The 126,352-nt window shown below is 33.4% G+C and overlaps 15 protein-coding genes and 2 long non-coding RNA genes across 19 annotated transcripts; 2 read left to right on the top strand and 15 right to left on the bottom strand.

Annotated features, from left to right (window-relative positions):
• Window positions 1–6,269: 6,269 nt before the first annotated feature.
• LOC144569131 (tropinone reductase homolog At5g06060-like) lies at window positions 6,270–8,739 on the bottom strand. 2 transcript variants are annotated; one of them, XM_078319330.1, is made up of 5 exons: window positions 8,573–8,739; window positions 7,919–8,126; window positions 7,592–7,817; window positions 7,402–7,508; window positions 6,270–6,695 (listed from the first exon to the last, which is right to left on the bottom strand). In XM_078319330.1, exons 1-5 carry the CDS (start codon window positions 8,644–8,646, stop codon window positions 6,522–6,524), a joined length of 789 nt encoding a protein of 262 aa, XP_078175456.1. In that variant the 5' UTR covers window positions 8,647–8,739; the 3' UTR covers window positions 6,270–6,521. The 2 variants fall into 2 exon arrangements, with proteins under 2 accessions (XP_078175456.1, XP_078175457.1); XM_078319331.1 differs by having other exon boundaries at window positions 7,592–7,820; window positions 8,573–8,738.
• Window positions 8,740–13,432: 4,693 nt separating this feature from the next.
• On the top strand, window positions 13,433–23,783 carry LOC144569135 (uncharacterized). The gene is made up of 3 exons (XR_013515982.1): window positions 13,433–13,514; window positions 19,588–19,622; window positions 23,655–23,783. It is a non-coding gene; the product is annotated as an uncharacterized LOC144569135 (long non-coding RNA).
• LOC144569134 (tropinone reductase homolog At5g06060-like) lies at window positions 17,608–19,859 on the bottom strand. The gene is made up of 5 exons (XM_078319334.1): window positions 19,711–19,859; window positions 18,809–19,016; window positions 18,478–18,700; window positions 18,271–18,377; window positions 17,608–17,966 (listed from the first exon to the last, which is right to left on the bottom strand). Exons 1-5 carry the CDS (start codon window positions 19,782–19,784, stop codon window positions 17,793–17,795), a joined length of 786 nt encoding a protein of 261 aa, XP_078175460.1. The 5' UTR covers window positions 19,785–19,859; the 3' UTR covers window positions 17,608–17,792.
• Window positions 21,906–23,839, bottom strand: LOC144569133 (tropinone reductase homolog At5g06060-like). The gene is made up of 5 exons (XM_078319333.1): window positions 23,736–23,839; window positions 23,089–23,296; window positions 22,754–22,979; window positions 22,547–22,653; window positions 21,906–22,217 (listed from the first exon to the last, which is right to left on the bottom strand). The coding sequence occupies exons 1-5, from the start codon at window positions 23,807–23,809 to the stop codon at window positions 22,044–22,046; spliced, it is 789 nt and encodes a 262-aa protein (XP_078175459.1). The 5' UTR covers window positions 23,810–23,839; the 3' UTR covers window positions 21,906–22,043.
• Window positions 23,840–25,784: 1,945 nt separating this feature from the next.
• On the bottom strand, window positions 25,785–27,577 carry LOC144569124 (tropinone reductase homolog At5g06060-like). Its single transcript, XM_078319323.1, has 5 exons — window positions 27,413–27,577; window positions 26,948–27,155; window positions 26,614–26,839; window positions 26,407–26,513; window positions 25,785–26,130 (listed from the first exon to the last, which is right to left on the bottom strand). The coding sequence occupies exons 1-5, from the start codon at window positions 27,484–27,486 to the stop codon at window positions 25,957–25,959; spliced, it is 789 nt and encodes a 262-aa protein (XP_078175449.1). The 5' UTR covers window positions 27,487–27,577; the 3' UTR covers window positions 25,785–25,956.
• A 2,907-nt stretch (window positions 27,578–30,484) lies between these two features.
• On the bottom strand, window positions 30,485–34,772 carry LOC144569129 (tropinone reductase homolog At5g06060-like). Its single transcript, XM_078319327.1, has 5 exons — window positions 32,524–34,772; window positions 31,621–31,828; window positions 31,289–31,511; window positions 31,082–31,188; window positions 30,485–30,788 (listed from the first exon to the last, which is right to left on the bottom strand). Exons 1-5 carry the CDS (start codon window positions 32,568–32,570, stop codon window positions 30,615–30,617), a joined length of 759 nt encoding a protein of 252 aa, XP_078175453.1. The 5' UTR covers window positions 32,571–34,772; the 3' UTR covers window positions 30,485–30,614.
• Window positions 34,773–34,914: 142 nt separating this feature from the next.
• LOC144569125 (tropinone reductase homolog At5g06060-like) lies at window positions 34,915–37,003 on the bottom strand. Its single transcript, XM_078319324.1, has 5 exons — window positions 36,839–37,003; window positions 36,137–36,344; window positions 35,802–36,027; window positions 35,591–35,697; window positions 34,915–35,237 (listed from the first exon to the last, which is right to left on the bottom strand). Exons 1-5 carry the CDS (start codon window positions 36,910–36,912, stop codon window positions 35,064–35,066), a joined length of 789 nt encoding a protein of 262 aa, XP_078175450.1. The 5' UTR covers window positions 36,913–37,003; the 3' UTR covers window positions 34,915–35,063.
• Window positions 37,004–39,433: 2,430 nt separating this feature from the next.
• On the bottom strand, window positions 39,434–43,765 carry LOC144569130 (tropinone reductase homolog At5g06060-like). The gene is made up of 5 exons (XM_078319329.1): window positions 41,525–43,765; window positions 40,624–40,831; window positions 40,293–40,515; window positions 40,086–40,192; window positions 39,434–39,792 (listed from the first exon to the last, which is right to left on the bottom strand). The coding sequence occupies exons 1-5, from the start codon at window positions 41,569–41,571 to the stop codon at window positions 39,619–39,621; spliced, it is 759 nt and encodes a 252-aa protein (XP_078175455.1). The 5' UTR covers window positions 41,572–43,765; the 3' UTR covers window positions 39,434–39,618.
• Window positions 43,766–43,903: 138 nt separating this feature from the next.
• Window positions 43,904–46,010, bottom strand: LOC144569127 (tropinone reductase homolog At5g06060-like). The gene is made up of 5 exons (XM_078319325.1): window positions 45,846–46,010; window positions 45,144–45,351; window positions 44,809–45,034; window positions 44,598–44,704; window positions 43,904–44,245 (listed from the first exon to the last, which is right to left on the bottom strand). Exons 1-5 carry the CDS (start codon window positions 45,917–45,919, stop codon window positions 44,072–44,074), a joined length of 789 nt encoding a protein of 262 aa, XP_078175451.1. The 5' UTR covers window positions 45,920–46,010; the 3' UTR covers window positions 43,904–44,071.
• A 3,543-nt stretch (window positions 46,011–49,553) lies between these two features.
• On the bottom strand, window positions 49,554–51,985 carry LOC144569128 (tropinone reductase homolog At5g06060-like). Its single transcript, XM_078319326.1, has 5 exons — window positions 51,666–51,985; window positions 50,765–50,972; window positions 50,435–50,657; window positions 50,228–50,334; window positions 49,554–49,934 (listed from the first exon to the last, which is right to left on the bottom strand). Exons 1-5 carry the CDS (start codon window positions 51,737–51,739, stop codon window positions 49,761–49,763), a joined length of 786 nt encoding a protein of 261 aa, XP_078175452.1. The 5' UTR covers window positions 51,740–51,985; the 3' UTR covers window positions 49,554–49,760.
• Window positions 51,986–58,037: 6,052 nt separating this feature from the next.
• Window positions 58,038–60,076, top strand: LOC144569578 (protein VASCULATURE COMPLEXITY AND CONNECTIVITY-like). The gene is made up of 3 exons (XM_078320017.1): window positions 58,038–58,283; window positions 58,748–58,953; window positions 59,616–60,076. The coding sequence occupies exons 1-3, from the start codon at window positions 58,173–58,175 to the stop codon at window positions 59,863–59,865; spliced, it is 567 nt and encodes a 188-aa protein (XP_078176143.1). The 5' UTR covers window positions 58,038–58,172; the 3' UTR covers window positions 59,866–60,076.
• A 2,313-nt stretch (window positions 60,077–62,389) lies between these two features.
• Window positions 62,390–66,808, bottom strand: CRLK1 (Protein kinase superfamily protein). Of its 2 annotated transcripts, none has more exons than XM_078319321.1 (8): window positions 66,684–66,808; window positions 64,819–65,216; window positions 64,424–64,577; window positions 64,058–64,184; window positions 63,778–63,863; window positions 63,619–63,690; window positions 63,106–63,309; window positions 62,390–62,936 (listed from the first exon to the last, which is right to left on the bottom strand). In XM_078319321.1, exons 2-8 carry the CDS (start codon window positions 65,139–65,141, stop codon window positions 62,598–62,600), a joined length of 1,305 nt encoding a protein of 434 aa, XP_078175447.1. In that variant the 5' UTR covers window positions 65,142–65,216; window positions 66,684–66,808; the 3' UTR covers window positions 62,390–62,597. The 2 variants fall into 2 exon arrangements, with proteins under 2 accessions (XP_078175447.1, XP_078175448.1); XM_078319322.1 differs by lacking the exon at window positions 66,684–66,808 and adding an exon at window positions 65,609–65,643.
• Window positions 66,809–76,266: 9,458 nt separating this feature from the next.
• LOC144569445 (uncharacterized) lies at window positions 76,267–77,853 on the bottom strand. Its single transcript, XR_013516062.1, has 2 exons — window positions 77,147–77,853; window positions 76,267–76,567 (listed from the first exon to the last, which is right to left on the bottom strand). It is a non-coding gene; the product is annotated as an uncharacterized LOC144569445 (long non-coding RNA).
• Window positions 77,854–91,699: 13,846 nt separating this feature from the next.
• On the bottom strand, window positions 91,700–94,189 carry MORF9 (plastid developmental protein DAG). Its single transcript, XM_078320070.1, has 4 exons — window positions 93,729–94,189; window positions 92,861–92,958; window positions 92,511–92,576; window positions 91,700–92,098 (listed from the first exon to the last, which is right to left on the bottom strand). The coding sequence occupies exons 1-4, from the start codon at window positions 94,061–94,063 to the stop codon at window positions 91,947–91,949; spliced, it is 651 nt and encodes a 216-aa protein (XP_078176196.1). The 5' UTR covers window positions 94,064–94,189; the 3' UTR covers window positions 91,700–91,946.
• Window positions 94,190–97,946: 3,757 nt separating this feature from the next.
• On the bottom strand, window positions 97,947–104,262 carry LOC144569617 (DUF21 domain-containing protein At1g55930, chloroplastic-like). Its single transcript, XM_078320069.1, has 14 exons — window positions 103,614–104,262; window positions 103,154–103,251; window positions 102,540–102,633; window positions 102,055–102,137; window positions 101,856–101,954; window positions 100,841–100,922; window positions 100,622–100,761; window positions 100,453–100,531; window positions 100,318–100,381; window positions 99,574–99,665; window positions 99,405–99,470; window positions 99,204–99,320; window positions 98,776–98,973; window positions 97,947–98,412 (listed from the first exon to the last, which is right to left on the bottom strand). The coding sequence occupies exons 1-14, from the start codon at window positions 104,112–104,114 to the stop codon at window positions 98,140–98,142; spliced, it is 1,986 nt and encodes a 661-aa protein (XP_078176195.1). The 5' UTR covers window positions 104,115–104,262; the 3' UTR covers window positions 97,947–98,139.
• Window positions 104,263–108,328: 4,066 nt separating this feature from the next.
• Window positions 108,329–110,711, bottom strand: EMB3141 (Pentatricopeptide repeat (PPR-like) superfamily protein). Its single transcript, XM_078320369.1, has one exon. The coding sequence runs from the start codon at window positions 110,689–110,691 to the stop codon at window positions 108,496–108,498; it is 2,196 nt and encodes a 731-aa protein (XP_078176495.1). The 5' UTR covers window positions 110,692–110,711; the 3' UTR covers window positions 108,329–108,495.
• A 6,510-nt stretch (window positions 110,712–117,221) lies between these two features.
• LOC144569582 (mavicyanin-like) lies at window positions 117,222–118,180 on the bottom strand. Its single transcript, XM_078320024.1, has 2 exons — window positions 117,917–118,180; window positions 117,222–117,759 (listed from the first exon to the last, which is right to left on the bottom strand). Exons 1-2 carry the CDS (start codon window positions 118,083–118,085, stop codon window positions 117,410–117,412), a joined length of 519 nt encoding a protein of 172 aa, XP_078176150.1. The 5' UTR covers window positions 118,086–118,180; the 3' UTR covers window positions 117,222–117,409.
• Between the last annotated feature and the right edge of the window lie 8,172 nt (window positions 118,181–126,352).

Here is a 126,352-nt window from a genome sequence, read left to right as displayed (position 1 = left end):
GTAATTTACGGTATTCATCTTGTGAAAATATGGAGGAAAGATATGATAGAGGGACGATATGGAATATTGATCTTATCATTTTACAGTATTCAACATGTTAATTTTATAGTATTCATCTTGTAATTTTATAGTATTAATCTTGTAAAAATCTGAAGGAAAAAGATGATAAAGAGGCGGTATGGAGTATTGATCTTGTCATTTTACGGAATTCACCCAGTTAATATTACAGTATTCATCTTATGATTTAACAGTATTAATCTTGTGAACAGTTACTAATGTTTAACAATGTGGTTGTGATATTTGATGTACTGATGATTTATAGTTTGCATCTGTTAGTTTTATTGTTTACATCTTTTAAATTTATAGTTTTTAATTTTGCAGTGTATTTATCTCAGTTTTATAGTGTTTTAGTTTTCAGATTTACAGTTTTATAGTTTGCATCTGTTAGTTTTATAGTTTACATTTGAAAATTTTATAGTATTGAAATTCTATAGTTTGCATATTTATGTTTTACAGTATGTGTAGTTTTAATTTATAGGATATAGATGCATATATAAATGTTAATAATTGAGGAAAAAAATTAAAATTAATTTTAATTTTGAAAAAGAAAATTTGATTCAAAAAAATTAATTTTGATGCAAAAAAATAATTTTGTATAATTTCCGGGATTATTTTGAAAAAACTGCAAGTTTGAGAAGTGGTTCAATTTTAAAATGTTCTAGAAGGTTTTAAAACTGTCATTAACTGTAAGTTAGAGAAGTACATCAAGTGGTCCCGCATCAAGTACAGTTAGTTTGACAAGTTATGCAAGTTGCAAGTACACAAAGTGGTCCCGCTGAATGTTTGAAATTTAAAGTGTGTTTTTTATAAGATTTGTTATACAAGTTACAGCATTGAATTAGTAATTTTACAGGATTGGCGCAAGTCAAATGACAGTTTTTCTGTGGACAAACTGTGGACAACAAGTTGTGGACAATTAGATGCTTCCATTAGAAAAATATTAAAAAACATGTACCAAGCATGATGCTTTTAGATAGAATGAAATCCGCTGTTATTCAAATTTGCTGCTCTCTCTGCTCTCCTCTTTATCTCTCTATCTTTTCTCTCCCCTCTCTCTCCTCCTCTTTTAAAGAGAGAGATAGACACACAAATGAAGAGCAGGAAGCTGCTATTCTTAGAATAATAGCAGCAAATTCGTATGATATGTCCTTTTTCCATGTTTTAAAAAAAAAATTCTTCACACTAGCTGTCATGTTGTATGTATTAATCAAAACAATTTAGTACAACCTCGATCCCCCGCCAAGTAGGCTGCAAAACTCCAAAAATTTGATTAATTGTTTTTACAGTAATTATCAATACATAATATTTAAGGGTTTATTTATAAGAATTGGTTTTTTTTTTCCTTTTAAACAATTTTAGATTTAATTACCAATTGAGGAAATGAGATCAGTTATTTATAAAATTTGTAAAACTAAAAAGAAATTAAAAAAAAATCCAGTTAGTTTGTTTGGATATGTGATTTCCATTGTTTTGCCGTTATTTTGTTTAGATTTAATCAGAGGTGGAACTAGAAAATTGAATTTTTTACCATAATTAATTAAATTAATTTTAGCAAAGCAGCATGATTACTTTTTTATTTATTTACAAAATCATAAGGACTGAATCCTTAATTCGATCTCCAAAATTTACTTTTTGGAGAGATCGAATTGGAGATTCGGTCTCCACATTGTCCTCTGTTTCGGTCCCGTTTCGGCTTTTCACGAACACCTTATATTTCTGTGATTATGTTTCGGCTCTATTTCTGCCAAGAACAGCCCCTGTTTCTGCCAGGGACAGCCCCCTGTTTCAAATAAAGGGAGACCGAATCCCCAATTCGGTCTAGAAAAATGTAAAATGTGGAGTCCGAATTGGGGTGTTACGTTCAAAAAAAAAAAAAAAAAATTGTGTGTGACGTTTTAAAACGTTGTGTAACGTTTTGCTCTGTAAATTTTGATCAAAAATAGCAACGGTATGAAGGCTGGATTCAATTAAAACGTTATAACGTTTTAATAAACGTTGGTAACGTTTTATACACCAAATTCTGCGTTTGATCACTCTTTCTTGCGTTTCTCACCAGCAGAATCGTTATAACGATTTACCAAAATGTTATAACGTTTTATCCCACAAAATAAGGGTATATTAGCAAAATTCCTGTGTCTCTTTCTCTCTCACTTCGTCCCTTCCCCCTTCTCTTGTGTGGTCCACCAAAGGAAGAAGAAAAAGAGAGAGAGAGCTCCCTCTCCCTCTCAAACCACTGAAACTCCCAAGAAAGTGAAGAAGGAAGCGAGAAGCCGGCCGAATATCTCTCCTAACTCTCCCATTGGTACTCATTTCTCTTCTCTCCCCCTCTCAAAACCCGAATTTTCGCCATTGTTACGGTTCTTGCTTAAACCCGAAATTGGTGCATCATTTGTGAGTAATCCCTCTCCTTTGAGCTTCTTCGTTGTTTATTTGTCAAATCTTCTCTCGATTTCATCTCAATTTCATATTACCATTTTAGGGTTTTGAACCACATCCGAATTTTGGGAATAATTGTGAATTGTTTAGTCCAATCCAACCCAATTAGAGGTGTTAATTGGTAAGATTCCTTTCTCTCTTGCCAAATCTGAAATTATTTTGGTTTCTAATTGATTTAGGGCTAGTATCTTGGATAAATCGTTGGGTTACCTCTCAAACCCTATATATGTACAACTATCCAAATTGGTATGAAAACTTAATTAGTAAGATGAGAAATGATTAAACGGGTATTCTTGCAAAATGTTGCATAATTAGAATTGTGTACGGTTTAGAGGACCCAAACGTAAACAATGTGAATTTTATAGGTGTGAGTAATAAAGACGAATGACAAGGGTATATGGATTTCGTTCAAAAAAGTATAAAGCAACTCATATAACTCAAGTAAGGGTATCAATCGTCGAACAATGATTAAAATCAAGTATATATGTAATATAGGTGTAGGCTCGGTTGAGCAAGACGTTGCGGGACCATTCGAGACGTCCGAACCGTAAGCGCAATATACGCTCGTCGTAAACAGGTGCGGGATTCTTGGACTTGTTTGATATTTCATTTTCAGGAATTAAACTGTTTATTCATTTGTCATGTTGAATGCTTAATTGTTGCATACTTTGAAATTCATGCTGCATATTGATTATTGCATAAATGAGAATGATCGAATTGTTCGGTTAATGTTATTTAGCATGTTGGTATGGTTATTAATTGATTAGTTCTATTAATTGTTCTATACGTGAATGAATCCGCCAGACCGACCTGTTTAGGCGGCTGGATTAAGGTGACGCTGCTGACTTATGCGTTGACCTGTTATGAATTTGCCAGACCGACCTGTTTAGGCGGCTGGATTAAGGTGACGCTGCTGACTTATGCGTTGACCTGTTATGAATTTGCCAGACCGACCTGTTTAGGTGGCTGGATTATGGTGACGCTGCTGACTTATGCGTTGACCTGTTATGAAATTGTCAGACCGACCTGTTTAGGTGGCTGGATTAAGGTGACGCTGCTGACTTATGCGTTGACCTGTTATGAATTTGCCAGACCGACCTGTTTAGGTGGCTGGATAAGGTGACGGTGACCTATCCGTTGACCTGTTTAATGAATTTTGCAAGGCTGATAGCCGACTTTGGTTCTATTTGAATGAAATTGCAAAGTTGAGCAGTAGGGCTGACTTTGATTCCGTGTGATTGCATTTTTGTCAAGTTGACCTATATAGGTGACTTGTAACCAGACCTTAGGAAATGGTTAAGCCAAACAGCTACAGATGGGTGTCAGATAAAGGGTCCAGCTTGGTGGGCCATCTGTAGGTGCCAGTAACCCTACAGATGTGGGTTTGATAAAGGGTCCAGCTCGAAAGAACATCTGTAGTTGTTACAAGCCCTAATGAGTCGAGTTAAGCCAACTATGTGTTTATTTTGAAATTCATCTTGGAAATTCCGTAAACTGTGATTCGGTTTATTATTTTGTTGTCGAGCATATGCATTCTTTTTTATTATGAATATGTATTGGTTTGAATTGCTATTGAATGAGTTTCATTTTTGAATATGGAGTTTGATTGCAAGTCCAATAATCTAACTGTGGCAAATTCGTACTGAGAATTTATTCTCACCCCCACCCTTTGGGTTATTTTACAGGTTCTGGTGCGACTGATTTCGGGGAGGCACGCAAGTAATAGGCCTTTGGTAGTATACCCTTATATGACCCTAGATATATATATTTTGTTGTATAGTTCTAGGTTAGGCCTTGTGGTTAGTATCCGGATGAGATACTTTTGATGTATTATATCCTGACCGGACTGTGTACTCTGATTTATATCTATAAACTTGTTTTATATTATTTATTGTCTTGATTTTCTGAGTGGAAATGTTAATTGCCTTGTAAGCATACACGACATTGTATGCTTACGGCGGGGCACTGTCGCGACCCGTGGCCGCGGGGTGTGACATGGGAATTCGGTCCTTATGATTTTTGTAAAAAAAAAAAAAGTAATCATGCTGCTTTGCTAAAATTAATTTAATTAATTATGGTTTATAAAAAAAATTCTAGAAAATTTGAATAGGGGAGGCTAATTTATAAAATGCATAATATGTGAAAATGGCAAAAAAAAAATGTAGTTAGTTGGATTTGAACCCTTGAGGAAATTAGATCAGTTATTCATAAAATGTATAAAACTAAACATAAATAAAAAAAATCCAGTTAGTTTGTTTGGATCTGTGATTTCCACTGTTTTGCCTTTATTTTGTTTAGATTTAATCAGAGGTGAAACTAGAAAATTTAAATAGGGGAGGCTAATTTATAAAATGCATAATATGTGAAAAAGGCAAAAAAAAATGTAGTTAGTGGGATTTGAAATTTATTACCTTACAATCGTCAAATATAATTCTTACCACTAGAATAGAAGCACATGTGTTGCTGCATATGCATGTTACAATTATCAATTATATACAATATTAGAGCATATATGGTGCATGGCTTATTTATTATATAATCCAACAATATGAAATTGCAATAAATTTCTATTCAACAAAATTTGATGGAACATGTAATGTAATGATAGATTCTACAAAGTTTGGTAGATAAATAAATTAGAGTAAGGCTACCATGCTTTGCAAATTAAAGTGGATGTTTTAATTTGCGCTTATATCTCTAGTTTTAAAGTTCAAAACGTCAATCTGAATCATTCTAGTGGATATCCATATTAAATTGTGCTTGGAGACCAAATTTTTTATATTTTTTGGAAATTTTTTACTATTTTTTAGAATTTTTCAAAATCAGTGTTTTTCAGAAAATTCTGAAACATCAAAAACAGTGATTTTGAAAAATTCTACAAAAATAGTAAAAAATTCCAAAAAAAATATAAAAACAGTGATTTTTAATTTGCAAATCATGGTAGCCTTACTCAACAAACTAAACAATCTATAATTTGAATTTCACAACTATAAAATTACTAATACTTGTGAATTTGTTTGCTTCAACTTATATTGTCATGTCAAGTGCTTCTAGGAAAATATCCAGCCATTAGCTTCATTGATACTACAATTACCATTGAACCGAACCGCTCCATTATAATTAATAATTTATATTAATTCAATTCTTAGGTCTTTCGCTGAATCATTACTTTTAAGGAGTTCATATGTTGATTGTTAACAAATCATTACTCCCTTTTTTTTGTCTAGAAACGTTTATGCGCTATCTTCATTGATAGTTTGATAATATCCTTACAACTATTGATACCAGTAAACTACGCACAACTCCACAAGTGCCCATTTATTTGACTCCCTTGCTACTAACTTTTCTGATATATCGATCGAAAAATATCCAAATCAAATGAACTCTGAACTCTTATAATCATACGAATTTGAGTCGCAGTGGTGATGATTCAAACTAGAATCTAAACTGTAAGTGGATGCTCAACTAAGATTCACAGCTTCAAATTCTGAATTCACATCCTCTCAAGTTACCGGATTGAGGACAATTGAATTGGACGGCTCAAAATTGTTCTTTTTAACTTGGCACGAATCTCAAAGCACAAATAATACTGCCCCCTGCGCCATCCCAAGAAAGAACCAGCTGAGAGTAAATCTGGACCGTCCGTTTCAATTGTGTTGAATCAGGTACCTGGGAGGATACGGATCCTCAAATTCTTTGGTCCGAAGCCCATCCCATGGTTTAATAGTTCATTTCACGAATTAGTCAGGTGAATTTCGAAACAGTATTTCACATGCACATAACAATTTTTATAATATATCACCAATTTTAGGGATTATATAACTCCACTATAAATTAAAATCATGCCCATGCCTGGTTATATATATGACTGATCTATAGCCTCCACTAATTAAAATAATGAATAGATGCACACAACTTGATAAAAATACAGTCCAACCAAAAGAACATCATGTAGTCCTGATCCCTCACAACAGTGAACACTGGTATTGACTTGGAGATAATAAACTAGTTTGCTTTTTTAAGAGCTAAGATAGGTTTGCTGTGTGGCCACCATCGACATTAATCACGGCACCTGTTATGAAAGCAGCAGCAGGCAAGCACAAGAATGCTACCATAGATGCCACCTCCTCTGGCTCTCCGAAGCGCCTGAGTGGAATGCGGGACATGATTTGCTTATGAAATTCTTCATTTTGAGTCACCTGTAGAATCAACGATTTGTCTGAGAAACAACGATTTTCAATAAATATAAAAAAATAGCAAAAAATTTCCAAAAAATGTAAAATTTGGTTTCCAAACACATATTAATACGGAGAACAAAATGAACGGTTTGGATCGGTTATTTGGACTTTGAATCTGATGATTTATAGTCTAATGTACAAAAATACCTATGCATTGCAATGTATGGTCAGGGGTGGATCTTAAGCCAATCCAAAGGTGGCTAAGCCACCCCTATTATTTTAAAATATTAGTTATATATACTAAGATTTAATTAAGTTTTATTTTTTTTGAAATATTTTATATAGTCCAGCTCCTCTTATAAATAATCATATGTTGAGTTTAGTCTAGTGGTAAGGGCTTATGTAGTGTTGGAAATAGGTTGGATTCAATTTTCACTAGCCACATTTTTTGTATTTTAAGTTTTAGCCTCGTCTATCATGACAGTTGTTGTCATGTTTTTAAAAAAAAAGTTTTAGCTCCCCTCTATTAAAATTTTCTAGTTCCGCCCCTGTGTATGTTAGCCTTACTCTCTCTCTCTGTATATATATATCCCTTAGATGCACAAATGAGATTTAAGAACAATTCCTGTAGTTAATTGTAGTACTTGATGCAACAATGAAACCATTTTATGATTTTAATTTCGAAACTAGAACCATGCCTGTGTTACTTATGTTAGCAAAAACTCACCGGCTTTGCCAGAATAGTGTTGACGAACCCGGGTGCGACACAATTAACTCGAATCATATCTCCTGCCCATTCACATGCCAAGGCTCTGGCCAGCTGATTCATTGCTCCTAACAAAAACCCAGAACAAAACATGTATGATATCAGCTTATATTCATGTTTCTGAGTTCTTTATTATATTCATTTCAGCTACCTTTGGTAGAGGAATACACTGCAGCACCTTGGGGGTAGCTCGCTGAGCCGGCAATGGAGGAGATAAAGACGACACTGCCCCTACCCGATTCCTTTAGAAACGGATGTGCAAGTTGGGAAAGATGGAAAGAAGAATCAAAATTTGTAGCCATCAAATTAGAGTACTCTTCCGAGGTGTATTGTGTTACTGGTTTCCATCCCGGGCCAATGCCACCTGCATTATTAACCTGCTAGTGGACAAATTAAAAAAAAAAATTATTGATTGTTTAAGATAGAAATTTGCCTAACAAATAATCTCAATTATTTGGAATGAAATTGTTGCACTTACAAGAATGTCTAACTTGCCGTTAAAAATAGTGTGAATTTTATCCATTAGCTCTTCTCTTTGAGAATGGTTTGACACATCGCAAACCGATCCAGTTACATGAAGATTCATCGATTTACATTGATTTAGCATTGTGTTAAGCTCTTCCTCATTTCTAGAGCAGGTATGCACTGCAACTCCAAATCTAGCTAACTCTTCAACAATTGCCCGACTACATAATTTAGAATGCTCAGAATTAATTCCCAAGGCTATTATTTTGCCATCAAATTAATTAGATTTTTGTTAAGAGTATTTTATAAACTATCTTATTTATCCTTTTTAAGAAAATTAAGAATCTATCTGTAAGAAAAAGATCTTTAATTAAAGAAATTACAAGTTAAAAATAAAATTTAAGAATCAATTTTTTTGTAACTGAATGATTGAATGTTTATGGATCAATTCGAATTTGTTTTTCTAAAAAGTTGAAAGATAAAAAATATGAATTTTATGTGGATAATTTTAGTTAAAGAGGAATAAACTGATATAATCTGTTTATAAAGAGATTTAATTAGTGACTTGTAAAACAGAGAAAACAAGAATAGTTAGACATACCACTACATGCGATCGAAAATATAATATTTGAAAGTGAGAAAAGGAACAAGGAAGCATAGAACCAACCCAATTCCTTTGCTGCCACCAGTGACCAAAGCTGTCGCACCTTGCATACTCCATCTCTCTTCTCTATCAGCCATCGATCGTCTCTTATCTATAATTCTATATCTCTCTCTCTTTCTATTCCACAGGCTGAGTTTTTTTTTTTTTGGGGATTTCAAAGCCCTTGGGCAAACACAGGCTGAGTTATTGCATATGTATACCAGATGTCACATACAACATTTTCAACCAACGAAAACGAAATGGTTGGTTCGATGCTTCCCTATCCCTTTGCCTTTTCTCATTTTCAACCAACAACCAACAACGAAAACGAAAACGAAAACGAAATGGGTTGGTTTTATGAAATTGGTGACCATTGAATGATTCTAAAAACAATAGTTTTGTAAAATACTTAACAAATAGTAAATTTTTTTAAAAAAAAATATAAAATTTGATCTACAAGCACATTTTAATATAAAGATTATTGGATCAACTGTTTAGAGTTTGAAAATCATAAAACCAAATTGTTATAAGATGTTGTAACTTACAAATGTTGTAAGTGGATCCCTCTTCATATTCCATTTAGTTTAATATATTTTGTGAAAAAAATTATGTTATTCATTATTATAAATATTATGAACTTTGATACTTTTTAGAGTAGGGTTAAAATGCACCATTGGTTTTGTGTCCCAACCATACCTCACGTCTCTATCTCCGTTTACAAAGTTCAAACAGTCGATCCGAACAGCTTAACATGATATACATATTAAAATGTACTAAGAGACCAAATTTTATATTTTTTGAAATTTTTTTACTATTTTTTTAAATAACGAACATATAATGAATAATGGACCCAAATAAAAATTCTAAAAGTTTTATTATTTATTTTATAAAATAATTAATAATAAATATATTAGTTAGCAACATGTTCATAGAGCAAAAGGAGTAATAGACATTAAAATTATCTTGTCCTCAATAAATGATAGGAATGCTTTGGAAATTTTTTTTTATAAACCATAATTAATTAAATTAATTTTAGCAAAGCAGCATGATTACTTTTTTTATTTACAAAAACCATAAGGCCTGAATCCTCAATTCGGTTTTCAAATTTTACTTATTGGAGAGACTGGATTGGGGATTCAGTATTCACATTTTTCTCTGTTTCAGCTTCTGTTTCTGCCAAGGACAGCCCCTGTTTTGGCTTGTTTCGGCTTTTCACGAACACCCTGTATTTCTATGATTATGTTTCGGCCCTATTTCTGCCAGGGATAGCCCCTATTTCTTCCAGGAACATGAAGGATTTTTAATGATGCGGCAAGACGATAAATTCAAATTTTTTGACCATCTTACAAGCATCTATAGATCTACTTTATTATGCAAATGGATATCTACTCATTCATTTATCACAAATCTATCTACTAAAGGTGATTTGGATATACCTCTACCAAATGTCAATTTGGTAAATAGAGAGAAGTCGAATTCTCTTCTAGGTCTCTTGGATACCTTCATTTCTCGAAACGGCCTCCTAGTGTTCACCTTGAACTAAACAAGGATTAGAAAGACCTTGCTAGAGATCTTAATCTAATCTAAGCTTAAAACCTAGTTAATAACCCTTCTTGTTCTTCTCATAATTCTTCATTAGAGAAATCAATAATATGAGAGGAAGAGGGATGGCGGCTAGGAAGGAGAGGAAGAGAAGGAAATAAATTTTCAGAAAATTGCTTGCTTGCTTACATAATGAATACCTTCTCTACCTCTCCTTATATACAAATATAATATGGTTTCCATTGTGTAACCTTCCTAGTATAATTCTCCTTATTAAAAGAGCCAATCCTAGCTGCTGCTACAGTGTGCGCTTTAGTAACTGCTATAGTGCACACTATAGTAACTGCTACAGTACCAGCATCAACCCATATTAATTTTGAGTTTTAAAAAACTTATGTTATAACAATGTTTTGTACATTATTATATTTATGTGTCATATATATTATAATATATAATATGCATCATATTATACCAAATAATATACATGCACACTTCTCATAAATTTATCTTCGTTCTAAGCAGCCATGTTATTTATTTATCACATGTATATTATTTCATGTCATATGAAACAATATACATCATATAAATAAAATATCCTTCTTGTTTCTCGTTCAGTTGGTGTGACCTATATGGAAGATCCGTGTTATGTTGGCAATGACATAAAATATTTTATTACCATAAACTATAAGCGGTATCCTAGCTATATATTATAGTTACCCAAATAACATAGATGTAAAATATCTTTTTTATAATACATAATCCTTTAAAGTAACGTTACAAATAACATTACTTGTGTCCATTCCTTGCCACATGATATTATGAATAATATACAAAGTCGGACTGTGTCATCTTTGTATTATATTCGTTTCTTGGTTTTTTAAGTAAATTATAAATATATAACTGCACTTCAGTTATATTGTATGCATTATAATTCTACTTTACCAAGGGACTCATAAAATATCATCACTCATTATAAATGAGGGGTAATGATACTATTGACATATAACTTTCTCCCGCACAAGTTATATACAAGGAACTAATATTTTTATCACCACTTATGATAAGCATATTTTAATACTAATTACATTATATATTTCTCATGTGAAAAAGAAATACATCTCATATCTTAGAATTTCGAGACACAATGAAAATATTAATGACACTAACATAGCCCATATAATATTTTTATTCGTTAGGTCTATTCAATATATAAAACCTTTCATATACTCATGTTATTAAACGACAAGCCTTTATCAACATTCATAGAACTACAATGTACTTTAATCTACACGACAAACTTATCATGGTATATTAGTGTTTCATGTTAATAACCAAGTTTGTGAACATTTTAGAGATTTATGTTTGTCATCATATAGAGTTCTATGGTTCAAGACCAAGAGCATCTTCTTGAACACTTCTATAGATAAACATAAATTTCATGAAACAAAATGCATGTAGCATCCAATTCATAAACACAACATGTAAAAGTGATCAACATAAGATAACTTTTAGAACATATATCTAATAGAACAAGCTGTTTTTTCCAGGGACAATTTCCTGTTTCAAAATAAAGGGAGATCAAATCCCTAATTCGGTCCAGAAAAAAGTAAAATGTGAAGACCGAATTGGGGATTCGGTCCTTATGATTTTTGTAAAAAAAAAAAGTAATCATGCTGCTTTGCTAAAATTAATTTAATTAATTATGATTTATAAAAAAAAATTCCTTTGAAAACTTAAAAACTTGTTGAGTACTTAGAGGCCACTATACTTGCACCCACACCTCTCTTTGTGATGTATTTAATTATATCAGCGTTGTAAATAACGGTATGCGGTCGTCGGATGAACAAGGTACCGCCAAGTTATTAATTGGGAATAATCGTCTATAAACGAAAATAATCGGTTGATTAGTAAAAAAAATTCATAACGGTTTGATCACCGCCAACGATTAATTGGCCTAAACGGATGTTTTTTACAACACTTAATGGAGGCCGAAATTAATAGAGAGGAGAAGAAAAAGGTGAAGCTAAGGCTGTTCGAAAATTAAGAGGTACTAATTGTGTTTATATATGTTTGGAGTTTGAGATAGTATTTGGAGGAGAGATAAGATTACTCTTGAAAACTTTGATTAAAATGATAATCTTTTATCAATTACATTACAAATTTGTGGAAAGGAATTTATGACGGGTAAGTTGTATGTACTTGGAGGAGATATGCCCATATAGCTTTTGTAGGGTTATACTGCACTATGATGGCGGTTTTATTTTCAATTTAACATAGATCTTGTACAGGGGTAGAGTGTGTGAGTTGTAAAAACTTATGGCGGTTTTATTTTCAATTTAACATAGATCTTGTACAGGGGTAGAGTGTGTGAGTTGGAAAAACTTTTTTTTTTTATTAATACAATTGTTAGCTCATGTTAACCTTAAAAAAAAAAGTTGTATGTACCGCTGGATTCACTAAATTGTCTGTGAAAGCACCGCTTAATTATCTAATTAATTTTATTCCACACGGCATCAAACTAGGCTCCAAATACTTTATATATGAGTGCGGAGGTAACTAACAAACAAAGTATTCCCAATACCGCACTAACAAGCTAGACTCCAAATACTTTATATATGAGTGCGGAGGTAGGTGGAACCATTTTTACATTCATATCTACTAAGAATTGATCTTATTCATATTTTATTTATATCCGTTAAGAATTTGTCTTATTCTAGATATCCTACTTATATCCATTAAGATTAACGGATAACGAACGGTAGTGGGCGAATAACGAATAATACAAATATAATAATTTTTTTAATTTTCTAAATAAATCATCAAAACTTATTATGTTATACATATGCAATCACAATTACTAATATAAAATTAAAATATAAATATGCAATTAATTCTAAGTAATAATTTTTTATTAAGCAAAAATAATCAAAATCACAAATATCTCTTCTAACAAATTCAATTCCTTAACTAAAGAATAAAACATTCAAATAAAAAATAAAATATTTAGCATAATATTCTTCTTATGATATAATTTTTTTTATATAATTACCCATTATCCAATGTGTACAAAATAACTTTCACCCGTATCCATACCCATTTATCTAACGAAAAAAAAAAATCTTACCCATACCCATCTTATCGAATACGATACGGGTAGGATAAACGGGTAAACGGATGTCATTGACACCCCTACTAACAACTGCTACGTCAATATGCAAATTTATATATGAATATGAGTACGTGGAGCATAACTAGGGTGTTCTTAAGTTTACAAAGAGACTCAAGTCTAAAACTTATCGAATCAGTTTCAAATAACAAATCCGAACCATTGAAAACTTTTGGAACTTAAGATAAAAAAATATGAATTTTATGTGGATAATTTTGGTTAAAGAGGAATAAACTGATATAATCTGTTTATAAAGAGGTTTACTGACATGTAAAACAGAGAAAACAATATAAGTTAAAAAAGAGTAATTAGTGCATCATTTAATGGTCACCAATTTCACCATACACATACCACTACAAGCCAATATTTGAAAGTGAGAAAAGGGATAGGGAAGCATGGAAGTATAGAACCAACCCAATTCCTTTGCTGCCACCCCTGTCGCCTCTTGCATGCTCCATCTCTCTTCTCTATCAACCATCGATCGTCTCTTATCTATATCTCTCTCTCTCTCTTTCTATTCCCTAGGCTGATCACCAGATGCCAGATGCCATATATATATATATGTAGCCTTATGGGCTGATATTTTCAACCACCAACGAAAACGAAATCAAAGAAACACTCTCTCTTTTTTTTTCTTTTCCTGCATCCTTTTTCCATCGGTTGTAAAAAAGCTAGATAAAACTATTTTCAAGGGTAGCTCTTGAAAATGAACAATTTTTTGGCTATTTCCAGGAAGGCTTGTTGCAACAGTAGTATTTCCAAGGAGGCTTGTTGCGACGGTAGTATTTCCAACGGATACCGTTAGTCTGTTATATAGCTATCTAGGACTTAATTGTAATTAGATAGAAGAGATGTATACCAGTAGCTATCATCTATATATAAATAGCGCTGTGTAAGATGTAACAGACAATCTGATCAATACAAGAATTACATTCAAGATTCAATTTCATATTCTCATCTAAACATATACGGTTTCACAAGAGAAAATAACAAGTTTGTGGTCACCCCTTAGTGGAATGAGAAGGCCAATTACCTCTGGAAACGATCAAAAGAGGAGGATTTCCGGTGCTTGACAAACATGACCAGCGACAGCCGGGTTGATCTTTTATAGCTTTAATTCTTTTCTTAAACCATTTTTGATATTGTGTGTACGTTCCTGAGGTGTTATTGTACAGGAAAATAGAAATGTGCATATTCTTTACTGTCGGCCTAAGGCACCCCAAGATATTCCATTTCCTGGAAAATTGCATGAGAAAATAAAGAGTTATAAGATTCAGTTTTTTTTTTTTTTTTTTTTGCACTTCTTTTTAGATCATAATTAATTATTCACTGACAGCTTATTCTACTCAACTGAATAATTAAGGAAGATTTTAAAAGAATGTAAGCACAGCTAACCCTTTTTTATCCAATTTTTAATATAAAATTTGTTCTATGCTCATTGCATGTTACGAATCGCATATTCGGATTGCATATGTATAAGTTGCCCATTAATTTTTTTTCTTCTTATTTTACAAATTGAATCGATCATAAACATTAACAACTATGGAACAAATATTATTTAGTAATATATGCAAATTGAATTTGCACCGTTGATAAGGCCATGTATGAAAGCCTCATAAAGCCCTTCCTAAAAAGCCCACTTAAGCAAAAGCCCGAAAGCAACACATTCAAACTCTTCTAAAACCCGGAGGCCCGGCCTGCCAATCAAACTCACGAAAAGCTTAAACCGAGAACCGATTAAGAACAAACCCGACCTGTTAGTCGAGCTTATAAAAGCCTAAAAACCAGAAACCGACAGAGCGCCCTATAAATACCCCAAGGTCCCCTGAGAATCCAGGACTGAGGGATAGAAAGATCACGTACGAAAAAGATAGAATAAACGTACCCATAAAAACCGGACTCGTCCCAAATCAGACACATAATAACTACTCACTTAACCCGCGAGGACAAAACACCCGTGCTTAGGACTCGCTAATTTTAATTACGCCCTAAATCTCAGAGAGAATAGGACGTATCAACCGTGATCGATGCATGCCTAATCTGCATGTATTTTGAACAAAGAGCTAGGTTTGTAATCCATATAGTAGCATGATTGCAGATTTGCAGTTCACAAAACACGATAAATTAGTTGAAATCAAGCCCAGTGCAGTACTCGTGCTATTTATTCTCTTGTCATAAGAACAAACCTGGCATAAACTAATTATCTAAAGAGATGGAACCTAATATAATCTCTTGTCATAAGAACAAACAGGCTGAACAGTTAACAAACAAAAATTGAATAGACTATAATCTGAACAAGGCCCGATGTTCGATTCATGTTCAAATTTATTCTTACAGACGAGCCGGATCTGAATAATTATTGAACAGCCCGTTCTATGTCCAGTAAAAAGCCCGTTCGATGTCCAGTGAACAGACCATTCGACCAGCCCGTTTGACCGCTCTTAAGTCACGCGACTCACGCCTCTTCATTGATCTTCTCCTGCCTCTCTCTCTCTCTCTCTGCACACTGCGTCTCTCTTCCACTGCTGCCTCTCTTCATCGTCTCTCTCATACTCTCGATCCGATTTTTAACTTATCTTGTTATAAAACTTCATAGCATTGTTCAGAATAGAAATTGAACATGTAGTTCTTCTAATCCATGGTTTCTGGTAAAATATACTAAAGGGTTCTAGTACCAAAATGGTGTTTTATGCTTCCTCCATATTTTTTTTTCCTTCTCTGTTATCTGAAATTGGATTTCTGATAAGAAAGGTTGGTATCTGAAATATGATCTCTATTTTTTTTTTTCCTGAATTGGGCATTTGATGATATATTAGTTGTATGTTCAAATGCTCAATTAGACACTCATAGCTATTACAGCTTTGTATCCATCTATAGTTGGTTACCTTTTCTATTTAAGTCAAAGTTATAACTTTATAATACTATACTTCTCAGGTACAATGGACATGAGATAGATTAACTAAACTTGACGTGGATTGCACATGTGAGATTGTAAAATTCTCTCCTGAGGGGGACTCTCTCCGGGTCACAATGTGCACGGATCCAGATATTCTTCGTTTGATTGTGCCGAAATTGAGGTAATCACCAAACCCATTTTCTTATTTGGTCTTCTCAATGAAGCACATCTATCAATTTCTTATTTGGAGATTCATATCAAGTTATAATTAAGTTGATAAATAAATTACTCTGATTTCTTTGAGATTCAATTGATTAGTTTCATATCACATTTGTTACTGTAGAACAGTAACTAATTAGTTTCCTACAGAAGCAAATATGAAATCGTAATGGTCTTGCTAAACACATTAAGGCTGTACCTTTGTGTTGCTCTAATTTGTTCAATTTGATTAAAGCCCCAAATTTTCCTGTTATATTTGATTGAAACCTTTTGTCAGTTTGAAATACTCTAAATGTGCTCAAACTGGAGCACATGACTTTGAAGTTTGTAAGTTTTGAAATTAACTTAAGTTTCTCTGAAGACAGTACTATGTGAATTGGTACCAGTACTGTACCGGTACCTTAGGTTGGGCCTTAATTCTGGTTGGGTAGGCTGCGATTTCTTGGCTTCTCTCTCTCCCATATTTCTTTTTCAGATTCAAAACCCAGCTGTAATTGTTGGCTATTTCTCTTATTGTAATTGCTTGTGGTTAGTTGAATCTGATTTTTTTTTAAATTGTGGGACTGTTCTTAAATTTAGGCCCTTGGTAATAATCTCTGATTAGAGGGACCAAAATGTAAAATTGGGATTTTTAACTCCATGAATTCATGTTCTAGTAGCAGATGCAATACAGAAGATTTTTAACTTCCTTATTTGGATAACATAATGCAATATATTTACGTACATCATGTTGCAGCAACATGCTGTACGTAAATATATTACATTATGTTATCTACGCTTCGCAAAAATATATCTATACTTTAGAAACTTATCGAATTATTATTTTTACAAGTATTTGGTCATATTTGAACTGTAACTGTCAAATTTGGTAATTTAGTAAAAAAAAAAAAAAAAAAATCTAGAATTCACTCAACATGCAGAGAATACATTACAACAGGTTATGCTGAGTAAAAAATATATTAGTTTAGAAATTGATCGAGAATTATTGGTGAAAGTTTTTGGCCATAAAATATAACCGCAAGTTTTGATGATTTAATCACTTGAAATGAGTCTAAAATTAATAAAATATTATTATAGTATGCATACGACATACTATTATTTCCTTACTGGAGGTTATATATATGCTATATAAAATATATCTATACATTCTACATTGATCGAGTAAATATTTGTACAAGTATTTAGTTATATTGGGAGTACTAGAATAATTTTATTAGTTTAATCACTTTAAATAAGTGCAGAATTAACAACAAAATATTTATAATGCATACAACATCAACATGATGTTAAATACATTAGAACAGTTATTTTTATTTAATGCGTAAAAGTAATTCTATACTCCAACCAACAGAACGTCATATAGTCCTGATCACTCACAACACTTTGAGATAATAAACTAGTTTTGCTTTCTTAAGAGCTAATTAAGATAGGTTTGCTGTGTGGCCACCGTCGACGTTAATCACGGCACCTGTTATGAAAGCAGCAGCAAGCAAGCACAGGAATGCTACCATAGATGCCACCTCCTTTGGCTCTCCGAAGCGTCTGAGCGGAATGCGGGACATGATTTGCTTATGAAAGTCTTCATTTTGAGTCACCTGTATAATCAAGCCGAGAGAACATGCATCAAATTTAGTAATTAATTGTTTTTGTTGGTATGCAAATGGCTATGTGTAACAATTAAGATATTGATGTCACATACTGACATTCAGCCAATTGCAACTATGGTATCCAGTTCTGAAATCTGTTGATATCTGATACTAAATTATTCCTCTTTCCAATTTTAAGAACAATTCCAGTACATAATACTTCATGCAACAATGACATCATTTTACTGATTTTAATTTTGAAACTAAAACCATGCCTGTGTTAGTTGTGTTAGTTGTGTTAGCAAAAACTCACCGACTCTGCGATAATAGTGTTGACGACCCCGGGTGCAACACAATTAACACGAATCATATCTGCTGCCCATTCACATGCCAAGGCTCTGGCCAGCTGATTCATTGCTCCTAACAAAAACCCAGAACATAATTAATACCAGAACAAAACATGTATGATATCAGCTTATATTCATGTTTCTGAGTTCTTTATTTTATTCATTTCAGTTACCTTTGGTTGAAGAATACACTACAGAACCAGGAAAGCCCTGTGAGCCGGCAATGGAAGAGATAAAGACGACACTGCCCCTACCCGATTCCTTTAGGAACGGATGTGCAAGTTGGGTAAGATGGAAACAAGAATCAAAATTTGTAGCCATCAAATTAGAGTACTCTTCCGAGGTATATTGTGTTACTGGTATCCATCCTGGGCCAATGCCACCTGCGTTATTAACCTGCCATTGGACAAGTTTAAAAAAAAAATTAAAATTTCTTGATTGTTTAAAATAGAAATTTGCCTAAATAATAATCTAAATTATTTGGGATGAAATTCTTGTACTTACAAGAATGTCCAACTTGCCGTTAAAAATAGTGCGAATTTTATCCATGAGCTCCTCTCTTTGAGAACGGTTTGACACATCGCAAATCGATCCAGTTACGCGAAGATTCATCAATTTACATTGATTTAGCATTGTGTTAAGTTCTTCCTCATTTCTAGAGCAAGTATGCACTGCAACTCCAAATCTAGCTAACTCTTCAACAATGGCCCGGCTACATAATTTAGAAAGCAAAGCTCAGAATTAATTCCCAAGGTTTATTTTGCCATTTAGATTTTTGTTAAGAGAATTTTAAAAGCTATCTTACTTATCCTTTTTAAGAAAATTAAGAATCTATTTGTAAGAAAAAGATCTTTTGAGAAAAGTTGAACAATAATTCTTTTTTTATTAAAGAAGTTACAACTTAAATAAAATTTAAGAATTGTTATAAAATAAATTTATATTATGGATGTTCATTTGAAACTCATCACTAATTGCATCAAAACTTCCCCTTAATGAAGTATGTTTCATCTTCTCACATTTATCAATGGAATTAAATTAGATGACTTGTTATTTATATTTTCTATCTATAAATAGGATTGTAAACTTGTATCATGGACACACAAGAAAAACATATTAAAGACAGCTATCTTATACATTCTCAATATCTTGTTTATTTGCTTTATCTTTATTTTATAACAAGAATTAATTTTTCAAATTTTTTTTTTTTTTAAGTTCAAAGATCAATATGAATTTTATATATGTGGATAATTTTGGTTAAAAGAGGAATAAACTGATATAAAGAGGTTTAGTGACATGTAAAACAGAGAAAACAAGAATAGTTAAAAAAAGATAATCAGTGCATCATTTGAAAATATAATATTTGAAAGTGAGAAAAGGGATAAGGATTAAGGAAGCATAGAACCAACCCAATTCCTTTGCTTCCACCAGTGACCAAAGCTGTTGCACCTTGCATGCTCCATCTCTCTTCTCTATCAACCATTGATCGTCTCTTATCTCTCTCTCTCTCTCTCTCTCTCTCTATTCCACAGGCTGATCACCAGATGCCATATATATATACTAGTAATTGTGCCCGTGCACAGCAACGGGAGTAAATTATGTAGTATAAAACATTAAGCTCCTTAATAAGGAGGAGAGATAATTTAAATCAAATTTGTAGAGAAAAATAGTTAAATACTATATTTATCTACAAGATAACACATGTGAACTCTAGTGTAATGGTAGAAATTTTGGCATCAACAAGATCCAACTGGGTTCGAATCCCGCCTTCAGCAGAAAAAAAATTCATCCAGGCACACAGTCTACGGGCACTGGAATCATATGCGGCGCGACCAATGCATACTTAAGTGTTGAAGCTCATAATTTGAAAAATTCATCTATGTGCGATCTGAAAATTAAACGGCTGAGCATCATTCCGAAAAAAAAATAGTAAATCAGGACCCTTACAGAATCTAGCCTTAATTATGACCTGGTATTTTCAACCAACAACGAAAAGGAAATCAAAGAAACACTCTCTCTTTGTTTTGTCTTTTTCTCTATTGAAGTTGATAGGAAACCAATTTCTGGATCCTTATCCTCCAAGGTAGCTGACTCAGCACAATTAAAAAGGAGGGCTCAGATTTAATTTCATCCGGTTCTTGTTTGGAATAACATAATTGAAAAGGAAGGCTCAGATTTAATTTCATCCGGTTCTTGTTCGGGATGACTGAGGGAGCAGTATTATTTGAACTTTGAGATTCGTGCCAAGTTAAAAATAACAATTTTGGACCATCCAATTTAATTATACTCAGTCGGTAACCTGAGAGGACGGATATTATCTATCCGGATCCTTAGACACGGATATATATTTGATATGCAAATATCTTTACGGATATGGATATAGATATAAATAGTAGATATATTCCATATAATTTAATATATATTATGAAAAAAATTTATGTTATTCATTATTAGAAATATTATGAACTTTGATACTTTTTAGTAAGATTTGTATATTTTTTTAAATAAATAATAGTATGAAAAATGAATTCAATATGTATCCGAAAAATAAAAGTGATACAAACATGATTTTACCACTATCCAATTCATTTGCACGGTTGCACCCCTACTCGAATGGATAGAATATGAATTAAATGAAGTTACTTATCATACTTGTATTTTTTTTAATTTATCTCGATTTTAAGAATCAGTTTTTTTTTTTTTAAATTTAGTAATTAAGACAATATTTTTTATATAGAAGGTTTTCTGTTCGAAATCTGATTAAAAAAAGTTAATGCACGTATTTAAAATTGTAAACCTTGACCATTGTTAATTAATACCAAATATAAGTTTTACTTATATTTCATTCGTGTGCTTATTAAATTTAATAGATAACTAACATATATATAATGAATAATTGACCCATATAAAAATATTGAAAGTTTTATAATTTATTTTATAAAATAATGAATAACAAATATATTAGCAAGCAACATGTTCATATATAGAGCAAAAGGTGTAATTTACTTTTATGTTGACAAATCCTTGGATCAATGTATCTGGACTTGCGTGATATTTAATTGTTTGTTCATCATGCATGAAAGAGATAGTGCAATAATGTTAATTGTGAAAATCACTTCAATTACGTATTGGATTTTGAGTTTGATTTTGATGTTCACATCACAAAGATGACTTTAATTGTCTATTTCAATTTTATCCAAAGATATTTATTATGTTTGTATCATTGATTTGGCCGGGTTTATAATTAAGTTCATGGCAACCGTTAATTTTCTAATTCAAAATAGTATGCCGTCATCGAATATAAACAGGGTATTGTCAAGTGATTAATCGATAATAATCAGAAATAATCGGTCGATTAGTCAAAAAAATTTATAACGGTTTGATCACCGCCAATGACTAATCGGTCAATTAATTAACCTAAACAGACATTTTTTACAACGCTAATTTATATACTTGCATGCCTTATTTAATTTTTAATCATAGCTTGATTTTAGTTTGATCAATATAATATCTATAATCTTAATTGGGATCCGTTAGAAATTACTGAATTACGGCTACGGAATTTTTTTTAATGTACTTAATTGATAAAAATATTGTAAAAAACTAAGAAATTTTTTTTTTGTGGGATTTTCCAATATTTTCTAAATTTGGTGTAATTGGGCGGCTAATTAGAAATGCGGTCATTTTTTTTAATACCAAAAAAAAAAAGTATTTTACAAAAGTTTGCTTTCTTAATTAAGAGCTAAGATAGGTTTGCTGTGTGGCCACCATCGACATAAATCACGGCACCTGTTATGAAAGAAGCAGCAGGCAAGCACAAGAATGCTACCATAGATGCCACCTCCTCTGGCTCTCCTAAGCGTCTAAGTGGAATGCGGGACATGAATTTCTTATGAAATTCTTCATTTTGAGTTATCTATATAATCAAGAGGAGAGAACATGCATCAAATTTAGTAATTGTTTTTGTTGGTATGTAAATGGCTAAATGTAACAATTAAGATATTGATGTCACATACTGACATTCATCCAAATTGCATCTATGGTATTCATGTTCTGAAATCTGTTGAGATCTGATACTAAATTATTCCTCTTTGCAATTTTAAATTGAGAAGCGCGCGCGCGTGTGTGTATCCCTTAGATGCACAATGGGATTTAAGAACAATTCTAGTAGTTAATTATAGTACTTGATGCAAATAATGACATAATTTTTCACAATTCTAGTTAGTTATGTTAGCAAAAACTCACCGACTTTGCCATAATAGTGTTGATGAGCCCAGGTGCAACACAATTAACACGAATCATATCTCCTGCCCATTCACATGCCAAGGCTCTGGCTAGCTGATTCATTGCTCCTAATAAAAACCCAGAACATAATTAATACCAGAGCAAAACATGTCTGATACCAGCTTATATTCATGTTTCTGAGTTCTTTATTATATTCATTTCAGCTACCTTTGGTTGAGGAATACACTGCAGCACCTTGGGGGTAGCCCGCTGAGCCGGCAATGGAGGAGATAAAGACGACACTGCCCCTACCCGATTCCTTTGGGAACGGATGTGCAAGTTGGGAAAGATGGAAAGAAGAATCAAAATTTGTAGCCATCAAATTAGAGTACTCTTCCGAAGTGTATTGTGTTACTGGTTTCCATCCTGGGCCAAGGCTACCTGCATTATTAACCTGCCATTGGACAAATTAAAAAAAAAAAATTAAAATTTCTTGATTGTTTAAGATAGAAATTTGCCTAAATAATAATCTAAATTATTTGGGATGAAATTGTTGTACTTACAAGAATGTCCAACTTGCCATTAAAAATAGTGCGAATTTTATCCATGAGCTCTTCTATTTGAGCACGGTTTGAGACATCACAAACCGATCCAGTTACACGAAGATTCATCAATTTACATTGATTTAGCATTGTGTTAAGCTCTTCTTCATTTCTAGAGCAAGTATGCACTGCAATTCCAAATCTAGCTAACTCTTCAACAATTGCCCGACTACATAATTTAGAAAGCTCATAATTAATTCCAATGGTATTATTTTGATTGCCATCAAATTAATTAGATTTTTGTTAAGAGAATTTTAAAAACTATCTTAGTTATCCTTTTTAAGAAAATTAATAATCTATTTGTAAGAAAAAGATCTTTTGAGAAAAGTTTAACAACAATTATTTTTAAAATAAAATTTACTGAATGAGTTAATGTTTAGGGATCAATTCGATTTTTTTTTTTTCTAAAATGTTCAAAGATAAAAAATATGAATTTTATGTGAATAATTTTGGTTAAAGGGGAATAAACTGATATAATATTTTTATAAAGAGTTTAGTGACATGTAAAACAGAGAGAACAAGAATAGTTAAAAAAAGAGTAATCAGTGCATCATTTGAAAATATAATTGAAAGTGAGAAAAGGGTGCATGAGGAAGCATAGAACCAACCCAATTCCTTTGCTGCCACCAGTGACCAAAGCTGTCGCACCTTGCATGCTCCATCTCTCTTCTCTATCAACCATTGATCGTCTCTTATCTATGTCTCTCTCTATATGCCAGATGCCATATATATATATATATATATATAGAGAGAGAGAGAGAGATGGGCTACGGTGAATTGCGAAGTAAAAAGCGTTTCTATTTCATGCCGTATTTTTATTTTGAAAGTTCAAACGACCGATCCGAACCGTTAGATGTTTAATCCATATTGAAATGTGCTTGGAGACCAAATTTTATATTTTTTGGAATTTTTTTACTATTTATTAAGAATTTTTTAAAATTGTTGTTTTGCTGTGAACAGTAAAATTTTCTGGACCATTAGATCAGCGACTTTCAAAATTGCTTAATAAATAGTAAAAAAATTCCAAAAAAATATAAAATTTGGTCTCCAAGCACATTTCAATATGGAGAACAAGATGAACGGTTCAGATCGACATTTTGAACTTTCAAATCGCAAAATATAAGCGTGAAGTAAAATAGTCGCTTTACTTCGCAACTCACTGTAGCCCATCTTTTATATATATATATATATATATAATTAAAGTTAATTAATGATGGTTTTTAATCATCAAATCGGTCAGGATCGATTTTATTTATTTTTATCATTTTAATCATCGGTGAGGAGTGAGGACTGAAGACGCTATTAATTAATATGGCAATAGCGTCTTTTTTTCGAGTGGAACAACGCAATAAACGCTATTTAAACCTTTGATTTATATACTTGCATGCCTTATTTAAATTTTAATCATAGATTGATTTTAGTTTGATCAGTATAATATCTATATATAATCTTAATTGGATCCGTTAGAAATTACGAATTACGGCTACGGATGTTTTTTTTTTAAATGTACTTCATTGATAAAATATTGTAAAAAACTAAGAAAATATTTTTAATTTTGTGGGATTTTCCAATATTTTCTAAATTTGCTGTAATTGGGTGGCTAAGAAATGGAACGATATCAAAAATGTTTTTTTTTTGGATTTTACTTATGTTTACTCGTGTGGTTCTTATTTGGTGAATCATGTGAACCAGATTACTGCACCAATTTGAGTTGCAACGGAAGTATATATCTGAGATTGTCCAATACATTCTTCATTCCTGGAGAATTGATATCCATCACCATCCAATGTTGCTTCTAAAAAGTTGGTTGTTAGAGAAATATCCTAATTAACATGAAAAATATCCCCGGATTTTATGAAGTAAACTTGTAAGCAGGGGTGGATTCAGAAATTTTATTAGAGGGAGGCAATAAAATATTGAATCGGGTTTAAATAACTAATCGGATTTAAATCCATTAATTAATTGGGTACTCGATAAAAAAAAACAATGATTTGACTTATATTTTTCAATGTTTTGACTTGTAATTTCTGATGCTTTAACTTATAATTCTAATTACCAATTATAATTCAAGAAATTTATTTTGATTTTAACATTAAAGTTAACTCGAATTACAAATCAAATATCAAGAGGGAAAAAAAAATTTCTAGGAGGCCGGGACAAAGTCGATCAGTACCGATATATCACCACTAAAACTCAAAATTCAGGGAGGCGGATGACCCTGCTTGTGAGTGAGTTGCTCTAGTGTTGGAAAAAATAAACTAGACACGTAAATGTACTGTCCATCATTTAAACATATATAGTTCATGTTAAATTTGACGCAATTCGAATTTATTTGGTGAAGATCAAAGAAACAATAAAAGTAAGCAGACCGTTCAAATTGATAAACAATTTCAAAACTAGACCAAACTTCACAAGTGCTATTTTAAGTCTTAATTTGGACAATGTTGGAAGGAACAAAATAGATGTAATTAACACAAAATTGGATCGATGTGCACTAAGTTAATTACTTCTTCTTTTTATTACATCTAACAAAGCACATAGATTGTTCAATTGAAGCTTATTATATCATGATGATATGGAGTTTTAAATAACTGAAAACCTTGTGTGAATATTCAAAGACGGAGCTAGATTTTCAAGTTATGGGAGGCAAACATGAATGAAGGTTATATGACTGATCTATAGCCTCCACTAATTAAAATAATGAATAGATGCACACAACTTGATAAAAATACAGTCCAACCAAAAGAACATCATGTAGTCCTGATCCCTCACAACAGTGAACACTGGTACTTGACTTGGAGATAATAAACTAGTTTGCTTTCTTAAGAGCTAAGATAGGTTTGCTGTGTGGCCACCATCGACATAAATCACGGCACCTGTTATGAAAGCAGCAGCAGGCAAGGACAGGAATGCTACCATAGATGCCACCTCCTCTGGCTCTCCGAAGCGCCTGAGTGGAATGCGTGATGTGATTTGCTTATGAAATTCTTCGTTTTGAGTCACCTATATAATCAACGATTTTCAATAAATATAAAAAATAGCAAAAAATTTCCAAAAAATTTAAAATTGGGTCTCCAAACACATATTAATATGGAGAACAAGATAAACGGTTCGGATCGACCGTTTGGATTTTGAAAAGTCGAATTTGGACGTATGGGATTTAAGAACAATTCCAGTAGTTAATTATAGTACTTGATGCAACAATGAAACCATTTTACTGATTTTAATTTCAAAACTAAAAGCATGCCGGTGTTAGCTGTCATGTTAGCAAAAACTCACCGGCTTTGTCATAATAGTTTTGACGAACCCGGGTGCTACACAATTAACACGAATCATATCTCCTGCCCATTCACATGCCAAGGCTCTGGCCAGCTGATTCATTGCTCCTAACAAAAACCCAGAACATAATTAATACCAGAACAAAACATGTCTGATATCAGCTTATATTCATGTTTCTGAGTTCTTTATTATATTCATTTCAGCTACCTTTGGTTGAGGAATACACTGCAGCACCTTCGGGGAAGCCCGCTGAGCCGGCAATGGAAGAGATAAAGACGACACTGCCCCTACCCGATGCCTTTAGGAACGGATGTGCAAGTTGGGTAAGATGGAAAGAAGAATCAAAATTTGTAGCCATCAAATTAGAGTACTCTTCCGAAGTGTATTGTGTTACTGGTTTCCATCCTGGGCCAAGGCTACCTGCGTTATTAACCTGCCATTGGACAAATTAAAAGAAAAAATTAAAATTTCTTGATTGTTTAAAATAGAAATTTGACAAAATAATAATCTAAATTATTTGGGATGAAATTCTTGTACTTACAAGAATGTCTAACTTTCCGTTAAAAACAGTGCGAATTTTATCCATGAGCTCCTCTCTTTGAGAACGGTTTGACACATCGCAAACCGATCCAGTTACGCGAAGATTCATCAATTTACATTGATTTAACATTGTGTTAAGCTCTTCCTCATTTCTAGAGCAAGTATGCACTGCAACTCCAAATCTAGCTAACTCTTCAACAATTGCCCGTCTACATAATTTAGAAAGCAAAGCTCAGAATTAATTCCCAAGGTTATTATTTTGCCATTTAGATTTTTGTTAAGAGAATTTTAAAAACTATCTTAGTTATCCTTTTTAAGAAAATTAAGAATCTATTTGTAAGAAAAAGATCTTTTGAGAAAAGTTGAACAATAATTATTTTTAAATAGAATTTAAGAATCATTTTTTTGTAACTGAATGAGTGAATGTTAGGAATCATTCTTTTGAGAAAAGGGATAGGGAACCAACCCAATTCCTTTGCTGCCACCAGTGACCAAAGCTGTTGCACCTTGCATGCTCCATCTCTCTTCTCTATCAACCATTGATCGTCTCTGATCTCTCTCTCTCTTTCTATTCCACAGGCTGAGTTTTTTTTTTTTTTCAAAGCCCTTGGGCAAACACAGGCTGAGTTGTTGCATATGTATACCAGATGCCATATATGTAGAATCCGTATCACTCCAGGTACCTGAGGTGCAAGTGGCAATTCTGAACCGTTTATTTTACTTGGCACGAATCTCAAAGCAAACCCCCACCACTCACCAGACACTGAATTGAGTTTGACCATAATGGGAATATTAATCTGGGCCGTCCATTTTTTCCAATTGCACCTCAGGTACCTGGGCAGACACGTATAGGCTGATATTTTCAACCAATTAACAACGAAAACGAAATGGGTTGGTTCTATGCTTCCCTATCGAGTTTGACCTGAATGGGATTAATCTAGGCCATCCATTTTTTCCAATTGCACCTCAGGTACCTGGGCAGACACGTATATCTAGGCTCATATTTTCAACCAATCCCTATCCCTTTTCTCACGTTCAAATGTTATATTTTCTAGCTGATAGCCGCTATCAGTTTTTTCAAAAAAAAAAAATGTTATATTTTCGATCGCTTTGTAGTGGTATGCATGTGTATGTTGAAATTGATGACCGTTAAATGATTCTTAATTCGGTTCAAATTTGTTTAAAAATAACAGTTTTGTAAAATACTTTACAAATAGTAAAAAAATTCAAAAAAAAAATGTAAAATTTGATCTACAAGTACATTTTAATATAAAGATCATAGTGAGTCTATGGTACTATGCATATTACGATTTGGCACCGTGCTACAGCTCTATGTTCGAGTTTTCAAATCCTAACGGTCGATCCGAACCGTTCATCTTGTTCTCCATATTAATATGTATTTGGAGACTAAATTTTATATTTTTTGAAATTTTTTTACTATTTTTTGAAATTTATTGAAAATCACTGTTTTTGGATGGTCCAGAATTTTCAGATCAAGTGATTTTGTAAATATCTAAAAAAATAGTAAATTTTTTTTTAAAAATGTAAAATTTGGTCTCCAAACACATATTAATATGGAGAACAAGATACGGTTCGGATCGACCGTTAGGATTTGAAAACTCGAATATAGAGCCGTAGCACGGTGCCAAATCGTAATATGCATAGTACCATAGACTCACTCTAAAGATCATACTGAACGGTTTGAATTTGAAAATTACAAAACCAAATTGTTGTAAGATGTTGTAACTTATAAATGTTGTAAGTGGATTCCTCTTCATATTCCATATAGTTTAATATATATTATGAAAAAAAATTATGTTATTCATTATTATAAACATTATGAACTTTGATACTTTTTGGTAATAATTTTATATTTTTTTAATAAATAATAATATGAAAAATGAATATCCAATCTGTATCCGGAAAATAAATGTGGATACGAATATAATTTTATCACTATCCAATTCATTTGCACCCCTACTCAGAATGGATAGAATATGAATTAAATGAAGTTATGTACTTATCATACCTATACTTAATCCCAATTAACCACTGAGGTTTTAAAATGGGCAAGAGAAAATAACAAGTTTATGGTTACCTCTCAGTGAATTGAGAAGGCCAATTACCTCTGGAAACGACCAAAAGAGAAGGATTTTCCGGTGTTTGACAAACATTTGGTTGAAATATGTTTGATGTGATTTTAGATGTTTTTAGGGGGGGTTTTTGCAATTTTTGCATTTTTTTTCCTTTTGGAGCTGATGGTGGCCACAAGAGCAGCACAAGCGGAAATGCTGTAGATATAATGTCTAGGTGTGTTGAGGGATGTTTTCTGAATTTTTTGGATTTTGGGCAGTTTTAATTTTAAGGGCTGTAGGCGTACTGGTACGGTGTGGAGATACAGTACTGGTACTAAGTTGTATATTTTCCTGATTGCTACTATCGGGTTTTAAAAAAAAAAGACAAACATGATCAGTAACGGCCGGGTTCTTTTATAGCTTTAATTATTTTCTTAAACCATTTTTGATATTGTGTGTATGTTCCTGAGGTCTTATTTTACAAATTGAATCAATCGTAAACATTAACAACTATGGAAGAAATATTATTTAATTGGTAATTAATATATGCAAATTGAATTTGCACCGTGATCGATGCATGCCTAATCTGCATGTATTTTGAACAAAGAGGTTTGTAATCCATATATAGAGTAGTAGCATGCATGATTGCAGATTAATTTGCAGTTCACAAATTAAAACACGATCAATTAATTAGTTGAAATCAAGCCCGGTGCAGTACTCGTGCTATTTATTCTCTTGTCATAAGAACAAATTAACCTGGCATAAACTAATTATCTAAAGAGATATATGGAGCCTAATATATATAATCTGTCCCGTTGTCTGCACAACGCTTCTGAAAAAAGATGTAGAATGTATGTATGCAAAATGCTGTACGTAAATATATATATTGCATTATGTTATCTACGCTTCGTAAAAATATATCTATACTTTAGAAACTTATCGAATTATTATTTTTACAAGTATTTGGTCATATTTGAACTCTAACTGTCAAATATGGTAATTTAGTAAAAAAAATCTAGAATTCACTCAACATGCAGAGAATACATTACGTACAACAGGTTTTGCTGAGTAAAAAATATATTAGTTTAGAAATTGATCGAGAATTATTGGTGAAAGTTTTTGGCCATAAAATATAACCACAAGTTTTGATTATTTAATCACTTCAAATGAGTCTAAAATTAATAAAATATATATATATATATATATATATATATATATATATATGTATATATATATTATAGTATGCATACGACTTACTATTATTTCATTACTAGAGGTTATACTAATTATATATGCTATATAAAATATATCTATACATTCTAAATTGATCGAGTAAATATTTGTAAAAGTATTTAGTTATATTGGGAGTATTAGAATCAATTTTATTAGTTTAATCACTTTAAATTATAAGTGCAGAATTAACAACAAAGTATTATAATTCATACAACATGATGCATGTTAAATACATTAGAACAGTTATTTTTATTTAATGCGTAAAAGTAATTCTATACTCCAACCAACAGAACGTCATATAGTCCTGATCACTCACAACACTTTGAGATAATAAACTAGTTTTGCTTTCTTAAGAGCTAATTAAGATAGGTTTGCTGTGTGGCCACCGTCGACGTTAATCACGGCACCTGTTATGAAAGCAGCAGCAGGCAAGCACAGGAATGCTACCATAGATGCCACCTCCTTTGGCTCTCCAAAGCATCTGAGTGGAATGCGGGACATGATTTGCTTATGAAAGTCTTCATTTTGAGTCACCTGTATAATCAAGCCGAGAGAACATGCATCAAATTTAGTAATCAATTGTTTTTGTTAGTATGCAAATGGCTATGTGTAACAATTAAGATATTGATGTCACATACTGACATTCAGCCAATTGCAACTATGGTATCCAGTTCTGAAATCTGTTGAGATCTGATACTAAATTATTCCTCTTTGCAATTTTAAGAACAATTCCAGTGTAATACTTGATGCAACAATGACATCATTTTACTGATTTTAATTTTGAAACTAAAATCATGCCTGTGTTAGTTGTGTTAGCAAAAACTCACCGACTCTGCGATAATAGTGTTGACGACCCCGGGTGCAACACAATTAACACGAATCATATCTCCTGCCCATTCACATGCCAAGGCTCTGGCCAGCTGATTCATTGCTCCTAACAAAAACCCAGAACATAATTAATACCAGAACAAAACATGTATGATATCAGCTTATATTCATGTTTCTGAGTTCTTTATTTTATTCATTTCAGTTACCTTTGGTTGAAGAATACACTACAGAACCAGGAAAGCCCTGTGAGCCGGCAATGGAAGAGATAAAGACGACACTGCCCCTACCCGATTCCTTTAGGAACGGATGTGCAAGTTGGGTAAGATGGAAACAAGAATCAAAATTTGTAGCCATCAAATTAGAGTACTCTTCCGAGGTATATTGTGTTACTGGTATCCATCCTGGGCCAATGCCACCTGCGTTATTAACCTGCCATTGGACAAGTTTAAAAAAAAAAATTAAAATTTCTTGATTGTTTAAAATAGAAATTTGCCTAAATAATAATCTAAATTATTTGGGATGAAATTCTTGTACTTACAAGAATGTCCAACTTGCCGTTAAAAATAGTGCGAATTTTATCCATGAGCTCCTCTCTTTGAGAACGGTTTGACACATCGCAAATCGATCCAGTTACGCGAAGATTCATCAATTTACATTGATTTAGCATTGTGTTAAGTTCTTCCTCATTTCTAGAGCAAGTATGCACTGCAACTCCAAATCTAGCTAACTCTTCAACAATGGCCCGGCTACATAATTTAGAAAGCAAAGCTCAGAATTAATTCCCAAGGTTTATTTTGCCATTTAGATTTTTGTTAAGAGAATTTTAAAAGCTATCTTACTTATCCTTTTTAAGAAAATTAAGAATCTATTTGTAAGAAAAAGATCTTTTGAGAAAAGTTGAACAATAATTCTTTTTTTATTAAAGAAGTTACAACTTAAATAAAATTTAAGAATTGTTATAAAATAAATTTATATTATGGATGTTCATTTGAAACTCATCACTAATTGCATCAAAACTTCCCCTTAATGAAGTATGTTTCATCTTCTCACATTTATCAATGGAATTAAATTAGATGACTTGTTATTTATATTTTCTATCTATAAATAGGATTGTAAACTTGTATCATGGACACACAAGAAAAGCATATTAAAGACAGCTATCTTATACATTCTCAATATCTTGTTTATTTTCTTTATCTTTATTTTACAACAAGAATTAATTTTTCAAATTTTGTTTTTTTTTTAAGTTCAAAGATCAATATGAATTTTATATATGTGGATAATTTTGGTTAAAAGAGGAATAAACTGATATAAAGAGGTTTAGTGACATGTAAAACAGAGAAAACAAGAATAGTTAAAAAAAGATAATCAGTGCATCATTTGAAAATATAATATTTGAAAGTGAGAAAAGGGATAAGGATTAAGGAAGCATAGAACCAACCCAATTCCTTTGCTGCCACCAGTGACCAAAGCTGTTGCACCTTGCATGCTCCATCTCTCTCTCTCTCTCTCTATTCCACAGGCTGATCACCTGATGCCATATATATATACTAGTAATTGTGCCCGTGCACAGCAACGGGAGTAAATTATGTAGTATAAAATATTAAGCTCCTTAATAAGGAGGAGAGATAATTTAAATCAAATTTGTAGAGAAAAATAGTTAAATACTATATTTATCTACAAGATAACACATGTGAACTCTAGTGTAATGGTAGAAATTTTGGCACCAACAAGATCCAACTGGGTTCGAATCCCGCCTTCAGCAGAAAAAAAATTCATCCAGGCACACGTTCTACGGGCACTGGAATCATATGCGGCGCGACCAATGCATACTTAAGTGTTGAAGCTCATAATTTGAAAAATTCATCTATGTGCGATCTGAAAATTCAACGGCTGAGCATCATTCCGAAAAAAAAATAGTAAATCAGTACCCTTACAGAATCTAGCCTTAATTATGGCCTGGTATTTTCAACCAACAACGAAAAGGAAATCAAAGAAACACTCTCTCTTTGTTTTGTCTTTTTCTCTATTGAAGTTGATAGGAAACCAATTTCTGGATCCTTATCCTCCAAGGTAGCTGACTCAACACAATTAAAAAGGAGGGCTCAGATTTAATTTCATCCGGTTCTTGTTTGGAATAACATAATTGAAAAGGACGGCTCAGATTTAATTTCATCCAGTTCTTGTTCGGGATGACTGAGGGAGCAGTATTATTTGAACTTTGAGATTCGTGCCAAGTTAAAAATAACAATTTTGGACCATCCAATTTAATTATACTCAGTCGGTAACCTGAGAGGACGGATATTATCTATCCGGATCCTTAGACACGGATATATATTTGATATGCAAATATCTTTACGGATATGGATATAGATATAAATAGTAGATATATTCCATATAATTTAATATATATTATGAAAAAAAATTATGTTATTTATTATTAGAAATATTATCAACTTTGATACTTTTTAGTAAGATTTGTATATTTTTTTAAAATAAATAATAGTATGAAAAATGAATTCAATATGTATCCGAAAAATAAAAGTGGATACAAACATGATTTTACCACTATCCAATTCATTTGCACGGTTGCACCCCTACTCGAATGGATAGAATATGAATTAAATGAAGTTACTTATCATACTTGTATTTTTTTTTTAATTTATCTCGATTTTAAGAATCAGTTTTTTTTTTAAAATTTAGTAATTAAGACGATATTTTTTGTATAGAAGGTTTTCGGTTCGAAATCTGATTAAAAAAAGTTAATGCACGTATTTAAAATTGTAAACCTTGACCATTGTTAATTAATACCAAATATAAGTTTTACTTATATTTCATTCGTGTGCTTATTAAATTTAATAGATAACTAACATATATATAATGAATAATTGACCCATATAAAAATATTGAAAGTTTTATAATTTATTTTATAAAATAATGAATAACAAATATATTAGCAAGCAACATGTTCATATATAGAGCAAAAGGTGTAATTTACTTTTATGTTGACAAATCCTTGGATCAATGTATCTGGACTTGCGTGATATTTAATTGTTTGTTCATCATGCATGAAAGAGATAGTGCAATAATGTTAATTGTGAAAATCACTTCAATTACGTATTGGATTTTGATTTTGATTTTGATGTTCACATCACAAAGATGACTTTAATTGTCTATTTCAATTTTATCCAAAGATATTTATTATGTTTGTATCATTGATTTGGCCGGGTTTATAATTAAGTTCATGGCAACCGTTAATTTTCAAATTCAAAATAGTATGCCCTCATCGAATATAAACAGGGTATTGTCAAGTGATTAATCGATAATAATCAGAAATAATCGGTCGATTAGTCAAAAAAATTTATAACGGTTTGATCACCGCCAATGACTAATCGGTCAATTAATCAACCTAAACAGACATTTTTTACAACGCTAATTTATATACTTGCATGCCTTATTTAATTTTTAATCATAGCTTGATTTTAGTTTGATCAATATAATATCTATAATCTTAATTGGGATCCGTTAGAAATTACTGAATTACGGCTACGGAATTTTTTTTAATGTACTTGATAAAAATATTGTAAAAAACTAAGAAATTTTTTTTTGTGGGATTTTCCAATATTTTCTAAATTTGGTGTAATTGGGCGGCTAATTAGAAATGCGGTAATTTTTTTTAATACCAAAAAAAAAAGTATTTTACAAAAGTGCCTCAAGTTTCGGTTTTTTTTTTAAATCTACCCAAACCGCAAGGCCCACGGGCCACCCACAATCCTAGCAGACCGCCTGGGGCAGTCCATTCTACATTGATCGAGTAAAAATTAATGCGTAATACATGCGTAAAATTAAATACATTAGAACAGTTATATATAATTAATGCGTAAAAGTAATTCTATACTCCAACCAACAGAACGTCATATATAGTCCTGATCACTCACAACACTTTGAGATAATAAACTAGTTTGCTTTCTTAATTAAGAGCTAAGATAGGTTTGCTGTGTGGCCACCATCGACATAAATCACGGCACCTGTTATGAAAGAAGCAGCAGGCAAGCACAAGAATGCTACCATAGATGCCACCTCCTCTGGTTCTCCTAAGCGTCTAAGTGGAATGCGGGACATGAATTTCTTATGAAATTCTTCATTTTGAGTTATCTATATAATCAAGAGGAGAGAACATGCATCAAATTTAGTAATTGTTTTTGTTGGTATGTAAATGGCTAAATGTAACAATTAATTAGATATTGATGTCACATACTGACATTCATCCAAATTGCATCTATGGTATTCAGTTCTGAAATCTGTTGAGATCTGATACTAAATTATTCCTCTTTGCAATTTTAAATTGAGAAGCGTGTGTGTGTGTGTATCCCTTAGATGCACAATGGGATTTAAGAACAATTCTAGTAGTTAATTATAGTACTTGATGCAAACTATGACATCATTTTACTGATTTTAATTTCGAAACTAAAATCATGCCTATGTTAGTTATGTTAGCAAAAACTCACCGGCTTTGTCATAATAGTTTTGACGAACCCGGGTGCGACACAATTAACACGAATCATATCTGCTGCCCATTCACATGCCAACGCTCTGGCCAGCTGATTCATTGCTCCTAACAAAAACCCAGAAGATAATTAATACCAGAACAAAACATGTCTCATATCAGCTTATATTCATGTTTCTGAGTTCTTTATTATATATATTCATTTCAGCTACCTTTGGTTGAGGAATACACTGCAGCACCTTCGGGGAAGCCCGCTGAGCCGGCAATGGAAGAGATAAAGACGACACTGCCCCTACCCGATGCCTTTAGAAACGGATGTGCAAGTTGGGTAAGATGGAAACAAGAATCAAAATTTGTAGCCATCAAATTAGAGTACTCTTCCGTGGTGTATTGTGTTACTGGTTTCCATCCTGGGCCAGTGCCACCTGCGTTATTAACCTGCCATTGGGCAAAATTATAAAAAAAGAAAAAAAAATCTTGATTGTTTAAGATAAAAATTTGCCTAACTAATAATCTAAATTATTTGGAATGAAATTGTTGTACTTACAAGAATGTCTAACTTGCCATTAAAAATAGTGCGAATTTTATCCATGAGCTCCTCTCTTTGAGAACGGTTTGACACATCGCAAACCGATCCAGTTACGCGAAGATTCATCAATTTACATTGATTTAACATTGTGTTAAGCTCTTCCTCATTTCTAGAGCAGGTATGCACTGCAACTCCAAATCTAGCTAACTCTTCAACAATGGCCCGGCTACATAATTTAGAAAGCAAAGCTCAGAATTAATTCCCAAGGTTTATTTTGCCATTTAGATTTTTGTTAAGAGAATTTTAAAAGCTATCTTACTTATCCTTTTTAAGAAAATTAAGAATCTATTTGTAAGAAAAAGATCTTTTGAGAAAAATTGAACAATGATTATTTTTTAAATAGAATTTAAGAATCATTTTTTTGTAACTGAATGAGTGAATGTTAGGAATCAATTCGAATTTGTTTTTTATAAAAAGTTCAAAGATAAAAAAAAATATGAATTTTATGTGGATAATTTTGGTTAGAGAGAAATAAACTAATATAATCTGTTTATAAAGAGGTTTAGTGACTTGTAAAACAGAGAAAACACAATAATAGTTAAATTAAAAAAAGAGTAATTAATGCATCATTTAATGGTCACCAATTTCACCATACAATACAACTCTACAAGCCATCGAAAATATAACATTTGAAAGTGAGAAAAGGGATAGGGAACCAACCCAATTCCTTTGCTGCCACCAGTGACCAAAGCTGTTGCACCTTGCATGCTCCATCTCTCTTCTCTATCAACCATCGATCGTCTCTGATCTCTCTCTCTTTCTATTCTACAGGCTGAGTTTTTTTTTTTTTTTCAAAGCCCTTGGGCAAACACAGGCTGAGTTGTTGCATATGTATACCAGATGCCATATATGTAGAATCCGTATCACTCCAGGTACCTGAGGTGCAAGTGGCAATTCTGAACCGTTTATTTTACTTGGCACGAATCTCAAAGCAAACCCCCACCACTCACCAGACACTGAATTGAGTTTGACCATAATGGGAATATTAATCTGGGCCGTCCATTTTTTCCAATTGCACCTCAGGTACCTGGGCAGACACGTATAGGCTGATATTTTCAACCAATTAACAACGAAAACGAAATGGGTTGGTTCTATGCTTCCCTATCGAGTTTGACCTGAATGGGATTAATCTAGGCCATCCATTTTTTCCAATTGCACCTCAGGTACCTGGGCAGACACGTATAGGCTGATATTTTCAACCAATTAACAACGAAAACGAAATGGGTTGGTTCTATGCTTCCCTATCGAGTTTGACCTGAATGGGATTAATCTAGGCCATCCATTTTTTCCAATTGCACCTCAGGTACCTGGGCAGACACGTATATCTAGGCTCATATTTTCAACCAATCCCTATCCCTTTTCTCACGTTCAAATGTTATATTTTCGATCGCTTTGTAGTGGTATGTGTATGTTGAAATTGATGACCGTTAAATGATTCTTAATTCGGTTCAAATTTGTCTAAAAATAACAGTTTTGTAAAATACTTAACAAATAGTAAAATAAATTAAAAAAAAATGTAAAATTTGATCTACAAGTACATTTTAATATAAAGATCATACTGAACGGTTTGAATTTGAAAATTACAAAACCAAATTGTTGTAAGATGTTGTAACTTATGAATGTTGCAAGTGAATTCCTCTTCATATTCCATATAGTTTAATATATATTATGAAAAAAAATTATGTTATTCATTATTATAAACATTATGAACTTTGATACTTTTTGGTAATAATTTTATATTTTTTTAATAAATAATAGTATGAGAAATGAATATCCAATCTGTATCCGGAAAATAAATGTGGATACGAATATAAAATTCATTTGCACCCCTACTCAGAATGGATAGAATATGAATTAAATGAAGTTATGTACTTATCATACCTATACTTAATCCCAATTAACCACTGAGGTTTTAAAATGGGCAAGAGAAAATAACAAGTTTATGGTTACCTCTCAGTGAATTGAGAAGGCCAATTACCTCTGGAAACGACCAAAAGAGAAGGATTTTCCGGTGTTTGACAAACATTTGGTTGAAATATGTTTGATGTGATTTTAGATGTTTTTAGGGGGGGTTTTTGCAATTTTTGCATTTTTTTTCCTTTTGGAGCTGATGGTGGCCACAAGAGCAGCACAAGCGGAAATGCTGTAGATATAATGTCTAGGTGTGTTGAGGGATGTTTTCAGAATTTTTTGGATTTTGGGCAGTTTTAATTTTAAGGGCTGTAGGGGTACTGGTACGGTGTGGAGATACAGTACTGGTACAAAGTTGTATATTTTCCTGATTGCTACTATCGGGTTTTAAAAAAAAAAGACAAACATGATCAGTGACGGCCGGGTTCTTTTATAGCTTTAATTATTTTCTTAAACCATTTTTGATATTGTGTGTATGTTCCTTAGGTCTTATTTTACAAATTGAATCAATCGTAAACATTAACAACTATGGAAGAAATATTATTTAATTGGTAATTAATATATGCAAATTGAATTTGCACCGTGATCGATGCATGCCTAATCTGCATGTATTTTGAACAAAGAGGTTTGTAATCCATATATAGAGTAGTAGCACGCATGATTGCAGATTAATTTGCAGTTCACAAATTAAAACACGATCAATTAATTAGTTGAAATCAAGCCCGGTGCAGTACTCGTGCTATTTATTCTCTTGTCATAAGAACAAATTAACCTGGCATAAACTAATTATCTAAAGAGATGGAGCCTAATATATATAATCTGTCCCGTTGTCTGCACAACGCTTCTGAAAAAAGATCTAGAATGTATGTATGCAAAATGCTGTACGTAAATATATATATTGCATTATGTTATCTACGCTTCGTAAAAATATATCTATACTTTAGAAACTTATCGAATTATTATTTTTACAAGTATTTGGTCATATTTGAACTGTAACTGTCAAATTGGGTAATATAGTAAAAAAAAAAATGTTTTGCTGAGTAAAAAATATATTAATTTAGAAATTGATCGAGAATTATTGGTGAAAGTTTTTGGCCATAAAATATAACCACAAGTTTTGATTATTTAATCACTTCGAATGAGTCTAAAATTAATAAAAAAAATATATATATATATTATAGTATGCATACGACATACTATTATTTCATTACTAGAGGTTATACTTATATATGCTATATAAAATATATCTATACATTCTAAATTGATCGAGTAAATATTTGTACAAGTATTTAGTTATATTGGGAGTACTAGAATAATTTTATTAGTTTAATCACTTTAAATAAGTGCAGAATTAACAACAAAATATTTATAATGCATACAACATCAACATGATGTTAAATACATTAGAACAGTTATTTTTATTTAATGCGTAAAAGTAATTCTATACTCCAACCAACAGAACGTCATATAGTCCTGATCACTCACAACACTTTGAGATAATAAACTAGTTTTGCTTTCTTAAGAGCTAATTAAGATAGGTTTGCTGTGTGGCCACCGTCGACGTTAATCACGGCACCTGTTATGAAAGCAGCAGCAGGCAAGCACAGGAATGCTACCATAGATGCCACCTCCTTTGGCTCTCCGAAGCGTCTGAGCGGAATGCGGGACATGATTTGCTTATGAAAGTCTTCATTTTGAGTCACCTGTATAATCAAGCCGAGAGAACATGCATCAAATTTAGTAATTAATTGTTTTTGTTGGTATGCAAATGGCTATGTGTAACAATTAAGATATTGATGTCACATACTGACATTCAGCCAATTGCAACTATGGTATCCAGTTCTGAAATCTGTTGAGATCAGATACTAAATTATTCCTCTTTGCAATTTTAAGAACAATTCCAGTGTAATACTTGATGCAACAATGACATCATTTTACTGATTTTAATTTTGAAACTAAAATCATGCCTGTGTTAGTTGTGTTAGCAAAAACTCACCGACTCTGCGATAATAGTGTTGACGACCCCGGGTGCAACACAATTAACACGAATCATATCTCCTGCCCATTCACATGCCAAGGCTCTGGCCAACTGATTCATTGCTCCTAACGAAAACCCAGAACATAATTAATACCAGAACAAAACATGTATGATATCAACTTATATTCATGTTTCTGAGTTCTTTATTTTATTCATTTCAGTTACCTTTGGTTGAAGAATACACTACAGAACCAGGAAAGCCCTGTGAGCCGGCAATGGAAGAGATAAAGACGACACTGCCCCTACCCGATTCCTTTAGGAACGGATGTGCAAGTTGGGTAAGATGGAAACAAGAATCAAAATTTGTAGCCATCAAATTAGAGTACTCTTCCGAGGTATATTGTGTTACTGGTATCCATCCTGGGCCAATGCCACCTGCGTTATTAACCTGCCATTGGACAAGTTTAAAAAAAAAATTAAAATTTCTTGATTGTTTAAAATAGAAATTTGCCTAAATAATAATCTAAATTATTTGGGATGAAATTCTTGTACTTACAAGAATGTCCAACTTGCCGTTAAAAATAGTGCGAATTTTATCCATGAGCTCCTCTCTTTGAGAACGGTTTGACACATCGCAAATCGATCCAGTTACGCGAAGATTCATCAATTTACATTGATTTAGCATTGTGTTAAGTTCTTCCTCATTTCTAGAGCAAGTATGCACTGCAACTCCAAATCTAGCTAACTCTTCAACAATGGCCCGGCTACATAATTTAGAAAGCAAAGCTCAGAATTAATTCCCAAGGTTTATTTTGCCATTTAGATTTTTGTTAAGAGAATTTTAAAAGCTATCTTACTTATCCTTTTTAAGAAAATTAAGAATCTATTTGTAAGAAAAAGATCTTTTGAGAAAAGTTGAACAATAATTCTTTTTTTATTAAAGAAGTTACAACTTAAATAAAATTTAAGAATTGTTATAAAATAAATTTATATTATGGATGTTCATTTGAAACTCATCACTAATTGCATTAAAACTTCCCCTTAATGAAGTATGTTTCATCTTCTCACATTTATCAATGGAATTAAATTAGATGACTTGTTATTTATATTTTCTATCTATAAATAGGATTGTAAACTTGTATCATGGACACACAAGAAAAGCATATTAAAGACAGTTATCTTATACATTCTCAACATCTTGTTTATTTTCTTTATCTTTATTTTACAACAAGAATTAATTTTTCAAATTTTTTTTTTTTTAAGTTCAAAGATCAATATGAATTTTATATATGTGGATAATTTTGGTTAAAAGAGGAATAAACTGATATAAAGAGGTTTAGTGACATGTAAAACAGAGAAAACAAGAATAGTTAAAAAAAGATAATCAGTGCATCATTTGAAAATATAATATTTGAAAGTGAGAAAAGGGATAAGGATTAAGGAAGCATAGAACCAACCCAATTCCTTTGCTTCCACCAGTGACCAAAGCTGTTGCACCTTGCATGCTCCATCTCTCTCTCTCTCTCTCTCTCTCTCTATTCCACAGGCTGATCACCAGATGCCATATATATATACTAGTAATTGTGCCCGTGCACAGCAACGGGAGTAAATTATGTAGTATAAAACATTAAGCTCCTTAATAAGGAGGAGAGATAATTTAAATCAAATTTGTAGAGAAAAATAGTTAAATACTATATTTATCTACAAGATAACACATGTGAACTCTAGTGTAATGGTAGAAATTTTGGCATCAACAAGATCCAACTGGGTTCGAATCCCGCCTTCAGCAGAAAAAAAATTCATCCAGGCACACGGTCTACGGGCACTGGAATCATATGCGGCGCGACCAATGCATACTTAAGTGTTGAAGCTCATAATTTGAAAAATTCATCTATGTGCGATCTGAAAATTAAACGGCTGAGCATCATTCCGAAAAAAAATAGTAAATCAGGACCCTTACAGAATCTAGCCTTAATTATGACTTGGTATTTTCAACCAACAACGAAAAGGAAATCAAAGAAACACTCTCTCTTTGTTTTGTCTTTTTCTCTATTGAAGTTGATAGGAAACCAATTTCTGGATCCTTATCCTCCAAGGTAGCTGACTCAGCACAATTAAAAAGGAGGGCTCAGATTTAATTTCATCCGGTTCTTGTTTGGAATAACATAATTGAAAAGGACGGCTCAGATTTAATTTCATCCGGTTCTTGTTCGGGATGACTGAGGGAGCAGTATTATTTGAACTTTGAGATTTGTGCCAAGTTAAAAATAACAATTTTGGACCATCCAATTTAATTATACTCAGTCGGTAACCTGAGAGGACGGATATTATCTATCCGGATCCTTAGACACGGATATATATTTGATATGCAAATATCTTTACGGATATGGATATAGATATAAATAGTAGATATATTCCATATAATTTAATATATATTATGAAAAAAATTTATGTTATTTATTATTAGAAATATTATGAACTTTGATACTTTTTAGTAAGATTTGTATATTTTTTAAAATAAATAATAGTATGAAAAATGAATTCAATATGTATCCGAAAAATAAAAGTGGATACAAACATGATTTTACCACTATCCAATTCATTTGCACGGTTGCACCCCTACTCGAATGGATAGAATATGAATTAAATGAAGTTACTTATCATACTTGTATTTTTTTTTTTAATTTATCTCGATTTTAAGAATCAGTTTTTTTTTTTAAATTTAGTAATTAAGACGATATTTTTTGTATAGAAGGTTTTCGGTTCGAAATCTGATTAAAAAAAGTTAATGCACGTATTTAAAATTGTAAACCTTGACCATTGTTAATTAATACCAAATATAACTTTTACTTATATTTCATTCGTGTGCTTATTAAATTTAATAGATAACTAACATATATATAATGAATAATTGACCCATATAAAAATATTGAAAGTTTTATAATTTATTTTATAAAATAATGAATAACAAATATATTAGCAAGCAACATGTTCATATATAGAGCAAAAGGTGTAATTTACTTTTATGTTGACAAATCCTTGGATCAATGTATCTGGACTTGCGTGATATTTAATTGTTTGTTCATCATGCATGAAAGAGATAGTGCAATAATGTTAATTGTGAAAATCACTTCAATTACGTATTGGATTTTGATTTTGATTTTGATGTTCACATCACAAAGATGACTTTAATTGTCTTTTTCAGTTTTATCCAAAGATATTTATTATGTTTGTATCATTGATTTGGCCGGGTTTATAATTAAGTTCATGGCAACCGTTAATTTTCAAATTCAAAATAGTATGCCCTCATCGAATATAAACAGAGTATTGTCAAGTGATTAATCGATAATAATCAGAAATAATCGATCGATTAGTGAAAAAAATTTATAACGGTTTGATCACCGCCAATGACTAATCGGTCAATTAATCAACCTAAACAGACATTTTTTACAACGCTAATTTATATACTTGCATGCCTTATTTAATGTTTAATCATAGCTTGATTTTACTTTGATCAATATAATATCTATAATCTTAATTGGGATCCGTTAGAAATTACTGAATTACGGCTACGGAATTTTTTTTAATGTACTTGATAAAAATATTGTAAAAAACTAAGAAATTTTTTTTTGTGGGATTTTCCAATATTTTCTAAATTTGGTGTAATTGGGCGGCTAATTAGAAATGCGGTAATTTTTTTTAATACCAAAAAAAATAGTATTTTACAAAAGTGCCTCAAGTTTCGGTTTTTTTTTTAAATCTACCCAAACCGCAAGGCCCACGGGCCGCCCACAATCCTAGCAGACCGCCTGGGGCAGTCCATTCTACATTGATCGAGTAAAAATTAATGCGTAATACATGCGTAAAATTAAATACATTAGAACAGTTATATATAATTAATGCGTAAAAGTAATTCTATACTCCAACCAACAGAACGTCATATATAGTCCTGATCACTCACAACACTTTGAGATAATAAACTAGTTTGCTTTCTTAATTAAGAGCTAAGATAGGTTTGCTGTGTGGCCACCATCGACATAAATCACGGCACCTGTTATGAAAGAAGCAGCAGGCAAGCACAAGAATGCTACCATAGATGCCACCTCCTCTGGCTCTCCTAAGCGTCTAAGTGGAATGCGGGACATGAATTTCTTATGAAATTCTTCATTTTGAGTTATCTATATAATCAAGAGGAGAGAACATGCATCAAATTTAGTAATTGTTTTTGTTGGTATGTAAATGGCTAAATGTAACAATTAAGATATTGATGTCACATACTGACATTCATCCAAATTGCATCTATGGTATTCAGTTCTGAAATCTGTTGAGATCTGATACTAAATTATTCCTCTTTGCAATTTTAAATTGAGAAGCGTGTGTGTGTGTGTGTATCCCTTAGATGCACAATGGGATTTAAGAACAATTCTAGTAGTTAATTATAGTACTTGATGCAAACTATGACATCATTTTACTGATTTTAATTTCGAAACTAAAATCATGCCTATGTTAGTTATGTTAGCAAAAACTCACCGGCTTTGTCATAATAGTTTTGACGAACCCGGGTGCTACACAATTAACACGAATCATATCTCCTGCCCATTCACATGCCAAGGCTCTGGCCAGCTGATTCATTGCTCCTAACAAAAACCCAGAACATAATTAATACCAGAACAAAACATGTCTGATATCAGCTTATATTCATGTTTCTGAGTTCTTTATTATATATATTCATTTCAGCTACCTTTGGTTGAGGAATACACTGCAGCACCTTCGGGGAAGCCCGCTGAGCCGGCAATGGAAGAGATAAAGACGACACTGCCCCTACCCGATGCCTTTAGAAACGGATGTGCAAGTTGGGTAAGATGGAAACAAGAATCAAAATTTGTAGCCATCAAATTAGAGTACTCTTCCGTGGTGTATTGTGTTACTGGTTTCCATCCTGGGCCAGTGCCACCTGCGTTATTAACCTGCCATTGGGCAAAATTATAAAAAAAGAAAAAAAAATCTTGATTGTTTAAGATAAAAATTTGCCTAACTAATAATCTAAATTATTTGGAATGAAATTGTTGTACTTACAAGAATGTCTAACTTGCCATTAAAAATAGTGCGAATTTTATCCATGAGCTCCTCTCTTTGAGAACGGTTTGACACATCGCAAACCGATCCAGTTACGCGAAGATTCATCAATTTACATTGATTTAACATTGTGTTAAGCTCTTCCTCATTTCTAGAGCAGGTATGCACTGCAACTCCAAATCTAGCTAACTCTTCAACAATGGCCCGGCTACATAATTTAGAAAGCAAAGCTCAGAATTAATTCACAAGGTTTATTTTGCCATTTAGATTTTTCTTAAGAGAATTTTAAAAGCTATCTTACTTATCCTTTTTAAGAAAATTAAGAATCTATTTGTAAGAAAAAGATCTTTTGAGAAAAATTGAACAATGATTATTTTTTAAATAGAATTTAAGAATCATTTTTTTGTAACTGAATGAGTGAATGTTAGGAATCAATTCGAATTTGTTTTTTATAAAAAGTTCAAAGATAAAAAAAAATATGAATTTTATGTGGATAATTTTGGTTAGAGAGAAATAAACTAATATAATCTGTTTATAAAGAGGTTTAGTGACTTGTAAAACAGAGAAAACACAATAATAGTTAAATTAAAAAAAGAGTAATTAATGCATCATTTAATGGTCACCAATTTCACCATACAATACAACTCTACAAGCCATCGAAAATATAACATTTGAAAGTGAGAAAAGGGATAGGGAACCAACCCAATTCCTTTGCTGCCACCAGTGACCAAAGCTGTTGCACCTTGCATGCTCCATCTCTCTTCTCTATCAACCATCGATCGTCTCTGATCTCTCTCTCTTTCTATTCTACAGGCTGAGTTTTTTTTTTTTTTTCAAAGCCCTTGGGCAAACACAGGCTGAGTTGTTGCATATGTATACCAGATGCCATATATGTAGAATCCGTATCACTCCAGGTACCTGAGGTGCAAGTGGCAATTCTGAACCGTTTATTTTACTTGGCACGAATCTCAAAGAAAACCCCCACCACTCACCAGACACTGAATTGAGTTTGACCATAATGGGAATATTAATCTGGGCCGTCCATTTTTTCCAATTGCACCTCAGGTACCTGGGCAGACACGTATAGGCTGATATTTTCAACCAATTAACAACGAAAACGAAATGGGTTGGTTCTATGCTTCCCTATCGAGTTTGACCTGAATGGGATTAATCTAGGCCATCCATTTTTTCCAATTGCACCTCAGGTACCTGGGCAGACACGTATATCTAGGCTCATATTTTCAACCAATCCCTATCCCTTTTCTCACGTTCAAATGTTATATTTTCTAGCTGATAGCCGCTATCAGTTTTTTCAAAAAAAAAAAATGTTATATTTTCGATCGCTTTGTAGTGGTATGCATGTGTATGTTGAAATTGATGACCGTTAAATGATTCTTAATTCGGTTCAAATTTGTCTAAAAATAACAGTTTTGTAAAATACTTAACAAATAGTAAAAAAATTCAAAAAAAAAATGTAAAATTTGATCTACAAGTACATTTTAATATAAAGATCAGAGTGAGTCTATGGTACTATGCATATTACGATTTGGCACCGTGCTACAGCTCTATGTTCGAGTTTTCAAATCCTAACGGTCGATCCGAACCGTTCATCTTGTTCTCCATATTAATATGTATTTGAAGACCAAATTTTATATTTTTTGAAATTTTTTTACTATTTTTGAAATTTATTGAAAATCACTGTTTTTGGATGGTCCAGAATTTTCAGATCAAGTGATTTTCTAAATATCTAAAAAAATAGTAAAATTTTTTTCAAAAATGTAAAATTTGGTCTCCAAACACATATTAATATGGAGAACAAGATGAACGGTTCGGATCGACCGTTAGGATTTGAAAACTCGAATATAGAGCCGTAGCACGGCGCCAAATCGTAATATGCATAGTACCATAGACTCACTCTAAAGATCATGCTGAACGATTTGAATTTGAAAATCACAAAACCAAATTGTTGTAAGATGTTGTAACTTATAAATGTTGTAAGTGGATTTCTCTTCATATTCCATATAGTTTAATATATATTATGAAAAAAAATTATGTTATTCATTATTATAAACATTATGAACTTTGATACTTTTTGGTAATAATTTATATTTTTTAATAAATAATAGTATGAAAAATGAATATCCAATCTGTATCCGGAAAATAAATGTGGATACGAATATAATTTTATCACTATCCAATTCATTTGCACCCCTACTCAGAATGGATAGAATATGAATTAAATGAAGTTATGTACTTATCATACCAATACTTAATCCCAATTAACCACTGAGGTTTTAAAATGGGCAAGAGAAAATAACAAGTTTGTGGTCACCCCGTGAATTGAGAAGGCCAATTACCTCTGGAAACGACCAAAAGAGAAGGATTTTCCGGTGTTTGACAAACATTTTGTTGAAATATGTTTCATGTGATTTTAGATGTTTTTAGGGGGGGTTTTTGCAATTTTTGCATTTTTTTCCTTTTGGAGCTGATGGTGGGCCACAAGAGCAGCACAAGCGGAAATACTGTAGATATAATGTCTAGGTGTGTTGAGGGATGTTTTCTGAATTTTTTGGAATTTGGGCAGTTTTAATTTTAAGGGCTGTAGAGGTACTGGTACGGTGTGGAGATACAGTACTGGTACTAAGTTGTATATTTCCTTGATAGCTACTATCAGGTTTTAAAAAAAAAAAAGACAAACATGATCAGTGACAGCCGGGTTCTTTTATAGCTTTAATTATTTTCTTAAACCATTTTTGATATTGTGTGTATGTTCCTTAGGTCTTATTTTACAAATTGAATCAATCGTAAACATTAACAACTATGGAAGAAATATTATTTAATTGGTAATTAATATATGCAAATTGAATTTGCACCGTGATCGATGCATGCCTAATCTGCATGTATTTTGAACAAAGAGGTTTGTAATCCATATATAGAGTAGTAGCATGCATGATTGCAGATGAATTTGCAGTTCACAAATTAAAACACGATCAATTAATTAGTTGAAATCAAGCCCGGTGCAGTACTCGTGCTATTTATTCTCTTGTCATAAGAACAAATTAACCTGGCATAAACTAATTATCTAAAGAGATGGAGCCTAATATATATAATCTGTCCCGTTGTCTGCACAACGCTTCTGAAAAAAGATCTAGAATGTATGTATGCAAAATGCTGTACGTAAATATATATATTGCATTATGTTATCTACGCTTCGTAAAAATATATCTATACTTTAGAAACTTATCGAATTATTGTTTTTACAAGTATTTTGTCATATTTGAACTGTAACTGTCAAATTTGGTAATTTAGTAAAAAAAATCTAGAATTCACTCAACATGCAGAGAATACATTACGTACAACAGGTTTTGCTGAGTAAAAAATATATTAGTTTAGAAATTGATCGAGAATTATTGGTGAAAGTTTTTGGCCATAAAATATAACCACAAGTTTTTTTCAACTTTCAAAGTTCAAAACGTCGATCCAAACCGTTCAAGTTGTTCTCCATATTAAATTGTGCTTGGAGACCAAATTTTACATTTTTATGAATTTTTTTACTATTTATTAAGCCACTTTGAAAATCGCTAATCCAACGGTGGCTTAACAAAACAATAAAATCAGAAGCCACCGTTGGATCAGCTGTTTTCAAAGTAGCTTAATAAATAGTAAACAAATTCAGAAAAATGTAAAATTTGGTCTCCAAGCACAATTTAATTTGGCAAACAACTTGAACGGTTCGGATCGACGTTTTGAACTTTAAAAATTGAAAAACAAATTGGTAGCACCAAAGTTCAGGAACTACCACTTTGATCTTAGCCAACCTCTATATATATATATATATTGAGTTAGGCTGGGGTGCTATGGATAGCATAGTGGCCTCTATGCTACGGCTCAATATTTGAGTTTTCAAAATCCAAACGGTCGATCTGAACCGTTCGTCTTATTCTCCATATTAATATCTGCTTGGAGACCAAATTTTACATTTTTCTGAATTTTTTTACTATTTATTAAGTATTTTACAAAATTGTTGATCCAACGGTGGCTGCACAAAACAGTAAAACCGTTGGATTAGCGATTTTCAAAGTGGCTTAATAAATAGTAAAAAAATTCAGAAAATTATAAAATTTGGTCTCCAAGCAGATATTAATATGGAGAATAAGATGAACGGTTCGGATCGACCGTTTGGATTTTGAAAACTCGAATATTGAGCCGTAGCATAGAGGCCACTATGCTATCCATAGCACCCCAGCCTAACTCTATATATATTATAGTATGCATACGAGATACTATTATTTCATTACTAGAGGTTATACTGATATATGTTATATAAAATATATCTATACATTCTAAATTGATCGAGTAAATATTTGTAAAAGTATTTAGTTATATTGGGAGTATTAGAATCAATTTTATTAGTTTAATCACTTTAAATTATAAGTGCAGAATTAACAACAAAATATTATAATGCATACAACATGATGCATGTTAAATACATTAGAACAGTTATTTTTATTTAATGCGTAAAAGTAATTCTATACTCCAACCAACAGAACGTCATATAGTCCTGATCACTCACAACACTTTGAGATAATAAACTAGTTTTGCTTTCTTAAGAGCTAATTAAGATAGGTTTGCTGTGTGGCCACCGTCAACGTTAATCACGGCACCTGTTATGAAAGCAGCAGCAGGCAAGCACAGGAATGCTACCATAGATGCCACCTCCTTTGGCTCTCCGAAGCGTCTGAGTGGAATGCGGGACATGATTTGCTTATGAAAGTCTTCATTTTGAGTCACCTGTATAATCAAGCCGAGAGAACATGCATCAAATTTAGTAATTAATTGTTTTTGTTGGTATGCAAATGGCTATGTGTAACAATTAAGATATTGATGTCACATACTGACATTCAGCCAATTGCAACTATGGTATCCAGTTCTGAAATCTGTTGATATCTGATACTAAATTATTCCTCTTTGCAATTTTAAGAACAATTCCAGTGTAATACTTGATGCAACAATGACATCATTTTACTGATTTTAATTTTGAAACTAAAATCATGCCTGTGTTAGTTGTGTTAGCAAAAACTCACCGACTCTGCGATAATAGTGTTGACGACCCCGGGTGCAACACAATTAACACGAATCATATCTCCTGCCCATTCACATGCCAAGGCTCTGGCCAACTGATTCATTGCTCCTAACGAAAACCCAGAACATAATTAATACCAGAACAAAACATGTATGATATCAGCTTATATTCATGTTTCTGAGTTCTTTATTTTATTCATTTCAGTTACCTTTGGTTGAAGAATACACTACAGAACCAGGAAAGCCCTGTGAGCCGGCAATGGAAGAGATAAAGACGACACTGCCCCTACCCGATGCCTTTAGGAACGGATGTGCAAGTTGGGTAAGATGGAAACAAGAATCAAAATTTGTAGCCATCAAATTAGAGTACTCTTCCGAGGTATATTGTGTTACTGGTATCCATCCTGGGCCAATGCCACCTGCGTTATTAACCTGCCATTGGACAAGTTTAAAAAAAAATTAAAATTTCTTGATTGTTTAAAATAGAAATTTGCCTAAATAATAATCTAAATTATTTGGGATGAAATTCTTGTACTTACAAGAATGTCCAACTTGCCGTTAAAAATAGTGCGAATTTTATCCATGAGCTCCTCTCTTTGAGAACGGTTTGACACATCGCAAATCGATCCAGTTACGCGAAGATTCATCAATTTACATTGATTTAGCATTGTGTTAAGTTCTTCTTCATTTCTAGAGCAAGTATGCACTGCAACTCCAAATCTAGCTAACTCTTCAACAATGGCCCGGCTACATAATTTAGAAAGCAAAGCTCAGAATTAATTCCCAAGGTTTATTTTGCCATTTAGATTTTTGTTAAGAGAATTTTAAAAGCTATCTTACTTATCCTTTTTAAGAAAATTAAGAATCTATTTGTAAGAAAAAGATCTTTTGAGAAAAGTTGAACAATAATTCTTTTTTTATTAAAGAAGTTACAACTTAAATAAAATTTAAGAATTGTTATAAAATAAATTTATATTATGGATGTTCATTTGAAACTCATCACTAATTGCATCAAAACTTCCCCTTAATGAAGTATGTTTCATCTTCTCACATTTATCAATGGAATTAAATTAGATGACTTGTTATTTATATTTTCTATCTATAAATAGGATTGTAAACTTGTATCATGGACACACAAGAAAAGCATATTAAAGACAGCTATCTTATACATTCTCAATATCTTGTTTATTTTCTTTATCTTTATTTTACAACAAGAATTAATTTTTCAAATTTTTTTTTTTTTAAGTTCAAAGATCAATATGAATTTTATATATGTGGATAATTTTGGTTAAAAGAGGAATAAACTGATATAAAGAGGTTTAGTGACATGTAAAACAGAGAAAACAAGAATAGTTAAAAAAAGATAATCAGTGCATCATTTGAAAATATAATATTTGAAAGTGAGAAAAGGGATAAGGATTAAGGAAGCATAGAACCAACCCAATTCCTTTGCTTCCACCAGTGACCAAAGCTGTTGCACCTTGCATGCTCCATCTCTCTTCTCTATCAACCATTGATCGTCTCTTCTCTCTCTCTCTCTCTCTCTCTCTCTCTCTATTCCACAGGCTGATCACCAGATGCCATATATATATACTAGTAATTGTGCCCGTGCACAGCAACGGGAGTAAATTATGTAGTATAAAACATTAAGCTCCTTAATAAGGAGGAGAGATAATTTAAATCAAATTTGTAGAGAAAAATAGTTAAATACTATATTTATCTACAAGATAACACATGTGAACTCTAGTGTAATGGTAGAAATTTTGGCATCAACAAGATCCAACTGGGTTCAAATCCCGCCTTCAGCAGAAAAAAAATTCATCCAGGCACACGGTCTACGGGCACTGGAATCATATGCGGCGCGACCAATGCATACTTAAGTGTTGAAGCTCATAATTTGAAAAATTCATCTATGTGCGATCTGAAAATTAAACGGCTGAGCATCATTCCGAAAAAAAAATAATAAATCAGGACCCTTACAGAATCTAGCCTTAATTATGACCTGGTATTTTCAACCAACAACGAAAAGGAAATCAAAGAAACACTCTCTCTTTGTTTTGTCTTTTTCTCTATTGAAGTTGATAGGAAACCAATTTCTGGATCTTATCCTCCAAGGTAGCTGACTCAGCACAATTAAAAAGGAGGGCTCAGATTTAATTTCATCCGGTTCTTGTTTGGAATAACATAATTGAAAAGGAAGACTCAGATTTAATTTCATCCGGTTCTTGTTCGGGATGACTGAGGGAGCAGTATTATTTGAACTTTGAGATTCGTGCCAAGTTAAAAATAACAATTTTGGACCATCCAATTTAATTATACTCAGTCGGTAACCTGAGAGGACGGATATTATCTATCCGGATCCTTAGACACGGATATATATTTGATATGCAAATATCTTTACGGATATGGATATAGATATAAATAGTAGATATATTCCATATAATTTAATATATATTATGAAAAAAATTTATGTTATTCATTATTATAAATATTATGAACTTTGATACTTTTTAGTAAGATTTGTATATTTTTTTAAATAAATAATAGTATGAAAAATGAATTCAATATGTATCCGAAAAATAAAAGTGATACAAACATGATTTTACCACTATCCAATTCATTTGCACGGTTGCACCCCTACTCGAATGGATAGAATATGAATTAAATGAAGTTACTTATCATACTTGTATTTTTTTTTAATTTATCTCGATTTTAAGAATCAGTTTTTTTTTTTTTAAATTTAGTAATTAAGACAATATTTTTTATATAGAAGGTTTTCTGTTCGAAATCTGATTAAAAAAAGTTAATGCACGTATTTAAAATTGTAAACCTTGACCATTGTTAATTAATACCAAATATAAGTTTTACTTATATTTCATTCGTGTGCTTATTAAATTTAATAGATAACTAACATATATATAATGAATAATTGACCCATATAAAAATATTGAAAGTTTTATAATTTATTTTATAAAATAATGAATAACAAATATATTAGCAAGCAACATGTTCATATATAGAGCAAAAGTTGTAATTTACTTTTATGTTGACAAATATTTGGATCAATGTATCTGGACTCGAGTGATATAATTTACTTCTATGTTGACAAATACTTGGATCAATGTATCTGGACTCGCGTGATATTTAATTGTTTGTTCATCATGCATGAAAGAGATAGTGCAATATGTTAATTATGAAAATCACTTCAATTACGTATTGGATTTTGATTTTGATTTTGATGTTCACATCACAAAGATGACTTTAATTGTCTATTTCAATTTTATCCAAAGATATTTATTATGTTTATATCATTGATTTGGCCGGCCGGGTTTGTAAGTTCATGGCAACCGTTAATTTTCAAATTCAAAATAGTATGCCGTCATCGGATGAACAGGGTACCGTTAAGCGATTAATCAACAATAATCAGGAATAATCGTCTATAAATAGAAATAATCGGTCGATTAGTCAAAAAAATTTATAACAGTTTGATCACTGCCATCTAATCGGCCAATTAATCAACCTAGCTAAACAGACATTTTTTACAACGCTGATTTATATACTTGCATGCCTTATTTAATTTTTAATCATAGCTTGATTTTAGTTTGATCAATATAATATCTATAATCTTAATTGGGATCCGTTAGAAATTACTGAATTACGGCTACGGAATTTTTTTTAATGTACTTAATTGATAAAAATATTGTAAAAAACTAAGAATTTTTTTTTTTTGTGGGATTTTCCAATATTTTCTAAATTTGGTGTAATTGGGCGGCTAATTAGAAATGCGGTCATTTTTTTAATACCCAAAAAAAAAGTATTTTACAAAAGTGCCTCAAGTTTCGGTTTTTTTTTAAATCTACCCAAACTGCAAGGCCCACGGGCCGCCCACAATCCTAGCAGACCTCCTGGGGCGGTCCACTAGGGACCTAACCACCTGGGGGTCGGGCGGTCCTCTATTTTTTTTTTACAGAAATATCTTAATATTTTGATTTAAATAATTTTGTGAAGTTTTAGTTTTCTTGTTTACAGTGTATGTCAAAAAATAAGACTGATATATATATTTATGAAGTGATGTCGTAACTCTTTAAAACTTTGATTTGATTTGTCAGTTGGATATCACAAGTCTAAAAATAACACAAATTAAGGACTTGACCTTGATTCAAAAATTTCCAAGCTCTGACAGCTTGTTGATTTTCTTCTCTTTATTTCTGGTACTAAAACAGTAGTTTAGAGCTACTAAAATATGTTCAAACCTCAAATTCAATCTTTATCTATGCACAAAGCACCCTATACTGACCTCTGGTATGGCACCAAGTCCAAACTCAATAGCTAAGCACTAAGCAAAGGCCACTGATATAGTGCAATGCACTAAAAACATCAAATTTGACATCCTATGATAAATCAGAAAGTCTGGACTGATACAGGTACCAAATTATAAAAGTGACTATACCAGCATGTAGAGCATTAAAAAATACACAGAATTGATACAAATTTCAATTTATTTTGATTTTTTGACAATTAGTTATGAATTTTCAAAGTTCAACTTTTGAAAAAACTTTACAAAACCATAACTTTGGCTAGGAAAGTCGGATTTGCGCATATGACCACTTTTCGGAAAGGGGGGGACGGGATGGACCCGAATTTTTCCCGAGAAAATCCTGGGCATCTGAAACATCAGAATTTCAAAGAAACGTCGTTTAGTACTCAAAATTCAGTTTAAGTTTTCGTTCAACGGTAGACATGCAACGATCGGTATTTTGTTTAGTCAAAAGCCTAAGAGATTATTCAAGAATTATCCATATAATTATTGTAAAATGCATTTACTATTTATTGTGTGCGTTTGCCTATCTCCGAACAAATGGTATATGTTGACACTAATGAAATAATCCAATTATTCTCTCTCTCGCTCTCCAATTATTCTCTAAAAAAAAAAAAAAAAGTTGACATCATTGAGACAATCTAACTATATTTTCTTGTGTATATTTGGATAAAATAAATTATTAAGAATCAAACTCATGTCCTTAATTAGTGTTATAAAGACTTGTGATAGTCAACTGACAAATTAAATGAAAGTTATAAAGAGTTACAACATCACTTCATAAATATATCAAATGTCTTATTTTTTGGCATACATTCTAAACAAGAAAACTAAAACTTCACAAAATTATTTAAATCAAAATATTAAGATCTCTCTAAAAAAAAAAAATAGAGGACCGCACAGCCCCCAGGCAGTCAGGTCCCTAGTGGACTGCCCCAGCTCCAGGCGGTCTGCTAGGATTGTGGGCCACCCTTGGGCCTGGCGGTTTGGGTAGATTTAAAAAAAAAAATGAAACTGGGGCACTTTTGTAAAATACTTTTTTTTAGTATTAAAAAAAGAGAAATTTTTTTTATGCCACTCCAAAACTTAGAAATTATGAAATTGCCATTCCAAAACATGAAATTAGTTATTTGCCGCCCCAAAACTTAGAAATTTATAAAATTGCCACAATTATAAATCTAATATACATATTGGATTAAAATTATTCTGAAAATTATTGTATAAAAAATGTATTTTGATATTTTTAAAAGTACCATTTATTTGAAGGGATAAAATTATGAAATTGAGGCCTCCTGTATCCCCTTCACCTCTCTTTCTCTCGTTCCTCCGCCAGAACCATGAAATCCGACAGTCGCTCTCTCATCTCGGAACGGAACCTAACTAATTCTCATTTGTTAGCAGAAAATACTTCTGTACTTCCACTTATTTAACGGGTCCAAGTTGGACTTCCGAAATAATCTCAGATACGAAATACAAACTCCTTGAGTCCCTGGGTAACACATCTCTCTGGTCATGTTTGGTTGTGGAGTAAAGTTAAACCGGATTAAATTTCTTACTCCAAGTTAAACCGGAGTAAGTTAATCATATTTGGTGGAGTAAGCTAAACCACCTCTCTATGTGGTGTAAGTTACTCCGGTTTAGCTCAAATCTTACTCCACCTTAAACCGCCTATGTTACTCCTCGTTTGGCTCCTTAAGCGTGGAGAAAGGGGTTTACTCCACCTCTTACTCCACAACCAAACATGGCCAGTCTAAGATTGTCCAATACATGCTTAATACATGCTTCATTCCTGGAGAATTGATATCCATCACCAACCAATGTTGCTTCTAAAAAGTTGGTTGTTAGAAAAATATTCCAAGTAAGATGAAAAATATCCCCAAATTTGATGAAGTAAACATGGCGGATCTATGATTTTCGCCAGAGAGGACAAAAAAAAAATATCGAATCGGATTTAAATAACTAATTATATTTAAACTCATTAACTAAATGAGTACTCGATAAAAAAATAATACTTTGACTTATATTTTCCAGTGTTGTAAAAAACAGTCTTAATTGCCGTTTAATCGTTAACGGCGGCCAAACCGTTACAAATACACTTAATGAATGTATGTTTGCAGATGAAAACAATTAATCGTCCGTTTATCTCATTTATTCCCGTTTATTCATGTTTATTCCAATGAATATTTATTTTTTATATTGACTTTTTTTCTGTGATTGTGTGTGATAATTAGTTTTATAAATCATGTTTTGTAGTTTTATTTGTGTTTGAAAATGCATCCAATATTTTTTATATATGTTTTTTCTTCTTACTTACTTTGAAATAGATTAATTTTATATGCCATATATTTTTCTTATTTATTGATGTATTTTTTTCAATTAGTAAGACATGTCTATTTATGAAACTAAGTTGTTATTATAAACTAAATTTAGTGATTTTATGTCGGAATATTTCATTTCTTTCTAATAACATATATTTGAAAATGCCTAACTCTTGAATTTATTTTTTCATTAAATAAATGTGTTACTTACACATGTAAAGTGCTTATGAGTTAAGAAAATATAATCGGAGTGTTATGTTATAATAATGGAACTAAGTTAAATTAAGTTTATTTGATAAGTTTAATGAGTTAAATAAATTATGATATATATACTAAATTTAATAAAAACGTTAAATTATCTGTATAATTCCGATTAATTGCTTGGTGGTAACCCGTCCGTCCGACGACCGCATACCGTTACTTACAACACTGATATTTTCCAATGTTCTGACTTGTTATTTCTGATGTTTTAACTTATAATTATAATTCAAGAAATTTATTTTGATTTTAACACTAAATTTAACTCGAATTACAAATCAAACATCTAGAGGGAGGAAAATATTATAGAAGGAAGCAAAGTCAATCAGTACCGATATATCACCACTTAAACTCAAAATCCAGGGGCATCCACCCCTGCTTGTAAGTGAGTTGCTCTAGTGTTGGAAAAAAATAAACTAAACACGTAAATGTACTGTGGGCCATCATTTAAACATATATATATATATAGTTCATGTTAAGCTTGACGCAATTCGAATTTATTTGGTGCAGATCAAAGAAACAATAAAAGTAAGCAGACCGTTCAAATTGCCAAATCTTATGATGCCATGGATAGCTAAACAATTTCAAAACTAGACCAAACTTCACAAGTGCTATTTTAACCTTGTGTGAAAATTTGTACATGAACTGAAAACTTTGTACGAATCATATAAAAAATTGAAAACTTAATTTCTACGAATATTTGCATTAGCTAGCTTTCCGACTTGAAATGCTTTAATGGATCAGGTGATATTGATGCCAAACTTTCTGTGCACCCATTATATATATTTGAGAAAGAAAGGAATAAAGTTCTACAGGAAGAAAGAGAGAAGGAAAGTATAACAACACTGGAAGCATCTTCAGACAGCTAACTTTCACAGTTTTCAAATATAATTGACTAGCAACAGCCTCTAGATCTTCACCTTTATATTTGCAGATGAATTGAAACAAAGCACAAGCTTCCCAATTAATTACATTGCTCCAAATTTCGCCAAGTTCTGAGCCTTACTTCAAATATTTTCTATCCCCTAAATTTTAAAAATATACAAGAAAATAATGGCAAGAATAATGGTAGGAGCAGGAGCAATTTTTGTATGCATTCTTATTGTGATCATGGATGTAATTGCTGGTATTCTTGGAATTCAGGCCGAGGTTGCTCAAAATAAGGTAATTACAACATTTTCCAAACTGTACCTATTTAAAATTTCCTTGCAAAAAATTATGATCATGTTTATGTGTTTAGTAGGCCATTCATGTTAAAGAAAATATAACTACAAATTGAATCTAAAGACTGGTCATCCAATAAATCTTCCATTTGACATTTTGACGTTGAAAATTAAACAAAGGGATAAGTAATTTTCTTCTCAGAAAATTTGTCATTTAATTGGAAAACATATGATTTTATGATTTTTATAAAGAATGTGTTCTCTAGCTAGTTTGCATGCATGCATGTTTGGTCTGACTGAAGCATAAATAATTAAATCCTTAGGTTGGATTAAAAAATAATATGACATGCATGAACTCAAACATGGAAAATGATGAGTTCTAATGCGTTACATCATATATATATGTATTATTATACATGCCATTAACACATTTCATCTCTTTTATTATTGTTTTCTCGGTAATAGGCGCCCAATATGAGGGTGTTTATCTTTGAGTGTAAAGAACCAGTATATCAGGCATACAAGCTTGGTGTTGCAGCAGCAGCCCTTCTGGCACTGGCACATGCATTGGCAAACTTGCTTGGAGGATGTGTTTGCATTACCTCCCAAGAGGAGTACTTCAGGTCATCTATCAATAGACGGTTGGCTGCATGGACCCTCGTGCTTTCATGGTATATATAAACACTTTCATAATCTTATTATATTTTCTTAATGTCACTTTATTTTATTTTTTTTGGTTCATTCATCCCAGGCAGTGTTTTAATATTCGGTTTATATGCAGTATGTGGCCATGCGGTACGGATTTTATATATGCGGATTTTAAATGAGAATATATATATAAACAAGTATACGGTAATATATATGTGGTATAAACTACTGTTAATATACTCTAAACTGGTATTTTTATCACTGTTATATAATGTACTCTAAACCAGTAATATGTGGTATAAAACACTGTTAATACACTCTAAACCGGTAATATGCTATAAAGCGCATATTCAGACCGAATATAAATTTTCTATTCAGATTGTAACCGAATATTAGACCGAATAGACCGAATATTACTACACTGATCCCAGGTCCCAGCTATACTCTTCATGAGAGGCCGAAATTGTGGAAATTAAAAGTACAATTAAGCCCAAACCAGTTGTAACATTGGAAAAGCAACATATACCACATGGCCTAATTTCGGCCCAAATTGAGTTCAAGTCATTCAGCCCAACTGTATCTTAGCCCACAAAATAAAATTAATAACACAAAGAAATGAAAAAAAAAAAAAAAAAACAGAGAGCTGGAAATTAAAACTCTTAACAAGTGTTTATTATGTAACTAGGATTGCACTTGTGGTTGGATTCACACTGTTGCTTACTGGTGCCTTAGCCAATGCCAAAACAAAGGCGACATGCGGGTTCGCGCACCGCCATTTCCTGTCCATTGGAGGAATCCTCTGTTTTGTGCATGGTATTGTCAGTATTGCTTATTACGTTAATGCCACTGCCTCTGCATGGGAAGGAGGCTATCCAACTGTCAATAGAGAAGTTCATAGTACCGTGCCAGTAAGTACTCAGGTTCAGGTTGTATAGAAATATTTGCTGATGTCTGATATTGTTTCATTTTAATTACATTAATTTGTTCCATTACTTTGAGCTGTATATCGGCAATGTGAATTATGTTTTCTATTTTTGTTATAACCCAAGGTTTGTGTGTTATCATATTTTTCTTTTTGAAGATCTATATCGATATCTACATAAAAAAGTTTAAGTTTAAAAAATGTCAACTATATATGTCACATCACTAACACTCTTGTTCATCCGATTCTATTTTCTCTTCATATATGTAAATATGAACCAAGAAGGCTTATATTTTCTTACGTTCTACTGTTCTAGCATCGTATTTAAGTGAAAAAACATATGTTTGTACTCTTTAGGCCGAATTTTTTTTTTATAAACCATAATTAGAAAAAAAAAATTTATGAAACCAACATGATTACTTTTTTTTTTTGCAAAAACCATAAGAACTAAAATGTCATTTCGGTTCAGAATTTTTTTTTTTTTTTTGGGACTGAAATGACAATTTGGTCCAAGTATTTTTACAATTTTTCAACGTATTTTTTTCTCGAAATTTGTGAAAATGACTGGGACCAAAATGGCATGCCGGTTCTTATGAATTTTGTAAAAATCAAAGCAATCAAGTTGGTTTGATAAAATTTAATTTTATTTTTATGGATGGTTTAAAAAAAATTCCTTTAGGCCTATACTACCAAATTATCAACACTCATCTATAAAATTTTACTATGCATATATTTGTGTTTAATTAAGAGAGACCATAAATTTGTGTTTCTTATTTTTTTAGAGTGATACTATGGTACTATGGATAGTGCATATTAGTTTGTACTGTGGTTCCATATTTTCGTTTGCAAAGTCTAAATGGTTAATTAGAACCGCTCGATGTGATATTCATATGAAAAAGTACTTGATGACTAAATTTTACATTTTTTTTTAATTTCTTTTACTATTTTTTAAAATATATAGAAAATAACTATTTTTGAATGATCTAGAATTCTTAGATTATGCATAATTCTGAAAAATGTAAAATTTAGTTTTCAATTACATTTTATATGAAGCATGATCGCCCTTTATATATATTACCGTAGCCTCACTCTTTATATTATATACATCAATAGAGATGTGAATAAAAAATTATTAATTCTTGTCAAATTATTTGTAAATCATTTCCAAATCACGTGCTTATTACTGTAGTACTTGGATCAAATGTTACTCACACTATATAAGTTTCAGCAGAACACATTGTCTCCTATATTCATACTTATCCCGTGAAAACTTTGTTTTTTACAACTCCTTGGCTTGGTTGCCTCTAAAAATATATTTATCTTGAGTAAATAGTCGGATATTAAATTGTTGATGAGAAATTTACTAACATACTGTCCATCATACAGTTATAAGGCATTAGAGAAAACTAATTTAAAATTTAATTGTTATTATACTCTATATGAAATCTGCAAAAAAAAAAATTAGTGTTTTAATATTTTGTTTTTTTAAACATTTCTTAAAGATTAGATCTCTTACGGAATAATGATGTTAGTTCTCATATCTACAAAACTTAGTTATTAACTTAATTTTGGTGATAAACCTTTTATTATTATGTGGATGAATCTAATGGGCATTGATATCCTTTCTAAATTAATATGAGCTCAAAACTCTTAATTTATATTTAAGTTCAAAGATTTACTACGTACATTAAGTTTAGGTAGCTCAATTGTTAAAAAAGGAAATAGAAACTTAAAAATCATTATGGTTAATTTGATATTCAGAAAAATGTTGATTGTTAATAAACACAACATTTTTGAAGTTTTTTTTGGTCAAGCTAGTTAGAAGAGTTCATGAGTATGCTGGTAAGGTTTGGACTAAACACAACTGCCACTTAGCATTGGCTCAATGAAATCCGAATAAAATCTTATTTTGCTTTCTTTTGAATCAGGGTGCGGGGAAGGGAGCGCTCTAGTAAAATTTAAATAAATGTAACTTTAATTTTAATTGAGAACTATGCACAATTTGATGCAAGACATCATGAACACATATTATTAAAAAAAAACTGATGTTGAATTTATTTGTTATAAGAAAAAACACAACAAAATATGGAGTAATTATTTAAACTCTAATTTTAAGTATTACCAAAAAATTGTTTATAAAACAATTTTTTAATAGGCCTAGTTTTTATTAAACAAGCAATACAACATCTTTCCCAATTGATTTCAAATAGATATATTTTTTTAAATTAATATTGTAATCATTTGGTATCTCAAAAATATATAAATTGTATTTATTTGTTATCTAAAACAATATTGTATTTTTTTTAGTACAATATCATTTTAAATAAAATGAAAATTATACCAGAAATCAATCCTCATGACCCGGTAAACATTGGAAAATTTGTACTTGAATTGGATTTTGGACTTGAATTCATATAATATATTAGACCAAGGACCTATGTACAAACATTGAATGCCAAAACAAGCTAAACAGTAATATGTTAGAAGGGATAGAGAAAACTATGAACCATCAAAGACCAAAATACAGAAAACTACGATTTTCTTTTTTTCATTTTCTAAACAGTTTCTCTTCCATTACACTGTATAAATCATGATATGAAAAAAGAAGAAGTAAAACTATGAATAAAGAATTACTTTCTACATCTGACAAGCGTCATACTTACAGAAAAGGCCTTTTTTCTAAAATCAGATACTTTATCAAACCTATGATAAAATCAAAGAATTATAACAGGAAAAAAATGAACATCAAACTTCTGGCAAATCAGAGACACTGTCAACCGACTCCGACCTTTGGTGGTTGGTATTCTCTGAGATTGAAGACTGTGCTTCTGACCGTGCATCTGAGTCTCCTGTGCCTTCTACCGAGAATTTCTTGCTGTGGTGCTTTCTACTGCGGCTCATCTTGACTATGCGAGACAAGGCTTGCACAACATCTCTCATAGAGGGCCGTTTACGCGAGACTCGATTTACACACTTGTATGCAAGTGCTGCCATGTCATTTAGTTCCTCTAAGTCGAAGGAGCCTTCAAGCTGCGAGTCAGCTACCTCCTCCCACCCTGATTTTCCCTCAGTGTTTATCGCTGCCTACATTTGATTAGCAATGCAAATTTGGAATTTTAAAGAGGGGTAGAGGCACGTTGTCAAAAAAAAAAATGCCACTTTTGAATAATGACTGTGCCCGACGCAAAGATGAAAATACCCTTATCATATGGGGGAAATCTGAAACAAATTAGATGTATTATGATAAACTTACAAGTTCAACATATTCCATGAGGCCGTGTTGCGGGTTTCGGCCAGCAATCAACTCAAAAACCAATACACCATAACTATACACATCACTTTTCTTTGTGAAATTTCGAGATGAGACATATTCCGGGTCAAGATATCCAAATGTACCCCTCAAGCTAGTAGAAGTGCGGCTGACCATTTCTTCTCTTGACAATCCAAAATCTGCTACCTAGGAGAAAAGATGTTTACTCATTATCTCAAATTCCCTAATTTTGCAGCTTCTACAACCCAAATCTTCTGTTGAATTTAGCCTAGTTTAACAAAAGCAGTTCAGATAATGAATTAATTTTATCCAAGACTAAATTTTTCTCACTGAAACCCATTTTGTTCTATTTTACCCTTGGCAGTTGTGCAAGCAAATTATGACAATTTGCTGCAAAGTTCAAAGCAAAAACTGTTCTAATTTGATTAAATAAATCCAAAATTCATAATATACAAGAAGGATGCAAAATTATAATTTATAATGAAATGAACATACTCTTGCCCTCATTGAGCGGTCTAACAAAATATTGCCCGATTTAATATCACGGTGGACAACTGGTGGAACAGCCTGTAATAAATAATAAATGTGAAAAAATAATTTGTATATGATCAAATTACTGTTATTGAATTATTGCTTCTTCTTTTTTTCTCTTACGCCATCATGGAGGTACTCCAATCCTCTGGCAACATCAATTGCTATGCTCACTCTCTGATTCCATTTCAATGCCTCTCGATTTTCCCCTTTAATCAAATAATGAAAAAAAAAAGATTAAAACACCACTAAATTCATTGGAAAAGTAGCATAAGAATTAGCGGGAAAAAAAGAAGATAAATTAGACCTTTGCAATCAAATTGTAATACTACATTTGAGGACACAATATAAAGCAAGATATTTCTCAATTATAAAAATAATAGAGGTGTATAAAGTAAAATACCATATAAGTGAGAAGACAGGCTTCCATTAGGCATGAACACATATATAAGCATATGTTGCCCCTTCTCGGCACAATATCCTACCAAATTTACAAGGTTTCTATGGTGTAACCTTCCAAGTAGCAAAACCTACCAATTAAAAATAAAATAAAATATACCAACCAGAAACAGAATGGTTTGATCACAATGCTGATTTGCACCCTCAAAAAAATTTCATGCAGAACAAAGCCATCTATCCTAGCCAATAAGCACGCAATTATCATGCTTATTTGATCACATTCAGGGTTTTCTCACAAAAAACATGAAGTTAATAAAACTATAAGCATGCTGAGTAGCTGAAAAGAAAATAATCAACAAGATATACAAACCTCATTATGGAACTCCTTTTCCCCTTGCTTCGAATCATTGGCAAGTACTTTGACAGCAACTATTTCTCCAGTACACATTTGGGCCTTGTAAACTGGTCCAAAAGCACCTTTTCCTATCAGTGCTGTGAAATTAGCTGTTGCCTTCTGCACATCCCTAATTTTATTAACAGTAAGCAAAAAAAATTTTAAGTTCAGAGGTTTAAAGTAAGAAATTATGTGTAATATTTCAAACCATACCAATTACTCAGGCAGAAGCAGTGTGCATGTGGGTTGGCACGGGACCAATGGTGAGGGTGTGTTCTCTAAATTAAGGTTTTAGACTACTTGTACTGGTCAGCATGGTAAATAAAACCCAGCAAATTATCAGGAAATTCAGATATGGATTCTGAACATACTTGTAAGAATACTTGGGTATGCCAGAAACAGAAATGGCATTTTTACGCTTTTTCCCTTCCAACCAGAGAGCTGGACCGTGCCCATCCTCCACAGACAACTTTGGTGAGTCCGGGCCCACTGTTGAGTCCGACAGCTCTGCACAATTGTTGGTACTACTTGAACGAAACGGTACAGTGGAGTTCCTTCTAGAACTGCTATTTCCGATTTGTGACCTCGACTTGCGAAATTTGATGCAAAATAAAGCACTAATTGCTATAAATATCCCTATGACTACACCTACTGTTACGCCTATGATGAGACCACGTGACTCTTCGCTTTTCATCTTGGAGTTTTCAAGAAAATGGTACCATCTAGAGGATCTGAAGATTTGAAATTCAACTTCAACTTGTCTAAGCACCTGAAAAGAAGAGAGATAAAAACTAATGAGATGAATGTGCATCAGTACTGCCTGGTAATTACTGAATCAACAAGGAAAAAAAAACATATTGACAAAAGAACCCAAATCTGTTAGATAAGCAATACCACATAAGGAAAAGAAAAGACAAAAAGAAAAATAAATATATTATTAAGAGGATATGTAGTCAAAGGATACAAGACAGAAATAATATATGAAGAGAGGGGAGGAAAATAACTAAATAAAAATAAACAGGGATCATCAGTTTGGATCTGTAATGATAAATGCAAGGTTTTAGTCAACAACAAGAAGCAAAAGACCAAGATGTCATGATATTATTACCTTTACATAAACTAAGAAATCTTTAGGAAGAAGTGTCAAATTGTAATTCTTACTTGGTTTCAGTTTTAGATCAAACCTCCACCACTTTATAGATCCGAAAATTTAGCTGTTTCATACAATTGCAAAAAGTAAAATAATTCAGAAACTTACCATGGAAGTAATAATAGGGGTTTGCTCAATCAAATACAAATGTCTCCCCAATTATTCATGGTTTATTCTACCTTTTTCTTTGTATAGAAATTACAGAAAATATGAGGTTTATTCATCAAAACCAATTTAGACCCTGGAAGTTTAGGTGGAAATTGAAAAAAGAAAAAGAAAAAAAATGAACAGAAGCACCTAATGAATTGAAGAGACTCTCCCCAAGGTTTTTAACTAGAATGAATTTGTGAGATTATAATTTCAGAAAGTCAGGAAATTTAATACTTACAATATTTAGTTAATTCTGACCCCCAGAACGCTCCAGAATACCTAATTTTACAAATTTTCACAAAAGCCAAAACCCCAGAAAGAAACAAAACATGAAAAAGGCCGAAAATGAACAGTGGATAAATTTTCATGTTGAAAAGTAACATTGCACCAAATGAAGATTATTTTTTTTTTCTTTTTTCATACGGATCATTGCAGTCAGAGCTCAATCTGATAAAGACTCTAAATTGTTAAGAGATTTGGTGCGTATTCGATCAAAACAATGTCATAATTCCCAATTAGAAAATAACATAAAAATTGAATGGTAATTTGAGCACAGCTTAGCTCCCACATTTTAACTAAGAAGAAACAAAAAGAGAGAGAGAGAGGCATGAAATGGAAACAAAATCGTAAATGTGACTGATTAACAAAGCAAATGACCACAACCTTTAATTTTCCAAATACAGCACAAATAACAACGACACGATAACCACTAAAGTACAACTTTAATGCCATTAATGGTTTAACCTCCCAAAAAGAAGGTTTCAAAAGAAATATCATGAACTATCAATCCAAAAACCTTTAAAAGTTGAAAAAAGGAAGCAATTGGAACAAATCAATATATGTAAATGGTATAGCTTCTGGCGAAGATATATTCCTTATGAAAGAGGCATTGCACAAAAATAAGGAAAAATATTAAAAATTCAATGAATATCTAACCTTTCAGTCTTGTTTCAGATCGAAAATCGCTAATTGAGTCGTAAATGCACAAGGACTCGAGTAGAATTGAATCGACTTTGATCGAGAAAGAAGGTAAGGTAAGGCAGTAGGCACGACGAGTCGACGACCAGTGACTTTTGCAATTAAAATAAAAAAGGAGGGGGAAGATGTAAGAAAAAACAAGAGAGAGAAAGCATCGATGTAAGTAAAAACCTGACGCAGAGTATGTTCGATGCCCATCGGACCTACTTTGGTTCGATCGGTGTAGTTACCATCCGATTGCATCAATATTCGTGTGCCCGTATTAAAATCCGTGGGCGTGTGTATCAATTTCCGTGCGAACAGACTTAATGCTAATCATACGGTGTTATAGCTAATTAAATTTTAAAGTAGGTCCAATGCCCATCGGACCTAATCCTGTCTCGTAAATAACTGACACAGTGGGGTCTAGTTTAGAAAAACTGGATATCACCAGTCACCGTTCCTATTTGTCATTATTTATATTTTATTCCCTGAAAAAGCAGAGAATTAAATATTTCTAAGAAAAATTTATTGAGAAGGAGAAAATTGGAATAAAGACATAAAGTACACAGTTGTAAAAAGCAGGTGAATTAAATGTTCTGAAAACTTGAAATAAAGTTCAAAGTTCCTAAAAAAATTGAACAATATATTAAAAAAATGAGAAAGATTGAAATAAAATTCAAAGAACCTAAAAATATCTAGTAAAACTTATGGTAGCTTTTTTTTTTAATCTGGTGTTACGATAATATTCTTCATTATCCTTTCTTTTCTCCTAAAAATCCTGTCAAACATCATTAAAATATTAAAATAAATTGAAATATATATATATATATATATGAGATGGGCTATATATATATATATATATATATATATATATTTTTTAGAATAATTAAAATTGATATTATATTATCTAATGCCAACTTGGACCAAATAATATTATACCAATGTTAAATATCATGTCTAACAAAATTGACTAAATTAATATTTTTTGTGTGGAGGTCATGGATTTAATATCCAACTAACGTTTTATGAAAAATAGAAGCATAAAGCCTTCCTATTCTTAGAAAACAAAATTTGCACTTATATGACATATATCCTTTGCTCATAATTGGAACAGAAATTTGCATTTAGACACTCATATCTTGTATTAACTTATTACCCATCCCTGTTTCAAATGAATGGAATAATAAAGTTTGTGTAATATGTATCACATCTAGGGTGTAAACGGATACGGATAATACACTCCGTATTCGCTCCGTATCCGGAGATTATCTGAATCCTGATTAAACTGATATTAATAATTACAGATATAGATACGGATATATTTTGCATATGGTGAAATAATGACAGATACGGATATATATAATTTCATATCCATAGTTATCCGGATCCAAAATTGCTTCCAACCGGCTTCGGCTTTACTGTTCCGAATAAAAGTTGTTATATAATTATTTTATATTTATTTCAATCTTAATTGTGTGATAAATAATAATACGATCTGATTTCTAATTTAATTTACATCTTTGAAGTTGCATTTATATCTTTTGACTTGAATTTATCAAAAAGAGTATCTTTTGACTTGTATGTAACTTTTGCTCGGCTTGCACGTTCTTTTGGGTGCAGCCTCATATCTTAGATACTCACATCACGTTACCAATGATACCATGGAACCATCACATGATGGCTAATCAACTTTCCTAAATTATACAAACTTTAATTAAGATTAAAGATGAGATCATGAGATCCATTTAAGCAACTTTTATATTGGTGATTTTCTATACATCACCATTTAAGCGCATGTGCTGTTGATTAGTTGATTCCCATTATTTTTCAGAAATTTTCTTAAGACTATGTGATGTGCTTTAGTTGGTGGACAACCAAAAACGAAAATAAAAAATGTTACATATCTTTCTTTATTTTAATTATATGATCTTCCAAATAAAAAACGAAAGTCATCATTGTTGGAAATTTTTGAGATAATAATTGTGTTTATATGTTTGGTGGAGAAGACACGACATTGCTATTGAAGATGAGATAATTGTGTTTATATGTTTGACTGTGCAGCTCGGATAAATATTAAAATTCTCTAAATTTAGAACGTTTTAGTTTATCTATTTTTTTTTTTCTTTGTGCTACAAATAAAAATTTCCGTTAATTTTCTTCTTAGTTTTGTTTGAGTTATTTCTCAAGTTACATGCCCACCTATTTATGCTATTTTTAAGAAGATTTTAGACCTCTTACATCTCATACAAAATATCATTCTAAAAAATATTTTCCAAAATCATTCTAAACTTAGATATTTTACTAATTACTTCTTTATAATACGCACCTCCTAAATATTTCTATATACATTTTTAGCCTCAACTCTCAAGATATTTTCTTACAATATTCTAAAATCTAGATATTAACAAAACACTAAATTAAGTTTATGCATTCAACAATCATGACCATTGGTTAGTTGAACAAATTACCAATCTTTGTCATATACTTCACGCTTCAATATTTGCTGCTTGATGAATTAATAATCCAAATGACTTTCCTAATTGATCAAATTTCAAATGTTTGATTTGATTCGGTCCCACCAGGATTTAGACCTAAATCTGCTTGATCTACTCTATATATACAAAGTACAAATTAACAAAACATTCATTTTATAGTGAGAAATTTATATATATGCCCATCATAAGTTCAGAATTTAGATATATCCCCATCAAAATTTGAAAAATAGTTATTTCTCATCTAAACATACTTATTTTATAAATATCCCCATTTGTTAAGAGCATCTACATCTCTGGCATTATTAGAGTTTCTAATCTGATATGTCAGTTTCTAATTCAGTTTAGGAATGTGGGAGAGTTTCTTATTTAGAAACTATGCAATAAAGTTTATTATTAAGAAACTGTATATAAACTTCATGCTGGTCAAATAATTGGCTCATATTATTTCTCATTTTTAATTTGTTGCTGACATGATTTAATAGAAATTCTAAAATTAATTTTAGAGATGTCAGAGTTACAAAATTCAGATACCTTAATGTCTAAAAAACGGTTAATCGTTATTTAGAAACTCATTTGAGTTGTTAGAATATAGATGCTCTTAGTATTTGAAGCTATACCGGAGATCATAGTCTCGTTTCTTTGCCTCTTTTGACTCCCCTTCTCACTCTTCTTGTTTCTCTTCCTCGCTTTGCCTTGAAATTCAGTATTAGTACAACAATGTTAATGCAAGAGCAACACTAATTAACAAAAACTATTAAAATACAATACATTCAAGAGGAGGGTTTCAATGCCTCATGCCTTTCATACTTCGTCATACCTCATATTTTATATCTTCGTTTTTAAAGTCTATATTATCGATCCGAACCATTCAACATGATATCCATATTAAAATATGGTTAGGGATGAAATTTTATAATTTTTGAAAATTGTTTACTATTTTTTAAGATGAATAGAAAATCACTGTTTTTTGAACAGTCCAAAAACAGTGATTTTGTGCTTATCTTAAAAAATAGTAAAAAAAAAATTTCAAAAAATATAAAATTTCATCTCCATGCATATTTTAATATAAATATTATGTTAAGCGGTTCGGATTAACCGTTTGGACTTTAAAAATAAAAATATAAAATATGAGGTATAATGAGATATGAAAAATACGAAGCATTACAGATAAAGATGATCTTTTGATTATTGACAAGTTTTTGGCATCTTGTGACATTGCAGTACCAGCTCACATAATCAATTTCTCTTTTACAATCAATTTGCGCAGCAGTTGGATTAGTTGAGCACCCTGCTAACTACACCTAGAGGCTAGAGCAAATTAACAAATCAGTGAATCAAATTTACAAGAAAGACAAAAGAGTCAATGAATCGATGATGGATATTGACAATTTCACGAGTGTTTGTACGAATTTTGATACAGATTAGACGGTTTAGATCTGACTTTAAATGCAGCTTCACCCAATATGCTAATGCACTTTGGCAGAGTCTATACTCTCTATACACAAATATTTACTATTGCAAAAATATTAGAAGATTTGTTTTTTGTATGTAATTAAAACTTTATCGTTTTACCGCAGTTTTAATTAAGGTACGTATTTCTTTTTAAAATATGTGTTGGAAGTCAAGTCACTTAACATATTTTAAATATCTATGTATTACTACAGAAGATTTTGAAAAGTTTGAAAATGTAAAGTGTAATCCGATGTCATTAAAAAAAAGATATAAATGGATCCCTCTATTTTTATTAAATAGTTTGACTCGTCAGTTATATTGCTATTTATTTTTCCTTTAATAAAGTTTTAAAAAGAAAAAATGATTTTTTTTTTTTTTATGGAAGAACTTAGTCCTTGTTTTCTATCTCTCTCCACCCCAAAATATTATTGTTATATATTACTATTATTCTTATTATATAATTTGACTCGTCAACACGTAAACAATAATCTTTTCTGTGTTGTATAATTTCTGACAAATTCGTGGCGGTTTTTTTATGAGCTCTTAAATGATGGTCCAAGGAACTTAAAAAAAATGTTTGCTTTATTATTCAATATATTGGTCTTTATATTCAGCTTGTTAGTCATAATATATATATACTCAGATGTTGGTTTTTATTATACATCTTAATTATTTGATTTAAAATTGAATGTAAAATTCTTGTTGCATTCATTGATTTTAATTAGTATTCATCCACTGAAGCACCGTTGAAAAGTTAAATATATATAAACTCTGATTATATACGTGATCATCAAGTGAGACGTAACCGTCAGGATTTTGTCAAAATTCGTGCAAGATATCAAAAATGCTAAAGTCGTTGAGTCGTTGTCTTATTTGAGCCGACAATGCATTATCTAAAGATGAATTAGACACGTGATAATCAATCTAAAGGAACAAAAAGTAGAGATTCACAAAGTATAAAATTGTGAAGTACAAAAAAGGGAGCTATGATTTCCGCTCAAAATTTAAATATAGGCTCTGATTCGGCTCTTTTATTGATTCCACAAGCTTTTAATATATTTTTTTATTTCTAGTTTTTCTTTATATGTAGAGCTTTGCACATGCTATGAACTTTTGATACACATATTCTAAAATTTTCTTCCAATACATTTTGGGCAAAATTATTTGCATCTTTTAGTTTTAGGATAGCATGTTAAATTAGCTTTTCTTTTAATTGAATTTGGTGTAGTTAGTTATGAGTGAGTCTATGGTACTATGCATAGCACAGATGGGTCCGTACTACGGATCAATATTTTCGTTTTAAAAATTCTAACGGTCGCTCTGAACCGTTCAACATAGTTTCCATATGAATATGTATTTGCATACCGAATTTCACATTTTTTAGAATTTTTTTACTATTTTTTAAGATGGGTAGAAAATCACTTAATCTAAAAATTCGGGACCATCCAAAAAGAGTGATTTTCTACCTATCTTAAAAAATAATTAAAACATTCTAAAATATGTAAAATTTAGTCTGCAACTATATATTCATATTAAAATCATCTTGAATGGTTTGGATCGACCGTTATAATTTTCAAAACGAAGATATTGATCCGTACTATGCATAGTACCATAGACTCACTCGTTAGTTATTATCTAACAATTAGAAATTTAACAATTCAATTTTAATGTGCTGCTGCTTATGTAGTTAGAGCTTAAATGAGAAGATAATAATTACACATTAGGTAGGTCCTTTTGCCTTTAACGATAATAATTACACATCAGAATTCAGAAGGCGATAATTGATTGATAATTAGCACCACAAAAAGAACCGTTAGTCCGTTACCGTTACACGGGATACATCCGCCAACTGTTCAGACTTACCCAATTTTACTTGGACTCTTCTTTTACGGATTTATAAAACAAACCAATATGGGCCGAAGCCCATAACGCCCAATAGCGACAACAACACACCAATATGGGCCGAAGCCCATAACGCCCAATAGCGACAACAGCACAATTCAACTATTCTCTTCCTCTCCAACTTGACAAAAACAATTTTTATATATGGTGGATATGCTTATATTAATTTCATCTTAGTTTCTCTAGGTTATGAGACTGACAAACATATATTTTCGAGTACCTAGGTCGACATTACAATATATATATATATGAGTTAGGCTGGGGTGCTATGGATAGCATAGTGGCCTCTATGCTACGGCTCAATATTCGAGTTTTCAAAATCCAAACGGTCGATCCGAACCGTTCATCTTATTCTCCATATTAATATCTGCTTGGAGACCAAATTTTACATTTTTCTGAATTTTTTTACTATTTATTAAGTATTTTACAAAATTGTTGATCCAACGGTGGCTGCACAAAACAGTAAAACCGTTGGATTAGTGATTTTCAAAGTGGCTTAATAAATAGTAAAAAAATTCAGAAAATTATAAAATTTGGTCTCCAAGCAGATATTAATATGGAGAATAAGATGAATGGTTCGGATCGACCGTTTGGATTTTGAAAACTCAAATATTGAGCCGTAGCATAGAGGCCACTATGCTATCCATAGCACCCCAGCCTAACTCTATATATATATATATATATATATATATATAATCAGTGTTAAAAAATAATACTAAACTAGTTTTAGAGTATCTCTGAACAAATCAATAAGCAATAGTGTCCAGAGAAAAGTTTAACTGATTTTTTTATTCGTAACATAAAAAAAAAAAATTAACTTCATACAACAAATGCGGAATTATTCCTTATTCCACGTTTTGCATGGAGAAAAATGCGAAATAATTCAGTATTTTTGCCTTAGCCGTTGAGAGCATAGTGACAAATGAATTATTCAGTTCGGTTCGATGAGATCAAAAATTTATAATTTGAAAATAATTTGTGTATAATTCGGAAATGATTCGGAATTATCCGGACTAGAGATCTCAGTCCTGCAAAAGAGCAAAAAAAAATGAATTATTCAGATTTAATTCACAAATTGTGTGACTATGGTTGAGACTTGAGAGCACGCTGCGAGAGGCGAGAATATATTTTTTCATGTCATCCCATTTTATATTATGTACTTTGAAGTGATATATTTTCATCCTTTATGATGTACTTTGACATCATCATTGTGTATTTTATAATTCTCTTCTTTACTTATTGTTAGTTTACTTTATATTGTAATTATTATTCTTATTGAATAATCAATTTCATAAAAAATATATATATAATCAAACGCAGAATATATAATTATATATGCAAACACAAAATATTACCAATAAGCAACTGTTTTTTGCAAGCTATAACGCTAAATTATTCAGCGTTTGTGACAGGTCGCATGCTCAAAATTTAATATTTACTGAAATTTATAAAAACTCCTTGGGTACTTAATTAACCCTTTCCTTTCCTAAAAAAAAAATAGATACTCTTAATTTGAAATATTTACCAAGGCAAGTGTTCCAAATTCTATGTTACAGAACTAATTACTAAATATATGCACATTATTCAAATCTTATTATATATTTTTTTTCGGCATTGTTATAATTTTAACCTTATATTTTAAAAAGTGAAATCACAAATTAAATGACTAGAAAAATGTACAAAACAACACGAGGTCTTGCATCCAGTGACCATATATTTTTCCTTGTTATATCTGATTGTGTTTCAAAACATAGCTTCATTACGTGGCATAGATATATATATATATATATATATATGAGGTGGGCTACGGTGAGTTGCGAATTAAAACGCGTTTCTACTTCACGCCGTATTTTTATTTTGAAAGTCCAAACGACCGATTCGAACCGTTAGATATTTAATCCATATTGAAATGTGATTGGAGACCAAATTTTACATTTTTTGGAATTTTTTACTATTTATTAAGCATTTTTGAAAATTGCTGTTTTGCTGTGAACAGTAAAAAACAGTAAAAATTTTCTGGATCATCAGATCAGCGACTTTCAAAATTGCTTAATAAATAGTAAAAAAATTCCAAAAAATGTAAAATTTGGTCTCCAAGCACATTTCAATATGGAGAACAAGATTAACGGTTCGGATTGACATTTTGAACTTAAAATCGCAAAATATGAGCGTGAAGTAAAATAGTCGCTTTACTTCACAACTCACCGTAGCCCACCTCTCTCTCTCTCTCTCTCTCTATATATATATATATATATAAACTTGGCTTATGGCTTCATGGCTTAAAATCAATATATATGTCAATATAACACCAAAGTATTAATTACCAGCGAGTAGAACTAGAGTGTTCTTAAGTTCACCAAGTCTCTTGGTGAACTCAAGTCTAAAACATGTCAAATCGGCTTCAAATGATGAATCCGAACTGTTGAAACTCACATACCTTACGAGTGATGTGTCTACATGTGAAAATTTTAAACATTTGAATTAATTTATTATAAAGTCAAGCGGTCAAAAAATGTTCAAAAAATTAATTTATTAAGCTTCTAATTTTGACTGCTTGATTTTATACTAAATTAATTTGAATGTTTAAAATTTTCACATGTAGACAGATTATTCGTAAGATAGATAGATCTTAATGGTTTGAATTTGTAATTTGAAGCCGATTTGATGGGTTTTAGATTTGAATTCACCAAAAGGCTTGGTGAACTTAAGAACACCCTAGTTCTACTAACACCATATTTGTACGACCTACGGGTCTTTTGGTAAAAAAAAAAAAAAAACACCATATTTGTATATGCCAGAGTTTGATTGGCATGCGATCAATAGTATAGTGACATGTGTTATAGCTTCTAAAATTTATTTTATAGGTTTACAAATCTATACTGTTGAAGCTACTCTATTTAAAAGTGATGGGTTTACATATAAATTTTAAAATATTTAAATTTATTAATTTAGAATAAAGTCACGAAGGGGTGAAGTGGTTAAACATGAATACATTTAAAATTAATTTATAAATTATTATTTTTGACCGCTTAACTTTGTACAAAATGAATTCAAAAATGTATAAACTTTGTATGTAAAAGCATAATTAACTTGTGAAGTAGATATATTTCATTGGTTCGAATTCTTCGTTTGAAACCTATTTGATAGGCTTTCGAGGCGATACATGCTAGCCTAATTTGATTGTATATATTCTCTCTCTCTCCCTATATATATATAGATAGAGAGAGAGAGAGAGAGAGTTGGGCTACGTGCTTCGCGAAATAAAATGAGTATTTTACTTCACACTCATATTTTACGATTTTAAAGTTCAAAACGTTGATCCAAACCGTTCAAGTTGATATCCATATTAAATTGTTCTTGGAGACGAAATTTTATATTTTTTGGAAAAAATTTTACTATTTTTGTTAGAATTTTTTAAAATAGCTTTTCTTGATGGTCCAGAATTTTCTGAAAAATAGTGATTTTCAAAAATTCTAAAAAAAAATAGTAAATTTTTTTCAAAATTTGTAAAATTTGGTCTCCAAATACAATTTAATATGGAGATAACCTTGAACTGTTCGGAACGATGTTTTAAACTTTAAAATTGAAGATATAGACGCGAAGTAAAACACTCGCTTTACTTCGCGAAGTACCGTACGTACGTAGCCCAACTCTCTCTCTATATATATTATATACAAACAAACTTGAAATTATAAATAAGAAAAACAAAATCAGATCAACCATATATATCCATATACATATTGATTGCATGTTTTTACAATCTATGTACCTTATATATATATAGTTTCCTACCAAATTTGAGAGAATGTACAGATAATAATACACGTACATCGTCCGGTGAAATATATACAAAGGAAAATAGGATAGCTATGACCGACTGACACCATCAGCAGCATCTTTTTTTTTTTTTTGAGGAAACACCATCAGCAGCATCTGATCTGATCTCAAGTGCAAGGTACTTATTAGAACAGGAAAGCAGTAGGTGTATATGCAGTAGGAACTTCCATTTCCCTGCATGTGTAATTACAGATCAATGTATATAAAGATATTATTAATTGTGATCATAACTTCTTAATTATTATTTGGAAAAAGGAATTTTTTTTTAAAAAAAAAAATAAGAGACTTTTTAATATTCTTTTAGTTAATATAACAAGAGTGAGTCTATGATACCATGCATATCATGGGTTGGTCCGTAATACGGATCAATATTTTTGTTCTCAAAATTCTAATGGTCAATCCGAAGATATAGTTCAACATAATCCCTATGTGAATATGTAATTGCAGACCAAATTTTATATTTTTTAAAATTTTTTTTACTATTTTTTAAGATAGGTAGAAAATTACTTGATTTGATAATTCTGAACCATCCAAAAACAGTAATTTTCTACCTATCTTAAAAAATAGTAAAAAATATTCTAAAAAAATATAAAATTCGGTATGTAAGTACATATTCATATAAAAATTATGTTGAACAGTTCAGATCGACCGATAAGATTTTAAAAATAAAAATATTGATCCGTATTACGGACCAAATCGTAATATGCATAGTACCATAGACTCACTCATATAACAATCATATAGATGTTTTACCTAAAATCTTCAGTTCTTGATTGCACCACCCCTCGACCTGTCCGCTTAGTGGAGTTGCGAACTGTCGAACCGCACTTTCTGGCTTGATGATCCGCATCCTCTAAAATATCGCCAAGTGAAGGTCGCCAATGTCCAGAAAACATCTTTCCGGGTCCCACTCGTCGGTGCCTCTTCCCCCTATACCTGCCCGTATCAGATGATGGAGCCTCCTGTACAGCTGGTCGAGTGGCTAACAATACGTCCTCGGGCTGAGCAGCACGGCAACCGCATTGCACCATCTCAAAAATTCTCATGAGGTTAGATATCAGTGGAAGCAAATAGTGCTTTAGCTTTTTAGTTTGGTTTCCTATAGCTAGAGCTAGTTTGTAATAGAACGATTGTTTTTATTAATTTTGATGTATTTCGAAGCTCTCTCTCTCTCTCTCTTTTATTCTTTCGTGAGAATTCTGCATAGTCTTTGGTTAGGATTTTATAGAAGGTAAATGAGTAATGAAAATTACCAAGATGCCCCGGAGTGAATGGCATCAGCGGGGGTATTTTCGGAACAACTGGTTTTATGTGGATTGTGTCGCAACAGCAAATGTGACGCGACATTTAGTCGATGTCACTGGATGTATATATCTTCTGCCACGCTGGCATGAACGCTGTTACTTCGATGTAAGGGCATTTAGATTTGATGTTGAAATGATTGATGATTCATTCTTAGATTTTCTTTTCCAAATGGATATTTTTTTGTGTGGAGTGTGGACCATGCACTTAATTATATGTTGCTCTATTGTTTTTTTCTTTTCTTTTTTTTTCTAGTAGAAGAGCTGCATGCAAACAGGGGAGCACTCAGGATTTTCGTCGGCAGGGCAGGATTATCGAATCAGATTTAAATAGCTTATCGGATTTAATTCATTAACTAATTAGGTATTCAATAAAAAAAATACAATGCTTTGACTTATATTTTCCAATACTTTGACTTATAATTTTTTATTCTTTAACTTATAATTTTAATTATCAATCGTAATTCAAGAAATTTATTTTGATTTTAACACTAAATTTAACTCGAATTACAAATCAAACATCCAGAAGGGCAAAAAAAATTTCAAGAAGGGGCAAAGTCGATCGGTACCTATAGATCACCACTAAAGCTCGAAACCCCCCTAGTCTACTTTGGATCCGCCCCTGCATACAGAGACGGACCTAGAATTTTCGTTAGGAGAGACAAAAAAATATCGAATTGGATTTAAACCGGTTGATTAATTAGGTACTTTATTAAAAACAATGCTTTAACTTATATTTTTCAATACTCTGACTGGTAATTTCTGATCTTCTAACCTATAATTATAAGAGGAGGGATCGAGTTACAACAAAGTTAACACAATCATTTTCTATATTTTCAAAGTCCAAATAGTCGATCCAAACCATTCAACATGATCTCCACAATAAAATGTGTTTCCAGATCAAATTTTATATTTTTTTGGAATTTTTTTACTATTTATTAAGATGGGTACAAAATTCAATGGTCTGAAATTGACTAGTTTTTGGAAAATGCGTAATAAATAGTAAAAAAAATTCCAAAAAATGTAAAATTTGATCTTCAAGCACATTTTATTATTGAGATCATGTTGAACGGTTTGGATCGACGATTTGGACTTTGAAAATGTAAAAAATTGTTGTGATAACTTTGTTGTAACTCAAAATTGTTGTAACTCGATCCCTCCTCATATAATTACCAATCATAATTCAAGAAATTTATTTTAGTTTTAACTCTAAATTTAACCCGAATTACAAATCAAAAATTCAGAGAGGGACAAAAATAAATTCAGAGGAGAACAAAATCGACTGAAACATCTAGATCTTTACTAAAATTCGAAATCCAGGAGAGACAGCTACCCTCTTGGACTACATGGATCCACCTCTAACTGCATAGGTTATACTACAATGACTTCTTCTTCTTCTTCTTCTTTTTAAGTAGAAGTATTACCATCGATTTCATAGAAATTAATCATACTTTATCTGGTATATATCTAAAATAGATACCAAATTCAAATACGATTACATGAAAATGAATTTAAATACAGTGTACTTGACCTGTTGACCACTAGGGACAGTCATGCCCAAAAATACCGAGTTTCAGAGCAATTAAACTCTTTCGTTATATATGCATGAAAATTAGAAGCTATAGCACTTTCTAGTTTCCACCGAAACAAGAGTCCAGATGAAGCAGCTTTCTTCAAGTGGTGCACTTTGCATCCTGCTCTAAGTGTTCTTCTCCCCATGTCTTTGTCATGGAGATAAATGCTAATTAAATTGCTACTAATAATATTTCTTTTACATGCCCCCTTGATGGGCGCCATTAATATATCAATCAAATTAATTATACTAATATCATGCATCGTTCTTATAAAAGTTTTAAATAAAACTATCAAGTGATATAACAATTTATCAACCCTCTATTTTTAGTGGTAGCATATCAGGAATTCACATCCTCTCAGGTTACCAGACTGAGTACAATTGAATCGGATGGTTCAAAATTGTTCTTTTTAACTTGACACGAATCTCAAAGCACAAATAATACTGTCCCCTCAGCCATCCCGAGCAAGAACCGGATGAAACTAAATCTGAGCCGTCCTTATCAATTGTGTTGAGAGGATACAGATCCGCATATCAGGGGGGGAAAAAGAAAAAAATAACAAGCACAAGATTCTGCTGACTAATCAGATACAAAACGTGTACATCTTTCGAGTGATTTAGAATCTCATCTAACTTACAAAATATCGATTCTACCAGATAAAAAATGTGGCTGTAATCAATCATTGTTTATTACCCGAAGGAAAGAACAGCTTGCTAAAATGCATTTAATGCTATGTAAATGCTCTGGATTCCCTCAAAAAATGGGTTCTCTCTCTGATCTCTAGTTTTTCTCCTGTGAAGCCGCTCTCATGCATGATCAGATCTCATTTTGAGCCTCTTGATTTTCTTTTCTATAGTACAACGTTTTAAGAGGGCTTTAAAAGCACATGAAAAGTCTATGCTTGGCAGCAATTGGTACACTAGGCATCTAATGATCTAAATGTTGTGCCAGATTGATCATACTGTCTCTCTCAGTTTGTTCCCTGAAACTGTGTCGTTGTACTATGTGGCGCATACCGACGTCGGTAATCGGATTCTGAATAATTATAATGCTTAATTAATATTCATAGAACATCAATATCAGCTAGAATTAATTTTCTGAGTAGTTATGAATAGTATACTAATTAGAATGTTGTAGATTTTTTTGTAAGCTATTGTTATCACAAAATAAAATTCTGGTACCAAACAAACAGAAAGCCAAGGACAAACTGGTTCGCCCCTTGGATGAAACTTAGGGTTTATACTTCACACAGAGGATGCCATTAGAATGCTTAATCATTATTTGTTTTATTATTATTAATAATTATTTATTAGCCACTAACTGTGTTAGATACTTAGATCTAGAGAAATAAATAATTTGATATATGAAAAATAAAGTTTCAGGCTTTCAGCAGCATGATAGCAAGATCTCAGAATTTTCTCTCTGCCTCGCTCAAATTTTAAAAATAATTAAATAATGGAGTTCAAATAGCATCAGTTAAAAACTTTAACACATTTACAAAAATCAGAGATTACCAACTCACATGTAATTCATATACCACCATCATGGCTACAACAACAAATTAAAATGCGGGCCGGAAGGGATAAAGCTGTGGAAGGCGGAAAAAAAAAAAACCCTAAAAAGGTGAAAGAGAAAGATATATGAAAAGATTCTAGAATCAGGAAACTGATAACAGTTTTTTTTTTTTTTTTTTTTTCAGTTTGCCATTGGTCCCAGCGATATTTTATCATAAGTTTTGTGGGGAATCTGTTTGGATTATGTAGAATAATTCTTGACGATTTATGCATGGTTTGGAAACTCGGCCGAGTCCGAGTTGACTTGGCTGAGTTAACTCTGTATCAGTCGGGTCTAATCCGAGTTTCACTCTCGCACTCATGCGATTTTTTCATCAAAATTTGATTGAGCTGTTTGACTCGGTCGAGTTATCCGATTTTCAGGCCGAATTAGTCCGAGTTAGGCTGAGTCAGGCCGAGTCCTTCAGTTGTTTTACGTTTTTTTCCTAACACTTGTTGATCTATGATTTCAGATTATAAAAAAAAAAAAAGCAAATTATGTTTAACGAGTCAAGCCCGAATCAGGCCGAGTCCTTCAGTTATTTTACGTTTTTTTCTTGACACTTTGTTGATATATAATTTCAAATTACACAAAAAAAATGTAAACATAATTTGAACTATAAAAAAAAAACATACATATATATATATCTTGTTAAGATAATCGTGCACTGAATTTATGCTGCTAATATAATTTTTTTATGCATAAATTTATAGCTAGTTTGCATTGAAAGTGTATTCTATTTGTAATGGTTATATTATATTATATAATTGGTGGATTATTTGAGCCTACGTAGTTTTCTTACAAATTATTTTTTTTACCAATTTATTTCTATAATTTGGCTTCAAAACAAGTTTCTGTCAAAAAAAATCCGAATTTCCGATCTGATTCTTCTGATTTCAGCCGATTTATTCGATTCCGATTCCACAATCAAATATCTTATTTTGATTCCGATTCCGATTTCAAGTTTCAGAACTTGAATTTTTGGATAAAGATATCCTGGCCACCATAATACCATATTGATAGCAACAGTTACCAGTACCATCTACTACTGCAAATTATCATTTAATTGGGGATTAATTACTGAAATTGACACATTAGGGTTCACATTTCAATCCCGTAGATGATCATCTTGCATAAGGAAAATTGGAAAATTGAGCAAAAGATGCATATTAATCCTATTTGTCCAAAAAAAAATTGTGTAAGGAATCAATTTTGTAATAGTTATTTGTTTGTATATCTGTATGGAAACATGTTAAAAATGAATACACAAACAAGTAAGAATTGATTCATAGTTGGGTTTTTTTTTTTTTTGGTTTAAAACCCATAAGTATTTTCATTAATTATGACAAACCAATTACACATAATTTTGTACTAGTACATTAAATATTACAACTGAACTCATTTACAAAAGTAGACAAGAAAAATCAAAAAATAAAAGCAAAACCAAGGGTTTTTGTGCTCAGATCGGTAGATATATATTGAGCCTGCATGATTTTCTGTGCTCGTGCTCAGATTGGTAGATTGTGAGGTTGCATAATTTTTTGTCGTTAGCACAAAACAGTGTTGTTGAAATCAAAGCAAGACATGGAAATCTAGGAGAGCCTTCATGCTCAGATGAGGTTTGTGTCAGATGATACAGCGAGGACAAAGAAAGATCGAAGCAGAGGAGAACGAAGAGGACGAAGAGAAGAAGGAAGAAGATCACATTACTACAAACACATCACTGCCATCAACCATAACATGCACCTTATTTATGTGTATAGATAGTAGATACTACATATGAGGTAGGTGGAACGAATTTAAAGCACCTCCATCTGAATCCAGTAAGCGAGACGAGAGAGTAGCGATGCGGAGCGGTGGCCAGATCCATAATGGAAGCACTGCTCGGATTGAGTAAGGTAAAGTGGACCGAACGGAATAGAAGAAAGGAGGGCGAAGGGTGGAGAGCAGAGGAGCTTTGTCAACTCTCAAAATATCGCCTTCAATTCGCCAGGCGATACTTTCAAGGGACTGCGGAGGAAACGTTCAGATTCATAGTTGGGTTTTTGATGGACAAGTAAAATATTTTCCCAATTCAATTAATTATTGCAGTAGAAGTGCAAAGCATGAGGTGGTTACCTAACTAGTTCATCATTCCCACCCATAAGAAGTGCTTACTAAATTGAATGAGGGGGCTAAAATGCCTCTTTTATATCTCATTGCCTCATATTTTTCATATTTATTTTCAAAATCTAAACAGTCAATCTAAACTGATCAATCTGAAAACAATAATTTTGTACCTATCTAAAATAAACTAATTTTTTTAGTTACCACAGTAATAAATTCGAATTAAACAAACACCACCCATTCAACCAAATTTAACATCTTACCATCTACGCACCCTCAGTCTGTGCACCAAATTGGGCTGGTGCGCCTTCGGACGATGCACTTCTCTAGTGCGCGCACCACCCTAATTTGATGTACGGACTGAGAGCGCGTGGGTGGTAATAATTATATTTTGACTAAAAAGTAGTGTTTCTTTAATTCTGATTTATTAGGGTGATAACTAAAAAGAATTCGGTAAAATAAAATAGTAAAATATTTTCAAAAAATCATGTTGATTGATTCAGATCGACTGTTTAGGCTTCAAAAACAGAGATAAAAAATATAAGACACTTACACGAGTCATTTTAAAAACCCCTCATCCAATCCAATGAAGAGCTTAATTACTAAACTAAATTGTTATCTGCTATCTGATAAAAGGTCAGGTCCAGGCCCAGTTATGACTGGGTCAGGAATCGGCTGGTCCACCTGTCAAGGCCCAGCTATGAAATGCGGATTAAAATTTCAAATTTGTACAGCATCTGTTTTAACTTTTAAGTTGAGGTGTCTCCCTTTTCTAGGCCGAAATACTTATAATTTCGTCTGTAATCCAACTTTTTCTAAATCCAAATCGAACCCTGTATCCGCATCGAATGGGCTAAATTTACATAAAAACACTCCTCAATAATAATAGCAAATCGATATTGTCATGTATAAAACAAAAAAAAAAAAACTCCTTAATAATAATAGCAAATCAATTTGCTACTATCACTAGACTTCTATCATTCTAATCAAGCAAGGATTATCAATTTACGTTCACATGATACACATACCCCTATGCATTTTTTGTTTTGTTTAGTTGTATTATCTTTACAGACACTAGCTGTATAATCTCATATAACAGCTACTTTGTAACTTTTTTATTAATAAAACTATCTACGAATTTTCAATCAAAAAAAAAAAAGATATTGTCTTCATATTCATAACTCACAAGGCTGATAATTTGTTACTATTAGCGCATATCGAAACACATTAAATAGCATATTATAAATTTTTCTTCAAACATTTAAAAATCCAGGCCCTCTTTTTATTCTCTGAAAATTCTCAACCAATAATCACATACATTTTTCAAAAGTATCAGTCCAAATTTTAAGACGCTGTTTATTTAGCTCAGTACAAACTCGGTTGAGCCATATTTTCACATGAACATAACATTGAATCAAATCACCCAAATTTCAACAAGATTTTTTTAGTAGACCAAAGAAAATTAGAAAGCAATGAAAAAAGGAATTCGGCTAGCAAATCATTGATTAACTTGTAAAGACGATAATTTTGACGAACAAACAAAGATATCTCTCAAACCCAGTACTACAAACTGCTGTCGAAAAATGGCGGGCGACTCTCAAGGAGCATGGCAGGTCGTGCAAAGGCGCCGAAGATTCCCCGACAACTGGCGCACTCCCTCCAACGACGAAATAGATAAGGTGAAGTCATACATTTCCTACCCCAAAGAACTAACCTACTCTCAGGTTGTGAAAGGAAACTACTCTGGTGGTTCATCATCCGGCGGCCCTATTGGCTCTCTCAACTCAACTGGATCAAGCCCACCCAACTCACGCCCAAACACCCCCATAACCCCACCTTCCCCACAGTACTACTATTCGCCTCATAGTCCCACTAAGCTTCGCTTTCCTCCACTGCCAACTTACCCGGAGTGGCACCGACGATGCTTTAACTGCTGCAGGCTCGGCCACGCGGCTGCCAAGTGCCGTAACCCCCGCAAATGCGACAAATGATGGGCGGATGACCATATAGCAAGGACATGCACAGCTTCAGTGCTCAACCCGACAGCCCCACCGTTTCAACCGTCAAAACAACCACCCAAGCCTCAGCAGTCTGAACCGTCTTTTGATGGACTTCTGGCCAGTTCTAAACCACCTCCCAAACCTACAATGCCGGATAACAGACCAAAATCTGATGTTTGTTTCATTGAGAGGGATGATCTCTTCTTCCAAGAAATTTCTAAACTCAATCATTCAGTTGTTATCTATGGCAAGGAAGCGGTCCTCATGATGAAGGTTCATGAGATTGTGGCTATAGCAATTCAGACCGGTTTAGTAAGAGAGGAAGAGCTTAGAGTCACTAAGCTCTCCGGGGAAAGGTTCTTGCTAAACCTTCCTAAAGGTCTTGCAATTGAAACATTTGTTAAGAAGCTCCCGTGCTGGTTATGGGACCAAGGCTTTGAATTCCGACAATGGTCGGTTCTAGATGATGCGAATGTGCGAATGCCGAGATTTAAAATCTTACTTGACCTAATCGGGGTTCCCATGCACATGAGAAGAGAACAGTACGTTGCAAAAACCATGTCCAAGTATGGTGTTTACTTGGGCTCGGTAACCTCTGAGCATGATTCTGATAGCTCAACTTGGCATTTAGCGTTAGCAACTGATGATTTAGCCCGCCTACCCTTGTCAATCACCATGGTGGCAGGAGGTTTAGAGTATCCCGTTGAGATTGATGTAATTCACTGGGAGAAAGGTTCTTTATACCAAGCTGCTGATTTTCCATTAGCACATCAAAAACTCACAAGACCACCAGAGCCACCTCAACCACATGCAACAGAGGAAGAAGTCATCATGTCAATAGCAAGCTCACAACGACATGAAAGTGATGACTTGGTGTCCTGCTCCAAGAGAGTTCTGAAGGAACTTTGCCAAGGACTAAGCATAGAACAGATACCACCAGAGGTCCGAGCCTTGCTAGCTGAGCCAGGGAATTCCGGTGAAGTATCAATGGAGGTGCTCAACGAACTGGTATTTGCCACAGAAAATCCCTCAGACCAAGCAACTAACGATCAGTCTGGTATAGCGAGTAGCGCCATAGAGACAACACCTACCGTGTCACAGAAGGTAACGCCCGATGGTCACACAAGATCTGAATCAGACCATGCAACGGTAACTCCTTTCGCAGCGGATCCTCCTGGGGACGAGAGCCTGTCACGCCTCAACAAGACAACAAACCCCAAAGCTTTGATAAGGGAGAAGAGGGAGACCTTTTACAGGGTCCAGAATTAGAAAAACATGTACTATATGATTCTAAGGGGATTCCGTGCAGTCATCTACATATTTTTTTGGCTCAGACAGATCAAGGAATAGCGCAACCTACTGTGCACATGGGTCAGCGCGTTGATAAGGGAAAACAAACAATCGGAAGTTGTTCCAAACCGGGACAAAATGAGCACAAAAGGTCTGCTAAAGCGGCTATGGCTCTGCCAATGAACACCTCACAACAGAATAGGTTCAGAGGACACGTGAACAGAGGGAGAGGAAGATCTGGGATGATAACAAAGCATAAGTGGGTAGCGGGTCAAACATCCACTACCTTCAAGCCACGCCACACGCAACAGACCATGCATCGGTCACAGACAGGCTTCTAAATAGCTAGCTATAGCGGCGCTATAGCTACGCTATAGCTTTTCCGAACCATAAACGCTAAGCTATGAGATAAAATTGCGCTAACTCAGCTACGACCGCTATAGCTATAATAGCTGACCGCTATTACCGCTATATGAGACCCGCTATAGCTACCGCTATGCTACATGTTTTTTTTTTGCAATTTATATAGACTTCTGTACTTCTATTCTTATTTCTAATGCTACATGGTCTTCTACGATAAGTATACTAAACCAAATTATATGCTTCTATTTTTATTTGTGATTTATTCTATCATTATATATCGAGAAATATTCAAATACTAATTATTCATTTTGATTACTCTTTTTATAGTATTCGTTTGTAAAATTATTATCTTTCGTTTCAATTGAAAGCTGATTTTAATTATTATTATAATTATAAAATGTTTAAATATGTATATTGACTTCATTTACCTTATAAAATTAATTACTCTTTGTCTATTATAATATGTAATACCATGAAATATAAACTATTAAATAATGTTACTTTTTAGATTTTTTTTATTCTTATTTGCGTAATTGATAAAAAAGTATAGACTTAGATTAGTTGTCATTTAGTTGTTACATCAATTCTCTAATATTGATTATGTTGATAATTAGTATAAATATAGAATATAAAGTTTGAAAAGGGAAAATCGCTATGTGTGATAGCTTCCGCTATAGCTACGCTATTCGCAATAGCTTTTTTTTTTGGTCTCCCCGCTATGCCGCTATAATCGCTATTTAGAACCTTGGTCACAGAGGATCGGAGTAGAAATTGGAGAAGGGGTTCTGCGCCGAAAGGGTAAGGAAACCAAAAATTTAATAACCCTAGAAGAAATCCACACGGCCCAAGCCCAGCTACAGAAAAAAAAAGAGGAATTGTTGAAACAGGCAGAAGTGGCTCAAGCCCAGCAAGAATATGAGGCTCAAGTCTCCCAGAAACGAAAATTAAGGGACCAACCCAACTCTTTACAAACCGATCTCCAGGGAATGCATGAAGAAGGTGGCCCGAGCAGTGGCTCTAACCCAACACACATTAAATTGGACCCAACAGGGTACTTCCAGGTCATAATAGAAAAAGTGTTTTGTCAACAAATTGGAGAAGGTTGTGGGCTTACACAGCAGGATGTAAAGGAGGCACTCTATGAGGATAATATGGAGAGAGCTCAGGCGCAGGCGACTGGGGCTGACTTAGACACAGAAGGCATTGATCAGAGTGTCTTTGATCCGGATCCGGAAGACGAAATCGGATCAGAAGAAGAGTTACAGTAATTGTTAAGACTCTTGTGGTTGAGTATCTCTGTTAGTTGTCATTTATTTTTTAATGTTAGCAAAAAAAATCAAAATCTTGTCTTGGAATTGTAGGGGTCTTGGATGCCCGGATAAATGTAATGTAGTCCGTAATGTAGTAAGGGAATCGCGATGTGATGTTTGAATGTTTCAAGAAACAAAATTAAATGAATGTGGTTTAAGTTATGTTGGTCGTTTTTTACCAACTTTTTTTAATCAAAATTGTGCTTATAATTACTTCATTGGCACCAAGGGGGAGTAATTATAGCTTGGAAGAAGATTTTTGAGCTGCAATCAAGTTTTTCGACAAGGCACACACTCTCTGTTGTGTTAAAACAAATGAACACGGGTTCAAGAATTATGGTGACCACGGTTACGGTCCTAGCGTTGAAAATGAGAAGCCAGAATTTATTCAAGAGCTTAACAGTTTGCTACAAAGGGTGGAACTACCATGGATCATAGCAGGGGACTTCAACCTCGTGAGATGGATGATAGACCGATCCGGAGACTACAGGGGAGATCCGTTAATGGATATGTTTAATGACTTCATTTCCTTAACAGGTCTAGTGGATATCCCGATCAAAAACTGTTCCTACACTTGGTCCAATAAGAGACCGATGCCTTCATTTTCTAAACTTGACCGCATGTTCACCTCAACTGATTGGTCTGCTATATATCCGATTATTATGGTGGAGACCCTTGGAATGATGGTTTCAGATCATGCACCCCTACTCTTAACATGCAAGAATATTGCGCCAACTCCTAGAAAATTCAGATTTGAGACCTTTTGGTTGAAATATAAACAGCCAAGATTAATGGTGCAACAACTATGGGATTCAGTCAACCACCTTCAAGGTAGCCTATCACAGTTTCATCTCAAAACAGAAATATTACACAGGGCCTTGAGAATTTGGCATCACAGAGATTTTAATCTCATGGAAAAACAACTCATAAAATGCAAAGAAGCAACCTTATTCTTTGACAGAATAGAGGAGCGTCGTCCCTTTGCAAGTCATGAATTTAAATTAAGATGTCGGATCAAAGAAAGAGCATACGAGATTGCCAATAACCTGGAAGAGCGTTGGCGGCAAAGATCAAAATAGAACTGGCTAAAGTTAGGAGATCGCAACACACGGTTTTTTCATGTTAGTGCATCAGCAAGGACAAGAAGAAACATGATTTTGGTATTGGAGCAAGATGGGGTCACTGTTACAGATCCAGGTCAAATTCAACAGGCATTTCTCAACCAGCTCCGTTCATCGCTGGGTTCAACTGGACAGGTCAAGAAAGTGGACTTAAAGGCGTTGTACCCATTTGAAGAGGACCTGGTGGATGAAATTGAGATGGCGGTTTTTCAACTTGCTAAAAATAAATCCTCAGGACCCGATGGTCTCCCCAACAAATTCCTTCAGACATATTGGCCAAGTTTAAAAACAGGGATTATTGAAATGATCATGGACTTCTATAATCATAGGCTGGACTTAACAAAGTTCAATCGAGCAGATGTAATTATGATTCCGAAATGTGAAACACCGAGTGCGGTTGGAGACTACCGTCCAATCAGTGTAATAAATTTGGTGCCGAAGCTAATCTCTAAAATTCTGGTAAATCGGCTGCGAAGAGTGTTGCCTGACATCATATCACCACAACAGACTGCTTTTATTTCCGGTAGGCAGATCTGTGATAATTTCGTGGCAACACGAGAGGTTCTACAACACACGGCATCAACAAAGAATGCAGCTGTCTTCTTGCGTATTGATCTGGCAAAAGCGTTTGGTACTATAGAATGGGAATTCCTAACAAATGTTTTAAGAACATGGGGGTTTCCAAGGAAGTGGGTGGCATGGATTGAAACAATACTTACCACGGCAGAATCAAGAGTGGTGATTAATGGGGTTCCATCTGATTTCATACATCACAAGAGTGGACTTCGTCAAGGTGACCCATTGTCACCAATGTTATTTAACTTGGCAGTAGACTCCTTTCAGCAAATGGTGAGATTCTCTAACACTATATTGACAGCCACAATTTCACAAAAAAACAGAGGAATCGATTTTGGCATTCCAATATGCCGATGATACGGCAGTGATTGCAGCAGCCAATGTAACTACCTTAGTTACCCTTAAAATGGTGATTAGATTATTTGCAAGCATCTCTGGCTTGAAGGTGAACTACAAAAGAGCCTATTTGTGCCGATTAATGTGTCCATGCCGCTAACTAAGTGGATTGAGCAGATTTTGGGATGTAAACGGGCACAGTTCCCAATAAAATACTTGGGGATGCCCTTGACAATACATAAACCAACAAGAGACCAGTTCATGCCACTAATAGAGAAGATAGAAAAGAGACTAAGTGGTTGGAAGGGCAAACTAATATCAAGAGGTGGCCGGCTAGAATTGGTGCGCTCGGTCTTATCATCTATTCCTATTTATTTCATGACATGCTTTAGGTTGCCGCAATGGGTAATAAACCGCATAGATCGTATGAGGAGGAATTTCCTATGGGGAAAAACAGACAATCTAAATACAAGCTTCTCGCTCACAAACTGGACAGCTGTGACCATCCCGAAGAAATGGGGAGAATTGGGAGTTCTGAATTTAAATATCATGAATGTAGCGCTTCTTTTGCAGTGGTGGTGGAAAGCCTACAATGATTCATTTGGTCTCTGGGCGATCACTGTAGCAAGGCTAAGATCTAGAGGGGAAAATCCAAACAATGCACTGGTTTTGTTGATTAATGGTTCCTTCTTTTGGAAACAATTACTGAATTTAAGGCAGCTATTTAGCTGGTCGATAACTTGGCACATAGGAAATGGCAACAGAATCTCATATTGGTTCGATGTATGGTTAGATGAACCTAGAGCATTACAGGCTGATGGCACAATCAAGCAAAGGAAATTTTCTTTAAGGCAAGCATGGCCTATACAGTCATACTTAGAACCAAATAGGCCAATTTTGCAACAGATTCAGTTCAATCAAGAGATGGATACAATGGAATGGAAATGGGATAAATCGGGCAAGTATACAACTAGGTCGGCCTATGGCATCTTAACAGGAGGAGGAATGACCAAATGGCCATTTCCCAGGTTATGGAAATGTAAGATACCACCAACGGTACGTATATTCACATACCTAATGCTAGAAGGCAAAGTTCTAACTCGTGATGTTCTCAGAAGGAGAGGTATTCCGGTGGAAAAGAAAAGTGTTTTGTGCTCGAATTGCCCAGTGGAATCAGGTTTACACCTGTTTTATCTATGTCCCTACACAGTGGAGGTGTGGTTTCACGTAGCCAACAGTCTCAACACAAGGCTCATGAAGCCGGCCTTAACAATACAGAATATATGAGAGTCTTGGGCCATGGTTAAGTGTAAAGGTGGAATGAGTTATAAACCGTGGTTATCTAGATTTATGTGTAGTCTGGCATGTATGGAAGACAAGAAATCGAGTCATCTTTGAAGCAGAGTGGCTGCCTCCAAAGATCTTGGCGAACAGATGTGTACAAGAAATGAGTAATTGGCTCAAGTACTGTTGACAAGTTAATGCTGTTAGATTAAAGTTTTATTTATTTTATTTTCATTTTTATTTCTTGCTTTAGCAGGTTACTATAATCTAGCTATAGGTACATTTCGTATTTGCACGTTGTTATTCTGCATGCTACTGTGGGCATGACAGATAACTGGATGTACCATTCTATATTTTAATGAAATCAAAACTGGCAGTCTCTGCTAGACATTCAAAAAAAGAAAAAACCCAGTACTACTGGTATCCTTTTTCCAAACCAAATTATCTAAAAGAGACCTTTAGCATCAGCTACTATAACAGACTAGCTGGTATTTGCAATGAGAACACAAAATCAATATACAGAATACGAAATTGAGTGCAAATGTTTATTTTGCAACAGAAAGAGATGTCATAAAAAAATCGCAATAAGATTGTATTCTCCTTGCAAAAAGTTCAAAGCCAAGCACGATACTTCAATAAGAACCTAACAGCAGAACAGCTAATTTAACTAAATTTCCTAGTAAAACAGAGAAATTTGGAGGAGAAGAGAGGGAAGGGAGGAGATCATAAATGTTTTATTTATGAAGATTGTGCTGGTGGACGGCGTTGAGCTGTCGGGTTCGATTTACGCCTCTCGTACCTTCGACTCTCGTACTTTGATGGTCGCTTCTCCTTGGGCTGGTATGTAGGATAAGTAGAGGGAATGATCTCACCATTTATGTACTTGTCACCTATAAAATAAAAAGAGAGTCACAAATGTTAGAAAGCCCTCCTAATATGTCTATGTATACTTCCATAGAAGTAATATGGTCTCAGCTGGCAAATGTCAGCTGAGAGATTGATATTCAAAACCAAAAAAAGGTAGGCAAAGTTTTTGGTTGCATGAAGGAATTTTAACCCCTGCTCGCCTACCAAAGGACACAAGCCATGCTTGCTCACAAGCCAACCCTGCTTTAATTTTGTACATAGTTCACACTTGACACAAGCAGGGTTGGTACTTGCAAGCAGCAGCATCACACCCATTGGTGATGAGCTGGGTGGAATTCCTTAATGAAGAAAAAGAACTAGGAAAAATCACCATTTTAGTTTAGAAGGGCCACAAGAATAAATAGTTGTGTAACAAAATGATCATAGTTAGCTAACCTCCATAGTCCTTGTTCTTTACATCAATGTAGGAATCAGGAAGTACCCAGAGGACACCTGGAAGCCCTGCAGAGAGAAAGAAAGGTAGAGTGAGTCTTAGTTTCAGGCTAAAATTTTATCAAATAAGTAGTTTTCATTTCAAACCTGTTGTTGCTTTGTCATACAAGGGTCATTTCAAGGTTTAATTTCACCTAAAATTCTGGATTCAGTCAGATACCATTGTACCAGATTATTGTACCAGTAAACACTCATCTGAGCCCAAATTATAAAAAATCTCAATTCCCCATTAAATAAATGTGTTCAGATTCTAAATGATACAAACGTGAATCAGAAAAAAAAAAAAAGCATACCCTTGAATTTTTCAGATGTTTCTTCAGAAACAGTACATTGGAAACCAGTGTAGGTGGTGGTGCTAAATGCATACATATTCGTCTTTGCTTCTTCCATGCTACACAAAGAATTAATTAGGGTAATGCACAAGACTAAAACTGAGTTAAATGAACAATCTGAAAATAACAAGAAGACAAAGCAATCAAAACATAAATTTTCTTATGAAAAGCAGCCATGTGCAATACAGGCAAATTTAAATTTTACGGACAGTTGCAATTTTCTCTCCAAAGAAGACTAACAAGCACTTCACTTGGCTCAATAAGAAAAAAAAAATTAAAGAATTGGGCAAAAACTTAACAAGCACCATACATCACAGCAGGCAACTTGCTGCCACAACCAAACTGTTTTACTGGTAAACTACACACTACTGAAGCTATCTGTAACTTAACCAAATAGACAAGCCAATAGAATTAGCCTTCAACTGAGCAACATTTTTGTTCAGTATAACAAAGGTGCGGTTTAAACCCCTACTTTATTATATAAAAAAGACAAAACACACACACACACACACACATACCACTAAGCCCCACAGCTCCACAGCCCCACTAACCCTAAAGAAACTTAAATTGTCTTAACAAGCCTATTCTGATTCAATTTTTGCTTAACCCTCTAATTATTTAATTATGCCATATTTAAACCCAATTCAGTATCAGTATACCCAATTTATCATTGACGCGGTCAATTTGCAACTAGATGTATACAAACCGACCTAAAAAGAGAAAAACAAAAAGGAGAAAGTTAAAGCAGCAGTTCTTTCAGGAATGTTTGCTAGTACCTATTTAAAAAATGCAAAAGGAACAGATCTATAGGAACTAAACTGCAATTTACCTGCCAAGAACAGTAGCTAGTGTTTGAAGGTAGGTGTCGATCATTTCTTCTCTAGTTGGAGCGGGATCTTTGGGAAACTCCATTATAATGAGCCAGTGGTTATAGTCACAACCTGGTAAGAAAATTGGCTGGTTTTCGTCGGTGGTAACAGTGGAGCCGTTGCCGCCCGCTCCGACTAGAGAGGAGGGGCGGCGCGAGACGAGGGAAAGGAAGGGGGAGGTGATTGGAGAAGGGGTTGAAAGAGAGAGGATAGAGAAACGAGGCTTGGAAATGGGGTGTGTTAGGGTTAGGGTTTTAAGGCGGGGGAGAGAAGAAACTGCGGTTAACGAAGCCATTGTAGCGAAAGCGGAAGAGAAAGAGCGAGAGCGGAGAATGGAGATAAGGTGAGACCGCAGAGAGAGAGAGAGAGATATTTATTGTTAAAACAAGAGAGAGGGGCCTCAAAGATTATTTTCCTCGTTGCCTCGGGGTTTAGGGTTTCTTATTTTATTTATGGTTAGATATTAGATTATTTCTTTCGGATAATAAAAAAAAAACGGTTCAAATGCCTCAATTTTTTTCGAAATTTTTATTAATAAAAATAATTAAATAAATATTGATAATAGAGAAGGAAATTGCCTTTTTTTTGACATGTAAGAAAAATGTAATTGCTTATAATGTCCTCTGGACATTAGAAACTATTACGGCCTGCTTAGTGTAATCTAATTATAAACTAACTAAACTGCGGAAAAAAATAATTCTGGCCTTCATAAACTATCACGGCCAGAGGACTTCATAGTCTATCACAGCCAGAGGGCACAAAACCGAATTACTTTGTTGTTCTATGAAGGCTGAAGCAAACTGTTCCCTCTAGCCGTGATAGACTATGAGTCCTCAGCCAGAGTCTATGAAGGCCAAGATTTTTTTTTTTGCGATTTAGTTAAGAGAGTAATTAGATTTTCGCTAATCTGATCGTGATAGTTTTATCACGTTTTTTCTAGATGTCGAAAAAACACAATTTCTTTCTCCATTATCGATATTTATTTAATTATTTTCTTATTAATAAAAATTTCGGCAATTTTTTTATCTCCATCATGCCTCTATTTTTAAAATATTCGATAGCTCAAAATTTAAAACTTAAAAGTCAAAATAAAATCCTTGAATATGATATACATCATTTTATCTATACACATAAAAAATTATGACATTTCAACTTTGTTTTGGTTGTCATTAAGAGCTTGTAAAAAGTACTAATGTGGATAATTTTTTGACATTAATTTTTCAAATTATCGATTCACATAAAAATGAAAAAAAAAATGTGGTATTTTTTATGAGCACATAGATAAAGTAGCATAGATCACATCTAATGGTTTTATTTTAACGTTTATAATTTAAATTTAAATATATTAACAATTTTAAAAATGAAGACATGATAGAGACACAAAAAATGTAGGTATTTGAACCCTCCTCTAAAAAAAATCAATTGGATCGAAATTTACTAATCAAATTAATTAAAAATGATTAATTTTAATATTCGTGTCAGTGGATAGTTCGAATAATCATTAATCGAATAATCATTATAATTAATAAATATGAACGTATTATATTGTCTTATGATCTGAAGAAAAAATTCTTATGATGGTATTTTGAGATTCTGAAGAAAAAATTATTATTGTTTTTGAGTGAATGACAGCTTTTCAGAAAGAGCGCCAGATGAAAAATCAATTTGCGGTGTTTTGAACGAATTCGTATTCTCTGCATTAACTAAAAAAACAATCTTTTGAGTTAATATATTTAAAATGATTCACTTTAAAATCTATGTGAATTAGATTCACACAAATATTAAAAGACCCTTGAATTATAGACTATGTTCGAATTGGCTCTGTTTAAAAGCAGACGGCCGAGATGCATTAAATCAAAAGATGCTCTTTTGAGTTAATGCAGACAATGCGGACTCATTTTGAACAAAGCTGAAGGTTCAATTATTGTACGTTTGGATGCACTCTAGAATAGCTACTATTTGAGAATAGTACATGAGAATAGTGATTTTTGAAAGAGTGTGAGAATAGTGTTGATGTGGTGCTATTCGGAATAGCGAAAATGTTATTTGGATTGAACATTTAGAATAGCGATGGAGGGATTGAATTTTTGAGATAGCACCAATTGCTATTCCGACTTTTTATAGGAATAGCGGAACAACACTATTCTCGTTGTTCCGAATAGCAATTGAGTGTGTTTGGATGGATCATAACAGTGCTATTCTCGCTATTCTCAGTACATCCAAACATAGAACGTAGCTGGAAATAATTAGAACTCATCTATTTTACTCTTACTTTAAAAGATAACAATGATAACAAGGTTTTATAAATTTTATTTGCATTCGTTGCTTGATTACTAATACAAAATGTATGCATATAGGAAAATACACTACCACCACATTTTAAACAACCAGTCAACCACCAGAATTTTTTTTTTATAAACCATAATTAAAAAATAGATTTTTATGAAACTAACATGATTACTTTTTTTTTTATAAAAAACATAAGAACTGAAATGCCATTTCGGTCCTCAATTTTTTTTTTGACCGAAATGACAATTCGGTCCCAGGTATTTTTACAATTTTTCAACATTTTTTTTCTCAAAATCTGTGAAAACGGCTAGGACCGAAATGACAATTCGGTCAAAAAAAGGGGGGGGGGCCGAAATGGCATCTTGGTTCTTATAGTTTTATAAAAAAACAAAACAATCAAGTTGATTTGGTAATTTTTTTTTATTTATGAATTCTAAAGAAAAATCCAACCACCGCCCACTACTACATGACATGAAAATGAATGATTAAATACTTCTAAACACCTTAAATTAATTAACCAACATATCCAACATATAATACAATAATTATACACCTAAAATTAAACAAGGTATCAACGTATCAGATTTTAGAAAACTTTTGACGGACTTACCGGATAATAATAAGCCAACTAGGGTGTTTATCGGGTCCGGTTTAATCGGTTTTAAAAGTTCGATTTAAATGGTCAAATGGATCGGTTTGGTTAATTTTTTAAAAATGATTTAATAGTTCGGTTCGATTCAGTTTAGAAATTTTACAACTAGCTAGATGAACTGATCGAAATTTTTAAATCCATCCTCCATCCAAATCAAACATTAAAAAAAATTAAAACATTATGACATAATTTATATTGCTTGGTTCGGTTTAAAACCGGTCAAACTGAACCAAACAAAATTTTTAAATTCATCTTTAAAAAAATAAAAAATAAATAACAACAACTATATTTATTTTTATATGATTAGTATTATATTCCGGTTCAACCGCCAAATTTACTTAGATTTGTTCGTTCAGTTTGATTCAATTCTTATTCCATTTTAGTTCGATTAAGTTTCATATTTGGAAACCGAACAAAATTTTATTTTGTCAATTATAATTTAATTTGAACCGAACCGATGAATAATCTAAAGCCTATTATGCTCCATAGACTTCCGAATCATGTAAAGTGCAAAACATCAAAGTCGTAGCTTTTGTCGTCTATTTTTCCAACGCACTTAAATTAGGGGTGTTCAAATGGTCGGTTCCGTTTGGTTCAAATCGAAGTAAAATGATCAAATAAAAAAAAAATTCAGTTTTCAAAAATAGAACCAAATCGAACCGATTAAACTTATCAACTGATTAAAAACCGAACTGAACAAACCGAAGTAAACCTATTAGTACCATTATTAACGAAAAGAATACATGCCAAATGTAAGAAAACAGTGATGGACTGATGGTAGCAGAGAAAGCTAGGGAATATGATGGGGACCTCTTTGGGGAGAATAAATATAAGTCAATTATTAAGGTTCAAGGAATCAAGCAATCAAACAAACAACAGGAAGGTGAGTTGCTTTTGGAAAGGTGGGGGGCATCCCAATATCTTCCTAAACATTTTAAATCTTAATATAAGAAGAAGAAGAAGAAAAAAAAAAGATAATCAAAACTTGCATTGCATCCTTTAGTAGGGGAAATGCAATGGAGAATGTCATATCTCCATCCCTTATTAATTTTATACACGCAGCTAACTCTAATTAACAAAACAATTTGCACTACAAACCGCCCTCCCTGTTGCGAACCTTGCCCTTCATAAGTAGAGAAGAATCCCCAAACTATGACCTTATTAACAATGTCACTCAGTTGAAGGAGCTAGAGAGAACAAGAGCAAGCACCAAAAAAGTTGATAATAATTTGCCATGGGAGGTTCATCCAACCCAGCTCTTTACCCAACCCTAAGCAGAACAATTATTAATCAAATTCCTTCATAATCATGAAAGTTTACCTCATTTCCAATAGGGTTGTGACTGATCCCCAAACTCAGATAGGGGATTAATTTTGCAACCCTTTTCTTTTTACCCCTATTGATTTTTGTTTTTCCTTTACTTTTCTACATTATTGATTAGTCTCATCATTTTTTACAGAGGCAGGTCTTTCAGGGGTGACTACTGGAAGCTGCTCGGGAAAGGTAGAGAGGGCACCATCATCTGATTCATATTCAAGAGAAGTGATTTCATCTCCATCATCTCCTTGGGTTTGTTTCTTGCGCTTGATCACCTTGGTCTTGACCAGCCGCTTCATTCCCTTGTTATTCTGAGCCACAGCACTGTCACTGCTTATCGGTTTAAAAAGCACCTTGCCCACCTTTCTCTCATTAGCTTCTATGATCTGAATTTAATTTGATTCATTGTAAGACAGAGAGAGTCAAGTTCTAAGCACTAAAGTGGAGAAAGAACATTTTCAGGTGAATCAGGCTTTGATTAAGTTGTCAAGTTGAACTTTGAGGCAATCTAATATTCAGATTAAGAATGGGTTACTCTTCTAGTCAGCACACTTCAAGTTGTTACATAGTTCATGCCAGAGTTCCTGGATTTGTTTGTAAGCTATACTACCAACTTTTCAGAAAAAAAATTCACACACTAAAACTGGGTAATAGACAATTCACACAATATCACGACATGAACAGATACAGTGTGCATATGTGCACTCATGTGTCTGTGTGAGAGGAAAAGAGGGAAGACAGGAAGAAACCTCAATTTCGAAAGTCTGGTGTTTCTCATGATTATTGTGGTTGTCATCAGGGTTGTGGTTATTGTCAGCCTTTTCTTGGTAGCCATTCTCTTCTTCATTGTTGGCCTTCTCTAATATCACCACTGTTTTACCTCCTTCCTCTGGTATGTACCCAAATATCTCACATACAAACCCTGACACCGTCTCATATTGATGTCCCTATTCACCATTTTTATTCAAAAATGAACACTAGTATACCAAAACAATGATAGTATTTCAATCATCAGACAATCTGACATGTACACTGCAAAACCTCATAAATAATTCACTAATGATAAGGATAGATTAGGTGTATCTTAATTAATAAAATCTAACATGGTTATACCTTTGGGTAACAGATAAATCTTCAACCCATTATTGGTTATTGCATAGGGAAAAGGAAAATTAACCTCAGGAATTTTGACATTGAGGTCATCAGAAAGCTGATCAATTGATGTATTTGCATCCACGTCAAATGTACCATCTTCTCTCATCACTATATATCCTGTTTTCTTCTGTATTTCTTCCTACATATTTAAAATGAGTCATCAACAGGACAACAGAAAATGGGATAAAAAATTGATCAATAACATATTATTTTCTTAACCAACTTTGGAGTCATTTTCATCGAAAATTTCCCCAACAATTTCTTCAACAACATCTTCTAGTGTCACAATCTGAAAAAATCACAAAAAATTAACAGAAGGATCCCACTTCATTTGAGAAAAAAAAAGTTAATGTAACGAAGTATAATAAGAAAAAGGACCGAAGATAACATACACCAACAGTGCCACCATATTCATTGAGAACGACAGCCATGTGTACCTGCCTTATGCGGAACTCCCTCAGCAAATCCCATACAGACATTGAATCTGCATCACCCAATTTTATGAGGTACAGAGAGAGAGAGAGAGAGAGAGTGCAGGACGGAACAGTGTGGCTGAAATTCTGCAATTCTGGTATAAGGTGCTTAATGGGCACAAACCTCCTACAGGATCCGGATTAGATCTTAACGGGTTTGCCAAAGGGCTGTTTAGGGGTCTGCTAAGGAAACACGATGAAGTGCTGTTTTATTCTAGTTTTTCTTATAATCTGATTTCACTTTTAGCTTTGAAATTTCCTTGAGGTGTTTAGGTTTGCAGTCTTTTTTAAATAAGACAGCACCAAATGCTGTTGTTGGGGTGAACAGTGGGTACTGATCACTGGTACCAGAGTGTGAGTCTCTGGTATGGTACCAATGCCTTGTTTGTAGTTGTTTTGATAATGGGAATTTCTCTGGTAGGTTTACTGGCAAGCAGTATAGCATGAAGTGTTTGTTGTAATTGTACTCAATTTTTTACTTAATATACTTTGGCAGCTTCTGCCAAATTTGAGAGAGAGAGAGAGAGAGGATGGGGGTGGTAGCACAGTTGGCTAGGGAAAAATGTCCTAGGACTGTGGCTACCCAAAGGTCGAGGGTTCGAGCCCCGCAGCCTCTGCGAAGATTTCAAAAAGAAACAGAGAGAGAGAGAGTTGATACCTTACCTGGAACAAAGTAGGTAGGCTTATGAGCCATTTCCTTCACAGTAATGTCCTTCAACTTCTCAACCTTCAAAAAAAGGAGTATGGTTTAACAAATAAGAGAAAACAAAATTCTGGAAATAGAGTGAGATATAAAACCTGTTCAACATGTTCAAGCATGTCCATTGCATAAGCAACGCCAACAATGTTATCAATTCGCTCCTCAAACACAGGAACTCTGGATTACAGGAAAAAAAAACGATACAATTTGGATAATCTATACTAGTAACTACCATTATAATCCAACTAGTGACTAAAAATTAGTTACCTAGAGTACTGATGTATCTCCCACAAATTTTTAAAATCGACGAGAGTTGCACCGCCATCTATGGCCACAACATCAATCAAAGGTGTCATTACTTCTCTCACATGTGTATCTTTTATCGTTAGCACATTCTCTATCATATCCTATTTTTAACAAACAACAACTGTTATGGTCTATCATCAACATTGCAAAAATATAAAATAGCATTAACAAAATGAGTACTTGTTCTTCTTCTTCTATAGCTCCACTTAGTTCGGCTCCACGAAGCATTAACTTTAGTTCATCCTCAGTAACATATGGTTCACTACATGTAAAGACAAGTACCAAGAGAAACAAAACTACATAAAAACAACAAACAAAATATCTGGCATGCTTGTATTGAGTCGAGCAATTTTTGCCTTTAGGAAACCTAAAAACCAGGAAGATTTTTACTCTTAAAATTCATAAATGGTGGAATAGTTTTAATTTGAAACCTGAAATTGGCAAAAGTTGGAATAGAAAAATGCAAATCGTGTTCAGGGCACTACAAAAGGTGGAGTGATAATATTTGTGGGGATATATAAAAAGGAAAAAATAAAGATCTTTATAGTTTAGAATGTTTAAGAGTAAATTACGGAATTATTTGATGTTGATAGATAAATTTGGTCAAATAATAAGAATAATATTGGTGACATATATTTGAAAGAGAAAATAAATGGAAACAAAGATATCATATTCATTGGTTGAACCTTGAAAGATGGGTGTGCACAAGCGTTCTTCCATAGGGTTGCTAGTAGTAAGATATGTATATACATGATTTCTAAGTTTGATTTGATGGTAATATTTACTCTAATATGAGCATTTTATTTCTAATATTTTAGGCTATTATAAATACACACTTGATGCTGAGGTTGAGAGATTTGCACAGGAATAAGGTTTGTAGGGCTACTTGTTGAAGGTGGGAAATCGTGCGATGGTTCTTTTTTTAAAATTCTTTTAGGTCTCTTTGTATGAGACTTTGTTCTTCTTTTTGAAATGAAACAGGTACCTAATGAAGGTACCATTAAAAAGCAAAATGTCTAAAACACATGCCATGGCATTAGCAAGGAATCCAAGCACCAACTTCTTGAGTATTTTTCAAAAGTTTCACAATGATTTGAACTTTGGTTTGAACTTGATTTGCTTATGTTTCAACCAAACCTCATATAAAACTTGGTGAAAAAAAAATGTCAAAGAGGTTAGAAATGAATGGCAATACCTTGCACCTTTCAGGCCTAACATCTTGAGCATTCCCATGGAGAGAAAAGTTGCAACCCTCCCCACTGGGTACAATATAAGTGAAAGCCATGCAACCGGCCTAACCTAATTGCAAAACCCCAAATGATAAATAAAAATCCTATTAGTATGAACAAAAAGTAAAACGAATGTGTCATCTTTGTCTAACAAACTTATCTCACCTTACAACAACTCTGGCCACCTCTGTGGCATTGTGGACAGCTAAGCTTTTTGGGGTAATTTCAGTTAGGAGTAACACTAATACCTGAAATGACATAGATTTCTGTTAGAGTGGAATCAATGTTTTTGTCCTAGTCTTTTTCCCCTTCTATATTTGGTGTTTAGTTGCATATTGCAAATCTATCTTTCTTTTGGTGTTTAGTGGGGGCTTAATTATTAAATTCTTCTCACAAACATAATAGTTTGATCAACACCATGCTTACTAGGCGATGTACTGAACAGCATAACAACAGCAGGGTTTTTTTTTTTTGTGTGTGTGGGGGGGGGGGGGGGGGGGGGGGGGGGGAGCAGCATAACATGGAAGTTTTAAATCTTCATATTTCATTGAGAACTCAGCTAGAGCTTAGTTCAAGTAAGTTAGAACGTGCAAAGACATTAAGCAATTCATTTTACAATATTTTTCAGGGAACGGGAGGAGAAGGCATACAGTCATGACACCAGTTGATGCACTAACCCCTGCCTCACCAAAAATAGCTGTGGCTGCTTCTGTGACAAGAGCTGTAGCACCGATGTTAACCACCCTGATTACAAATCGAAAATAAATGCCTACAATGAGGTTGTTATATTGGATAAAACAAACAATGCAGTTGTAGGTCTTGTACATTACTGGTTACTTCTAGCACCAATGCAATTACCATACTAAAGTAAACCAAATATAGACAGTTCTCAAGGCTGAAATGGTTAATTCTTATTGCACAAGTGTGCTTAAGTGGGGTCAGGCCTGGCAAAGAACATACAATAAGTTATTTCTTTTACTATCTTACTGCAAAAATAACAAGAAAATACAAAGGCACGAGGTTATGAATTGTCATGCAAGGAAAAAAATGTCCAATTTTGATACAAAATCAAACAGGTCCATCACAAATAATGGTGCCATAATAACCAAAACTGCAGAAACATTTTCTTTGTAAGAAATGGATTCTGGAAGCCTGTTGGAGCTTAAATTAGAACAAGTGTTGTTATACAGTGGAACAATGGTTATTGTGAAATACTTGTTTTTATTCTTGGTGGTATTAAACTGAAAGAAAATAAAAATGTTACGTAGTGCCAATGAGAATGGTGGTCAGGAAGCGAGTGACATCACCACGAAGCATTCTGAAGACCCCGTTCTCTGGCTCTTTCTCTGCCAATTCACGCACCTGATTTTAAGAGACAGAAATAGAACAAGGTAACTAAAACAGTGTTCACTAAGCAATGAAATTTATAGCTCTTAACCTATATATAAAGAAGACGAACCTTGGAAAAGGTCAATCTCAAAGGAAATTTGAGCATTAATATGACATATCCTATCGATTTTGAGTAAAACTGGTTAATTTGGCAAGACTAGCTCAGTATTTTACTGCATACATGTATGTAAGAGTCCCTTTATAATATCGCACCAATTACTGCATTTCTTTCCTTTTTACTTAACCTCATATTTTACTGTATGCATGTACTTTAAGTGTTCCCTTCTTTCTGGTACTGTGAGCTTGGTAATTTATTGACAGTATAGAAGCCAAACCTTCCAAGGCCAGAGAGTGGTAATGGAAGTCTCAGCCATGGAAAAGAAAGCAGAGAGGCTGAGAAGAGCTGCCAGAATTAAACCCTGCTCTCTTAAAAGCTGTAAAATCTGCTGAATTTTTGGCCACCACACGGCCAGGGTCGACCGACCTGAGCTGAGGATAGCATTTTCAGCTGCAATTCCTCTCTGACACCTCACTACAGCTAATCCACACACAACAGCAATAACCAGTAGCCGACCTAATCCTCTCTTAACATTGTCGAATCGCAGTTGAGCGGGTTCAGATCCGGAACTGGGAGAGGCGAGAGCAGAAGGGATGACGGACCGGAGGAGGAGGTTGGAATGGGGGTGGAGATGGTGGTGACGATGTCGAGGGGGGTAGGCAAGGAGAGGGAAATGGAGAGTGCGGAGAGAAAAGGAATGGAGAGGTCTGCAAGAAGGTTGGTGGAGAGGGAAAGAAGGGATGGGAGGAGGATGAAGTGAGAAGGGGAATGGAGACATCGGCGCTTGAGAGGAATGGAGGAGGTTATGATTCCATCCGGTGACACGCCGTGTTCACTTGGTGGTGGTGAATGGTGATGGGGGGCTCATGAATAGGAAGGAATGCTGAGAAGGCGAATCCTTTCTTTCTCGCAACTCGCAAGTTGCAAGTAATTCTTATCCCTCAGGTTACCTGACTGAGTAGAATTGAATCGGACGGTTCAAAAATGTATTGGCACGCATCTCAAAGCAAAAATAATCCTGCCCCTAACTTCCCGAATCCCGATCGGATGAGAATAAATTTCAACCGTCCGTTTTAATTGTGTTGAGTCAGGTACCTGGGAGGATTCGGATCCGCAAGGAACAGTTGCAAGTATTTATTACCCAATCCACCTTGCATTTTTCTGTTATTAGATTTGCTCTCCCACTTGCAAATTTTTGGGGAGATTTCGTGTACACCCCTCAAAAATATCGAAATTACGTATGACTTGTCTAGAATTCATAATATCATATTTACCCTTCTAAATTTCAAACACTCACAAATTATCCAACTTATTGACTTTTTTAATAAAATTAATTTTAAATTTATGAAGTGCTCATTCTACCATTTATAAAAAAAATATATATATATACCCTATCTAAGAAAAATATGCAGTCTTCTAATTGATCGGTTGTGAGATCAAATGGTTCATGTTCTTACTTGTAACGTACACACAAGTGTAGGGGTGTTCATCGGTTCAGTTCGGTCCAAACCGAATTAAAATAGGAAGATCAAAGTTTTGTTCGAATTTCAAAAATCAAATCGAACTGAACTGAAATAGAATAAGAATGGAACCGAACTAATTATAAAAATAATCATTTTTGTTAATTTTTTAAATTTATTTAAAGATGAATTTATATTTTGTTTGGTTCGACCAGTTTTAAATCGAACCAAGCAATATCATTATTTTGTAGTTTTAAAAAATTTGAATGCTTGGTTTGGATGCGGGATGGGTTTCAAAATTTCGGTCGGTTTGGTTGAACTGGTTTTAAAATTTCTAAACAAAATTAAACCAAACTATTAAACGAGACCTGATGAATACCCTACACAAGTGTATGCCTAAATTTCATTGTGTATGTATCATAATTAGATAAATTAATTATTTGTCCAAAAGACTATTCACTTTTCTAATACAAACTACACATTTTTATTTTTTAATAGAGGATAAAATGGGTATTTTATAAATTTAAAATGAGTTTTCTCATAAAAAGATCAATAATTTGAATAAATTTGTGAGTTTCTGAAATTTAAAAGAATAAATATAATATAATGAATTTAAAAAGAGAAAATAAGTATTTGAGATTTTTAAGGAGTATACACGAGATTTCTCCCAAATTTTTTTATTCAGGTATTTTTCTTTTCTTCTCCAATTATGGTGTTAGGTGGGGAAATAAATCTGCTACAATTCTAAGGAGATTGTAGGGTCCTAAAATTTCAAATCTAACCTTTCATTTTTGAATGGTACGAATCTCTATAGAAATTGTTTTTATGCACGAATTTCAAAATTAATGAAAGGTTGGATTGGAATTTTAGGATCCTACAATCCCCTTAGGATCGCAGATTTATTTCCGTTAGGTGGGAGAATAAAGAGGATAAAAAATAACTTTTTATCTCGTATAATCAAATTTGATAAAAAAAAAAAGGTATGAAGATAATTTTTATCTCACGTGAGTTATTCAAGCCCTCTATTCAAGTATATCTATGAATATATTATAGAAAATACAGAAGAAATGAAGAATAAAGAGAGACTCTAGTATCAATTTGATTATATTTGATAGATGGATATAATAAAAGTATAACATATAATCTTTATCTCATTTAAATTATTCTTCATTCAAAAATAAGGATCTTGATAATTGTCCCCCCCCCCCCCCCCCCCCCCCCCCCCCCCCACACACACACACACACACCTCTATTCTTCTATTTATCCCTGCACTAATTTCTATAATTGTCTTGGGGATCACAAAAACTCCAATACTTATTTTTTTTCTAAAATATTAATTCCCATTCACAGAAGTATTTATACCTATAAGGTGAATAATTTTTACATATTGTCTCTCCAATCAAATCTCAAACTACATAGGGGGACCATACACGTTTTTAGAGGTGGATTTTTTTTATTCATTTAATCTCGTTTACATTTCTAACGATCTATAAATTTTTTTGCAAATCTAAAACCACGAACTTCTTCTATACAATTTTCTCTTTCAAATGAGATCTATGATGACATATTTTCGGACTCGTCGTCATAAAGTATTTATACCTATACTTGCAAGTATTTTTTACATATGATACTGGCTGACATCTGAAAGTATTAATATAAAGTATTACAAGTATTTATACCTATGTTGTAAACTACTTCATTTGATGAAGGTTGACGCGGGACCATTGAGGCATGAAAAAGAGTGATCATATCGTTATGCATGCAAGTATTAATATTTTATTTTGCAAGGATTAATTTATTATATTTTAGTATTTATACTTATAAAAGTTAATGCAAGATGAGTGTGTCAACTGAAAAAAAAGACCATAGTACAATTTTTCTTTAATGTTGTTGGGGGATAGAGGGGGGACAAGAGTATGGGGATACTTATAATTATTCTAAATAAAATCATATAACAATCCTATGCAAAGATTCCTGCAATAGTCAATTTATTTATTTATGGGTCACTTCGAGTTTCAAATAGAAATATTCCTCACAGTGTTATATTTTTTTTAGTAAAAAACTCTTGCTTCAAATTTAGTCTTTTTCTTCTTTAAAGTCTTTATTTTCAAATAGGTTAGAAATAAAATTCAACCGGAATCAAAAACACATGGACTTCTGAGGAGACAGGAGGTCATCCATCCTAGTACTACTCCTTTCCAATTTGTGAGGGTTTTATTTTCATTAAGAGGCTGTTTTTTTTAACCGCTGGCTTGCCAAGTCTACCACGAACCTTCCTTCTTTTTTCTGGCTTGGGACAATCTGTGTAGAAACTAACACAGGCGGAGTTTTGCTTCAAGTTTAGTGTAATTTGAAAATGAATTTGTCAGAAAAAAAAATGACAGTTTAAATTTGTGGGTATTTGATCATTGACCAACTGGAATCCAAAATTTGATATATTGTATCAAGTTATTTTGCATACATCTCCTCTGATTATATATTGTATCAAGTTATTACTAAACAACTATACCTGCCTTCCCCTCTTTGTGGTCCAAACTTGTGAATTCTTTGTACCAGTATGGGTAATAGAACAGTAAGGCACGGCATAGTACAGAGGCATCGGTACTATGCACCAGTGACAGCCAGAAGACTATCCAGTAACAGCTAGAAGATTAGTTAATTAGTGGTTTTTGTGTAATTAGCAAGTGAGGCAAGAACTGAATTAGTTAGAATCAGTTAGTGGCATAAATGTAATTAGCAAGGAATTAGAGATAAAAGCTGTTGCCTTTATATAGAGATGTATTATGCCATTTGTAAAGATTACACAATCAAGAATGAAAATAAAGATTCTTTGATTCAATTATCTCTCTCTTCTTTACAATGGGTCAATTATCATTATCACCCACATTGAACTTTTTTAACATCATAATTCAACTTTTTTTAATGTAGTAGATAGAAATCAATTCACTGTTATGCTACTGATGTTTATCAATTATCACGTTCAAGTACTGTATATTATTAACTGCTGTAATGCAATATTAATCTCTATACATACTAGAGAATACAAATCCTATTTTTTTTTTTTTTTCCTGCAGCGTCAAGTTACCTCTGCAACTAACAACTTCCGGAAACTTGCAATAAAATTCATAAGCCAACAACACAGCATTTTAGTCTTGCACAATTTAGACCATGATTTTCTGGCATCACAGGAATCAGCATTATTTCATGTAACGCAAAAATATTAATCTGTGTTATTCAATTGGGTGTAAACAAATTCGAATTATCTGCTCCGAATCCAATCCGTATCCGTATGGGATTCGAATTTGGATAAACGGATTCGGATGAGGATATTTTCTCAATTTCCAGAACAGAACCAAATACGGATTCAGATAAATTATATGACCCGGAAATGGAGCAGATATCCGAATGTATTCTGAGATATAATGAAATATGCTTTAATTGCCTTGCATTTAAACAAAGCGTAATGCTTAGCAATAACCACATTATCAAAATACGAGCTAAGAGAACAGCAAAGAGAACAAAACAACAACAGGGACGACAAAATTCAATATAAATCCTATATGTACATATAGCTACCTGCCTACATGTACAGTTCTACAAAATTCCTATAAATCATCTAAAGGAACTAACTACAAAAACTGTTCCTATTCTATTGAGAAGTTTCTCTACAATTTCATCAAAAATGAAGGTAAAAATAATTACCAATAACCCCCACAAGAACACTTTCCCTCACTAAAGTGGTGAAACCTGCTAGCATCTCTAATCACAATATCTCGCCGGGTAATTGACCCAACAATTTCAATGAAAGCATGGCAATGCTCACAAATCCTGTGTGGCTGTAGAAGTTGTAATGGTGCAAATTCTGGTGTACCAATCAACCCGAAAGCAACTGCCAATTTCTCACTGTGGTTTGAATGCACCGCCAATTCTTGTTCACTGACATCTGGTAAAACACACTTCACTATCTCACCAACAGGAACGGCTTTCTCAATCTCTTGCATCAACTCACCAATCTTTCCATAAATATAGGCACTTTGTGGGTGTGACTTGTCACCAGTGAAAAACAGGTATGGTTTTTTCTTCACCTCAATCCAAGTATATGAAACACTTAGCTCAAAACCCTGTTCTGTAAGTGTGTCTACGACCCGCTTTGCATCTTGCATTCTACCCCTCCTAAGGTACAAATTGAGCAATACAACATAATTGGAGAGTTTTCTGGGGTCCATGTAGTAAAGTCTCTCAGCCGCATAGAACCCTAGCTCCTCATTTTCATGGGCCCAGCAAGCCCTGAGAAATGCAGCCCACATGTTTCTTGTGGGACCACATGGTGCCTCTTGTATCAAATCCAATGCTTCTTGTAAAAGCCCTTTCCTTCCTAACAAATCCACAATGCATTCATAGTGCATTGCTCGTGGCTTCACATTATATCCCTTTCGCATGTTTTCAAAAATGCTCCTCCCTTTTCTCAACATTCCAGAATAGGCACATCCAACCAACACGGCTAGAAAAGTTACATGATTCGGTGCACACCCTTCTTTGACCATTCGATCAAACATTTTGATGGCCATCCAACCCATGCCATGGTATGCATAACCACCAATCAAAGCATTCCATATAATCACATTTTTACGTGGCAATTGGTTGAACACACCGCATGCATCTTCCATTCTACCCCATTTGCCATAAAGGTCTACCAAAGCTGTTCCCACGGCCAGATTCAACCCAAACCCACTTTGTAGTAAAGCTGCATGAATTTCTCTACCCTGCTCGATCGAGCCTAACCTAGCACAAACCGTAATTATGGTTGAGTAGGTGAACTTATTCATTCTAACTTTGGTGCTTTTCATCTCATTATACAAATCTAAAGCCTCCTCGCTAAGCCCATTAAAGGCTAAACCTGCTATCATTGTGTTCCAACCTACAACAGTTTTCTCAGGCATCGAATCAAAGAGCTTCCGAGCGTCTTCTATGCAGGCACATTTCGCGTACATGTCCATCAAAGCACATAAAACATAGGAATTATTATCAAAATAACGTTCCTTGCCCACAATTGCGTGCAATTGACGGCCAAGAGATTCTACAGATAAGCCAGCACATGCATTTATTACACTGACAAATTTGCGGGGCCCTTTTTCAGGTCTTCTTTTCCATATCCACAGAAACAACTTTATGGCCTCTAAATACTTACCAAAGAAAACAGAACCATACAATATCATGTTAAAAGAAGTAGCATTTCTCTTGGGCATTTTATCAAACAGTCGATGGGCTCTATATATGAGCCCACATTTGATAAAGAGAAGAATGAAACGATTGTACAGATATATGTCAAAATCAGAATCAGCAGAAATATTGAAATCTGAACCTGCATCTGAATCAGAATCAGCAGAAATATTGAAATCTGAATCTGCATCTGAATCAGAATCAGAAACATATTCAGATAGATACCGGGCTACCAACAACTTGGCATATCGGCGTGACCTCAATGCTATGCATGCATTGATCAAAGCATCATAGGTGTTCGGAGGGATCTTAATACGGTCTGGCACCTGTTCAAACAATTCAAGGGCCTCACTGTAATCCTTTGAGATGACAAAATACTCTAGCTGGTCGCAAAAGCAAGCCGGGTCTAAACCCATTACAGGAGGTGCCGGTTCTTGCAAGGATTGTGGCTCCAGCACTGATGGACGACGAATTGGTGTGGGTTTTGGTTTGAGGAGACAATGAAGAGGCCACAAATCTATCTTCTTCGCAATTGAAATTGAACTAAAACCAAGAAAAGGCCTAATCTTTGTGAAATTTTTGAAAGCGGGGAAATAGAAGAGAGGCAAGTTGCTCAAATTTTGGGTTTCATGGTTGCAAGTACAGTTACAGACGCGGGCGAAGCAGAGTTCCATTCAATTCTCACAGAGAAGTAGAGAATAGCTGCGGAATTTTAGAAGATAATGTTTCGAATTTTAATACTAGAGATTCTGACAGAGGTTTTAAGTGAGCGAGAAGCTTGATTTTACAATATCAGCTATCGTTGGGGTTTATCGGAAACCCGAGGAGGAGAGAACGGACTGAGTACGATTGAATCGGATGATCCAAAATTGCTCCTTTTAAATTGGTACGAATCTCAAAGCACAAATAATTCTTCTCCCTCAGCTATCCGAGCAAGAACTGGATGAAATTAAATCTGGACCGTCCTCTTTTCAATTGTGTTGACTCAGGTACCTGGGAGCATTCGGATCCGAGAGAACGAGCCTATATTTATTTATTTTTCCGAAATTTGCATGAATAAGTGCCATTTCTCTCCAAATTTTTTGGGCCAAGTTGATATTTCAAATTTCATTGGGCTATAAGATCTTTCAGGCCTGCTGAGAAGCTGTCTTCTCTGGCGTGGATTGATGGATATCATATATTCATTATAGGAGTGAGTCTATGGTACTATGCATATCACGGGTTGTTACTGTGCTACGGCTCTATATTTGAGTTTTCAAATTCTAACGGTTGATCCGAACCGTTCATCTTGTTCTCCATATTAATATGTGTTTGGAGACCAAATTTTACATTTTTTGAAAATATTTTACTATTTTTTTAGATATTTAGAAAATCACTTGATCTGAAAATTCTGGACCATCCAAAAACAGTGATTTTCAATAAATCTAAAAAAATAGTAAAAGAATTTCAAAAAATGTAAAATTTGGTCTCCAAACACATATTAATATGGAGAACAAGATGAACGGTTCAGATCGACCGTTAGGATTTGAAAACTCAAATATAGAGCTGTAGCACGGTAACAAATCGTAATATGCATAGTACCATAGACTCACTCTTATTATTAGGGGTGTCAATGGGTACGGTACGGGTCAGGTGGAGACATTTTCATACCCATACCCATTAAAATTGACCTTACCCATACCCTACCCATACCCATTAAAAATTGATCTTACCCTACCCTACCTTTACCCGTTAATATTATCGGGTAACGAAACAGTAGCGGGTGAATAATGGATAATACTAGTATAATAATTAGTTTTATTATATTTTATAAATTAAACATCAAAAACTCATTCATTTTAACACATATATAATTGCATTTCTAATAAAAAATAAAATAAATGTGCAATCAATTCCAACTAAATTATTTTTTATAAAGAATAAAAATTCAAAAACACGAATATACATTTAAGTGGGTTGAAAATTGAATTAAATATACATTTAAGTGGGTTGAAAATTGAATTGAATATATATTTGGATTTTATAATTACCCTATAGGGTAACGGGTACGAAATAGTCATTACTCATACCCTTACCCATTTATTTAACGAAAAAAAATTCTTACCCATATCCATACCCAATAAACTAACGAAAAAAAAACCTTACTTATATCCGCCTTATCGAATACGATACGGGTCAGGTAAACGGCTAAAAAGGTACCATTGACACCCCTACTTATTATAGATCTGAAAAGGCCACATTTTCACGACTGATAATTATCGCTGGCTTTATCTCATTGACAGTGACATTAATATAACCGCTGACCACTGTCCTTTCTTCATCAATTCAGAAACAGGGATGTAAAGAGAGCAGATCACCTGCCCCGGGCTGCAGGAAAATTCTGCCCCCTCTATCTCTGCAACTGAGACTGATCACTCTTAAAGGGTGTCGGTCACTATTCATTTTTGAATTTGAAGTCCACTAACAGTGACTCTGGGGACAGAGGATTCAATCTCGGATGTAAATACGTGCGCCGTGCTATGTCTAAGTCACCTTTTTACGTGTTGTATTGTGTTGTCATTAAATTAAAGAAAACGGTCATAACATATAAATAGTAATGATATATTAGTGAGTCTGACTAGTGTAACATTAGTATCATTTCAATCTATATAACGTCAATTTCAAAATCTATCAAATTGACTTCAAACAGTGAATTCAAATCGTTCAAACCAATCTACTTTATTAGTTGTGCATTTACATGTAAAATTTATAATATTTTGAATTTATTTGGTACCAAGTCAAGCAGTTAAATGTGTGAGTTTTTAAGTTAATTTTAATATATTCATTTTCAATATTTTTACCGCTTGATTTGATACTAAAATAACTCGAAAATATAAAAAAACTTGCATGTAAACGCATCACTCATAAAGTAAATTGGTTTGAACGGTTTGGATCAGTCATTTGAACTTTATTCAATCAATTTTGAAGTTAGTGTCATGTGACACCGATGTCATACTAGTTAGACTCTACATTAATTATGTTGTGATTAACTATATTTGTCACATTTAATTATAATTAATTATTTTTTCATAATTTAAATTTATTATTTGATTAAGATTTAACGGTTCTAATTATGTTTTAACTAACGTGATCACGTGACGTGTCATATCGTGTCAAGTTTCTAAAAACTAGTCATGTAATGACGTATCCCCACATCATAACCTTTTACATCCCTAATTCAGATCCAACACAAATACCTGACCTGATCATGTAGATTGAGATCTGAATTATCCTTTTTAATCTGACACAAATCTCAAATAAACCTCCTTTATATTCTAAATAATTCAGTATAAATAGACATGCAGTATATATATATATACCGTGTAGAATACAGGTGTTCAAACAGTCGTTTCGGTTAAAACCGAACTAAAATAATCAAATCAATTTTTTTTTTCGGTTTTAAAAAATAGAGCCAAACTGAACCAATTAAAATTATAAACTGATTAAGAACCGAACTGAACAAACCGAAGTAAATTTCAGTTTGTTCGGTTCAAACTGAAGTAAACCTATTTGGTGTCATTATTAACGAAAAATACACGTTCATACACAAGTTGTTCAATTCTATACAAAGAATGTAGATGCTATAAAATATTTAAACTAAAATGAAAGAAATGAAGCAATGATTGAACCAAAAAAAAATATAAATCATAATTGAACCAATATAATTCGATTGGTTCAGTTTAGTCGGTTTTGAAAAATCTAAACCGAACTGATCCATTTAAATCGAAAAAACCGAACCATTTAAACTGAAATTTTTCGGTTCGATTGAAAACCGAACCGTTTGAACACCCCTATTGTAGGGGAAATAAATCTGCTGCGATCCTACAGGATCACAGGGTCCCTGCAATTCTAATCTCAACCTTTCATATATTTTGACATCCGCGCACAAAAACTATCTCTTTTTAAGATTCGTACATTGTAATAAATGAAGGGTTGAAATTGGAATCGCAGGACTCTGCGATCCTGTTGGATCGCAGCAGATTTGCTTCCTATTGTAGGATACTCTCTCGCTTCGTTGCGTGTAGACGAGGGCACGGAGATTGACACATTGATAGCAATCAATCCACAAAATTTTCATATGTTGAAAAAAGGCCATCAATATTTGAAATGATCAACCTAACTTTGATTGTGATTTCTTATACCATCACCTTTGAATGTGTATAAAACTGTTGTTGACAAATGACGACACCTGTATTATAATTTTCAACTTTTATTTTTGATGGAGAAGCATGAAGTCAACATTTCGAAATTAAATGGAATTGATATCTAAAAATTTAAAAGTGAAGCTCTCATTATCATATTGTTGAGTGAAACCCGCTTTCCATGAGATTTATTTATTTATTTTAAAGTTAACTAGTTAACCTAACCAGATGGACTTGATTTCGACAAAATAAATAATGAGATGCCATTAGACTGAGAATTTTTTTTTATAAATCATGATTAGAAATTTTTTTTTTTTGTGAAACCAACATGATTTTTTTTTTTAAATACCATAAGAACCGAAATGTCATTTTATGAAACCAACATGGTAATCGGTCCCATGTATTTTTACAATTTTTTTTCGAAATATGTGAAAACAGCTGGGACCAAAATGACATTTCGGCCAAAAAAAAACAGAGAGACCAAAATAGCATTTCTGTACTTATAGTTTTTGTAAATAAAAAAGTAATCATGTTGGTTTGTTTAAATTTTTATTTCTAATTATGGTTTATACAAAAAAATTCTTAGACCGATATCATGCTTTAATAGCAGAAATAGAAGTCTAGTCCGTTTATTATAGATGTGTTCATTTTATTATTAAACTCTTTTTTTTTTATCAAATTTGATTCAATGTAATTTAAAAATTGTTTATTGTCAAATGTCGATCACACTATATTTTTTTTGATATAAAATTTTCAAATCGTTCAAACTAAATCATGATTCACGTCCTGTCCGATTAACATATCAATATCCTAAAATCTTTTATTTTGACAATCTCTGTGTTGTTTTTTCTTTTCTTTTTTTATGGTTATCTATGTGTTGTTTTCAAATTATTATTTTTTATTACTCCGGAATAAAAATATGCATTACATAAAATTAAAATTTTTAAATTGAGAGAATACTATCAATAGTATAATGTCTATAAATATATAACAATTGAGTAGATGATAAAAAAATAAAATAATTGATTTTATATTTTGAACTATGTATAACTCACATATTGACAAATATTTATTAGTAAAATGTCAGGTAATTTCAAACCATATATGATTAAATTTGAGAATAATTAATATTTGATCTAACGATTGAAAATGGTTGATAATTAGGCTTGCGCTAGAAATTTCGACGATCTTTGAAGCATCATCAAACAACACTTAAATTGTATGAAATTTGATAAATATTAGACTATTTATATGCCCAATAACGTACTTAAACCGAACTTTTTATTAATAGCCAAAACACATATTAAATTTCAAAAACTACTCAAGTTTTCGCCTTTTCTGAAAACTATTCAAACCGCAAATTTTTTTTACAGTTTTCCGCCATACTTTATGCAAAAAAATTTACAATTCAAAATATTTTTGTCCACCTTTTTTTCTCTCTTCAATCCAAATTTTTTTTGCTGAGTGAGAATATGGATCCTGCTTTGTTCATTTTATAAGGAAAATGCCCCAAACTGCAAAAAAAAATTGTCAGTTTTGGCTAAAACCGCAAAAAAAAAAAATTGCGGTTCGAGGAATCCACAAATTTTTTTGCGGTTTGTGAAAGCCTCTAACCTTTATATTTTTTTGCGGAAAGTTGAGTTGAAACTGGTAAAAAAATTTGAAGTTTGGATAGTTTTAAAAAAAACAAGGCAAAAACCTGCATAGTTTTTGAAATTTAATATGTTTTTTGGATATTAATAAAAATTTCGGTACTTAAATTTACTTTCTATTTTCATATACGTTTGAATTATTTTTGAAAAATTGGTATTAATATTTGTCACAATAATCGCTATCAAGTGATGGAAATTTACTTGATTATATGTCAAGTCGCTAATTAAATCAATCGTGGTACAACATTTGTTTTTTGTTTTTGTTTTTGTTTTTCTTTCAATACAACCAGTACGTGTCACTTGTGGTGTGACTTGTAAGGCTGCTTCGAGAAGGATATGGCGATCTAACGTGTGCAACTAATTAACCACCTCAATTTCTTTCCTTAACATAAATTCAAGGTTTCACATATATATATATATATATATATATATATATATAGAGGTGAGCTACGGGGAGTTGCGAAGTAAAACACATTTCTACTTCACGCCGTATTTTTATTTTGAAAGTCCAAACGACCGATCCGAACCGTTAGATGTTTAATCCATATTGAAATGTGCTTGGAGACCAAATTTTACATTTTTTGGAATTTTTTTACTATTTATTAAGCATTTTTGAAAATTGCTGTTTTACTGTGAATAGTAAAAAACAGTAAAATTTTCTGGACCATCAGATCAGCGACTTTCAAAATTGCTTAATAAATAGTAAAAAAATTCCAAAAAATGTAAAATTTGGTCTCCAAGCACATTTCAATATGAAGAACAAGATGAACGGTTCGGATCGACGTTTTGAACTTTAAAATCGCAAAATATGAGCGTGAAGTAAAATAATTGCTTTACTTCGCAACTCACCGTAGCCTAGCTATATATATATCTCCTAGACCCCTACTGTTCTACCAGTTAATTAATTACCCTATATATATTACAAGGATCCATATCCTCTCAGGTACCTGCACAACAAGAATGAGACACTTTTCGTGAGAATAAAAAAGTGACTTTTTGCGACGGACTATCCTCATTGTTTAGCTTTTTTTTTTTACGATGGTACTTTTTGCAACGAACGATCATCATAAATGCGCTTTTTCTCTCGCGAAAATTGTCTACTTTGTTGTACTGCTGACTCACACAATTGTAATGGACGGCTCAGATTTAATCTCAGCCAGTGCCTGCTCAGATTTTATTTGTGCTTTGAGATTTGTGCCAACTTAAAAATTTCATTTTAAACTGTCCGATTCAATTGTACTCAGTCAGGTAACATGAGGGGATGTGAATTCTATAGGAAAAGCCCAAACAATAAGTCGTTCACAGTTTTCTCTAAAAAAAAAAAAAAATCGTTGAATACAGACACATATGACATATGAAGACACAGGAATATAAATGAATAACCACGCCTCTTTTATTCTAAATACATCAAACAAATAATGTATGTGAGATCCAATATAAAAATATAAAAAAGTATATAAAAAACAAGGATCAAGCTAGCTATCCTATAACAATAAGTAGAGAAAATGAAAAGAAAAAAAAAATCACTAGTATACACTGTCATGTATGCAAGTCTCGTTTTAAAATGCCAAAAGAGCAGCCAATCCAAATACAAGCCCGGCACCAGCCGTGACACTGGTGGCGGCCGAGTCTGGGGGGGAGCCACCGGGTGGTGATGCAACCGGAGAGGTCGAACCAGAAGTTGGAGATGGTGAAGTGGAGGATCCGGAGACCACGTTGATTTGTACTTTCTGACCCGCTGAGCAATGGCCGGTAAACCCGCAAATGAAGTATCTGGACCCCACTTCAGTGAGAGTGATGACGGTGTTGCCATCAGTGTATGTGGAGATCGGGTTGGAGGTGTTGCACGAGTCGAAGTTCGCTTGAGTCACCTCGAGCACGTCGTGTTCCGATGGGTTGTAGCTGAAATCTGAACAAATTAAAATATTGTGTAGCCGTTAAAATTATATTTCATGAAACTATGTTTTAATACATCTATATATTTCATTAAAATTTAACAATAGATTTTTTATGTACAGAATAAAACTTTGAAATTTCATTTAGAATTGTAGAGGAAAATAATTTACTGAGAACATCGCCAACGTGGAATGTGTTAGATTCAGCCCACTGTGTCAAGTTGGTTTGTAGGTTCCATGAGCCACTTGGCGCACCGACCGTGTAGTTTGTAGCCATCGCCAGCTCGACAACCGCCACCACCGCCGCAACTGCCAGCAAAATTTTCGCCATTTTCGCCATTGTAAATTTAGGAAGGGGCAAGGAGAGGAGTAGTTGAGTATTTAGACTAAATGGCTATGCGCTTTGGAGCAGAATTTGATGTTCTATATGTATATTGCATTTGCATTGCATTGCATATATAGGCGGTGCTGAGATTATATATAGAGGTCATGGGACATGTTAAATGAAAATGGCCAGGTGTAAAAAGAGGCGGCTGTGAAATTGACCAAAATTAATGCATGGCTTTGATTTTTTCCTTTTTTAATAGATATAGCATGGAAACACGCGGCATGTCGTACGTCGTCGATGACCAATATATCACGCTGTAGTGCTGTACACGTGGAGCTATATGTTTCATTACATAATTTAAATGTACATGAAGAATAATCAAGAATGTGAACAGATTTGCTTAATTTCATATTTTATTATTGTCAGGTAAAAAAAATGTTGCTTCCCAACCAGTTAGTCAACCGTAATTAAAGAACTCCCACTTAACTGGGGCTGCACAATTTTTTTTTGTTTTTTGGTTGAAAGCCTGCTGCAGGGATTGCATTGATCCAATTATTTACAAGGCAGCTGTTATATATATATATATATATTTTTTTTTGGTTAAATTATAAAAAAAAGGCATAAAAACTTATACATGCATTGAGCTACTTGCAAAATTATCTAATTTGCTATGTCTTGAAATAATATATAAGTGAGGTTAGAGAATGCAAATTGGTCTATTCGTATCTAATTAGCAAGTAGGTGGGCCTTCATTTTCTTCTCTGAGAATGTAGACACAGCAGTAATTTTTTCGAGTTGAATCTATTAGTTGCATTATTTGAGATTCAAACCTAAATGGTTTGCGAATCAATTTCGAACAAATTATATCTAGTTTGAGTTTGATTTGAATAAGATTCGAATCGAACTGGTTGTATTTGTTTCAGAACGATCTAATTTCGAATCGAATTAATTGCACACTTTTTCGAATCAAACTCAAATCGAATCACGAACTACGAACTTTTTGTGCAGCCCTAACCCTAAGTACCTGATTCAAGCAAATTGGATACGGATGGCCCCAAATCATTCTTTTATCTTGGCACGAATCTCAAAGCTCAAATAATACCGGCTCCCTGCGCCAACTCGAATTAGGCATCGCTTTTGAGTTAATCTGGATCGTCCATTTCAATTTGCTTGAGTCAGGTACCCTAGGTTGTGCTCCAGAAGAGGAGAAGAGGCTTTCATTAAAAGAAAAAAAGGAAGCGGAGGGTAAGAGCGACCAGACCGTAACCAGTCCGAACTCCATCACCTGCTCCAGGAGCGGGGAAGTGAAGAGGTAGCGGAGGGGAGAGGAAGGAAACTGCCACTGTTTGGAGGTGACGATGCTGTATATTTCGCTGAAATTTATTACTCCCAAATCAGGGTGTACGAAACACTGTTCGGAGATAAGCGACGCGCTGATCACCTTTCTCTCCGTTCCTTCCCTTTTCTTTTCGCGCACTGTTTCTAGAACACAGCCTCACAGGATTCAGATTCCATCTAGACGATCTCATTGACAGTGACAGCCGCTAAGATAACCGCTGACCCCTGTTCAAAGTCATTGCGTGTATTACCTAGATATGTTGAAAAGAGGCTACTAATCTTTCAAATGACCAACCTAATTTTGAGTGTGATTTTCTTTCTTTCCATGACTTTTGCATTTTTGATGGAGAAGCATGAAATCAACATTTCCAAATTAATGGAATGGATTTCTTACAAAAAAAATAAACTGAAGCTATCATTATCATATTTGTTTTTTGTTTTTGTTTTTTTTGTTTTTTCGATTGAAAGTCCGTAGGTAATTGCATTGATCTAATGATATACAAGACAGTTATTACATAGGTTTCTTTTGATTAAAATAAAAAAAATATGAAAACCTATAGATTAAGCTACTTGTAAAATCATCTGATTTGCTATGTCAGAAAATAACAGATACGTAAAGTCAGAGAATGCGAATTGGTCTATTCGTGCCCGATTAGTAAGTGGGCATTTTGATTTTCTTCTCTGGGAATGTAGACACAGTAGTAACTTTTCGAGTTGCATGGCTGGCGAAGTACACCATATCGAGCCTTTCCTTAAGGACGGAACGTCTTCTTCTTTCCAAAATTGACGCCACCCAGAGGAATTTGCAACCGAGAAGCACTGAATCAAACCGGACCGAGACAATCACTACTTAGAGAGGAGGAAGAAGAGGGCACTGAATCAAATTGAACCAGGACAGTTACCACTTAGCCGAAAAGGCACTGAATCAAATCGGACCGAGAACTAAATCAACCGGCCCAGGACAGTCACCACTTAAAGAGGTGGAAGAAGAAGAAGGGAAAGGAGAAGAAAAAGAGGAGGAAGGAGGCAACTCTTTGCAATCTCGTCATCATCAACAACCATAAAAACATGTACCTTATTTACATATATAGTTATAGTAGATACTACGAGGATGGAAATGAATATACAACACCCTCAGTCGAACTCGGAAAGTAGAGATGGACATGCGAGACACCGAGAAGCAAAACTCTTAAACAGAGTCATCTGCTCAAATGAAGCGAGACGAGATAAACCGAACAGACGAGAAATGATAGAGGCGAGACAGAGCGGAGCAGCTGAATTGATATTGCGACTCTCAAAACGGCAGCCCTTGAATCTTCATTATCATATTTGTTGAGTGAAACGGTGAAACCTGCTTTCATTCATTTTTTGCAAATTTATTTTAAAGGGGACTAATAAAGAATGAGATGGAATTGACCGATCTCATGCGTTATTCAATAGCAAAAAGTAGAAGTACAAATCCAGACCGTTAAAAATAGATGTGTTCGTTATATTAATAACTCTTTTTTTTATATAATTTTATTTGATGTAATTTAAAAATTGTAATTACTTTCAAACCATTCAATAAATGAATCACGAGACATGCAAGTCCTATCCGGCAAACATATCAATATCCTAATTTCTTTTTGTTTTGACAAACTATGTCGTGATTACTGTTGTTTTCAAATAAATTATTATTATTACTTATTATATAATTTAACTATACAACCGCTTTTCAAACTTGTTTCGGAATAAGAAAAAATATTACGGAAATAATTTTATTTTTAAATTGAGTTAGTGACTATCAAATACAAGACAATGGTCCTTCTGTCTATCTATCTATCTATATATTAATTTAATAAATCACCACAAATAAAATAATTAATTTCATATATTAATCTGAGCAAGTTACTAATACGGCTTGATGAGCATAATTTCAAAATTTATCGGATTAACTTCAAACGACGTATCAAACCATTAAAATCAATCTACTTCACGAATGATCGATGGGTGTACATATAAAAATTTTAAATCGACGAATTATATAGTATAAAGTCAAGTACTAAAAAAAGATTATAACATATTTTAATGGATTCATTTTTCACTATTTTTTACCGCTTTGACTTTGTACTAAATGAATTTCATAATTTTATAATTTTGTGTGTACGCGTATCACTCGTGAAGTTGTTTGGTTTTAACGATTTGAATTCATTGTTTGAAGCTAATTCAATAGATTTTGAAGTTATGCTCATTGAGTCCTCTTAGTGACCATAGCACACACTAGAACTAGGGTGTTCTTAAGTTCAGCAAATCCTTCTATGAACTTCACTATAAAACCTATTGGATTGGCTTCGAATGAGGAATCCAAACTGTTGAAACTTATTTATCTTACGAGTGATGTGTCTACATGTGAAAATTTTAAATTTTAGAATTAATTTAGTATAAATTCAAGCAGTCAAAATTAGAAGATCTATAAATTAATTTTAATGAATTTTTGAACATTTTTTTATCACTTGACCTATACAAAATTAATTGAAAATTTATTTGTTTTGTATGTAGTCTTGTAAAGTAGATCGATTTCAACAGTTTAAGTTTGTCGTTTGAAGTTAATCCAATAAATTTTATAATTACTGTTCCGATCGGACACAGTTTAGAATACTTGGGATACCTCTTGGAGATTTTACAAATTGACAACGCGCATGAGGAGAAATGAGTTCATTTCAAAGATTCATGAGTGTTCTTTGAGGCATTTGGAAGCAAAGAAATGAGTTCATTTCCAAAAAGAGGAGGTTACCTCTGAAGAATTTAGCATTGTTGATAAAAAATATGAGTTATGGTTGAGATGTGCTATAAGAGGGAGGGTTACAATAAGAAATTGATGTATATTTGTAAGGGGTAGCAGTTTTTTTATTTTGTTGTTATCTAGCTGTTAGAATTTCGGCCATTTTTATTAATATCCCTAAAAAAATTCAAAATTTTAAAAATGCCCCTGTTCCCCATTTTTTTTTAAAAATGCCCTGACCGCCTGGGCCCAGGGCGGCCCAAAATTCCCCATGGGGCGCCAGCCCCTGGGGCGGCCCATAGCACAAGTGAGGCGCCAGCCCCCAGGGCGCCCCATATTTAATCTGATTTAACCCTTCGTTTTCTGCCTCTGTCACTTCCCGATTTGAGAATTTCGCTCGAGGCGAGAAACTGAGTGAATAGGTATGTTTTTAATTATAATAATTAGTCATTACTGTTGATAAAGACGGAGTACTGTAGTTAATTTTGACTGTTGTAGTTACTGTAGCGTACTGTACATTTACTGTAGCACACTGTACATTTACTGTATCTGACTGTTGTAATTACTGTATCGTACTTACTGTAGCGCACTGTACATTTACTGTATCTGACTGTTGTAATTACTGTATCGTACTGTAGCAAAATTGTAATTTTTTTAAAACTTTTTTTAAATTATTTTAAATTAGTCATTTATTACTGTACCCATTATTATGTCATGTAATACTTGTAAATTTTTTTTTAAAATGTAGTTTGTTAAAGAAGAGGTGTTAGTTGCACTGTATGTCGGCGGCAAGCTAGAAAGGGATGAAGATGGCGTGCATTACACGAAAGAAGTCGCATTTGGCTTCGAGATTAATGAAAATACCACATTTGAGGAACTGAAGCAGCTAATATACGAAAAGACATTTGTAAACCCTAACAGGTATGAAATAGAATTGGCTACACAGATTGACAACTCACGCGGGGGGGGGGGGGGGGTAGACCTTACTTTGTTAAGTTTCTAATAACAGATGCCAATTTGTGGAGAGTTGTGTATACTCAATTTGTAGCTTGTGGGGTCCCGGTAATGGACATATATTCGAAGAGGGTTCCCCGAACGAGGGCCGGACCTTCAGGTTATGACAATTCGGGTTATGACAACCAGGGGTACCACCAGCACTCCCCTTATGACTACCAGGAGTACCACCAGCAATCCCTTTATGACAACCAGGGATATCACCAGCAGTCCCCTTATGACAGCCAGAGGTACCACAACCCCGGTTATGACAACCAGGGGTACCACAACTCCCCAGAAAATACTGAAGAGTTGCCACCACCACCCAGACAGACACCCATAATCCCTAGATTTCCAACTATGCCAGAGTCAGGACCGGTACCCGTTAATCGAAATGGTATTGATATTGATGTTGATGCTATTGATGCCATACCAGAAAGGGAAATGGAAACGGGGGACGAATACCAAGGGGTTTGGGAAGCTGATGACTTATCAGATGGTGATGCAAATGTACCAGGTTTATCCAGGGCATAAAAATTCCCGATTACAGGTCGGGGAAGTAAGCATCCGGTCGCCACATTCAACGACACCACATCTTTCGAAGAGGCAGACATTAGTTTCTTCGGTCCTCGTGTTGAATACAATAAAGAACTTGCCGCAGGGCAAGTTTATACTAACATAGACGAACTTGTAAAGAAAATAAATGAGACTCATGTTCACGGCAACTGGGAAAGTATAATACACAAAAGGGACCGAACAAGGTTAGTTGTGCTGTGTAAAACTCACCCGCGCTGCGAGTTCCGCCTTTTTGCAACCCCTGTGGGTTCAGGGGAAGCATGGATGATTAAGAAGTGTGAACCACCTCATACATGCAAGTCTGCGTCCACAAGGACAGACCATGCGCAGCTGACGACATCACTAATTGCCGATGCAATTGAGGAGGACATTAAGTTGGATCCATCGATGAGCATCAAGGCGGTGGCTATGACCGTCAGACACAAATACAAATATGTAATCCCAAAATACAACAGGCTGTGGAGAGGTCGTGAACTTGCTATCTGCAGGATATTCGGTAGTTGGAAGGATTCGTATGGCTATCTGGCACCATTGCTCCAGGCCATGGCAAGTACAAATGTCGGCACCGTATATGAGCGATGGCATGGCCCTTTTTTTGATAAAGACGAAGTACTAATAGAGGGAGCTCAACAATTCAAGGGCATAGCATGGGCTTTCGGTGCTTGTATCCAGGCTGTGCCATACATCAGACCCGTTATCAGCATTGATGCATGCTTCATGTCTGGCCGTTACGAGGGGAGGCTACTGATAGCATGCGCATATGATGCTGAGAACCAGCTGTTGCCTTTGGCGTTTGCAATTGTTCATAAAGAGGACGGCGAGAACTGGGGATTCTTTATACAGTTTTTAAGAAGACGGGTGATTGGGGAAGGGAAGTTTTTCTGTGTGATATCAGACCAGCACAAAGGAATAAAATATGTTTTTGATCGTGAAGATTACGGTTGGTCAACCCGTACTGGCCAGTGTGTGCACAGGTTGTGCATGCAACACGTTGCGGAGAACCTTTCCAAGGCAACCGGGGGTGACAAGTGGGTTACTGATACATTTAGATGGAATTGCAGAAAGAAAAAACCGAGAAGGGTGGTAGAGATGACTAGCAGTTTTGCAAAGGTACATGTATTTCAATTGTTTAGATATACTATTGTACTTTAAGAAAACGATTTTTTAGTACAATTGTTTACTTACATTATTCTATTTCCTTATTTTTTGTGTAGTACATGCCAAAGGAAAATCTCTACCTAATGAAGGTGGGCAAAAATAATCCCCGAGATGTCAACGAAGATCCAGCATACGAGAAAATATATCAATCCCGTGATGGAGGTTGGCGTTGGGGAATTATGACAACCAACGGGTCCGAGTCGCTGAATGCAGTATTCAAGCAGAGCCGGATGTTGCCTGTGGCTGCAATTGTAGAGGACACATTCTACAAGTTAAATGCCTGGTTTCAGGAACGGCGTGCTAAGGCCGCAGAATTAATAAGGATGAACCAGTCATTTTCAACAAGGGTGGAGGAGAAACTAAGACGACACAGGGACAAAGGTGCAACTATGACCGTTATCCCGATGGGTAATGATGGAACAAAATTCGAAGTGAAAAATCCAAATGAGTACGTTCCTACTAGCCGTAAACCAGATGGGACTATGGCGTTTGTCAAGAGGGCTTGCAAGTACGTGGTTAAATTCGGAGATGCCAGGGCGATAACCTGTACATGCCAGGGACCCCAACTAAGTCACATACCCTGCAGTCACGTGATGGCGGTATGCTGAGTGAGGAACTACTGCGAGGATCACTATGTTGCTGACATGTACCGTATCGATTACCTTGCTTCCACTTGGGGTGGATCTTTCCATTCTTATCTCGATCAGCACGAGTGGCCTGCATATGTCGGTGATAGAATACTCCCTTCAGAAGGATGGATAAGAAAGGGGAGGAGGAGACACAAGCGTATTGTAATGACCATGGACGAGATGGGTGGTAGGCGACCGTCGGGAAATCGGGCTCGCTGTTCTGTTTCTGACAGGCGCACGACAGGTATGTAGCATTGTACGAAATTCATTTATGATTTTATTATATTACTAACTGAATTGTATTCTTATTTTCAGATGCCATAAACGCGCACAACGAAAGAGAAAATGCTAGAGTTGTTGCTGAAGCAACTGGTAGAACACAACCCCCCCTTCTCCGAGCCAATCATCTAGTTGCCAAGCCTCTACAAGTAATGCCGCACCTGCAGCTCATACCAGTACAACTAGTCGTTTGTTAGGTTTATTGAGACGTCGTGGTAGGGGCAGATAAACTATGGGACTGCTGTATTACATTGGCGCGCATTATGTTGAATATAAGCTTTAATGGTGCAGAATTTTAATAAAAACGGCGATTTTCAAACCATCTTAATAAATAGTAAAAAAATTCTAAAAAATGTAAAATTTGGTCTCCAAGCATATTTTATAATAGATTGAACATCTAACGGTTTAGATTTGTTGTTTGATACACACTAAAATATAACCCCGGAAGCACCTCGGCCGAAATGCTTCCGGTAGCCATACACATAATATTTTATTTTTTGACATACACATACACATATACATAAACCCTAAACTTTTTTCACAAA

The sequence above is a fragment of the Carex rostrata genome, chromosome 18 (genome assembly GCF_964058835.1).
Source record: "Carex rostrata chromosome 18, lpCarRost1.2, whole genome shotgun sequence".
NCBI lineage: Eukaryota > Viridiplantae > Streptophyta > Magnoliopsida > Poales > Cyperaceae > Carex > Carex rostrata.
Note: the sequence above shows the minus strand (reverse complement) of the source record. Positions and strands in the feature narration are given on the sequence as shown.

Coding starts and splice junctions, on each gene's coding strand:
- LOC144569131 (XM_078319331.1), bottom strand. CDS start 8,646: ATGGCTGATAGAGAAGAGAGATGGAGTATGCAAGGTGCGACAGCTTTG. Junction 7,509..7,591: donor AGTGTATTCCTCTACCAAAG/GTAGCTGAAATG, acceptor GGTTTTTGTTAG/GAGCAATGAATCAGCTGGCC. Junction 6,696..7,401: donor ACACTATTCTGGCAAAGCCG/GTGAGTTTTTGC, acceptor TTGATTCTACAG/GTGACTCAAAATGAAGAATT.
- LOC144569134 (XM_078319334.1), bottom strand. CDS start 19,784: ATGGTTGATAGAGAAGAGAGATGGAGCATGCAAGGTGCAACAGCTTTG. Junction 18,701..18,808: donor ACGGCAAGTTGGACATTCTT/GTAAGTACAAGA, acceptor GTCCAATGGCAG/GTTAATAACGCAGGTGGCAT. Junction 17,967..18,270: donor ACACTATTATCGCAGAGTCG/GTGAGTTTTTGC, acceptor TTGATTATACAG/GTGACTCAAAATGAAGACTT.
- LOC144569133 (XM_078319333.1), bottom strand. CDS start 23,809: ATGGTTGATAGAGAAGAGAGATGGAGCATGCAAGGTGCGACAGCTTTG. Junction 23,297..23,735: donor GGTGGCAGCAAAGGAATTGG/GTTGGTTCTATG, acceptor TAAATTATGTAG/TCGGGCAATTGTTGAAGAGT. Junction 22,980..23,088: donor ATGGCAAGTTGGACATTCTT/GTAAGTACAACA, acceptor GTCCAATGGCAG/GTTAATAATGCAGGTAGCCT.
- LOC144569124 (XM_078319323.1), bottom strand. CDS start 27,486: ATGGTTGATAGAGAAGAGAGATGGAGCATGCAAGGTGCAACAGCTTTG. Junction 27,156..27,412: donor GGTGGCAGCAAAGGAATTGG/GTTGGTTCCCTA, acceptor TAAATTATGTAG/ACGGGCAATTGTTGAAGAGT. Junction 26,840..26,947: donor ACGGAAAGTTAGACATTCTT/GTAAGTACAAGA, acceptor GTCCAATGGCAG/GTTAATAACGCAGGTAGCCT.
- LOC144569129 (XM_078319327.1), bottom strand. CDS start 32,570: ATGCAAGGTGCAACAGCTTTGGTCACTGGTGGCAGCAAAGGAATTGG. Junction 31,189..31,288: donor AGTGTATTCTTCAACCAAAG/GTAACTGAAATG, acceptor GGTTTTTGTTAG/GAGCAATGAATCAGCTGGCC. Junction 30,789..31,081: donor ACACTATTATCGCAGAGTCG/GTGAGTTTTTGC, acceptor TTGATTATACAG/GTGACTCAAAATGAAGACTT.
- LOC144569125 (XM_078319324.1), bottom strand. CDS start 36,912: ATGGTTGATAGAGAAGAGAGATGGAGCATGCAAGGTGCAACAGCTTTG. Junction 36,345..36,838: donor GGTGGCAGCAAAGGAATTGG/GTTGGTTCCCTA, acceptor TAAATTATGTAG/CCGGGCCATTGTTGAAGAGT. Junction 35,238..35,590: donor AAACTATTATGACAAAGCCG/GTGAGTTTTTGC, acceptor TTGATTATATAG/ATAACTCAAAATGAAGAATT.
- LOC144569130 (XM_078319329.1), bottom strand. CDS start 41,571: ATGCAAGGTGCAACAGCTTTGGTCACTGGTGGAAGCAAAGGAATTGG. Junction 40,832..41,524: donor GGTGGAAGCAAAGGAATTGG/GTTGGTTCTATG, acceptor TAAATTATGTAG/CCGGGCCATTGTTGAAGAGT. Junction 39,793..40,085: donor ACACTATTATCGCAGAGTCG/GTGAGTTTTTGC, acceptor TTGATTATACAG/GTGACTCAAAATGAAGACTT.
- LOC144569127 (XM_078319325.1), bottom strand. CDS start 45,919: ATGGTTGATAGAGAAGAGAGATGGAGCATGCAAGGTGCAACAGCTTTG. Junction 45,352..45,845: donor GGTGGCAGCAAAGGAATTGG/GTTGGTTCCCTA, acceptor TAAATTATGTAG/CCGGGCCATTGTTGAAGAGT. Junction 45,035..45,143: donor ATGGCAAGTTAGACATTCTT/GTAAGTACAACA, acceptor GCCCAATGGCAG/GTTAATAACGCAGGTGGCAC.
- LOC144569128 (XM_078319326.1), bottom strand. CDS start 51,739: ATGGTTGATAGAGAAGAGAGATGGAGCATGCAAGGTGCAACAGCTTTG. Junction 50,973..51,665: donor GGTGGAAGCAAAGGAATTGG/GTTGGTTCTATG, acceptor TAAATTATGTAG/CCGGGCCATTGTTGAAGAGT. Junction 50,658..50,764: donor ACGGCAAGTTGGACATTCTT/GTAAGTACAAGA, acceptor GTCCAATGGCAG/GTTAATAACGCAGGTGGCAT.
- LOC144569578 (XM_078320017.1), top strand. CDS start 58,173: ATGGCAAGAATAATGGTAGGAGCAGGAGCAATTTTTGTATGCATTCTT. Junction 58,284..58,747: donor CCGAGGTTGCTCAAAATAAG/GTAATTACAACA, acceptor TCTCGGTAATAG/GCGCCCAATATGAGGGTGTT. Junction 58,954..59,615: donor TGGACCCTCGTGCTTTCATG/GTATATATAAAC, acceptor TTATGTAACTAG/GATTGCACTTGTGGTTGGAT.
- CRLK1 (XM_078319321.1), bottom strand. CDS start 65,141: ATGAAAAGCGAAGAGTCACGTGGTCTCATCATAGGCGTAACAGTAGGT. Junction 63,310..63,618: donor ACCGCTCAATGAGGGCAAGA/GTATGTTCATTT, acceptor CTTTTCTCCTAG/GTAGCAGATTTTGGATTGTC. Junction 62,937..63,105: donor TCATGGAATATGTTGAACTT/GTAAGTTTATCA, acceptor AATCAAATGTAG/GCAGCGATAAACACTGAGGG.
- MORF9 (XM_078320070.1), bottom strand. CDS start 94,063: ATGGCTTCGTTAACCGCAGTTTCTTCTCTCCCCCGCCTTAAAACCCTA. Junction 92,959..93,728: donor CTAGCTACTGTTCTTGGCAG/GTAAATTGCAGT, acceptor TTCTTTGTGTAG/CATGGAAGAAGCAAAGACGA. Junction 92,577..92,860: donor AACATCTGAAAAATTCAAGG/GTATGCTTTTTT, acceptor TTCTCTCTGCAG/GGCTTCCAGGTGTCCTCTGG.
- LOC144569617 (XM_078320069.1), bottom strand. CDS start 104,114: ATGTCTCCATTCCCCTTCTCACTTCATCCTCCTCCCATCCCTTCTTTC. Junction 98,974..99,203: donor TCAATGTCAAAATTCCTGAG/GTTAATTTTCCT, acceptor AATGGTGAATAG/GGACATCAATATGAGACGGT. Junction 98,413..98,775: donor ACCAGACTTTCGAAATTGAG/GTTTCTTCCTGT, acceptor AATTAAATTCAG/ATCATAGAAGCTAATGAGAG.
- EMB3141 (XM_078320369.1), bottom strand. CDS start 110,691: ATGGAACTCTGCTTCGCCCGCGTCTGTAACTGTACTTGCAACCATGAA.
- LOC144569582 (XM_078320024.1), bottom strand. CDS start 118,085: ATGGCGAAAATGGCGAAAATTTTGCTGGCAGTTGCGGCGGTGGTGGCG. Junction 117,760..117,916: donor CCACGTTGGCGATGTTCTCA/GTAAATTATTTT, acceptor TAATTTGTTCAG/ATTTCAGCTACAACCCATCG.